This window comes from Moschus berezovskii, chromosome 6 (assembly GCF_049115385.1).
Source record: "Moschus berezovskii isolate FMDL1 chromosome 6, NW_MosBer_1.0, whole genome shotgun sequence".
NCBI classification, from domain to species: domain Eukaryota; kingdom Metazoa; phylum Chordata; class Mammalia; order Artiodactyla; family Moschidae; genus Moschus; species Moschus berezovskii.
The window spans coordinates 68,661,416-68,783,311 of NC_142465.1; the positions used below are offsets into that span (position 1 = coordinate 68,661,416).

The 121,896-nt window shown below is 36.6% G+C and overlaps 1 protein-coding gene across 3 annotated transcripts; it reads right to left on the bottom strand.

Annotated features, from left to right (window-relative positions):
• Positions 1–29,067: 29,067 nt before the first annotated feature.
• Positions 29,068–121,582, bottom strand: BLTP3B (bridge-like lipid transfer protein family member 3B). 3 transcript variants are annotated; one of them, XM_055396737.2, is made up of 22 exons: positions 121,291–121,581; positions 108,927–109,073; positions 84,218–84,380; positions 83,072–83,110; positions 81,939–82,030; positions 77,681–77,870; positions 76,697–76,837; positions 75,470–75,640; positions 70,657–70,837; positions 66,082–66,165; positions 64,259–64,441; positions 63,611–63,729; positions 60,525–60,666; positions 56,537–56,730; positions 53,609–55,110; positions 53,103–53,278; positions 48,823–48,965; positions 47,984–48,134; positions 40,510–40,763; positions 40,087–40,195; positions 33,949–34,142; positions 29,068–32,036 (listed from the first exon to the last, which is right to left on the bottom strand). In XM_055396737.2, exons 3-22 carry the CDS (start codon positions 84,278–84,280, stop codon positions 31,902–31,904), a joined length of 4,263 nt encoding a protein of 1,420 aa, XP_055252712.2. In that variant the 5' UTR covers positions 84,281–84,380; positions 108,927–109,073; positions 121,291–121,581; the 3' UTR covers positions 29,068–31,901. The 3 variants fall into 3 exon arrangements, with proteins under 3 accessions (XP_055252712.2, XP_055252711.2, XP_055252713.2); XM_055396736.2 differs by lacking the exon at positions 108,927–109,073 and having other exon boundaries at positions 121,291–121,582; XM_055396738.2 differs by lacking the exons at positions 70,657–70,837; positions 75,470–75,640; positions 76,697–76,837; ... (4 more) ...; positions 108,927–109,073; positions 121,291–121,581 and adding an exon at positions 67,559–69,724.
• Positions 121,583–121,896: the final 314 nt, after the last annotated feature.

Here is a 121,896-nt window from a genome sequence, read left to right on the forward strand (position 1 = left end):
GAAGATAATGTCGCATGGCATCAAGTTAGCAACTGAGCTAAGACAGGATAACTCTGTGATTTAGGGAGTAGATTTGGAAAGTATCTGCTTTCTCTCCACCTTGAGCTCTATAGTTACTCTGTGTAACTGGGACTATGACAGGCTGTGGGACAGAAGTTAGCAGCTCCAGGCTACAAAATACTATGAAGATATTAGACATCTGAATAGAACACCAAGTTCTAAGTTTCTGCATTCTATTTAAATTTGTCTCCTCATGCCTATATGGCACAAATTCTGCCCTTCATTATCTTCCTGAGGAGACCCAGACATCAAGCATGTTAGCCGCTGCCGCTGAGTCACTGCAGTCGTATCTGACTCTGTGCGACCCCATAGACAGCAGCCCGCCAGGCTCCCCCGTCCCTGGGGTTCTCCAGGCAAGAAGACTGGAGTGGGTTGCCATTTCCCTCTCCAATGCATGAAAGTGAAAAGTGAAAGTGAAGTTGCTCAGTCCTGTCCGACCTTTAGCGACCCCACGGACTGCAGCCTACCAGGCTGCTCCATCCATGGGATTTTCTAGGCAAGAGTACTGGAGTGGCTTGCCATTGCCTTCTCCGAAGCATGTTAGCAGTCTTTCTAAATTTATGGTTATGATTATTGAAGGCCATGGAATGTGAATCACCCATCTTCTCCAAGTTCTAACCAACTGAGAGTAGACATAAGGAATCAAATGAGCATCACATTAGAGTATCATCTATCAGAAGTTTTTTCCTCTCTAGGGAAATTTGATGTGGAAAAATAAGAGCTCCTCCAAGATCATCATGGGCTTCCCTGGTGGCTCAGCAGTAAAGAATCTGCCTGCTATGCAGAAGATGCAGCTTTGATCCCTGGGTCAGGAAGACCCCCTGGAGAAGGAAATGGCTACTCACTCTAGTATTCTTGCCTGAGAAATCCCATGGACAGAGGACCCTGGTGGGCTACAGTCCATGGGATTGCAAAAGAGTTGGACACAACTTGGTGACTTAACAAAACAAGATCATCACATCACATAACATTCCACCACTATCCTGCAGATTCTATCATTAGCTTCCTCCTCTCTCAGAGCCCCCCTGCCTGTGTGCTTCTACCTTTGAAAACCTGTATTCCCTACAGGTGACCCAGTACACAGCCCACTGAAAAGTGTAGTCTTGTCTCCAAACTATTTTTCCTCACATAAAGAAACCCCTGAATTCCAAAAATAATTTTTCACCATCTCTTTTTATTTCCCAGTGAGGAAAAGGGCTCGCATCCCAATAAACCTATTATGCAATCTCTCAGAGGGGTGTCTAAGAAGACACAAAGAACACAGTGTCCACTTTTGGAATCTCATCTCTCTCAAGGGCTAATCTCAACCTACCTCATTCTTATACCCCATCCTCTATTTCTATCTCTCTCCTACACATGGGTCACAGACGTTTTTGGTAAAGGGCCAGAGAGTAAATATCTTCAGGTTTATGGGCACTATCGCACTACACTCAGCTCACCATTGTAGCATGAAAGTTCGTGTGTGTGCTAAATTGCTTCTGTCATGTTGACTCTTTGCGACCCTATGGAATGTAGCCTGTGAGACTCCTTTGTCCATTGGATTCTCCAGGCAAGAGTACTAGAGTGGGTTGCCATGCCCTTCTCCAGGGGATCTTCCCAACCCAGGGATTGATCATGCATCTCTTATGTCTCCTGCATTGGCAGGCAGGTTCTTTACCACTAGTACCACCTGGGAAGCCCTGTAGTCATAGGCAATATTCAAAACAAATGAGTGTGGCTGTGAACCAATAAAACTTTCTTTCTGGATACTGAAATGTGAATTGTGTATACTTTCCATGTGTCACAAAATTTTCTTTTGACTCTTTTTAACCATTTTAAAATGCAGAAACCATCCTTAGTTTACTGGCCATATAGGCTATGGGTAGGATTTGGCCCATGAGCCATAAGCTCATTTAGGAATGACTTATTCTAAAGCCCCTTTATGGGATTCTACTTCTTTGCTTGGCCTGATTGTTTAGAAGGGGGAGAAGGGCAGGAGCCTAGAATCAGATTATCCCCTGAGGCAGCCAAATATTCCCAGTTTAGGCATAAGAGGAACCCTTCCCATCAGCAAATCCTCTCTAATTCTCTTCTATCTCAAGGAAGATCCTTTCTTGAAGTGAAGGCTTGTCAATAGAGGACACATTTAAACTGAGGCTTGAGAAATACATGGCAAAGGGAAGCAGGAAGTGAAGAAAGAGTGTTCCATGCAGAAAGCTGTTTGGGAATCAGTAGGTAGAATTACTCTCAGAACTAAATCCCTGTCACCTCCTGCCATCTTTTACCTTACCTCTGTTTCTACCTTGTTTTATTCATTCATATCTCCCAATCATGCTTGCATTGTTTATGAAAATTAAGTTTGTTATTGTTGAATGATCTTAATTTCAAAATTAAAGTATTTATAAACACTTTTTCTAAAAATAAAGTTGCTTTTTCACTTGTATATGGTCTCTGATTCCTTTTTAACTGATGATATTTGCCCACTTCAAAGGAGTTTCCCTCTTTCTTTACATGAAAAACACCAAAATAAATAAACCATGGCTTGTTCATTTTTAAATATCTATGTATACATTATGGATCAATGAATAGGAATGGGAGTTAGCTGCATGGAACAACTTAAAAACAAAGCTAAGCTGAATATGAAAAAAATGAATGGTTAATTCTAACTATAATCGTCCAGCATACATATGCTTTTTAATTCTCTTACACTAACAAAGAAACATGTGCAACCCATTCTCTATTTATTTGCCACAATCCAAAGTCCTCCCACCTTCCATATTCATGGACCAGCTTCTTCCTATTACCCAGCTGAGGTCCAAGCCTGCCAACTGGGGGACCAAGCTGGGCTGGATTTGCAGCCAAGAACAGAAGGGGAGTAATTGTGAGATTTTCCTGGACTCAGTAGCTAACATTATCTGACTAAATGTGTCGTCTTCTACATTGGTACCTAAATGCTTTCCAAAGCACTTTTCCCACAAATTACAGTTTTATAATTTAAATACACACAAACATACAATAGAACTGTGGTCAGAAGACCTGGGTTTCTATCGTAGTGCAACATCTTCTTAGAAGCCTTCTAGAGCCATCACCAGTCCATAGAGAAGAGTAATACATACCTTTACAAGTATGTCAGTTTGTTACCCGGCTGCAACAAAGTACCACAGACTGGGTAGCTTAAACAAGAGAAATTTATTTCCTCACAATTCTGGAGACTAGAGCCTGAGATCAAGTTGAAGGCAGTGCTGGCTTCATTTGAGGAGTCCTTCTTTGGCTCATAATAGCAGTCTTCTTCCTATGCTTCACACAGTCTTCTATGTGCCTATGTCCTAATCTCTTCTCATGAAGACACAGGTCATATTTGGTTATGGCCCATTCTAATGATCTCACTTCAACTTAACTACTTCTTTAAAGACCCCATCTCCAAATACAGCCACATTCTGAGTTACTGGGCCTTCAGTTCAGTTCAGTTCAGTCGCTCAGTTGTGACCGACTCTTTGCGACCCCATGAATCACAGCACGCCAGGCCTCCCTGTCCATCACCAACTCCTGGAGTTCACTCAAACTCATGTCCACCGAGTCGGTGATGCCATCCAGCCATCTCATTCTCTGTCGTCCCCTTCTCCTCCCGCCCCCAATAACTCCCAGCATCAGTCTTTTCCAGTGAGTCAACTCGTCGCATGAGGTGGCCAAAGTATTGCAGTTTCAGCTTTAGCATCAGTCCTTCCAATGAACACCCAGGATCGATCTCCTTCAGAATGGACTGGTTGGATCTCCTTGCAGTCCAAGGGACTCTCAAGAGTCTTCTCCAGCACCACAGTTCAAAAGCATCAATTCTTCAGCGATCAGCTTTCTTCACAGTCCAACTCTCACATCCATACATGACCACGGGAAAAACCATAGCCTTGACTAGACGGACCTTGGTTGGCAAAGTAATGTCTCTGCTTTTTAATATGCTATCTAGGCTGGTCATAACTTTCCTTCCAAGGAGTAAGCGTCTTTTAATTTCATGGCTGCAATCAGCATCCGCAGTGATTTTGGAACCCCAAAAAACAAAGTCTGACAGTTTCCACTGTTTCCCCATCTATTTCCCATGAAGTGATGGGACCAGATGCCATGATCTTTGTTTTCTGAATGTTGAGCTTCAAGCCAACCTTTTCACTCTCCTCTCTCACTTTCATCAAGAGGCTTTTGAGTTCCTCTTCACTTTCTGCCATAAGGGTGGTGTCATCTGCATATCTGAGGTTATTGATATTTCTTGCGGCAATCTTGATTCCAGCTTGTGCTTCTTCCAGCCCAGCGTTCCTCATGATGTACTCTGCATATAAGTTAAATAAGCAGGGTGACAATATACAACCTTGACGTACTCCTTTTTCTATTTGGAACCAGTCTGTTGTTCCATGTCCTCAATATATGAATTTGGAGGGGATACAATACAGTCAATAAGAGGGTTGATGAATGTTTTGAGGATCAGATTGAATGAGATCAAAAAAGTGAAGGTATTTGGCTCTTAGTAGATATTTGATAAATGCCAGTTAAACCTAAACAAGTAATTTTTAAAGTATCCATTTTATATCATTATTTACTACAATTTTATAGTATCTATATCTAATGCAATATTGTCCAGAAACATCTGATGTTGAAGATAGATTTTAAATAAGAAATCTATACTTCTTATAGGGATGCACAACTGCAATCCTATAATAAAGTAATTCAAAACTCTTGAGTTAATTCTTTTGCTGCCTTTGAGATTCAGCAGTAACCAGGGAGAAATTACTTCCCTTCAGTATCCATGTGATCATACTGCTCATGAAGATCATAAAAATGTTCTCTTTGGGGGAGTTCTGAGTATTTTAAACATCCTAGTAATTGGAGTTAATTTTCTTCAAGGCCCTGTATCTAAAGAGTCAAAATTTTATAGTTTGAGAGTTTGACTCAAATCCAAGATGTATCTAAATGTGTATATATGTGTTTCCTGTGCATGTAGAAAAACTGTAAAATTAGAAAAATCCTGTGGTAATACTAATAAATACTTTAATAATCAATAAATGCATTATTACTGTAATTCATACATAAAAAAATAGATGAAACTCTCAATACTTTTGAAGGGACTAGTCTAGGCAGGGGCTTCCCGGTGACTCAGCAGTAAAGAATCCGCCTGCAATGCAGGAGACCAGGTTTCTATCCTCAGGTTGGGAAGATCCCCTGGAGTAGGAAATGGCAACCCACTCCAGCATTCTTGCCTGGGAAATCCCATGGACAGAGGAACCTGGCAGGCTATAGTCCAAAGGATCACAAACAGCTGAACACAACTTAGGGACTAAACACCAACAGTCTAGGCAGGAAAGAGAAAAGATAAGGACCTCTCCAATACTTTCATCACTGAATTACTTTTCTTAAAAACTATCAGCTCCAGTTTTATGATGATTTTTGGTAGCTATGAATCATTCATTTAATAAACAAATATCACATATACTAATAGAAAAATACAGATATCACTTGACTCAAGTAAGTTTGCTCTATGATTCTTAGTGAAGGAGAAAAAAGAAATCAATTACAGAACCTGCAACCTGAAGCAAGCATTTCACTTGTATGTTTCACTCATGTTGGAATATATTGTTTCAGGTGAAGGAAACTACGTGCAAAGTAGATGGCTGGAGCCCAACTTGATAAGAAAATATTGTAAACACCTAAAGTCTAGAAAAAAGAGAAAAAATGAAATTACTTTCTAGTATCTATAATTATAGAGACAGCATGGAGAAAATTCCAGAGAGTCCAGGGAATTTGGGAAGGATAGGAAATACTGAGCAATTCAAACTGCTAGAGTAGGTAGGGACTCAGTGAACTACTTCTCTGAAAACACTGTGATAAAGATCAGCACATTAAAAACACCCCCCACATAAAACTTTTAAAACTCATTCTTTTGTATACTCTCTTCTCTAGATATACATCACTTATACTTGTAAGAATGTGACAAGATCAAACACCAGAAAATCCACTCCCATTCCCTTTCCATTTGGTCTTCACCTTCAGCAACCCAAGCCCCATCAGAAAAAAAAAATCAAGTATTTCATTTGTCGGGCTTCCCAGATGGCACAGTAGTAAAGAATCCACTTGCCACTGCAGGAGATGCAAGAGATCTAGGTTCAATCCCTAGGTATGGAAGATCCCCTGGAGTAGTAAATGCAACCCATTCCAGTATTCTTGCCTGGAAACTTTCCTGGACAGAGGAGCCTGGTGGGCTACAGTCCATAGGGTCACAAAGAGTCAGAAATGACTAAGCAACTAAGCACACACATTTCATTTGTCAAAAGAGGTACCTGGTAAATAATCTTAACTTTTCTTCCTTGTTTTTGGCTTCCAAAATCCTGGACCCTTAAGAGAAGGATGAGGCGTTTCAATTCTGGAATTGAGGATAATAGGGTTCCTCACCTCACTTCCTATCCTGGGATAGAAAATTGAGACCATTCACACTCATATAGCTTAACCATTGGCACTGAGAACTGAGGTCACCTGTGTCAAGATGACAAATTTACTCCAGGCAATTCTTTTCTAGGAAGACAATTCTATGAAATAGTAAATAATTTCACCATTTCCTTCAGGAACTTCTTAAAATGAGGTGTAATATTTCATCTTCTCATTTTCCCATATTCTTCCTAATTTTTTAAGCTTGCTTTATATTTTGAACTAAGAGGCAAATGATTATTTTCAAGATAATTGTCATAAAATAAATGGCATTTTGAAGATGGGATTTAACTTCAAGTTATTTTATATTGTATTTAGCTAAAAGGAAAATTTTCTCTCCCCATCCTCCAATATATTTTTTATATACAGCCCTGGGATTTTTTATTTTAAATGTTAAATGACTGTTATATGTCTACTTAAATTACTTTTAATACAATTCACAAGCTATTACTCCTGAAAACCATTTCTGAAATGCATTGACAGTTGGCAATGTGTTCATTTCTTTGTTAACAGAAATGCCAATATTTTGGACTGCTCCTAAAGTCATATAATTAGAAATTTTGGTCCAGGACAAGAAGTAAATAAAAAATGTATTCATCTAATAGTAGATGATAATAGGTAGAGGTGGCAAAGATGATGAAAGTAATAAACAACTAAATACAGACATTCAGTTTACATTTTTATTCCATGTGTAAATTATTCTATTAATTTTAGAAAATAATACATTATATTTTTCAGTGACTTAACCAACACTTCTCTTAAAAATGTCTTTATAATTTTAATGTATAGACATTATGATCTCAAAATGAGCTGTACAAAATGTATTTTTATTATTTACATGTTCCTGAATGTGTTATAGACATATGAGATTAAGAGACAACTAAACTTCAAATAAATGAATTTTAAAGTTTACTATTAAATTCATAATACCACAATTCATAGTCTCTTACTCAAATCTTGATAAGTATCAAATTATTTATAGTATGATTAAGATTTTAAAATATTAAAACTAGACTGCACAAAGATCATTATGTTTTGTAGAAAATGGATTGGTAGGCATTTTATTTTTTTTAGGCATTTTAAATTGATGCTTATCAGCAACAAACTTTTTGCTGAATATCAATTATCTTTTTTTGTTAAAAAACTCCCTGGAGGCTTAATGTATATACTTTTAAGATCATTCTGAAGCATATTTATTAACATAAAATTCACCCATTTTAAGTGTAAAGTAGTATGGTTTTAGTAAGTATATAGAGCTGTGCAACTACTACAGGAGTAAGCTTTGTAACACTTTATTCACCCTCCCAAATTCCCTCATGCCCCTTTGTGATCAAGCTGTTCCTCACCCCCAGCCTCAAGGCAAGCACTGGTCTGCCTTCTGCTGTTTTATTTTGCTTTTTCCAGGACCTCACGCTCATATTTCCTATGTCTTTTGTGTCATTTATTTATCTGTTATTATATTTTTAAGATATTTCTACATTGTTCTGTGTGTCAATAGTTTATTTTGCTTTGTTTGCAGTTGTATTCTGTTGAATGCATATGCCACATTTTGTTTACACATGGACCAGCTGATAGGTATTTGAGTGTTCCTATTGTTTGGAGAAGGAAATGGCAACCCACTCCAGTGTTCTTGCCTGGAGAATCCCAGGGACGGGGGAGCCTGGTGGGCTTCCGTCTATGGGGTCACACAGAGTCGGACACGACTGAAGTGACTTAGCAGTAGCAGCTTAGCATTGTTTGCTTACTCTGAATAATGCTGCTACGAATATTTGTGTAGAAATCTTTGTGTGGACATATATTTTCATTTTACTAAGGTAAATCCGTAGGAGTAGAATCATTGGGTCATGTAGTAGGTGCATGCTTCAACTGTTAAGACACTGACAAAACTGTTTCCCATAGCTGCACCACTTTGCACTTTCACTAGCAGTGTATGAGAGTTTGGTTATACCATATCTTCACCAACACTTGACATTTCAGTCTTTTTGAGAAATTCTAATATGAGTATAGTAGTATCTTACTGTGGTTTAAATTTGCATTTCCTTAATGACCAATCAAGTTGGACATCTTTTTGTGAAGTACCTGTACAGATCTTTTCCATTTCTTAAAACTGAGTTGTTTTTATCATTGAGTTGTAAAAGTTCTAAATTAGATCTGGACCCAAGTCCCTTGTTAGATATATGCTTTACAAATATTTTTTCCCCAAGCTGTAGCTTGCCTTTTCATTTTCTTAATGATATCAACAAGCAAAAATTTTTAATTTTTTTAAGTCTATTTATCAGTTTTTAAATTTATGGTTCATGCTTTTTGTGTGTTGTCTCAAGGTCACAAAGTTTTTCTCCTATACTTTGTTCTACATGATGTATGTGGTTTTGCTCTTACGTTTAGGTTGGTGATCTATTTTGAATTAATATTCTGTATGGAGTAAAGAGAGATTCAAGTTCATTTGTTTTCCATGTGGGTATACAGTTATTCCAGAAAATTTTCTGAAAAGCCTATTCTCTTCTAATTGACATTCTTTGATACCTTTACTGAAAATCAACTGACTACATAAGTGTAGGTCCATATCTGGATGCTCAATTCTGTTCCATTGATCTATGTCTATCCTTAATCCTGCAAAACAGGATAATGTTTAGAGAAAACTAGTCATGTTCAATACCTTTCACTGAAACACACAATTTATCTAAATTTAAATATAATAATAGGCAAACAAGGCTGATTAATCTTTCTTTACAATGTATTCTTTACTATCATCTAAAACAAAAGTGATAATTAGATCATTTTGGATAATTTTACTGGATGTGGAAAAAATAAAAGGAAAAACCTATTGTCTGTGGTAGCAAACTCTTATTAACTACTGTAAGGGGTAAATTCATTAAGAAGAATAATTTTCAAATTTAAGAGGGTTAAATAAATATGATTATGAGAAAACTGAAGCACAGTAAGAATACACATAGTTCTATTAAACTGGTTAAAGTCTTTAACCACAGATGAATTACAACCATGGGTATAAAACATAATATTAGGTGATGTAATGACAGAATCATTGTCAGTAATTTTGAGAAATGGAGACCACAAGACATGACACAAGACTGGAAATACACAGATGTTTTCATTTTCAAAACATAAAAAGATAAGACTCTAGAAACTGAAGGCTAATAAGCATAATATTTAAAGCTGGTAAAATTATAGAAGAGAGAAAGCATATATTTTATCAACAATTTTTTCAAATGATCACTGGGAGATAAAACAATTTTTCACCAAACTAAATCCCTTAAATTACACACCTGAAAATAACTAACACAGATCCTGAATTACTGTGACTAGTAAGTATCTTTTTTTTTTTTTAAGTAAAGCAATCTCTTTCATGGGAAAGGAGGGTTTACTGTTTTCTGATCATTACAGGAAAATATGTTTATCCAGCTCTAAGATTTCGGGAAGATACCTTCACATGCATCTTGCTATATATCTTTTAAGTATATATCTTACAGATGTTGGAACTAAAGACTAAGAGTTTTGTAAAATATAGATTGTACGACCAGTAAATAATGCAATGGACTCTCAACTTGAGTCAAGTTCTGACTTTGATGTAGACACTCTTCCCATATGTTACAATTTCTTTGGTTAATCCAAAGACAAAAAATTGACTATTACCATCTTAAAAATAAATAAAGTAAAGCAACCTCAAACCTTTCTCTGAGAAATCATACAATGGAAAGAAAGAAAATAAATGAGGTAAAGAAACAATGGTATCCAAACAAAATTATTTTTAAAATATTGTGTACAATTCTAGATTTAAAAAACAGAAAAACTTGGGACTTCCCTGGTGGTCCAGTGGCTAACACTTTGCACTCCCAATGCAGGGGGCTGTGTTTCAAGCCCTGATCAGGGAACTAGATTCCCTTATGCCTCAACTAAGAGAGTTCACAAACCCCAACTAAGACACGGTTCAGTCAAATAAATAAACATATAAAAATAAATATTAAAAAAGTAGAAAAACTTGCTGAATGGTACTGTTTTCAAATTATCAAAATTGATGCCTCCTCTGTGCATGGTAAGCCTAGGAGACATCAAGTATGCATGTACATGCTCAGTTGCTCAGTCATGTCTGACTCTTTGTGACACCATGGGCTGGAGCCCACCAAGCTCTTCTGTTCATGGAATTTTCCAGGCAAGAATACTGGAGTAGGTTGCCATTTCCTCCTCCATGGGATCTTGTCAGCCCAGGGACTGAACTCACATCTCCTGCATCTCCTGCATTGGCAGGTGAATTCTTTACCACTGAGCCACCTGGAAAAGGGACACCAAATATAGACTAAGAAATACCCAGAAGTTGAATATATGAATTTTGAAGTTCAGGGAAGAGTTAAGGCTAGTAATATGAACCTGGACCAGTCAGTGCATTTGTGATATTTAAATCCATGAGACTGAAGAGATCACTAGGAAGTGAGGATAGACAGAGAAGACCAACAAGTGGGTCTTGGGACATTTGGGAACATAAGGAAGATTCATTAAGCAAGACTGATTGGAGGCAGCCAGGGAAGTGAAGAGAAAAACACAGAAGGACTGGGTCCTGAAAACTAAATGAAGTGTTTCAAAAGGTGGAAATGGTCCACTGTGTTAAATGCTTCTGAGAGAGCAGATCAGATAAGACCAAGACTTGAAGCAAAGTGGAGATGGGACAAGAACAGTTTCAGAAAAAAGAGAGGGACAGAACCTAACTGGAGTTGGTTCAAGATAAAATGAGAAGGGACAAAACAGAGACAGTACTTTTAAGAGTTTTTCTATACAGAGGAGCAGGAGAAAAAAAAATCAGAAGTTGAAAGGTAATATATGATCAACGGGCAATTTTTTTTTTTGTCCTTTAGGTTGAGAAATTTTATAACATGCTTGTAGGTTGGTAAAAAAAAATCCTATAGAGAAAGGAAAATTTATGATTTAGAAGAGAGGGGAAAACATTTTAGCAGCAAAAGCCTGGAGTGGTTTAGAAATAACAGTATTTGGTGCACAAATGGAGGATTTGGCCTGAGTTGGCAGTCCATCCATTTCACTCAAGCAAGGCAGTATATACAGGTACAGATGTTGTTTGACCAATAGATTTAAGGAGGGTTTCAGGAAGCAGACACTGAGAAAAGTAAGGAACCTAAAATGATTACTGGGGAGTGACTTCTATGAAAGGAAAGACATGAGTCAGGAGGAGCCATCAGACCACTATGTAAATAAAATTTAAAAAACTACTAAGCTATCATTTTTTATGAAGACATATTCTCAGACATAAAAATACTTAGAAAAAATTTACTACATATACAACTGTCCAGAAATTTTTTCTTGAAAATATGACAAATGATTGAGAGAATAATCAAAACAATTCACAGAGGGGAAATTGTGTTATGAAAGAGCTGGTAATCAAGTAAAACAAAATTAAGTCTAATTACTTGTTTTTAATAAATATCTCTGCAACTTATATTAAAAACAAAAGGCTTAGATAACATTTAAGCTGGGATCTGAAAACAATATTTAGACAGATGAAGAACTGGGAGAAGAGCATTACAGACAGAAGGAACAACATGGGAGCATTTCCTCAAGCCTGGAATGGAGATAAGCACAAATTCGAGGTGACAGGAATCAGATCGTGCTGAGTCTTGCAAGCCATGTTAAGGATTTGGAGATTTAAGTATACTGAAAATTGGTCATATATTTTAAGTAGAGGACTGACATATCTGCACTCTATTTTAAGCAGATCATTCTGGTTGCTATATAAAAAGGCAGGTGGGAGGCTGGGCAAGGATGAAAACTGAGTGGCTATTGAAGGTAAGAAAGCATGTTGCTTGGACTGGGAAGGAATGTAAAGAAGTAAGAAGTGGTAAGCAATTGATAAATTGGAAGTCTGTATTCAATTCAGTCCCTCAGTCGTGTTCGACTCTTTGCGACCCCATGAATCACAGCACGCCAGGCCTCCCTGTCCATCACCAACTCCCGGAGTTCACTCAAACTCATGTCCATCCAGTCGGTGATGCCATCCAGCCATCTCATTCTCTGTCATCCCCGTCTCCTCCCACCCCCAATCCCTCCTAGCATCAGACTCTTTTCCAGTGAGTCAACTCGTTGCATGAGGTGGGCAAAGTATTGCAGTTTCAGCCTTAGCATCAGTCCTTCCAAAACACCCAGGATTGATCTCCTTTAGAATGGACTGGTTGGATCTTCTTGCAGTCCAAGGGACTCTCAAGAGTCTTCTCCAGTACCACAGTTCAAAAGCATCAATTCTTCGGCAATCAGCTTTCTTCACAGTCCAACTCTCACATCCATACATGACCACGGGAAAGACCATAGCCTTGACTAGACGGACCTTTGTTGGCAAAGTAATGTCTCTGTTTTTTAATATACTATCTAGGTTGGTCATAACTTTCCTTCCAAGGAGTAAGCATCTTTTAATTTCATGGCTGCAATCAGCATCCGCAGTGATTTTGGAGCCCAAAAAATAAAGTCTGACACTGTTTCCACTGTTTCCCCATCTATTTCCCATGAAGTGATGGGACCAGATGCCATGATCTTTGTTTTCTGAATGTTGAGCTTCAAGCCAACCTTTTCACTCTCCTCTTTCACTTTCATCAAGAGGCTTTTGAGTTCCTCTTCACTTTCTGCCATAAGGGTAGTGTCATCTGCGTATCTGAGGTTATTGATATTTCTCCCGGCAATCTTGATTCCAGCTTGTGCTTCTTCCAGGAAGTATGTATAGAGAGGCTCAATAGGACAAGCTGATGGACTGCATGTACATGAGTAAAAGCTGAGGGAGACTGTAGAAACAAAGATCCAGAATTTTGACTGGGAGGGTGGTAGTGCTATTTACTAAAATGAGAAACAAAAGATTATCATGGTGGATGTTAGCATGGGGAAGGGAAACGGGGATCAAGAGCTCTACTTTGAACATTTTAAGTGTGAGATGCTTTGGAAACATCCAAATGAAGATGTTAAGAAGTTCAGGATAGTAGTCTGAGTAGAATATCCATTCTTGGAAGTCTTGGTGTATAGAAGATACTTACGACGACAGTAAATGAATATTACCTACAAAATGAACAATGAAATCCTAGCATATAAAGGTTAGATAGAAAAGAAGAAAATAAAGGATATGTAAAAGAAACAATAACTTAAGAGGAAATCTAAGGGAGTGTTAGAATCATGAGTCAAGAGCAATAAGGGAGTATTCAGTTGTGCAAAAACTACAAAAAGTCTCATAAATATGAAGACATGCTCATTTTTGTCAGATGTTGTAACATAGAGGCTACTGATAACAGAAACAGTTTCAGCTGACTTGCACTGGCAGGGGTGAAACTTCAGGTTGCAGTGGAATTGAGAAAAAGGAGAATGTGAGGAAGTGGAGACAGCTTGTTTCAGGTAACTCTTCTGAGAAATGTGGCCATGAAGAAGAGTGGAACAATATCTTGGAGAAAGACTGGAGAGAGACAAAGCTCCAGAGAAGTTTTTTGGTTTTTGATTTTCACTTTAAGGATGGGAGAAACAAGTATAACTTTGAATACTGATACATAATCTGATAGGAAGTAGTTGAAGATATGAGGAAGATGGGGTTTATCTGAAGGAGTGAATGTCTTCAGAAGGCTTTAAACCCACCAGTAGATTGAGAGAATGTAATCTTGTTTTCACCAGTTAATACAGTTTTTGAGTGCTATATGCCAAGCTCACTACTAGGCACCAGTGCTATAAAAATGAAGAAGATAGACAATAAGCCTGCCCTCAAAGACTGTAATTTTTAATGTGGAAGAAAGAAAACATGTAAACAAATATATGATTATTTTGAACATTAATAATTGCTATAAAGCAGTCAAGAGAGTCCATGTGCTAGAGCCAGACCACGCTCTGCATGCCTCCGTGTGTTAGCCAAAAACCAAAATCAAATAGGAACTTCCAAATCTTATGTGACCCAGGCAAAACTCCACTTCCCTTTCCTTTAAAACTCCTAGCCTCACAAGCCATGGTCTCGGTACACATCCCTCACTATCCAGCCATTAATCCCTATACTGATTTGTACATCACATTTCCTGATTCAGTCTTCCATCCCTCTCCAGCGCACAAAACCTTTCCACTGTGAGTCCTTCTGGAACACAAGTCATCAACCAAATCATATCTCCTTAATGTCTTCTTTAAAATACTCCTTCTGCTAAATTTATCTTACTGAAACCTGTCTCTGCTACAGCCCCTGCTTCAAGCAGTGGCGGTTTTTCCTCCCTGTCTTCATATCAGATCCTGGTGGTGCAGTAGGTGTTTAGTGCTTTATTAATGCTTCCAGAACACTTTCCTTCCCTCTTCCCTCATCTTTGAATCTTGTACTGTCAGACTACTGCACCCATTACCATTCTTGTTGAAGTTACCTTCCAACTCCAGTTTACTCCTCCCTTGATCCCTGAACATTTTAGCTCCTGGACCACTTCCCTCTGAGATTCCTCCTATTCTTCCTCTTAGGGATTTTGAGATTCTCACTGATAACCCATCCAATACCTTGGCCTCTCAGTTCTTTAGTCTCCTCTCCTCCAATGACATTGCCTTTTACTCTGTTCAGTTCAGTTCAGTCAGTTCAGTCGCTCAGTCGTGTCCGACTCTCCGCGACCCCATGAATCACAGCACGCCAGGCCTCCCTGTCCATCACCAACTCCCGGAGTTCACTCAAACTCATGTCCACAGAATCGGTGATGCCATCCAGCCATCTCATTCTCCGTCGTCCCCTTCTCCTCCCGCCCCCAACCTTTCCCAGCATCAGAGTCTTTTCCAGTGAGTCAACTCGTCTCATGAGGTGGCCAAAGTATTGGAGTTTCAGCTTTAGCATCAGTCCCTCCAATGAACATCCAGGATTGATCTCCTTTAGAATGGACTGGTTGGATCTCCTTGCAGTATAAGGGACTCTCAAGAGTCTTCTCCAACACCACAGTTCAAAAGCATCGATTCTTCGGCGATCAGCTTTCTTCACAGTCCAACTCTCACATCCATACATGACCACGGGAAAAACCATTGCCTTGACTAGACGGACCTTGGTCGGCAAAGTAATGTCTCTGCTTTTTAATATACTATCAAGGTTGGTCATAACTTTCCTACCAAGGAGCAAGCGTCTTTTAATTTCATGGCTGCAATCAGCATCTGCAGTGATTTTGGAGCCCAAAAAAACAAAGTCTGACACTGTTTCCACTGTTTTTCCATCTATTTCCCATGAAGTGATGGGACCAGATGCCATGATCTTTGTTTTCTGAATGTTCAGCTTCAAGCCAACCTTTTCACTCTCCTCTTTCACTTTCATCAAGAGGCTTTTGAGTTCCTCTTCACTTTCTGCCATAAGGGTAGTGTCATCTGCATATCTGAGGTTATTGATATTTCTCCCAGCAATCTTGATTCCAGCTTGTGCTTCTTCCAGCCCAGCGTTCCTCATGATGTACTCTGCATATAAGTTAAATAAGCAAGGTGACAATATACAACCTTGACGTACACCTTTTCCTATTTGGAACCAGTCTGTTGTTCCATGACTGGTTCTAACAGTTGCTTCCTGACCTGCATACAGGTTTCTCAAGAGGCAGGTCAGGTGGTCTGGGATTCCCATCTCTTTCAGAATGTTCCACAGTTTATTGTGATCCACACAGTCAAAGGCTTTGGCATAGTCAATGAAGCAGAAATAGATGTTACTCACCCTAAAATCATTCTAGATTTTTCATTACCATTAATTAATCTCTACATAATCTCAATTTCCCTGATGGCTCAGATAGTAAAGCGTCTACCTGCAAGGCAGGAGACCCGGGTTCGATCCTTGGGTCAGGAAGATCACCTGGAGAAGGAAATGGCCACCCACTCCAGTACTCATGCCTGGAAAATTCCATGGACAAAAGACCCTTGTAGGCTACAGTCCATGGGGTCGCAAAGAGTCGGACATGACTGAGTGACTTCACTTGAATCTCAAACATCCCATCTTCCAATCTCTACCTTATTTCTAGAATCTCAATTCCAGACACCCTTCAATACCATTCAGTTCAGTTCAGTTCAGTTCAGTCGCTCAGTCGTGTCCGACTCTCCGCGACCCCATGAATCACAGCACGCCAGGCCTCCCTGTCCATCACCAACTCCCGGAGTTCACTCAAACTCATGTCCACAGAGTCCGTGATGCCATCCAGCCATCTCATTCTCCGTCGTCCCCTTCTCCTCCCGCCCCCAACCTTTCCCAGCATCAGAGTCTTTTCCAGTGAGTCAACTCGTCGCATGAGGTGGCCAAAGTATTGCAGTTTCAGCTTTAGTATCAGTCTCTCCAATGAACATCCAGGATTGATCTCCTCCAGAATGGACTGGTTGGATCTCCTTGCAGTATAAGGGACTCTCAAGAGTCTTCTCCAACACCACAGTTCAAAAGCATCGATTCTTCGGCGGTCAGCCTTCTTCACAGTCCAACTCTCACATCCATACATGACCACGGGAAAAACCATTGCCTTGACTAGACGGACCTTGGTTGGCAAAGTAATGTCTCTGCTTTTTAATATACTATCAAGGTTGGTCATAACTTTCCTTCCAAGGAGCAAGCGTCTTTTAATTTCATGGCTGCAATCAGCATCCGCAGTGATTTTGGAGCCCAAAAAAATAAAGTCTGACACTGTTTCCACTGTTTTTCCATCTATTTCCCATGAAGTGATGGGACCAGATGCCGTGATCTTTGTTTTCTGAATGTTGAGCTTCAAGCCAACCTTTTCACTCTCCTCTTTCACTTTCATCAAGAGGCTTTTGAGTTCCTCTTCACTTTCTGCCATAAGGGTAGTGTCATCTGCATATCTGAGGTTATTGATATTTCTCCCGGCAATCTTGATTCCAGCTTGTGCTTCTTCCAGCCCAGCGTTCCTCATGATGTACTCTGCATAGAAGTTAAATAAGCAAGGTGACAATATACAACCTTGACGTACACCTTTTCCTATTTGGAACCAGTCTGTTGTTCCATGTCCAGTTCTAACAGTTGCTTCCTGACCTGCATACAGGTTTCTCAAGAGGCAGGTCAGGTGGTCTGGGATTCCCATCTCTTTCAGAATGTTCCACAGTTTATTGTGATCCACACAGTCAAAGGCTTTGGCATAGTCAATAAAGCAGAAATAGATGTTTTTCTGAAACTCTCTTGCTTTCTCCATGATCCAGCGAATGTTGGCAATTTGATCTCTGGTGCCTCTGCCTTTTCTAAAACCTGCTTGAACATCTGGGAGTTCACGGTTTATATACTGCTGAAGCCTGGCTTGGAGAATTTTGAGCATGACTTTACTAGCGTGTGAGATGAGTGCAATTGTGCGGTAGTTTGAGCATTCTTTGGCATTGCCTTTCTTTGGGATTGGAATGAAGACTGACCTCTTCCAGTCCTGTGGCCACTGCTGAGTTTTCCAAATCTGCTGGCATATTGAGTGCAGCACTTTCACAGCATCATCTTTCAAGACTTGAAATAGCTCAACTGGAATTCCATCACCTCCACTAGCTTTGTTCGTAGTGATGCTTTCTAAGGCCCACTTGACTTCACATTCCAAGATGTCTGGCTCTAGGTCAGTGATCACGTTATCGTGACTATCTTGGTCGTGAAGATCTTTTTTGTACAGTTCTTCTGTGTATTCCTGCCACCTCTTTTTAATATCTTCTGCTTCTGTTAGGTCCATACCATTTCTGTCCTTTATCGAGCCCATCTTTGCATGAAATGTTCCCTTGGAATCTCTAATTTTCTTGAAGAGCTCTCTTGTTTTTCCTATTCTGTTGTTTTCCTCTATTTCTTTGCATTGATCACTGAGGAAGGCTTTCTTATCTCTCCTTGCTATTCTTTGGAACTCTGCATTCAGATGCTTATATCTTTCCTTTTCTCCTTTGCTTTTCGCCTCTCTTCTTTTCACAGCTATTTGTAAGGCCTCCTCAGACAGCCATTTCGCTCTTTTGCATTTCTTTTCCATGGGGATGGTCTTGGTCCCTGTCTCCTGTACAATGTCACGAACCTCCATCCAGAGTTCATCAGGCACTCTATCAATCAGATTTAGTCCCTTAAATCTATTTCTCACTTCCACTGTATAATCAATACCATTGGGATCTACAATGCATTGATCCTACCACTATTTCATTGTCTCTTACCCTTTCCCTCATCTTATTTCTTTCTCTCTCTCCTTGGTATTATGGGTTGAATTGTGACCTCTCTAAAGATATGCTGAAGTCCCAGTACATGTACCTAGTAGTTAGTCCCTAGCAGCTGTGAATGTGATCTTATTTTAATATAGGGGCTTTGCAGATGTAATCAATTTGAGGTCATTAGGACAGTCCTTAATCCAATATGACTAGTGTCCTCAATAGAAAGAGGAAAACTGGAGCACCAACACTCAGAAGGAAGACAACCACGTTAAGACCGAGGCAGAGATCTGAATTATGCAAGCACAAGCCAAGGAACACCTGGAGCTATCGGAAGCTGGAAGGAGAACAGGCCCTGCCAACACCTTGACTGCACATTTCTAACCTCCAGAACTCTGAGACAATACATTTCTGTTATTTTAAAGTACTAAGTTTATGGTACTTTGTTACAGAAGTCCTATTAAACTAATACACCAGGTTAAACTATATATGGTCAGATAATGACATTATGATAAAAGGTATTAAATGGCCAAATGATAAAATCATTCCCATGCATACACTCTGAATTAATTCCCTTGTCTTTCTCTTACTTTATTGTACATGGCTAAACAATAAAAACTGATTAAATTCCATTTTCAGCTTTCTTCATGACTACACTTGCATAGTAAAGCCTGGTCTAAGAAAAATACACAACTATATTGATTGATCTTACTTAAAATACATGGTTATTAAATACAATTGGATTCAAATGGTGCTTGGCAATTATACTGTGTTTCTCTACTCCACTCATTCCTCCTTTCTCCTATGAAACTATTTCATCTCTCTCTTAAAATCTCCAAAAACTTCTCCCTAATCCTTACTCATAGTAAATGTCCTATTTCGATAACCTTTCTAAAAAAATTTCCACAAGTCCCAGGACATCATCTAATCTATACGTCCTCATGTTATCTACGTGTCCATCACCTTATCTACAGGTCCTCATGTTCTTGGCCTTCCATCTGTGTTCTTAGCCCTTCCCTTTACACAATACACTATCCCCTCTTCCCTACTCAAAGAAATTGGTCTAAAAATGTCCTTTCCTTCCTCTACCATAAAACTTTCCTTCCCTACCACATCATTTCTACTAGCTATTATTTCTCCCTTCTTAAAAAAAAAAACAAATCAACACTTTTTCTTACACTTCACTTCCAGCCATAGCCCTCTCTTTTCTCCATAAAATAACATCTACTTCAGTTTACCAGGACAGTTGCAGTTTACATTTTATTATTAAACACTGGTTTAATTATTAATAGTGCCCTTTTCAAATGCATTCCAGTTTGGATTGTAAATTACATAGCTAGCTTACCTCTTGGTGTAAAACTCCCTAGAACGGTTGTCTGTCTTCATTCTCTCCAGTGTTCCACCGTTTATTCTCTTGTGCCCCACGAAAAACAGATCTTGCCCCCACAATCATCTTTTTGACCTCTGAGCAGCATTTAACAGTCAATTTAAACAGCATTTAACATTCCCTCCTTCTTAAACAATGTCTTCATTAGGCTAAATTTTAGGGCACCACTGTCTGACTTCCCTTCCACCACCACTTCACGGTCTCCCGTCCTGGTTTTTCCTCACCTTTCTGGCCTATGAACACCGGACTGGCAAAGAGCTCATTCTTTCAACGTCTGCTTTTTATCTATATTCATTCTCTCCTTACTATTCTCCCAAGCTATTTAGGGATGGAACCTCCCCAACACCACACACTCAGAGTAAAGAGATGCTAAAACAACAATAGATGGTTGTTAATTTTGTCTAAGGAAGAGAGTTATCTTCAAGGATTTTGCTTTGCTGAAGATGGGTGTGTACATCACAGCTGAATGGTTCAGATGCAAAGGCTGAACATTCTACTAGGCATTTAAGTAAGTTGCTCAGGTTAGAAACCATGGATCAACCCTAGACTCTTAGCTTTCATATACCATGTCCAATCCAACAGCAAATTCTCTACAGTTGCACCTTCAAAATGTATCTAGGCTCCAACCACTTCTCACCACTTCTGTTCCTTTAACACCTTTGATCCTATACCTTTCAGTTGCTACTGTCACACAAAATTAACATCATTATACACTGTGTCCAAAAACAAAAACTAATAATTTTTAATGCATTGTCCTCCAACTATATAGAAAATAAAATCTGGAGTTACAAACCAAAGTTACAATAATACTAGCTATTGAATTAATAATTTTTCTTAACATATTAGTCTCTTAAATCTTATATAAAACAAAAAGTGGAGTCACACACCATTGTTACAATACTAGCTTTTATAATTAATTGTCTATATATTTACTTTTACTTTTATTCCTTCATATGACTTCGAGTTACTGTCTAATGTCCTTTCATTTCAAACTTTGTATGCTTTGTTTTTAATGATGACAGTCACTACTGGTAAGAGTGCTTCTGAGGATACAAACTTTGTTCAAGCCTTTTGGAAAGTAGTTTCTGTCTTGGAAAATTCATGGTCTTTGATGCAGTTATTCCACTTTTGGAAATCTATCCTAAGAAAATAATCCGAAAATACAGGCCATCTTTTGGGAAAAAAAAAATGTTTGTTAGAGTTACTTACGTTAGTGAAACACTGGGGAAGACCCAAATGATTAATAATAGAGCAATTGTTACACAAATTTAGTACATATACTCAATAAGTCTTTTATAACAATAAAATTATATCTATAAAGCATTCAAAGTGACATGGGGAAATGGTTCATAGTATGTTAAGAAGAAAAACTATTCCACGATTACACAAATGTAAATGCCAGGCAATTTATGTAATTACAAAATAAAATAATCAGATGTGTCCATTGGAAGGACTGATGCTAAAGCTGAATCTCCAATACTTTGGCCACCTCATGCGAAGAGCTGACTCACTGGAAAAGACTCTGATGCTGGGAGGGATTCGGGGCAGGAAGAGAAGGGGACGACAGAGAATGAGATGGCTGGATGGCATCACCGACGTGATGCACATGAGTTTGAGTGAACTCCGGGAGTTGGTGATGGACAGGGAGGCCTGGCAAGCTGTGATTCATGGGGTCGCGGAGAGTCGGACACGACTGAGCGACTGAACTGAACTGAACTGAACACTGATGAAAACATACTTAGTATACTCATAAGACATTACTAAGATACTTTAGAAGTGGACAATCCAAGCAATTATGCTAAAAAAAGATACAATGAGGTTGTCATAGGTAGAATAATGCCCCCCCAAATTCACCTCCCTAGAACTTTTTGTTGTTTTATGTGCAAAAGAACTTTGCAAATATAATTTAGACTTTCAAACATGGAGATTATTCTGGATTATCCAAGTAGCTCAGATCTAATCATAGGAGTCCTTAAAATCTGTGAATGTTCTCTAGGTAAAAACAGAAGAGATGAGACAGAATGGGAAGGTCAGAGAGATGTGAAGTGTGAAAAGGACTCAACCTACTGTTGCTCACTTTGAAGATGGCAGAAGGAAGTTTCAAGCTAAAGGATACGGGTGGACTTTGGATGCAAAGAACAATTCCCAGTTGGGAATGACAACCAGCAAAGTAATGGAACCTCAGTCCTCCAAACTGCAATGAACTGATGTTGGCCAACTGAATGACTTCAAAGCAGATTCACCCCAGAGCCTCCAGAAAGGAATGCAACCTGACTAACACCCTGATTTCAGATTCTTGTGACTCTCAGAAGTGTTCCCAACTGAACCATACTGTACCTACTGAACTGCGAAATAATAACTTGTAGTTTCTTACGGCAACAGTAGGAAACTAATGCAAAGGGTGAAACAGGAGGTCAGCTTAATAACAAATGACATCAGCACACTATAAAGAGGAAAGGAATACATACTTTTCACTTTTTTTTTTTTTTGCCGTGCTACACAGTATGCTGCTGCGTCTTCAGTCATGTCTGACTCTGTGGGACCCCATAGACGGCAGCCCACTAGGCTCCCCTGTCCCTGGGATTCTCCAAGCAAGAACACTGGAGTAGGTTGCCATTTCCTTCTCCAGCTACACAGTATACAGGATCTTAAGTTCCCTGACCAGGGATCCAACCAGTGCCCCCTGCAGTGAAACGCAGAGTCTTAACAACTGAACCACCAGAGAAGTCCCACCTTTCACATATTTTTGATCATGGAGACAACATGCATACTATAAAAGGAAGCTTAATAGTATTCCTGGATGGACTGAGAGAGTATTGTGCTAAATAAAATAAATAAGACAAAGAAAAATACTTTGTTATTGCTAATATAAAACAAACGAACATATTTTATATAACAAGCAGAAACAGACTCAGATAGAGAACAAACTAGTGGTTATCAGCTGGGAGAGGGAACAGGGCATGAAAAGACAGGTGTATATTATAGGATACATTGTACAGCACAGCCACTAGTTTGTATCAACTTTAAATAGAGTAAAATCTATAAAAATATTGAATCATTATACTGTACACCTAAAATATTATAGATCAATTATACTTTGGTAAAAAAAAAATAGTATTAATAGGCTAACTCCAAACAAGGATTAGAAAGAGAAAAAACAACGTTGTCAAAAGGGTGTCAAACCACTCCATTACAATGGTTTGATAATGAAAAGATCAAATAGTCTGGTCATTCTAGGCAGTTTGGGAATTTGGGTGCAATTAAGAAAGGTAACTAAGCAGTGGATTGTTAAATACAAATGCTGAACCAACCTGTGAGCTTGGGTATTTGGAAGTAAATGTGCTGGCTCTGATCAAGTCATGTGGTTAATAAAATCATTTAATTTGATCTTAGCCAAAAGGCCAAGAAGTGGTATTAAAACCATTTAATTATAGATCCACATTGTGTCACTCTTTTCTCAGGTCAGCACCTCTAGACAGAAGACTGACTTGGAAGACATGGAACTCATTTTCCTGGTGCTGTGTGCGAATTACCTGGGACTAGAATAACACAGGTAGTCTAGGTTCAGATAGGAACTGGCAGGCTATGGCCAACTGCCTATTTTTGTAGTTTTACTGGAACATAACCATATCCGTTCCTTTTCATATTGCCTGCACTTGTTTTCACTCTGTGATGGCAGAACTGAGTAGCTATAACAGATACTACATTGTCCACAAGATACCATTTGGTCCTTTACAGAAAAAAAAAAAAAACCCACCTGCTGACTCCTGGACTAATGAATACAGGGCTTAAATGAAATGAGGTAAATGGGAAAATGTACACTGAGGTTTAAAAAAATAAATTATAAAGGACAGGAGAGACCTGACTCAGCAATAACATACATGAACGAAAAAGTCCTAATGGTTACAAACTAGCACATATTTTGTATGGACAGGATAAAGTCCTTAAAAACCAAGTAGACATATTCTTGTGCTGTGTTAAGTCGCTTCAGTCATGTCCGACTCTTTGCGACCCCATGAATCACAGCACGCCAGGCCTCCCTGTCCGTCCATCACCAACTCCCAGAGTTCACTCAAACTCATGTCCATCGAGTCGGTGATGCCATCCAGCCATCTCATTCTCTGTCGTCCCCTTCTCCTCCCGCCCCCAATCCCTCCCAGCATCAGTCTTTTCCAGTGAGTCGTCGCATGAAGTGGCCAAAGTATTGGAGTTTCAGCTTTAGCATCAGTCCTTCCAATGAACACCCAGGATTGATCTCCTTTAGAATGGACTGGCTGGATCTCCTTGCAGTCCAAGGGACTCTCAAGAGTCTTCTCCAGCACCACAGTTCAAAAGCATCAATTCTTCGGCGATCAGATTTCTTCACAGTCCAACACTCACATCCATACATGACCACGGGAAAAACCATAGCCTTGACTAGACGGACCTTGGTTGGCAAAGTAATGTCTCTGCTTTTTAATATGCTATCTAGATTGGTCATAACTTTCCTTCCAAGGAGTAAGCGTCTTTTAATTTCATGGCTGCAATCAGCATCCACAGTGATTTTGGAGCCCAAAAAAATAAAGTCTGACACCATTTCCCCATCTATTTCCCATGAAGTGATGGGACCAGATGTCCTTTTCATTATAGGGGAGTGGAATGCAAAAGTAGGAAGTCAAGAAACACCTGGAGTAACAGGCAAATTTGGCCTTGGAGCACAGAATGAAGCAGGGCAAAGGCTAATAGAGTTTTGCCAAGAGAACGCACTGGTCATAGCAAACACCCTCTTCCAACAACACAAGAGAAGACTCTACACATGGACATCACCAGATGGTCAACACCGAAATCAGACTGATTATATTCTTTGCAGCCAAAGATGGAGAAGCTGTATACAGTTAGCAAAAACAAGATCAGGAGCTGACTGTGGCTGATAATGAACTCCTTATTGCCAAATTCAGACTTAAAGAAAATAGGGAAAACCACTAGACCACTCAGATATGACCTAAATAAAATCCCTCATGATTATACAGTGGAAGTGAGAAATAGATTTAAGGGACTAGATCTGATAGAGTGCCTGATGAACTATGGACGGAGGTTCGTGACATTGTACAGGAGACAGGGACCAAGATCATCCCCATGGATAATAAATGCAAAAATATATATATATATATACCCTTAGATTACCCTAAAAGAAAGAGTATCTAGACCAGTAGTTGCAGTTCTTCTGGCATTAACCATGGTCCAATACATACTCTTCTCTCCAACCTGTTCTCTGCCTAGAACCTTATCATTCTGGTTTATGAACACATCTTTCAGACTTTAGCTTAGATATAATCCCCTCTGTAAAGCCTTTGATTCCGCAACAGTAGGTTACATGTACTTACCTATCATGACATTTAACTCATCATATTAAAATTGAAATTTACTTGTCTAGCTCCCTGTGTGAGAGATTTAATCCAAATGGGCAAGGACAGGCAACTGGTATCTTAATACCAGACTCAATGCCTGCCATGTAATAGTTTTAAACATGTTTTGTGTTAATAAATCCCATTATAGTTCTCATCAGTCAGACCACATGGTATTAAGTATTCAGTTGAGCAAACTGCTGGTTCCCCACTCAAATCTACCACTTCCCTGCAGGCAGAGCCCTAAGTTTAACCAGTGGTGGTTTTGGCAGGAATGTGATATACTTCAGTAAGAGACATAAGGGCACATCTGATGAGGAATTTCTGAAAAGGAATTTTACTTTTAAAAATAAAATCACCAGTGTACATTTTTATATTATTTGTGCTTCAATTTCTAAAATGTTCACACAAATGGCCTCTGGGCATATTAATGGAACAGCACAAAAAGTGGATCAAAACAAAACCAAAGCGGAAGCTGACTCAGCAAAATATATTAACAAGACACTGAATTTTGAAGGCAAAAATGGGGTAGAGGACTTAATAAGCATGTAAGAATTGTGAAGTATTAGCTGGACCCCCACTAAAATTATAGGAAAGGCTTACACATATGATTACAGTTACTGTTAAACATCTGTGCTAATGCAGCAAATATCTACCACTTTTAAAAGATATACTTGGCATGTTTTTATACTGAGAATATGGCAATGCCTAAAGTTCTGTAAATTTACAGAAAAAGGAAACTAAAAAGTTGCTTAGCTTGCTCATTCTGTTTCCGTCTTCAGAACTCTTTTGCCTTGCCTTCAGAGCTCTAATGCATTATTAGAACCTCATCATCAGAAAACCTCTTGTTCAACAGCAAGGAATGAAGAAAGTGAAAATAAACCAGAGTGAAGAAAGCACCAAATGATTATCACAATACTACATTCACTATTCAGAAGCAAACATATTGTATTTAAGACAAAATGCTAAGATGCTACAATATTATTGCTAGGCCAATAAAATTTCTCCAATAGTAGCAAGCTATTGGAAAAGTCCTGACTCACTTTTCCGTAGAAATTGGAATCTTAAGATCCCTACAGATATACTTTTGTGGGCAAATCATTTACGGAAGAACTGAACGTCAGTAAGAATGTGCCAATCTTTGCACACTGAGTTGAAGACTGTCCGTTTCCATTTTGTTCTTTAGACTTCAGTTCATATGACACACCAAGTGAATTTCTTGTCATAGATTTCTTTCTTAATGATTGGAATTCTGTTCAACATTATTTCCTTACACTGGATTTGTTCCCTATGGTTACTTTTTAAAACTTCTGCCTTGATTATACTATGTATATTTTAATTGGAATTATTTTAAGTATTGTGAAAAGAAATCTGACTTTGATCAGATCCCTAATGCATTTATTTCACCTATATCCTTCAGGGGTAATTATTTTGATCTCTATTTATTCTTTAGTCATATGCCTTCCTATTTTTGCAATTCTTAAGTCTTGATAGTTGTGATTCAGTATCTTGAGTTTTTTGTTACATCAATAAAACAATTCTCCTAAGTGGCTGAAAGAAGGTTAATCACCTCACTGTATAATCTTAACCTCCAAAATGCTCAAGTATATTCCTTCACCTAAACCATCAAATATGTCTTCACATAAAAGTGAAGAATTAAAGTCAAGAATGAGAAATTTTACTTACCATTCAATAAAATGAAAATAAAACCTAATGTGTAAGTTATTTAGTATCGTCTTTTTATTTAAATGGTTTCAAAATCTTTAAAACCTATTACTCCTCTTGCTGATTCAGGGATACTTTTTCTTCTAAGACCAAAAAACTATCATATTATACAAATGGAAAAAAAAGACATTTAGTTGATTTCATATTAGTATTTCTTAAAATTATTCTCCTAAAAGAGTTTCAAATTCTCAGACCTACCAAAACTACACAGGAGTGTTGGCAACACTTATGCCGAATTTTAATACTATAACATTAACATGAATTTCCCTCCACTGTACAATGATCCATTGGATAATACCTAATGGTTTCTAAAAATCACCACATACCCACTTTTGCTTCATAATACCTTAATTTTTGTACTTTTCAAAAAAGCATCAAAATTTTTTTTAAATGTCAAGTATCATAATTTAATGAAATCGGTGTTTTGAAAACTCTACTACTTTAGTATTTCTATATATCCTGTATGATTTCAACTTCTCATATTTTATCCTAAAAGGAAATTGAAATATAGCTCAAAATTTACTCGTTTCAGCATCCCTGGGTGCAAGATCAAATGAGACTGTTCATACCTTAAGAAATAAGGCACAACTGATCTTAGGTAACAATTTCTAAAAACTGAAAACTATTTCAGCCACTACTCTTTTGGCCTTACTTCCATTCTGTTTAGCTAACAGGACTGGCAGATCTCAACAGCCACAACACCATATGGTACAGTCAAAGCCAGATGACATTCTGGCACTGGCAGTTGTATGAAGTGATGTGCTAATTTTCAGTTCTGTGATGATTTGCGATAAATTAAGTAGAATTTCAGATACTCAAAACTCAGAAGAGCGTAATAGAGCAAGTTTCTCTGTTCTCCATCTTTTTTCTTTCTCTGTTCTCCATCTTTTTTCTTTCTCTATGGACACAACGAATCTGCCACTTTTAATAACTACCAACTCCTATTTTTATGCCTAATGTTTCATCTCCCCTCAATCCAATTGAGAGGAAGAACTCAATACCTGAAAAACATCCTTGATACCTCATCTATTATTTTATTATTTCAACAGATTTATTGCGAACCTACTACGTGCCAGGCAGTGTATAAGGCACAGAGAATACAAAGTTGAACAATGACACAAAAACAATTCCTGTCCTCATGGCATTTACAATCCAGAGGGTCCACATTAATCAAACAAATATATATAAAATTACAAAGGTGTTCAACATTAAGTAGAGGTCACGTGATAATGTAATTTTTTTCTTACTCTGAAAAAAATTAGGGAATGCTTCCCTGAAGAAGTGATGAATGAGCTGAGATCTGAAAGACAAATAGGAGTTAACTAAGTGATGAAGGTATTTCAAGCAAAAGAATAGCATGAACAAAGAGTCCTTTGGTGGAAGAAGCACTTTAATTCTCACTAATTTCAGATATTTGAAGTGCAGTAAGAGTCAAATACAAAGTAAGTGAAACAAGGAGCACAATGAAACTAAGAAGTAGTAATAACTAACCTCTCTTAAATGATTTTAAGGTGATGTGCCAGTCACTGCTTTAATGTTTTTGAGATATTAACTCTTCAATGTCCAGAATTATAAATAGCAGCCCTAATAATTGATATCATAGGTAACATAAAATATTTTTGTTTCCATCTAGGTTTAGGTGAGTTACCTTGATTAAAACTACACTTAAAAAAGATTCTGCCTGCAGTATAAAAATGAATCAGAAAGGTCAGTGTAGCTTAGGAAGACCAATTAGGAGGCTACAGAAGTAACTGCAGGCAAAAAGTGCTAATGTTAGCTTAGATTAGAAAGGTGGTAAATGAAGAGAAGTAGACAAATTTACTAGGTAAAATGAAAGGATGTGGTAATGAATTGATTGGGGGTGCTGGTTAGACAGAGGAAGTCCTAGGTTACTAACTTGGGAACCACTGTGATGGTGGAACCTTAGATTGGATACATTAATAAAAACTTAAAGAGGAATATTTAACCCTTGTATTGACAAGTACTGAATAAAAATAACTACAATAAAAACCCAAAAGAAGTTTGTGATTATTTTTGTCACATATATTTGCCTGCAATCATATAAAGCTATTCTTACATGGCTTAAATAATAATGTTTCATTACAACTAGTGTCACATGGTGATCTTTTGAACTCTACAATGAGAAAAGATAAAATTACAATACCAAGAATATGTTTTTTGCATATATGAAATTTAAAAGAAAAACACTAATATAATTTTCTTCCCCTGATTACTAACATCTCTGTTAGGGATTTAGCAAAGACAAGGCAACTTTAATTTTAATTTGTGGTCATTTAAAAACTTTGATAAAGTTTATTACAGGTTGATTCTTATATTTCTCATACAGCAAAAAAGATTGAGACTAATTGGTGATATACAGGGAGGCCTGGCGTGCTGTGATTCATGGGGTCGCAGAGAGTCGGACACGACTGAGCGACTGAACTGAACTGAACTGAACTTAAACAAAATTCTCCCCTTATTTTTCAAGTAGTTTGTTTTTATATACACACACATGTTTTAAAAGCATTATATTCATCTTAAAATAAAAAGATAAAAGACCAATAAGTGATTCCTTTCCCTACCTCTGGAAAAATATGTGAAAGAAGGAATAAGGTTAAATAAAAACATATAATTGGGATTTCAGTGAAAAGAGCAGGTTATTAATTGTGATTTCAGTCAAGTCATTTGTTCATTCTGAGCCATAAGGTCTTTATTAAACTTTTAAAATGTAAACAACACCTACCTCCCAGACTTGTTGTGGGAATTATACAGTGTTTTTGGAAATGATTTATGAATTTTAAATTTCTATAAAAATATTAATCACTATAAATTTTTAAAAATCTAACAAAGCATATAGAATATTCAGCTTCATATTAATTATTATCTCTCCTGTTTATATGATTTTCTTGAGATGGCCAAATAAATTGAAAATAAGAAAAACATTCAGGATCTATAACAGTAAGTAATTATAATACATCATAAATTTAAAGTTCATATGAAGCAAATATGTCAAATCTGAAAAACACTGCAAGTTCTAGAGAAGTTCATGTACCATCAATCCTGCTTTTCTATAATAGAGACTGCTTTTGTTGAAATATATACCTATAGATCAAAAGTACTCTACTAAGGATATAAGCTATACATTCAAAACATTTAATTAGACCTTTGCATTTAATCTAAAACTGTACAACAGTCTTAGATTAAAATGGTTTAACATGATTTCTAAAATACTCTGAGGTAAAATAATAACATTATTTAACTTGTTCTTTGCTATATCCTTAGCTCCCAAAACACAGCCTGTATTTTTAAATAAAGTTAATGAAAATGGACATTAAAGACAAAAAAAAAAAAAGGCCAGTACCATTTGCAATAAAATCTAAAATCACTCTAACACTTAATGTAAAATGAAACATATTTCCTTCCAAGTATTTAGATATAGGGATGGCTATATAAGTCATGCCAAACAAGCAAAGCACCATAAAGTATCCTAATGTGGTCCAAAATTTGAAAATTTTCAAGTAAATCAAATAAAGAGCAGTCCAGCTGTTTCAGTTCTATCTTGAATATATTTATGTTTAAGAATGTGAATTTTAAAATAGACCTTACTTAGTTTAATTCTACCAGAAATATATTTTAAATGGTTAAAAGCCTCTGTTTCTTAAATACTCATAAACTTTTATTTCATAATGCATGATTGAGACTCTCTCTCATGTCGGTTTCAAACTTAACAATCCCTAGAAAATAGAATTCAAAATTTACCAGTTATTCTTATTTCAATATATAAGTCACACAGAACTTTAATCAAACTAGCATTATAAATTCGACATGTGCAGACAACCACCTGTTAAGATACTGTAGGAATGGTATGAAATCATTTTATGTATGTGGAAAGAAAATTCTCTGAAAACAGTCCCCTCCTTAAATAGAGGAAAGATGAAGATAAAGAAATAATATAAATAGTATTAATTAAAATTCTTATAGTTACAAATGCTGCCAAACTTAGCAGGATAGTTAAATTACTCTTTGACTTCTAACAATACATGTTTAAAGGAATGTACAAGTAATGCTTTTTAAATCAGTTGGCCATATACTCTAATGCTTTGCTTTTTTACAGTTTGTGCTTTTTATTTTAACATTTGTGCCATCTTCTTTGTTGAAAACTATAGCTTCAACCTATACAGCTTACCCATCACTTAAAATGATTCTTTTTCATTTTAAAGTTACCTCCTACGTTCCGTAGGGTGATGATTTTCCAGAGTTTTCAAACCCAGCAATTAGATAATTTATTAATTTGATTGGACTTTTTTTTACAGTAACAGTTATAGATTTAAGTACATAATTTTAGTAACACTTAAAATGCAAGCCTCCTTTTATTTTACATTAGCCCTAAAAGCATCTGAATCTCTGTAAATAATCGCAAATTATTAACAAAGTGATAAATAAATTCAGCAATCTGTGAGAACACAACAGATTTTCATTTTTCTTTTTAAAAAATGTCTGTAATGTAATATCAAAATTAGGAAATGACATCTTCTATTCATGAGGCATAGAATTCATCTTAACAGTATGCACTGACTTCCCCTATATCACACCAGTTTAAAAGAGGGTTAAACCCTAAAACACAAAACAACCAAAAGATTGTAATGCCCGTACCTAGTATTTTCCAAACTGGTTTTGGAATAGTCACCACTTCATCACATTCTATTTTATTTTATTGTCTTTTCATGAAAAGGAAAGTTTCCCATTAATTGGTAACATCACATTATAAATATAACCTCCACACTCCAAAGCTATAACTTGAGTTTCTGGCTGCCACTCCTGATATTCAACTGATGGAGAAGAGCATCTTTTTCTAAGTGAGCCTCTGCAAGAGCCGTTTTAGCTTTAGCCAATTCTTGTTTAAGTGATTCATTCTCTTCCATGAGCTGAAATGATAAATTTGGAAAATAAGAAATTGTAACCATTTTCAGGAAATACAGACTATTTATACAGTATCTAAAAGTGTGACCCACAAGTCAGCAACATTACCCAATGCTGGTGAGGGTGCACTTAAGCTGTAAAGTGCTCTGAGAAGTTATTTAGAAACACATACCAAGCACTTACAAAAGTCCATAAGTTTTGACCCAGCAATTTAAAACACGAATTAACTCCTAAGTTCCAAATCTAACAGTGATTTTGTTTAATTTCAATGTCCCTTAAGATGCTGCTGACCTCATTTCTCCTTGCTAAGCCTCTCTCCTCTTTCACCATTTACGTCACAGATATTTCTTTTTTATACTGCTCTACCTATGGACTTTTCATCTTTCCCTCTGATGTTTAAGAACTCTTAAATTTTTTGCATTCTATTAAAGTTCATAATTGGTTGTCTTCTCTCATCACTTGAGTCACTCTCTTAGATGGTCTCTTCTACTCCTGTGGCTCCAACAATTATGTATAGTCTGATATAGGGCAAGCCTCTCTTGAGCTCCAGATCCACATTCTGAAGATCTCACTGGACATTTTCATCTAGATGTCAATAGGTCTTCTCTCACTAAGACTCAGTTCAATCCTCTTAGAACCATTCCCTAATCCCTAATCAGGAAAATGTGATAAAACCTTCTCCACAGGAAAAAGCATTTACATAGATACATTAAAATATATGCATTCAACTTCAAAGAGTTCTCAGATTTCTTTTAGCTGCACCTTAAGAATGCCTGTCTCACAGACCAAATTGGGTATTTTACCATACTTCCCTAAACTCTAGTACATATAACACATGTATGTTGTGACTACTGTTTACACACTTCTACTTTCCCATTCAATTTTGAGTTTCTCAATTGATAGGGAGCAGTATTCTCTTCCAATTCTATATCCTTAGCTTAGAGCTGACATTGAACAAATCCTGCTAAATAGATGAATAAACTCATTCTATAGTTTCATCATAGAGAATTAAAATTCTGCTGGATAGAATTTTATAACAGCAAAAAATAAGAAGCAACTCAAATGTTAATAAATGTTAAGAGTAACCTTTAGAAATGATAATATAGCCACACCCACATTAATCTGCCATTAACAATAAATATGAAGCACTGACTATACTTCAATAAATATAAAATAAAATAGATGAAGCATTTGCAGCAATATAGAAAACATCTGTTAAACAATATTAAGCAAAAAGCACAGTATATATTAAGTGTGAAAGTGTTAGTCCATCAGTCGTATCAGACTCTGCAACCTCATGGACTGTATAGCCCGCCAGGCTCCTCTACCCATTGCCAGGCTCCTCTATCCATGGAGTTCTCCAGGCAAGAATACTGGAGTGGGTTGCCATTTCCTTCTCCAGGGGATCTTCCCAACCTAGGGATTAAATCTGGGTCTCCCCCACTGCAGGCAGATTCTCTACCATATGAGTCACCAGGGAAGCCCCACAGCATATATACTAGGATAGCAATTGTTTAGAAAAATTATGGAAAGAGACTGAGAGGAAAAAATTTAAAAATACTTATAGCACTATCGGAGGTTACAATATGTCAGAGCTGTTTTAAAATATTTTTCCAAAGTTCTGAGGTATTACAGTACTCTTGTAACTTAAAAATAAGACATGAAAATGAATATATCCTCTAAATAGCCTTCGCAGATGCCAGAAATGGCACTCTCCCACATTTCCTCCTTTATCTTCTATTAGACTACAACTTCTGTGAAGGCTGGGAATGGCCATACCTTGTTCAACACTGTATCAACTAACTGCCTAGTCCATAACAAGCACTCAACAAATGTGATTTAAAAAAGTAAATAAATAATGCCTAATAATTATGTTAATTGCTGAACTGAATGAGTATGAACTAGGTTTCCCATTACCTGTTCCCTAGTAAAATCAAAAGAGCACTCAGGAAAGTTGGCTGACTGCGAAGGCCAAGGAACTTCTGGGCTCGTCTGAGTGGCTTGAGTGACACTGGGTTCTTTCTTCAGATCACACTTTCCACTGGTATGTAGCAATGAATCACTTTTGACATTTTCTTCCAAATCATTTCTAGTGTTAAGCATCTGAGAATCTAATCAAACATATAAAATATTCAGATAACATTTCTAAATACTTGACAAATCTTAAGTTCTCTTGTGAAAACCTAATTTAAAATGAGTATGTCTTAGTATGAAGACATTATTATGACACAAAAAACAATAAAGTCAAATAAAGAAAAAGCTCATTCATTGGAAAGATTAACAAACTCAAAATCAAAAGCTCATCTGTTGAAAAAAAGAATAAAATTGAAAAAAACCTTAGTTATACAGAGCAAGAAATAAAAGATAAAAAGAAAAAAATTACTAGAATCAGAAATGAAAGAAGGGACATTACTATTGTCCCTTTAACAGAAATAAAAATAATTATATAGGAATACTGTGAAGAACTGTATACCAATAAATTAGATAACTTAGACAAGGCAGAAAAACTTCTACAAAGACACAAACTACCAAAACAGACTCAATAAGAAACAGACTAAATCAGTAATCAAAAACAAAACAAAAAACTATTCAGAGAAAAGCCCAGGCCCAGATATGGCTTCATCAGTGAATTCTACCAAACATTAAAAGAATTAATACCAAATCTTTACAAACTCTTCCAAAAAACAGAAGAGGAGCACTTTTTTAACTCACTCTATAAAACCAGTATTACCCTGATTCCAAAACCAAAGAAATAAAAAAAAAAGTAAACTAAAATCAATATACTTATATAAATAAATAAATAAAACCCTCAATAAACATTAGCAAACTGAACCCAGCAATATAATAAAAATAATTATAGGCCACGGCCAAGTGAGATCTACCCGAGGAGTACAAGATTGATTTAACATTCAAGAAATAAATTAATGTAGTACATCACATCAACAAAACAGAATAAAACAAAAGCCATATGGTCATCTCAACAGATGCAGAAAAAAAAATTTGACAAAATCCAGTACTTTCTCATAATAAAAACAGCAAACCAGGAATAGCAGTTCCTCAAGCTGTTAAAGGAAATTTTCAAAAATTCCACAGCTAATATCACACTCAATGGTAAAAGACTGGATGTTTTTCCCCTAATATTGGGAAAAAGACAATGATGTTTGCTCTCAATACTTTTACTCGACACTGTCCCAGAGGTACCAGGCAAGGTAATTAGGCAAGAAAAGGAAATAAAAGGCATCCAGTTTAGCAAGGAAGAAGTAAAACTATCTCCATTCACAGATGACATGATCTTGTACATAGGAAAAAAAAAGACAGAATCCACTAAAAACTCGCAGAGCTAATGAAAAAGCTTAGCAAGTCTGCAGGATATATGATCAATATACAAAAATCAATTGTTTTCTAAGCACTTACAATGAATAATTCCAAATTAAATTAAGAAAACAGTTCCATTTAAAATGTTATCGAAAAGACAGGAAATACTTTTACAAATCAACACTGTTTCTAACTTTTTGGATCACAGAGAGTCAGAGCATTTAGGTTGCAAGTGAACAGAAGCCCAAGTCAAACTTGTTTTTAAACAAGGAAATGTATTTGTTTCCATAATAGCAGAGTCAAAGTGATGGTGCTTCAGGTATGGACAGATATTGGAATTCATATGATGTCCTCAGGAGTGTCATTTTAGGAACCTGACTCTATCTACTTCTCAGGTCCACTTCTCTCTTCTTCTGTGTTAGTCCAGTCATATGATGGCAAAGGTAACCTCTAGTGACCAAACAAGTGAGTTTTACAGCCTGTGACCCCCTTCGCTCTCAGTGTCATTTTCAATTCACAGACAAAAGACTCAGAATGCTTGGTTCACAGTCCATTCATGTTATCATTCAGTGTCCCAAGGGCTGAAATCTTTTTCCCTTTCCCACTTTAGTGACAGGGCCATATGATTGTCAGGTTCAACCAAAACCACACTTAACTGTCATGACAGAGAGATAGTCCCTCAAACCAAATTATATTCAGAAGATAGAAGAGTAATATCTGTTCAACATAATTTTTCCCCTTAAAAACATTCCTAGAAGGTATCAGCTAGGTCAAAGAACAAAAATACTTTTTAAAGCATTTGTTCATATCGCCAAATTACCCTTCATAATGATTCTAATAATTTTACCCCAATTTTTTATGTATCAAAATAGTTTTATCTACATGGGTAAATGTCACTGAATTGAGTTTTGGTCTGTTCTTGAATTCATATTACAGAAGTCTCAAATCAGAGACTACTGTTTACAATATTGTCCACTGATTGCTTTTAGTAATATTAGTTAGAAAAAATACACAAGAACTGTCGTACTGGCTCAGACTAGCATACCATTCAGCTTGGTAGGGACTGTAAGGGAAATCCTAAAGTACTATGCCATGGAAAAGTCAAATCTTCTACTCCTTCAAACTCAAAAAACTAGTAACACCCCTAAAATTTGACTTCATTATGAGTTTACCATATACTTTTGGCTTTCAAACTTAGAAGAGCAAAACCCTTCTTCTAAATGAAATCTGATATAGAATGCTAATATAAAGTAAAAACAAAAAAACAGGTTGTTACATAGGCTGTAGTGAGGAAAACAGGGTCCAAAGCCCATTCTATTTAGCCTATATCTCTCACCACTCACGGGATCCTAAGAATAATGAAAAGCCACTGACCAAAATAATCCTGAAACCCATTTTATTTCAAACACTGGGAGGTGAGATGAGAGAAAAGGGGAGGGGAGAGAAAGAAGAGAAGAGGAAGAAATATGGAAAGAGGAAAAGATTGAGGCGCAGAAAAAGGGAGGGGAGATTTAGAGAGAGGAGAAGAAAGAACAAGCGTGGGAAAAAAAGGAGAGGGAGGCAGACCTAACTGGAGATAAAAAAGGAGGGCTAACTGTGAATCTGTTTCTGTTCTGCTCATCCACCCACTTGTAGTACCGTTCAGATTCCACACGTAGGTTAAATCAGATAGTATTTCTTTTTCTCTGACTTACTTCACTAAGCTTAATATTCTCCAAGTCCATCCATGTTGTGGCAGATAGCAAAATTCATTCATGGGTATCTGAAATTACCTGTTTGCTAAATTCAAATTTATATTTACATACATATATATATCTGTGTGTATATATAGATTTTGGGTTGGCTAAAAAGTTCATTCGGGTTTTTCCATAACATCTTATACACACATACACACACAGAGGTATGTTAAAAACTTTGTCTATGACAGTAGTATCTCAATATGCTATGATTCCATTTCTCTTTAATTCAAACAGCTTTCTTTTATACATTTTCAGTTATGCTGTTACATGGATACATACATTTCTTATGACTAAGCTACGTTTTAGGAGATCTTTTATCAATATAAAATTTCTCTCTGGGGCCAATGACTTTAACAGGCACCTCAGAAAAGAAAATAAACAAACGGCGAATCAGCATATGAAAAGGCACTGTATATAATATGTCATCAGGGAAATGCACATTCAGACAACAGCATACCACTACACACCTATTTAGAATGGCCAATATACAGAACATTGACACCACCAAATCTAAACACAGACACAGAGCAACAAGAATTCTCATTTACTGCTGGTGAGAATGTAAAATGGTACAATCACTTTCTTCCAAAACTAAACATACTCTTGACCATAAGACCCAGCAATCACACTCCTTTGTATTTACCCATCAGTTCAGTTCAGTTCAGTCGCTCAGTCGTGTCCAACTCTTTGCGACCCCATGAATCACAGCACACCAGGCCTCCCTGTCCGTCCATCACCAACTCCCAGAGTTCTCTCAAACTCATGTCCATTGATTCGGTGATGCCATCCAGCCATCTCATTCTCTGTTGTCCCCGTCTCCTCCCACCCCCAATCCCTCCCAGCATCAGACTCTTTTCCAGTGAGTCAACTCGTCGCATGAGGTGGCCAAAGTACTGGAGTTTCAGCTTTAGCATCAGTCCTTCCAATGAACACCCAGGATTGATCTCCTCTAGAATGGACTGGTTGGATCTCCTTGCAGTCCAAGGGACTCTCAAGAGTCTTCTCCAGCACCACAGTTCAAAAGCATCAATTCTTCGGCAATCAGATTTCTTCACAGTCCAACTCTCACATCCATACATGACCACTGGAAAAACCATAGCCTTGACTAGACAGACCTTGGTTGGCAAAGTGATGTCTCTGCTTTTTAATATGCTATCTAGGTTGGTCATAACTTTCCTTTCAGGGAGTAAGCGTCTTTTAATTTCATGGCTGCAATCAGCATCTGCAGTGATTTTGGAGCCCCAAAAAATAAAGTCTGACACTGTTTCCACTGTTTCCCCATCTATTTCCCATGAAGTGATGGGACCAGATGCCATGATCTTTGTTTTCTGAATGTTGAGCTTCAAGCCAACTTTTTCACTCTCCTCTTTCACTTTCATCAAGAGGCCTTTGAGTTCCTCTTCACTTTCTGCCATAAGGGTGGTGTCATCTGCATATCTGAGGTTATTGATATTTCTCCCGGCAATCTTGATTCCAGCTTGTGCTTCTTCCAGCCCAGTGTTCCTCATGATGTACTCTGCATATAGGTTAAATAAGCAGGGTGACAGTATACAACCTTGACGTACTCCTTTTCCTATTTGGAACCAGTCTGTTGTTCCATGTCCAGTTCTAACTGTTGCTTCCTGACCCGCATACAGATTTCTCAAGAGGCAGGTCAGGTGGTCTGGTATTCCCATCTCTTTCAGAATGTTCCACAGTTTATTGTATTTACCCATAAGGCCCTGAAAACTTATGTCCACACAATTCTTTACAGCAATTTTATTCTGATTGACCAAATAAGGAAGTAACCAAGATGTCCTACAGTAGGTGAAATAAATTGTGTTACATCAGACAATGGAATATTATTCAGCAGTAAGAGGAAATGAGCTAGTAAGCCTTAAAAAGACATGGAGAAACCTTAAATCATATTACTTAGTAAAAGAAGCCAATCTGAGAAGGCAACATATTGTATGACTCAGATCTGACTCTGGGTATCTCTTGAGGGTAGAGCTGATAAGATTTTAGGTGACCTATTATTTTTTACTTAAAAGATGAGGTTTTTAATTTTTAATGATTTCTAAGTAGTTATTTTCCATTAAAGCTTGTTCCTGTTTGAGTTCAAAATCTTATTATCTCTCTGAGGATATTAATTATATTTCTTTAAAAGTCTCAACTTTTCTTCACTCTGAAGTACTAGAACATTCTGTTCTGCTTTCTTACAAGATAAAACTTGAAGTTTGGAGATCTTAAAGTATCTGGGAGCAACAGCCATACAGCAAGCCTATCTTCTCACACCGAAGCTATCTTCGCCTGAGCTTTTATCAGTAATGAAGCTGCCATTTTGATCTTTTTTGGTCTGACTTCTATGTTTGCTGCAGTTGTTCCCCAACTTCAGAGAGGAAGACTCTTCAATCAAGAGTTCCCCACAAACTGATTCCACCTCAGCAATAGTTCTCTCATGGTTACTGGCTACAGAGTTTTCTAGTTTGCCTCTTTTTAGTCCCTCACATTTCACCCTCCATTAATAAAGTGAAACTTAGAAAACCTAAGTCTATCAACTCAAGCTCTCTCCACACTACTTTACAAGACATAGTCCTTACATTAGAGACCTTAAAAATCCTATTAGGATGGAGATACAAAATTTAAGCAGAACTAAATACACAGCAATATACTATAAAGTAACTAATATATGGCAAATAAGTACTCAAGAATTTTAAGAAGTCACAATAGGTTATGTAGAAGGGTTCACTGAAAAGTAGAAGTGTGAATTAACCCAGGAAGGATTTCATTCAAAACACATTTGTAGAATAGATACTAAATCAATTGTAGATGAGTTATTTCTGAGGTAGAGGTTCATACATGGATATTTTATCACAAGGTACTAAGTGTCCCTCAATCATCTACGAATACATATGTACATAAATATAAAATAGTATAGAAAAAGTATGAGGCAAAAAAATAATCAGCATGTAAACAATTTCAAATTTCAGTAGGTGTTCACTTAAACTGTTTTCGTATATACCTCTGATATGAAAAGAGCCATCATCATTTCTCTCTACCACAAGATGATCAATATGAACAGTAACAGGAGCTGGTTCAAGGGATATTGTACTACTACGAGGACTGTCATCCTACGGGAAAGAGAAATAGTATTGGCATGTTGCTATTGAAGTAAAAGATAAAAATCAATCATTTTCAATTAATCATTTTCTTAAACACTACTTCTGCCAAAAATATTTTTAATGAGTTAGGAATATATCTTTAATATGCTTTAGTTGATACAGTGAGAAAACTGCCCACTCTATTTTTATATTTTCTAATTTCTAAGAAGAATCTCTACACCATCACCGCAAGGACCAAGTTCATATTGTTAGGCATGAATCAAAGTCCAGTAGGTTAAATGAACATTTATAAAATGAAAATACAAAAATATTTGTTAACATACTTTTAAATTTATTTTTGTGTTAGAAACTTGTATTTTCATTGGCATCACTGTTGCAACTGTTTCATCGTCCAAAAAATGTTGAATATTCATAAGAGAAGACACAAGAAACTCAGTACTAAAGTTTTCTATATGGCATTGCAGAAATCCATTCTTTTCTGCAAGCAAAGAGTGTATTACAGCACCAGGCCCACTTTCAAATCTCAGAGTAATCTCAGGAGAGGATTTAGAATGAATTACAGCTTTATGATCCGAACCTATGAAAAAAGAACAAATAAAAATTTTAACTTTGTATTATACCTCAAAAACATCACTCTCAATTATCTGTCATTAAGAAGTCACTGTCACTTTGAATAGTATTAAACCAATAATAGATTAAAATTTTACTATGTATTCTTAATTTAAATGATATTTACAGTTCACATGTAACACATGGCTTCCCAGGTTGCTGAATGCTAAAGATTCCTCCTGCCAATGCAGGAGCCGCAGGAAATGAGAGTTAGATCCCTGGAAGGGATCAGGAAGAACCCCTGGAGGAGAACATGGCAACCCCTACCAACATTCTTGCTGGGATAATTTCATGAACAGAGGAGTCTGGTGGGTTATAGTCTATTTGGGGTGCAAAGAGTAGGATATAACTGAGTAACAAAACATATATTCAACCCTAATTTCCATTTTTATAGACAATCTTCTACTGCAATAATGCTGTCTATATTTTTTATTTGTTTGTAACATGCAAAAACATGCCACAATATAAATCTGACATGATTCATAACTCAGGTATTTTGAGTGTGTCTGAGTGTGTACATATCTATACTTTTATAATATACCAGACAATTGCGATGAAGAAATAGTCATGGCATTTAAAGTGACTCAAGCCACTTCTCAAGAAGTGACAAAAGCCTGAAGTTTTGTTTGTTCTTTATTAAAATTGAGCCCTTAAATAACTGGAAAGGAAAATAAAGAAAACCTCATTAAAATATTACTGTTGAATTACAATCTTAAAATTACATTTATACCAAAGGAAATACAGATATGTGTATGTTTATATTTATATTTACTTATGCCTTGGCCTTTTTCCCAAAAAGAATTTGAGTGGATTACAGAGTTATAAGGACTCAAGTTCAAAAAATGTTGTTTAATTTCAATAAAGAACCCATAGAACAGCTTTAAAAATAAAAGTTCCTAGTGAAACTACTTAAGTGAATCGGCCCTCATGGTTAATAAATATTTATCTCTATTTTACATTATCTAGCTCGAAAAAGAATAAGAGGCAACACGTACATGGCACAATCAGAATTAAAAAATAAGCAGGGAATGGAAAAGTAAAGATAGGTGGTAAGATTATTAACTCAAAATACATTATTTAAATTTCTGCATCAAAGGTAGACCAAAAATAGCTTTCTAATAGCAAAGGGAAAATACAATCAGTTTCACAATTCATAGAACCCATGAGATAAAAACAAACTGTTCTGGAAAGGTGAAGCTATTTCATTTATTGAGGTTCCAAGTTATCTGTCCCATGGGCCCTTATAAGAAGAACCCACTAATCAAATTCATGATGAAAAGATGTTTATTTTCCCTCAGTATGTATGTGAATACTTTAGTCTTACAGAAGTCAAATGTATACATATTTATGAAAGGGAGAAGGGTGCAAGAAATTAAAGATATGTATATTTATGCACCAAGGATACATCTCCTTACACAACACAAAGTGGTGAGTTGTTTTAAAACTTTTATTTCAGATAAAAAATGACATTTAATTAAAGCTAGCACTACTTGCTAAGATTCAAAATAAACTGTACAGATATCAGAAGAGTTCAAAAAGACTCCCAGGGAATTCTCCTGGTGGTCCACTGGGAAATACTTGTCAGAGTCCAGGTTCCATCCCAGATGAGAGAAAACGAGCCACATGGTGTGGACAAAAAAAAAAAAAACTCTCAAAAAATTCTTTAAACAATTAAGAACTCAAGTATTTTTAATTTTTTAAAATAGAAGGTAAAAGAAATGGCCACACATTCATAATGGTTAATGTTCTTTCCTGTACCAAGAAAACCAAGAGTTAACTAATTTGTCTATTTAACAGTAAGAACAATTCAAAACAAACAACTTGGTAAATGTGATTTTGCCTTTTATCTATCTATGTTATAACTACATATGTCTATCTACACACACACACACACACACACACACACTCATTCCAGGGACCTGAGAGCCATGAATCATTTCGAACAAAAAGAGTATTTAGAGCAGAGATAAAACAAAATCACTCCTCCCTACTACCTCTTATGCTATGAAACTTTAAAAAGGCTTCCCATTAAAGGGATCCAAACTCTACACATTATTATAGAAAAACAAATCCAAAAACAACTTTATAATTTTAACTGTTCATGTCAGAGTGACAGTGTATATAAACTGTAGATCAAATTACAATCTTTGTTCATATGGCTTATTAATGTCTTAAATGTTAAAGCTAAACTATTTTTTTCTCCTTTTCCCTTTATTCTCTTTTCCTTTCCTTTCTTTCTTGTTATTTTGTTTATTTTTAAACCAAGACAGCTGGAAAAAAAAAAAAATAATAAGGTATTAGCACTGCCTGTATAACCCATACATACAAGGCATTTCAAAATAATATCTACAGTTAGAAACATGGTGAAACAAAGCAATAGGACATGGTAGTAAGCGGGGTATAAAGCAAAAAACTGTGCAAAAAAGTGTTTGGTTAGGTATAGAACAGGGTTTAGCTTTTGAAATTTTACATTCCATCTTTTTTTGTTGTTTTTTCATCTACTAAAAAATCTTTCCAACTATATACATTGAATACCTAGCTTCTTTCATTTTGTATGCTATTGGGATTAACCCTATGCCCCAACCAGTAATGCTGAAGAAGCCAAAGTTAATCGATTCTATGAAGACCTACAAGACCTTTTAGAACTAACACCCCAAAAAGATGTCCTTTTCATTATAGGGGACTGGAATGCAAAAGTAGGAAGTCAAGAAACACCTGGAGTAACAGGCAAATTTGGCCTTGGAGCACGGAATGAAGCAGGGCAAAGGCTAATAGAGTTTTGCCAAGAGAATGCACTGGTCATAGCAAACACCCTCTTCCAACAACACAAGAGAAGACTCTACACATGGACATCACCAGATGGTCAACACCAAAATCAGACTGATTACATTCTTCGCAACCAAAGATGGAGAAGCTGTATACAGTTAGCGAAAACAAGACCAGGAGCTGACTGTGGCTCAGATCATGAACTCCTTATTGCGAAATTCAGACTGAAATTGAAGAAAGTAGGGAAAACCACTAGACCATTCAGATATGACCTCAATCAAATCCCTTATGATTATACAGTGGAAGTGAGAAATAGATTTAAGGGACTAGATCTGATTGATAGAGTGCCTGATGAACTCTGGACGGAGGTTCGTGACATTGTACAGGAGACAGGGACCAAGACCATCCCCATGGAAAAGAAATGCAAAAGAGCGAAATGGCTGTCTGAGGAGGCCTTACAAATAGCTGTGAAAAGAAGGGAGGCGAAAAGCAAAGGAGAAAAGGAAAGATATAAGTATCTGAATGCAGAGTTCCAAAGAATAGCAAGGAGAAATAAGAAAGACTTCCTCAGTGATCAATGCGAAGAAATAGAGAAAAACAACAGAATAGGAAAAACAAGAGACCTCTTCAAGAAAATTAGAGATACCAAGGGAACATTTCATGCAAAGATGGGCTCGATAAAGGACAGAAATGGTATGGACCTAACAGAAGCAGAAGATATTAAGAAGAGGTGGCAGGAATACACAGAAGAACTGTACAAAAAAGATCTTCACGACCAAGATAGTCATGATAACGTGATCACTGACCTAGAGCCAGACATCTTGGAATGTGAAGTCAAGTGGGCCTTAGAAAGCATCACTACGAACAAAGCTAGTGGAGGTGATGGAATTCCAGTTGAGCTATTCCAAGTCTTGAAAGATGATGCTGTGAAAGTGCTGCACTCAATATGCCAGCAGATTTGGAAAACTCAGCAGTGGCCACAGGACTGGAAGAGGTCAGTCTTCATTTCAATCCCAAAGAAAGGCAATGCCAAAGAATGCTCTAACTACCGCACAAGTGCACTCATCTCACACGCTAGTAAAGTCATGCTCAAAATTCTCCAAGCCAGGCTTCAGCAGTATGTAAACCGCGAACTCCCAGATGTTCAAGCAGGTTTTAGAAAAGGCAGAGGCACCAGAGATCAAATTGCCAACATCCGCTGGATCATGGAGAAAGCAAGAGAGTTTCAGAAAAACATCTATTTCTGCTTCATTGACTATGCCAAAGCCTTTGACTGTGTCGATCACAATAAACTGTGGAACATTCTGAAAGAGATGGGAATCCCAGACCACTTGACCTGCCTCTTGAGAAACCTGTATGCAGGTCAGGAAGCAACAGTTAGAACTGGACATGGAACAACAGACTGGTTCCAAATAGGAAAAGGTGTACGTCAAGGTTGTATATTGTCACCTTGCTTATTTAACTTATATGCAGAGTACATCATGAGGAACGCTGGGCTGGAAGAAGCACAAGCTGGAATCAAGATTGCTGGGAGAAATATCAATAACCTCAGATATGAAGATGACACTACCCTTATGGCAGAAAGTGAAGAGGAACTAAAAAGCCTCTTGATGAAAGTGAGAGAGGAGAGTGAAAAGGTTGGCTTGAAGCTCAACATTCAGAAAACAAAGATCACGGCATCTGGTCCCATCACTTCATGGGAAATAGATGGAAAAACAGTGGAAACAGTGTCAGACTTTATTTTTTTGGGCTCCAAAATCACTGCAGACGCTGATTGCAGCCATGAAATTAAAAGACGCTTGCTCCTTGGAAGGAAAGTTATGACCAACCTTGATAGTATATTAAAAAGCAGAGACATTACTTTGCCAACCAAGGTCCGTCTAGTCAAGGCAATGGTTTTTCCCGTGGTCATGTATGGATGTGAGAGTTGGACTGTGAAGAAAGCTGATCGCCGAAGAATCGATGCTTTTGAACTGTGGTGTTGGAGAAGACTCTTGAGAGTCCCTTAGACTGCAAGGAGATCCAACCAGTCCATTCTAAAGGAGATCAATCCTGGATGTTCATTGGAGGGACTGATGCTAAAACTGAAACTGCAATACTTTGGCCACCTCATGCGACGAGTTGACTCACTGGAAAAGACTCTGATGCTGGGAAAGGTTGGGGGTGGGAGGAGAAGGGGACGACGGAGAATGAGATGGCTGGATGGCATCACCGACTCTGTGGACATGAGTTTGAGTGTACTCCGGGAGTTGGTGATGGACAGGGAGGCCTGGCGTGCTGTGATTCATGGGGTCGTGGAGAGTCGGACACGACTGAGCGACTGAACTGAACTGAACTGAATATGAAATTCTTGACTTTCTTTTTAGGAGATACATTGTAAACTGCAAGTCCTACACATAGAAAAAATCAGGAGGTAATTTTCTTCTATGATGCTGGTTTATCGACAAATAGCACATTTACCTGCAATTCCCAGGATGTGAGGTGATAGCATGTTTGTTTGATATCATGCAGGATTGCATGTATTTCAACATGTGTTATATCAGACATAGCATTCTGTATATGTAGCAAAGAAAAATATTACAACTCAGTGACTTTTCAAAAGATTTAAAAAACTGAACACTGTCATTTAAATTTCTCAGTATAATTATTTTAATAAATTCATGTCTTTAAATGACTGAAAACTATGAGTGATAATTCCATATAAAGCTTGAAAAAGGAATGATTTAATGTGGTATTCCTCATCATACACTGCATGTTTTATTGCTTATATCCCTCTGTATCTTAGAGAATGTGTTGATCTTAGAATGAAAACCCACAAGAACAGGATACATGATTTTACCAAATATCAAGGACCACACCAGACTCAGGAAATACTTGCTTATAAGCAAGATAATGGAAAATAAAGCAAGATAATTCAACATTCAAAAAACTAAGATCATGGCATCTGGTCCCATCATTTCAAGGCAAACAGATGGGGAAACAATGGAAACAGTGACAGACTTAATTTTCTTGGTGAGAGAGTCATTTCCTAGGCAGGCTGATAAGAAGTCTAGGGGTCCCCAAGGAGAGAGGGGTCTGGAATTCTCAAGGAGGAAGAAAGGACAAACTTTTTTTTTCCCCTCTACATTCTTTAGGATTAGGTATCCTGCCTGAGGACAGTCTCTGGATTAAAACTTCTGGCTAATCCCGTTATCTTAAAATGTAAATTATGGGAGTAGGTCTGGTGAGGTCTTTACAACCTCTCTTTTGATTCACTGGAGAGTATATAACTCCATTGCTAACACTAGCAAGGGGGTATTCTTTCTGCCCCCTTCTGATGCCTATGTCAGAAGCTTTCTCTATCTCCTTTATACTTTAATAAAACTTTATTAAGTTTGAATTTATTAAGATTGATTTCTTCTCCTCCGGAGGCCAAGAATCCCTGTGTCTTTTCAAGGTTCAGCAACAACCTTTCATTGGGTTCCAAAATCACTATGGATGGTGACCGCAGCCATGAAATTAAAAGACACTTGCTCCTTGGAAGAAAAGCTATGAAAAACACAGACAGTGCACTGAAAAGCAGACACATTTCGTGGCCGACAAAGGTCCATCTAGTCAAGGCTATGGTTTTTCCAGTAGTCAGGTATGGATGTGAGAGTTGGACCATAAAGAAGGCTGAGCACCGAAGAACTGATGCTTTTGAACTATAGTGTTGGAGAAGACTCTTGAGAGTCCCGTGGATTGCAAGGAGATCCAACCAGTCAATCCTAAAGGAAATCAATCCTGATTATTCATTGGAAGGGCTGATGATGAAGCTGAAACTCCAATACTTTGGCCACTTGATGCGAAGACCCAACTCATTAGAAAAGACCCTGTGATGCTGGGAAAGATTGAAGGCAGGAGGAGAAGGGGACAACAGAGGATGATATGGTTGAATGGCATCACCGACTCAATGGACATAAGTTCGAGCAAGCTCCAGGAGATGGTGATGGACAGGGAAGCCTGGTTTGCTGTAGTGCCACAGGGTCACAAAGAGTCAGACGGGACCAAGCGACTTAACAACAACAAGACAATGGAATACAAAAACTGACACTTACTCTAGTGTGGAACTAACTTTGACCTTTCAGGATTACTTTATCACTCTTGTCATGTAGAAAAAAATCTTAGTTTTTTCGAACCTATCATTTCAAAGAATGGGAAGACTCAAAAAATTAAAGATGAAACTTAGCAGAAACAAAAAGAAATTAGAGAGTACCTCTTCAATAGATTGTGTTTCTAATAACTTAAAAGTACTTTATGGAAATATAATCTAAAAAACCAAATATTTTGCATTATTATAAATAAACATCATTTTCCTTGAATTTATTTACAACAAAGGTAGAAATGCTGATGAGTCATATATATTAAAAAAGAAAACAAGTTTAAATCACATTAAAGTCTTACCTACTGGACGATGACTAAGGTAATGCCGTAGACTGATATTGCCTAACTGATCTGGTATCACTTGGTCCACTTGAAGACAGATTTCCGTATCTTCACCTCGGATGTCAATTTCCCCATTAACACCAGTAATTTTAAATACCACAACTGACATCTAATAAGGATTGCATAAATAATATTAGTATACCAAATAATTCAAAACAAAATTTAGGAAAAACACAGGAAACTACTATAACCTCTCAAAATACAACTGTGACTTAATAAAATAATAATATATTTATGACCAACAGAAAGCAGTTATTATATTACAGTGATAAACTTCCACTTCCTTTCTTTCTGCTCAGTTAAGAGAATTGCTTTAGGTCACAAAGATTAAATATATGATGGTTTTGTTATATATTTTTCATTAGCTTTTCATTAAAAGCTGAACACATTTTCTAAGGCATCCATAAGAATACTTCATTAGTTGAAGAGGGCTTAAAATAAACCAGTAACACATTTCTTCTGTAGACAGCCCCTCATAAGGACTGATTATCATCCTTACGATCAAACTTTTTCACAGTAGATTTAATCAAATTAAAATAAAGGTCAAAACATAAAGAATGGAAAAAAGAACCTTTCCTCTTCAACACAACTTTTAAAAAAAATTTAGAAAACTGAAATTGAGAGAATGACAATTCAGTAAGAGTGAAGGAAAAAGTTCAAGAGTAGGAAGAGCAAAGTAAATTACCCACAATCTCAGTCAATTACTTTTACATATCAATGCCCATAAATGGGTACATATTGAATATGAGATAAAGTTGGTGGCATTTCTCTTCATAGAATATCTCTGAAAAGATTACCAGGTCATCATGACTTTCTTGAGCACCCTCTGAATTTGTACTGATGGCATCTGGAGAGGTTTCACCATAATTCTGTAGGTTTGCACTGTTATTTGTCTGATCTGCTGGGCTCTGGTAAATTGTAGTTGAATTCTTTTTAATACCTGAAATAAGACAAAAATAAATAAACTAAAATCAGTTTATACAGACCCAATAATTTTACATTTATCTAACCAAAACGGACTATTCCTTCAACTCTTTCTTCTTCTTATTTAAGAAGACAAGAAGCAAAGAAAAATTAAATTGCAGTTAGTCAGCAAAAAGCAAGAAATAACTTTCCACAATAAGGTGTTAGAGATATTAAACCCTAAACTTAGTATGAAAAGAAGTCTACCGCAGTCAACCACAGTCTGTGTTCTTCCCATTGCAGGTGTGGTGCTGGCGTTACTAGAAGTTCCTGGGCAGCCAGCTTTGCCTCCTCTGTTCTATCCAACATTCAGTGATCCCAGTCTGGCCATTTCATTTCCCTTTTCAGTATCCTACAGTTCTTCTACATGAAATTAATACTACTATTGTCAATGTGATTGTTTTCCATCCTTACCAACCTGCCTTAATTCCTCAATGTGCTCTTTTTCAATATTTCTCAAACTCCCTGTGATAAAAGATAACTTTTTAAAATTTGTGTTCATAACAGATCAACACTTTTTAGAAATACCATAAAAAAGAATTATTGAAATGAAAATGAATCAAGAAAAACGAGAAGAGTCAAAGACACAAAACAAAGCCTCATTTTTTTTTTCACTTCAATCATGCCTGGATTCTGACTTTATATTAAAAAAAAAAGAAAAGCTAATAATTCTAAAAATGATTTCAAGGATTAATTCACTGAATGACAAAACAATCAAGTTAGTCATTCGCTAAACCCTTTTGCTTACATGATAGCATTTTACAAAGTTTTACTTTGTTGTTACAAACATCTTGATCGTAAGTCTTCATAACACTTCACTAAATGCATTATAGAATGCATACCATCTTCATTCACTGAAAGAACATTCTGCTGAATGTAGCTTGCAAGTAGCTTGTTAAAAATTTCTTTTTTTCAGATGTACATTATAATTTGACATCTGTGTACACTACAAAGTACACCATCAAAAGACTAGTTTACCATCCATAATGATAAAATTGATCTCCTTCATCCATTTTATCCATTTCCCCATCCCCTTGCCCTCTGGTAACAACCAACCTGTTTTCAGTATCTATAAAGTTGGTTTTGCTCTGTTTTCATTTTGGTTTTTAAAAAATATAACCCACAATATGAGTGAAATCATATAGTATTTGTCTTTCTCTGTAATAATTTTTACTATTATATTTACTACTATATATAATCAGATTCTAACTCAGTGCCTGACAAAGCAAGTAGGTGTTCAATAAATTACCTATTGAAGGGATAAATAAAATGATTTTTAGGTCAGAGAAATGCATATAAATAAAACTGTAGTATGAATAAATTTCCACATTTCAGAGGGAGTTCCTAACACTGCCAGAGGTTAAGAAAATTTCACTAATAAAATAATATTTAAAATAAAAATAAAAAGAAAGAAAAAAGAATATTTGAGGCACAGGTAAAAAGACTGAGGAAATTTGTCATAGTGAAGAGGCTGACAGAAAGACTGATATATACTGTATAGTAAATATTACAGTACAACTTGAGTACAGTAAGCACATGGGAAAACAGCAGAAATGTAAGCTGAGGCCAGGTCACACAGAGCACTGTCAGTAACATTAAGTTTCTTTTTACATTAACAGCCTTATAGCAGTTAAAACTTATCGGGACTAAAATGGAAATTGACATGATAATATACACATTTTAAAAGAATATTCTGCTTATGAAATGAAAAAAAACTGGGGAGACTAGTTTGAAATTTGTGGTGGGCTGGCAGTCCAGCTATGGGTTTGTTCATTTATAAATATGTATAAATATTCAAAAATACAAATTCATAATATATATGTGTATGTAAATGTGTGTATGTGTGTGTATATATATATACATATATATATATATGTTAGTATTCATATGTGGAAACATACATGAAAGTGAAGTGAAAGTGTTAGTCACTCAGTCATGTCTGACTTTTTGTGACACCTTGGACTGTAGCCTGCCAGGTTCCTCTGTCCATAGAATTCTCTAGGCAAAAATACTGGAGTGGTTAGCCATTCCCTTCTCCAGGGATCTTCCCAACCCAGGGATCAAACCTGGGTCTCCTACACTCAGGCAGATTCATTATCATCTGAGCCACCAGGAAGTCATGTAAACATACAAACATATATATAAAAACACAAAGAAAAATGTCTGGAATTATATATCTCAAAAGTCAATGGTAGCTATTTCCAGAATGGGGAACGGTATCAAGGGCAGAGTAATGGTAGTATTACAGTGATACCTTAAATTTTTACTCTAGATATTTCCATACCATCTGATATTTTCTTAAAAGAGAAAGAACTCATGTATTTCTTGTAAAACTGAAACAAAACACAGAAAAAATAAGAGTCTTTTCCGAATGAAAATAATTCCTTTAACAGAAAGAAAATTATTACAGTTAAAGAGAACTATGACTACAGTCATAAATCATTTAAGCGTTACACAGAAAATCAAATGCCCTTGTATTTTTCAAGACCCTAAAAACAGTCTACAGCTAGAATCTAAGACAGTTATTAGAAATGCAGATAAAAATTTATGAACAATGATACTAATTACAGCATCTTATAGCTGTGAAAAAACTAAAAACAATCTAAATATCCAGTATCAGGGAAACAATTAAAAGGTCAGGGTACATTCTTATGACAACTTAATAATTTAACACTGGTGAAAACAAACAGGCTGAAAACCATATATATGGTGTGATACTATATATACATGTATGGAAATATATATATATACATTTACAAGATAAACTACAATTGGTATCTCTAGACTGTGGGACTTTTGGGTTATTCTCCAAATTGTAGTAGTTTATATTTTACAAATTTTCCACATTGAGTGGTAGTCGCTTTTATTATTTAATTTTCAGAAATAAGAAAATCACTGATACTTTCTGAGAATAAATGGAGATGTTTTCTACAGGAACACTGTTTTTGAAGCATCATCTGATCACAAAACAGAAATCTTCTATTAAAGTAGAATCTTAAGCCATAAAGGGGGCAAGGGAACTAGGAAATAGAGCTATCTGAATCAAGAATACATTTCTATGACCCCTATCAGCATCTCATCTATATTTAACTGGTAAAGTATGCTGGGAAGAAGATTACTGTGAATGGACTATAAAATGGCTTTTTGTTTACATACAGTAATCATTTCCCAAGTCTAGGGTGCTGGCATAGCATACTGGTTGGTTAAAAGCTTAGGTTCCTGAGTCAGACCAAATGAGATTCAAATCTGCCTCTATTCTTATCTGGACATTAAGCTTCAGTTTCTAAAGCTATGAGCTTTTCCTAACCTAAGCCATTTTCAACCATATCAATAGGCTTTTACTCTTCATATGCAAAGTAATTCATATTTGCCTCTCTTAAACTTTAAGATCTGTACAGGCAAATATTCTCTGGCTACGTTCCACAGTATTATTCCTGTTCACAAAGTCCCCAATGTCTTACTGATGGGGATGTGTCTAATACTAAGTCATTCCTAATGGTCTGTACTAGGGCATTCGTTGCTCCTGAATAAAATAGGGGATTCATGTAGTTCCTTCATACACTATCATGTATGAAGGAGAATTTTGGTTATGGGAATCAAAAATCCATTCTGGAAAAATTACAGTCACAGAACCACACAGAATCAACAGATCCATTCTGGAAAAATTACAGTCATAGAACCACATAGATCCATTCAGGAAAAATTACAGTCATAGAACCACATAGACTGGAAAAATTACAGTCATAGTTGAGAATTCATCATGCAAATTAAGCCCATCTAATCAAATTCCAGATACAGGGGTCCCTGTGATAGAGGCTAGTAGCATTAATGATATAAATGATTTTATGATCTAAATGACTATATATAAATAACTTTATGATCTAACTGACTATATATAAATAGCTGCTAAACATCATCCATAAAAAGGAAGGAGTATGTGGTCAAAAGAAGCACCAGAACTACTATTAGGAAGTTAGGTACAATGTTCTTTGTATTGTGTGTATGTGTGTATAAATAAATCTTTTTAGGCTATGACTGATTACTGAGTATAAAAACCTTAAATGCCACTTGTAAGATTTGTGTGTATATAAATTCTTAAATTGTATTGCATTACCTTTTTCCAAAAATATATGACTATCACTTCCATCACTTTCCAATAACTGTTCTTCCAATATCATGCTGTCAAGTGAAATGGTATCCAGTGAGGTTTGTGAGGGGCTTCTTCTCATGTTCTTATAAGAAAAAGAGAGTGGAGCCAAGTTGGGTGGGCAACGTTCCTTAGGCTTTCCACTGTTAACAAACAAAAGTAGTAGAAAATCATCACATAAAAGGAAAAGGATACTTTCGAAAGAATACATCAAAAATATATATATATATAAAATATACACAAAGTTTTAAAATTATATTATCTAAAGATAAGCTCAAAGTATTTTCATATTCTGAAAAACTTATTTTTCCATGTGCTAATTTTAACAATGCCTCATTTATCATGGTTCTCTGTCCAAAGCCAAAAGATACTCATAAGCACACACACGTGCTTGTGTGTTGTATGTGCACGTGCACACACACAAACACACAATTAAACAAACTCCCAATCCAAATCCAAAAGTAAGTCATTACCTTAAGGATGACTGTGATTTAAGTGTTCTGATGGTGGGTATTTCTTCTTTGCTGATTTCCACATTCTCAGAGAGTGAAGTTTTTTCTGGAAGCAAATCTTCAGCCTTAAAGATTGACTCTATGGTTTCACTTCTTTTACTAGTTGAACTATTTGAAAGTATATTCTGATTACCACCATCATCAAATGACAGTATACTTGAATCTTCTCTGTAGTTTAAGACACTATTTGAATCTGTGTAAGATGAATCCTTTTTGCCGCTTGTTTCTGATCCAATTTCTCCTGAGCCACTTTGGCAAACAATTCCGCTACTTTCATCTTCGCTTATTTTCCCTAAATTTTTATCTGATAAATAATCCAGAAAAGAAATATCTTTTTGCAGATTTGTATCACTAGCTGATTTAAAAAGCAAAGGATCCTTCATAGGGACATGGCTAAGGTCAACACTCATAGATCTGTTGTCTGACATATGATTAAGGGTTACACTTCTAATTTGATTTATTCCACTACTAACTTGTTTTCTTTTTGAAGACAAAAATTCTCCATTTTCTGCAGGCAAATAATCCGGAACCATTGGGCTCACACTTTCAGAAACAGGAGACTTAAGAGTATTTGCTTGATCCACAGGATGTAACAAAAGAGCCACTTCTGCACTTTTAAGTAAAATTCCGATGCAAACAGATGTCTGACTAGCTGGACTGCCAGTCACAGCTTCTACATCTTTCCTTAAATTCTCTGAAAGCAAAATAAGTGACTCGTGGAGGAAAAGCAAGAGCAAATATTGGTAGTGATTGATTTGCATACTGACATGTTTACGAACATGAACTAGGACATGAATATCCGCATCTGATGATGGTGAAGAAAATCTTAAAAATGTATCTGAAGAAGGTTTCTGACCACCATTGGTCAAGGGATCAGATTCTGTACTGTAATACTCCTTCAAGAGCTTTTTTCGCTTCCATCGGCCAGTCAGATCACTAGACTCACTTTGTGATGTATTTAGAGAGATTTGACTACAAGTCTGCAGCGATTTTTGTGACATTGCATACCTTTTTGGTTGACAAATCCAGATGGAAAGAGGGAAAGAATCTACAAAATTTATTGGTCGTCCTTTTCCACTTTTCATCCCTTCATAATCTATCCAAAACTGAGAAAAGTACACAGCCCAAACATCTGTGGCAGCAGAGGTTTTAAGAGTGTGTTTATTCAACTTGGGGGTAACATTGCCTTTATAAACTTCATGAAGTTTGGTATCCTGTTCATGAGCATGTCTCTGGAAGATTGGATGCAGAAGATTAAAATTGTCACCAGATTTGGGGAAACTGGTATATGTTTTACTGAAAAAATCACAATCTTTGAAGTCTTGAAATAAAGCTTCTAAATCAGAATGTCGACAGTTTGGACAGTGTCTTGTATTTGTAGCAATCATTTCAGAACTCTGAATAGAAATTGCACGTGGTTGATCTTGATGACATTCAGATTTCATTTCAGAAGGAATAACAAACTAGAAGAGAAAAAAAAAAACTAATCGAGCCTGACTTACAAATCCACACAGCTTGAAGATAAAATGACAACACAGAAATCCTTTTTGACATTTCTCCCCAAAACACTATTTTTCTATCCTGACATAAAATATTCTCTCCCCCCAAATCTTATTAAACCAAATGAAAAAGGCTTAAATGATTAACAACTAAGAAAAGAACCAAAGGGGAATAAAACCACAATGAAAGATGTATGTAACACACGTATTTGTAGACTATCACAAAATAAAAGGGACAAAACAATTAAATCAAGCTAATCAATTATTAAGTGCTTAATATGCCCTGAGTGTGTGTATATATATACGCCTTGAGTATGTAAGTGCCAAGTTTGGAAAAGAGAATTTTTTGTCATAATATTTTAAATTCAAGTGATCTAGAGGATGACTAGATAAGTAAATGGAATGACTGGATAACTGTCATTTGAGTCATTTATTTGGGAGAAAACTATTAAGAAAATAAACGTAAGAGTATAGGTCAAACTATTTACTAAAATTATTTTCTACAAATAATAAAGCCCAGTCTTCAAAATATTTACAACAAAGAGTTCAAACTATACTAGTATTTTTTTTTAGCTTCCTTCCTTTAAAGTTCAAATATCCATGGAATTCTGATTATCAACTACTTGGTGGCAATAAAAAGGAACTTTCTATTATCTTTAGATATTAATAACAGAATAAATGCAACAAATAAAGCCCAGACACAATTTTAAAACTTCACTGTATTATTTACCCTTATTAAAAAAATTTTTCTCAGCTCTGGTAAGAAGCAGGGGGGCGGGAAATGACATTTAGGACTTCCCTGGTGGTGTAGTAGCTAAGAATTCACCTGTCAATGCAGGGTACACAGGTTCAATCCCTGGTCCAAGAAGATTCCACATGCTGCCAGGCAACTAAGCCCATGTGCCACAAGCACTGAAGCCCACATTCTAGAGCCACAACTACTGAGCCCGCACACTGCAACTACTGAAGCCCATGTGCCTACAGACTACCCTCTGGAACAAGAGAAGCCACCACACTGAGAAGCCTGCACACCGCAACTAAGAGTAGACCCTACTCTGCAGCTAGAGAAAGCCTTAGCACACAACGAAGACCCAGTGTAGTCAAAAATAAAACAAATTATAAAGAAAAAATAACTTATTTCTACTGCTTACCTCCAAATGGATGAGCAGTGGAAAAAATAAAAAAAGAAGAAAAGTAGAGAAAGAAGGAATGGGGAAGAGAGAGGAAGCAGTCCCTTAAAGTTTCTATAATTGAAAACAGATTAAAATTTAAATTGCAATGAAGTTGATTTATATTTGAGTACCCATCTTAAATCCTGGAAATTACAATGCTGTTAACTTTTCTTCTGTAAAAATGGTTTTATTCTCACAGCCACTTGTTTATATGGTACCTTTAGCATTAAGCCATCGACTCGAATATCAACATGCTCATCAGATTTTGAATTGTCATTCAACTTGTACACAGCCATAAATTGATTAAGACTTTGTTTTAAATCCAACACAAACTGATTTAACCATAAAATACTTCTTTCATCCACAGTAAACTGTAGTGCATTCAGTTGGCTATAAAGGTTGGGAGATGGAACTGTGGAGAAAAAAAATTTAGAAAGATTTTTAATAAACCGATAGTTCTAAATCTTCCCTGAGAACAGAAAACACATGTTTAAGCTTTATTCTTTCCACATTAACATTAAAATGTTTTACAATGTTATTTACAAAATTTAAGTGATACTATATGTGGAAGGGGATGGTAGCAAACATGTCTGGAGAGACAGGAAACATCTTCAATGCTTCACCAACACAAAAATATACAGTTTGATCTAAATCTGACTGCATAAATAAGAGGTATTGTTTGGATTTCTTTTCCTAATGTTACAGTCAACAAGAAGCAAACTTCAAAAATTTTACCTTCTTGCTCAAAGTATCACATCAAAGTTGTGATCCTCAGTCACTTATTTCTACAAGGATTTACTACCTGACTTAATCTGAATTCTCTAAAATGACAGAACCAAGCCTAATGACTAATTTCTTATTAAAGTGCTAAGTGAGACAGTTCTCCCTGAGGAGGCACCATTCACAAGTTTTTTTCTCCACTTAATCCTAAGCCTAGAACAGTATCTGGTGCCAAGTGAAAAATCAAGTATCTCTTGAATAATCAAACAAATACACTCATAGATCCTCCAAAACATTGGACTCTTATGGGTTGAATAAATGTTTTAGTGTTAATTTATGTTAAACTAATATCTATAATTAGAGTATATCATTCCCTGAAATCTGTATCTATTGCTTCATAAAAGCCATTATCATTCTCAGAGTATTTTGATGAAGATCCTTTATTCCAAAATTTCAGATCTATTCACTTTTACCAAAGCAAACAGTATGACTATCTAGAACTTTTACACTATGCTAATTTAAGGAAAATAAACACAAGGTGTGAGTACCACTAGAGAAGTGACACTGTAACAATGTCTTGAAGAGGCTTTGTTTTCTTTCATTCATTTTCTTTCAGCAGATTCAAAGAAGCCAACTACATTTACTGTATTGTATTAGGCACAAAGAATATAAAAAAGGTCACAGATCTTTCCTTTAAAAGTTCATGGATGATTACAACAGACATATATGAAAGTAGAAAAATTAAAGGACAACAGAGACATCTTATCGGGGATGTGGAGGTGCTTATCTTCAAGGATAGTAAGGAAGTGAGCTGCTGAGGCAATCACGTTGAGGGAAAAAAAGGAGAGGGAATCTCAAATATAGATTAGTGATAATGGCAGCCATAGAGAGATCTAGAGAGTAGTCCAGAAGAATAGAAGAACTCTGACCGCACATCTGCGACAGAGGAAGAAACTTAGTGCACTAAGCAGTAAAAAGATCTATATGCAGTTTCTAACAGGGGTCTACTTATGAAATAGGTTATTACGTAGCTATTAAAGATATTCAAAATAAACTTGTAGAAAACTAGGATCATTAAAGGGAAAGGACAGAATGTAAATCAAATATGTTAAACAAATGCATACATTCAAAACAGGACTAACAACACTATACTTATTGTTATGGTCTGAAATGCATCCCCTCAAAATAGACATACTGAAGTTCTAACTCCAAATACCTCAGGAATAACTGTATTTGGAGATAGGCCTTTTAAAAAGTCAATTATGGTCAAAATGAGTTCATAGGGGTGGGCCCTAGTCCAATATGACAGGTGTGATAAGAAGAGATTAGAAAACAGACACACACACAGGAAAGACCATGTGAGGAGACAACCATCTAGAAGCCAAGAAGAGAGGTCTCTGAGGAAACAACCATGCCAACACTTCAACCTAGAATTCCAGCCTCTAGAACTATGAGGAAATAAATTTCTGTTATTTAAACCACTCAGTCTGTAGTATTTTATTATGGTAGCCTTAGCAAACTAATACACTTTTATTAGCAGTTCTCTCTAAATAGTAGGCTCATGGGCATTTTTTTGGGGGGGATTTTCTTCATGTATAATATATAATGAATGCATATTTACAATTATAAAGAAAAACATTATATATTTTTAAAGTTGGAGCGCTTAACAGAAAGATGAAATGTGAGAACAGAAAATGAATCCCTCCCTGTACATAGGGATCCAATATTTTATGTTCTTTATTTCTGTATATGTGAAATTTTCCATAATAAAAACTTAAAAGTAGTTAAACATAACCAACCAGTTTCACTCCTAAATATTAGGGGGCTAAGATTCAAACTGCTGTGAAGGAATCTGATATTTATCAGAAGAACATGTATAGATTATAGAATATTTTAATTCCCTTGGTGCACATTAACAAAACTGATAAAAATAAATCTAGATTAGAAGTCAGAAATCTTGGAAACTATAGACTTTACTCTGAAGAAAAATTACTAGTTCAGTGAATGAGACATTATTTAAGGAAAACAGTGGGGGGTGTTGGAAACAAAGGGATTAACCAATTACAGATAAATGATTGTAAACAACTAGAGGGCAGAGAAATACAGTTTGGGGGTGAGGATGGGATGAGGTGGGAAGAATTTTGATTTAGAAAACCTATACTTGAGTTTCAGCTGTGCCACTTTATTCTTTATGAGGTGCTGAGCAAATGCCTTAACCTATCTTTTAATTTTCACAGTTTCTGTCAAGAAGGTAGAAGAGAAAACACATTTGAAACATACAAATGGACCACTGAAAAGCATGAAGATGGTAAGGATTAGATCCTAAACAATTGGTACAAATGAGGACTGAAATAAAATAGTTTGATTTTTTTTTCAAAGTAATTTCCAGGATATCTTCTTTTTTACAAAAAAGGCATGAGCATCAGAAATTCCCTTTGAAACTAAAAACCTATATTCAGTTCAGTTCAGTTCAGTCGCTCAGTCGTGTCCGACTCTTTGCGACCCCATGAATCACAGCACGCCAGGCCTCCCCGAAAACAACACCAACTCCCGGAGTTCACTCAAACTCATGTCCATCAAGTCGATGATGCCATCCAGCCATCTCATTCTCTGTCGTCCCCTTCTCCTCCTGCCCCCAATCCCTCCCAGCATCACAGTCTTTTCCAGCGAGTCAACTCATCGCATGAGGTGGCCAAAGTATTGGAGTTTCAGTGAATAATAAACAAATGGGCTAAGTAGGCCAGAGAATTTGGAGTTCCACTTAAAAATTAACCCATTTAAAATTAAAAATAACATAACCCATTTCATTTAAACACCTTTTTTCAACTATGATTTTCAACCAAAATAATGAAAAAGGTACCACATAAACAAAGGCAAATTTTTATTTGAAGAATCAGGTGAATTGAGACAACAGCAAAGAACACAAATAGTCATAAAGTAGCTTACATATAAAAATTCATGTAAGTCAATGTTTCTAACTAAAGACAAGTGCTAAAAGCTGTCCAAGGTATACATTTGGGTATCAAAACTCAGCCTCCCAAATCCTCTATAGCTAAATGGGTAACTTCATCATTATTTTTCAACAAAATATAGTTTTATATAAATGAAATATAAATGAGTTTTACTAAAGAAAAAACATTGATCTTATGCTACAAATAATCTAACTTTCATTCATTCTTTCATTTAACAACAGCTGCTAAGAACAAAAATGAGTCAAACCTCAGGAATAAAATTAAGCATGAATACTACACAGTTCTTGATATGAAGGATGCTACAAGCTAGTAAGGAAAAAGAACACAGAAACAAATTATAAGTATGTAAAAATGCTATACTAGAGTTATAAACAAAACACAATGATTATAAGGGTAAAGAACAACAGACTTCTGTTTCTTTTTTCACATTTATAAAACTCAAAAACTTAGCATGAAAAAAAAAAAAACTTCATGAGTAATGAACAAATAAAAACAAAATAGGAAATGCTCTTACTTGGAAAATCCTTCCCATCTGGATAGTAATACTCTGTGAACTCTATATAGACAGCTGACATTTCTTGTGGAAGATACAGGGATTTTTTATTGCAAGAAATCATACTTTTAGGGGAAGATCGACATTGTTCTGCTGTAGAGACCTAAAAAAAGAAATTAAGTTTATCGAAGTAACACTAAACAATGCCCTTTCCACCAAAGATTTATGCAACACAAACATCACTTCAAATTCTTAAAACTATTTCCAATAATTAACTGCCACTGTAATCTTTATTATATATTTAATTTCACATTAAACTGTTTTAAAATAATACGAATCAACTTATAAAACCATAACTTCTTTGGATTCTCATCAATTACAAACTCAATTCTGTACAAATTTCTTTGCAAATTTACTACTCTGAGGCTTACAACAACAAAATATTTCTGTAAGACTGTACAAATATATAAATGGCAGAGTCAAGATTCAAGTTTTAAAGACTACTTCCCAACTACGTACCTCATAATAATTCTTTACTATAATTCATTATTATGAAAAATAATATAACTATATACAGACCTTTAGTTTAGAATAATAAAAAAATTGTGGAGATGGACAGTGGTGATAATCACACAATAATGTGAATATACTTAATGTCAATGAACTGTATGCTTAAAAATGGCTAAAATGATAAATGTTATGTATATTTTACAATAAAAATTTAAAAATAACAATACAACTATAAATGCTCCTGTCAAACAGTCTGAACTTTCTTCCCAAAAAACTATTAGTTTTAAGATTCACATTACACATCTTTCACTCTCCACAAAACAGCTAATTATAATTACATCAAAAGCATATATACGAATCTCTCCAAAGTTCAACAGATAGCATCTTATCAATTTCATTTATTTATGCTTGCTTAGCAGACCTAGGTGGAGAAGAAAATGGCAACACACTCCAGTGTTCTTGCCTAGAGAATCCCAGGGACAGAGGAGCCTGGTGGGCTGCCATTTATGGGGTCGCACAGAGTTGGACACAACTGAAGCAACTTAGCAGCAGTAGCAGTAGCAGCAGCAGCAGCAGCAGCAGCAGCAGCAGCAGACCCAGCGATGTATCTCAAAGTTATTTTTTTTTGTTCATTCAACAAACATGTATATTTCTCACACAAAGTAGATACTCTTCACTGGTTTGTTTCCTTTTTATAAATTGCTAATCAAACCTTTTGATTATCTGTATAGTCTTCTTAAATTTAAGTCAGTCCCTTATATTATCTAATAAATTTTTCTATGTACTCATGGAAACAAATTCTTTTCAAGTCTAGAGTGTCAAGTTATTTTAGTAGATAATAGTTTTTTTCCTTTTTCTTTTAACAGTTTTCCTTTTCATCAAATTGGGATGAACATACTATTTTCTTCCAGCTACTTTTGCTCTGTTTTGGTTCTCTGTGTACGTGGGATTTCTTTATTGTACTTCATCCTTAATCATACAGGATTATGGGTGATCCTCCTTCCCCATTTCCATATGAACTTACTCAAATATAATGTATTACATATAGAATACTAAGAAAGAAACAATTGCACAATAAGAAAATAACTCTTACATCAATGCATCTCCAAACTGGTATCATTGATATCTGAGGCCAGATCATTCTTTGCTGTGGGGGCTGTAGAATGTTCAGCAGCATTACTACCTCTACCCACTAGATAGCAGCAGCAACCCCCTCTAGATGTGACAACCTCCCCCCAGCTGTGACAACTGTCCTCAGATATCACCAAGCGTCCCCTGCAGGGCATAACTGGTCCCAGTCAAACATTACTAAGTAAAATGAAAACTTTTCAGATAAAACCAAATTTCAAAGACATAGACTTATCAAAATATACCAGAATAATTCATAAATGATAATATATACTTGAAATCCTTTATTTTAAAAAAAAGGGTCATGTCCCTATTGTGCTGGTCTCAACAATTGGGATGTCAGACCATGCTGTATAATTATAGCCTGAATAAGACTGTTAGTATAAATGGGACAGAGTTCTTAGCTATAAAGTAATGTTCACAGGATAGTCAATACTTAGTTTGAATAAGCAAAAACTGCATTTTAGTTTCCTCCAAGAAGACCTTTGTGTAATATGGAATCTGGCTTCCAAAGAGAGGTCTCATCTTTGTTCCTGCTCCTGGGAGCTAATTCTAAACTCGGAATTTCCTCTTCATGGAAGACCTCTGAGACCACAACTGATAGTATATGCTTCACAAGATGACTCAGAATGGGACTGACCACACTTGATAGTCTTAGTGGTATTTAGAGGGTGAAGGCTTGTGTCATCTGGAATCAAGTCCACACATAGAGACTGAATTCAACTGTATGGGCAACATTTCATGCATATTATTAAATGTTTATCCTGGGAGGCACGGATGTTCTGAACTTGGAGCCCTCTCGAACTTCACTCCAGACTCTCTTCCTATTGTCTAATTTATATCCCTCCCCTGTAATAAATGAGACGCTGAACATGAACAACAACTAGTTCATGTAACAACTCGTTGGCCCATCCATTTTTTGGTTGCATCACTAAAATATATCCAATGATTACAACTATCTCCTGTTAAATGAATAACAAGTATTTCACTGAAAAATGCACTTTTCACACATTCCATTATAGCAAAGCTTCTGATGCTCAAGCTGAAACTCCAATATTTTGGCCATCTGATGTGAAGAACTGACTCACTGGAAAAGACCCTGATGCTTGGAAAGATTGAAGTTGGGAGGAGAAGGGGATGAAAGAGGATGAGTGCGTTCAGTGAGTTTTTCTAGTGAATTCTCAAATCTGCAGGCCATTCAGAGAAATCCGCAAACCTATGGTTGGTGTCAGAAGTCTTGTGCAAACTTGGCAGTATGGCAAACTGAGCACTTATCCTCACATTTTGCCTAATTCTGGGTAACCATGCAAACAAAAATCAATGAACTGGTATTTTCTATTCTGATTTAGTCATTTCACAAAGCTAGTCAGGATATTTATAAATAAAATGGTGGCACTGTTTATAAGAGCTGCTTGCAGGAGATACTAAAGGTGTTTATCAGAAGATTTAATTTAAAAAATAAAACATACCTGGTATATATTGAAATCAGCAAGTCTAACCACAACAGAACTAGACATTAACTTCACTTTGGATTGTTGAGGTAACGCTGAAGGCTTTTTGGAAGCCCCTTTCAGAGCTGAATCTATCTCTGTGGGAAACAAAAATCCCTTTCAATTTAGAGTAAAATTATTTTTAACAGTCACTCTTTTATTGTTAATCAGCTACTAGAAATATAGATGAACCCTAATTTCTCAAACAAGATAACATTATGTGGAAACACTTTATATATAAACTGATACAAGAATGTAAGTTGTTATGATGATTACTTTTTTATTTGTGATGATTATTCTTTAAATGGGAATCATACTTATATCACACTTAAGAAACTCTCATACAATAACTTTTGGTAAAACTCCTGTTAAAAAAAGAAGGCTACTTGTCATTTAGGAGTCTGTAATATTCTACACGGGTATCACTTCTACTAGGCATATTAATTTATAAAGTGCTTTCATCTATAATCCTATGATCTGAATGAGGTACAGGTATTTTACACATTAATTAAACACAATACTTATTTACAGAAAATATCATATGGTGAACATACACACACATTCACACATATACACACACACAATTAATATCAGGGGAATGACATAATGTTGGTATAGGTAAAATACCTGTTTGTGTGTGCTGGGGAGAGGCATGTGTTGGGGATTTAGGAGGTGAACCTACATTATGATCCTTTACAGCCTGTTTAAGCATTTCAACGTTGCACTCAAATTCATGTAACAACTCGTTGGCCCATCCATTTTTTGTTTTGGTTGCATCACTAAAATACATCCAATGATTACAACTATCTCCTGTAAAATGAATAATATGTATTTCACTAAAAAATGCACTTTTCACATATTCCATTATAGCAAAGCTTCTGATGCTCAAGCTGAAACTCCAATATTTTGGCCACCTGATGTGAAGAACTGACTCACTGGAAAAGACCCTGATGCTTGGAAAGATTGAAGTTGGGAGGAGAAGGGGATGACAGAGAATGAGATGGTTGGATGGCATCACCGACTCGATGGACATGAATCTGAGGGGAGCTGGTGATGGACAGGGAGCCTGGCGTGCTGCAGTCCATGGGGTCACAAAGAGTTAGACACAACTGAGCAACTGAACTGAACTGAACTGAAAGCTTCTAGTAATATATTCATTTTCTCAAGGGATTCTTTAATCTTCCAATAAACTTGAAGCTTTAACCGACTACAGACATTAATCTTCCTATAAAATATGAGGAAAATATTTAGAATTGAGAGAGAGTATCAAAAGAAAATAACCCAGGAGGATTTGTATCTAGAACCCAGGCTTAGCAGACCATCACTCAAAGTTTCAATAAGAAGCAGCACTGGCGGTTAACTTTCATTGAATTCTCACCCACCTGGCATAACCCCATTAGATAGAATCCTGGAAAATACCATATAGAAAAAAAGGTTCTTCATCAAAGATGTGCTGTAAAGTAACTGCTGATATACTGATATATATATATACATATCTTTGGAAGAAAAACTTTAAGTCAGGATTATTAGGTTTTTCTGTAGCAATTAAGAGAAGTAATACCTATGTAAAAGGGTTAAGAAAATAAAATCTACTTTATGACTACAAGTTTTACCTCGCAAATAGGAAAGATTTCTATGGTAAGAATTATATTCAATATATGTAAGTAACCAATGAATCAGGAGGACAGACAAAGTAACACAAAGTCCTTCAAACAAAACTCTAAATAGCCCAACCTTTAAATTTTATCAGGTACTGACACAGAAATGAACAATACTGTGAAATTGAAATTTGTAAAAATTTGATCATATTTTTAAAGTTCTAGAAAACTCTTTATAGCTATCTGTTTTTCCTTATGTGTATGAATTAAAAAATAAAGTCACATATCACCAAAATGCAAAAATGGATATAAGGTCCAGTTACTTAATTTGGCCATAAACATACATATTTTAGTTTTCATTATTTGGGGAGTGGGAGTACCTATCAATAGTTGATTATTAAAGAATCTATTAAATCTCACCTATTCATGAAATTTAGAAAGTACAGAAAAGTTTCAAAAAAGGTACCTGGAATCCTACAACTTAACTAAAATCACTGTTACTCTTTTGCTTTCTTTTTTTATTTTTGAATATACATAATTTAAAATGCAAAACATGTTAATAACTTTCTTTTGTCACAGCTAACAAAATAGTACAAATGTAGTCTTCTATATTCTAATCTTTCTCAATTTCTAACAATTATACTTGCTAATAATCTACATAAACCTCAACATAAGCTACATGAATGTTTTCTATGGCAATTATATTTTCTTTGTTAAGATACTGGCCAGGGGAAAAAATATTAAGTGTCTTGATCTCTTTTCTCCTTAAAAAAAAATAAAAACAAATGCAATAGATTGGCTATATAATTTAGAAGCAAGATTTACATAATTTAATGAAACTGTTATACAAACCTGCTTTGTGATAAGGGTAGTAATCTATAGTTAGCTGTGTAAAAGACAGTTGCATAGCCCCTCCAGTGATACGTCTGTTTGACTCTGGGGAAAGAAAAAAATGAAATTGAAAGAGAGATAGAGAAAGAAGGATTAAGCAAATATCAGAAACATTTCATTTACCACATTGGCAGTCCAAGCAGTGACAACTGTCTCTGTTACCAAGGTTAACACAATAAGGATTTTAAGAAATTCAATCCAAAAAAAAAAGAAATTCAATCCAGTAAATATTTATTGAACCCTTATCATATTCAAGTACTAAACTAAAAGGTGAGGATACAAGAATAGCAGAACTTTTATATTTACAGCCCTAACCAGATGCCAAGCACTGTTTTAAAAATTTTAAGTGTACTTATTTGTTTTTCATGATGAACCTATAAAACAGGTAACATTAATCTATTTACTTAACAAAATTAAATAGGTCAAGGTTGTACAACCAGTAAGTGCAGAGTTGGTTTTGAAACCAGGAAATCTTAACCACTACGTTACACCATCTTGCCTCCTATTGAATAAGCAATTGAATCTACTAGTTTAGGTGAATTATCTAAGTAACATAGTTACTTTAAGATTGGAAGTATCTAAAACTGCTTCTATTTTGTTATGTCTGTTTATATATTTTGTTTTAGATTCCACATATACATGAGTCATAGATAGGGTAAGGGAGAACGGGATAAAGGCCGTCAAAAGGTATAAACTTTCAGTTATCAGATAAGTAAGTACTAGGAATATGATGTACAACATGATACATATAATTAACACTGCTGTATGTTATATATGAAAGTTGTTAAGAAACTAAATCCTAGGAATTCCCATCACAAGGAAAAATTTTCTTAATTTCTTTAATTTTGTGTCTATATGAGATGATGGATGGGCACTACATTTACTATGATGGTCATTTCATAACGAATGTAAGTCAAATCAATATGTTGTATGTCTTAAACTTATACAGTGTTACATGACAATTATATCTTGATAAAACTAGAAGGAAAAAAATTAAAAGATTAAAAAAAAGTCCAAAGGTAAACAGTCAGTGTAACTCCAACATAAAAACCAAATACTAAAACAGCCCAGACAGTATTTCCCTAGTGGTGCAGTAGATAAGAATCTGTCTGCCAATGCAGGGGACAAGGGTTCGATCCCTGCTCCAGGAAGATTTCACATGCTGTGGAGCAGCAAAGGCCATGAACCACAATTACTGAGTCTATGCTCTAGAGCCCGTGAGCGCACATGCTGCAACTACTGAAATCCGTGTGCCTAGAGCCTGTGCTCTACAAGAGAGGCCACTGCAATGAGAAGTCTGTGTACCACAATGGAGACCCAGCAGAGGCAAAAATAAAAATAATAAAAAATAAAAAACCCAGCATGGACTAAACAAATACAAATTAGTATAAAGCTATGTACATACTCTCTATATTAATTTAACTCCAATTTATCTCACCTGGCAGAATTTCTAGTATAGAACTGTTGCTGCTGCTGCTGCTGCTAAGGTGCTTCAGTCGTGTCCGAGTCTGTGTGACCCCACAGACGGCAGCCCACCAGGCACCCCGTCCCTGAGATTCTCCAGGCAAGAACACTGCAGTGGGTTGCCATTTCCTTCTCCAATGCATGAAAGTGAAAGGTGAAAGTGAAGTCACTCAGTCGTGTCCGACTCTTAGCGACCCCATGGACTGCAGCCTACCAGGCTTCTCCGTCCATGGGATTTTCCAGGCAAGAGTACTGGAGTGGGGTGCCACTGCCTTCTCCGAATATAGAACTACAACCCCTTATTTAAAACACTTGGAGCCAAAAGTTTCAGAATTGCTTCAGATTTTTAGTAAAGTAATACGGTATGTATGTGAGGGTGTATGTGTGTGTTTGTACATAATCACAACACTGCCAGAAGGTCTTGAGACAGCACAAAATAATGCATGCTAAGTCGCTTCATTCATGTCCTACTCTTTGAGACCCTATAGACCATAGCCCGCTAGGCTCCTCTATCCATGGATTCTCCAGGCAAGAATACTGGAGAGGGTTGCCATGTCCTCCTCCAGGGGATCTTCCCAACCTAGGAATTGAACCCATGTCTCTTAATGTCTCCTGCACTAGCAGGAGGTTCTTTTACCACTAGCACCACCTGGAAAGTCCACACAAAGTAATGAAAGACAGTAATTCTTCAGCAAAATTCAAGTATTTACACCAAGTGGGTAAAATAAAGATGATAAGTAGCAACATGCTCATTAGATAAACTTGTGCCAGAAAATAAACTCTTTACAAACTTATGAAAAAGAATTTTGGGCCCTTCTGAATTTTAGAATAGCAGAGAACTGATTATAGATCTGTAGTGTAAGGAAGCTATTTTGGCAGAGGGGTTTTCTCCTTAAATAACATCTTTTATATTATTCGATAATGGAACAACCTAGACAGCTTATTAAAAAGCAGAGACATTACTTTGCCAACAAAGGTCCGTCTAGTCAAACCTATGGTTTTTCTAGTAGTCATGTATGGATGTGAGAGTTGGACTATAAAGAAAACTGAGTGCCAAAGAATTGATGCTTTTGAACTGTGGTGTTGAAGAAGACCCTTGAGAGTCCCTTGGACAGCAAGGAGATACAACCAGTCCATCCTAAAGGAAATCAGTCCTGAATATTCATTGGAAGGACTGATGTTGAAGCTGAAACTCCAATACTTTGGCCACTGGATGGGAAGAACTGACTCATTTGAAAAGACCCTGATGCTGGGAAAGACTGAAGGCAGGAAGAGAAGGGGACGACAGAGGTTGAGATTGTTGGATGGCATCACCGACTCAATGAACATGAGTTTGAGTAGAGCTGGTGATGGACAGGGAGGCCTGGTGTGCTGCAGTCCATGGAGTCGCAAAGAGCTGGACACAACTGAGCGACTGAAGTGAACTGATAAGGGAATATAGAATGAGGAATGTAAAAGAGTTTAGAAAACACTTTTCTCTGTTTTTTTTGGCTTATCACTTAACCTTGACCCCTCATTTTGATATTTTGGTTTGTTTTAACTTTTTTTGATTTGCCTTTCAAATCACTAAAGCAGAAGATGCCACCTATAAGCCGAATAACACAAAGGTAGACAAACAAAAAACAAATCTCTCCAAACTTCAAATCTTCTTTAACCTTTTCTGCTCCACCTATTTATCTGGCAGCTGATATCTGGTTGCCTTGAGAAGGCAGGATAACATCTATGGCTAAGTATCAAGGGTTGGTCTCAATATTCACTCTCACGGTTATAAAAATCCAGAGGAACAACTTTCACAGACATAGTTTTTGATTCAGGTCTGAGGCCCACAGGTTAGATAGCTCCATTTAAAAGAGTTCACCTTGGACTTCCCTGGTGGCAGAGCAGACAAGAATCCACCTGCAATGCAGAGGACACAGATTCGATCCCTGGTCTGGGAAGACTCCACACGCTATGAAGCAACCAAGTCTGTGTGCCACAACTACTGAGCGTTCCAGAGCCTACAAGTTGCGACTACTGAACCTGAGCGCCACAACTACTGAAGCTTGTGCCCTCCAGGGCCCACGGACCGCAACTACTGAGTCCATGTGCTGCCACTACTGAAGCCTGTGCACCTAGAGCCTGTGCTCCACAAGAGAAGCCACTAAAATGAGAGGCTCGTGCACAGTAACGAAGAGGAACCCCTGTCTGCTGCAACTAGAAAAAGCCCACACAAAGTAATGAAGACTCAGCACAGCAAAAAATAAAATAAATAAAAATTTAACAAAGATTCTCAGCTTGATTCTCGTGCTCATCAAGGTCTGAGAACCAATGTCTTAGAAGTAGGACACTGAGACCTTCTAACAATTATGGGCCAGGGACGCTCTGAAGGATATATAGAAATGCCTAGCACCTAGCACACAGATTTTCAAAGTGACCAAGGCCAGCTCCCTGTTAGCCCATTACCTGTGTCCATTACATAAGGAAAAATAAGAGAAGCTAAAGCTAAAAGAAAACACTTTCCTAATTGGAATTTGGCCTCCTGACCAAATTTAGGGACGATCTGGAGTAAGGAGACAGAAAAAATTTAAACAGTCACATAGTTGTGTTTATATGCACAAGGGAGCAGAAAATAGTAGATAAACCATCATGCTGAAAACACACATGTATCACTTCTCAGCCTTTGGGCTAAAATCAAGTGAAAATACATGTGCAAATAATTATGACTTGAGTATGGACTAAAATTTAATTTATGAACAATTTCAAATTTATGAAAGAGCTAATTCAAAGGCAAGTCTAATTTTTCATTATCTTCTAAGAATGTCAGTTTTTAAATAAAAAAAAAAACACAATTTTACCATTAGCATTGACAGCTAACAATGAATTATCTTAAGGCACTAACTAGCAAAGCAAAGTAAAATTTTATACCAATATATACTCCTTAAAATTATACCTTTCATCTGTGTATCTGAATGAATCATAAAATTATGACCAGTTATTTTGAGTACAGACTACTTATTACACATGAAAAACAATCCAGATGTGCAGTAAATTTTAGAGAAAACCAAAATAGTTTCAAATAGCAGTTTTTATTACCTTTTTCTTTAGCATGAATATCATCACATATGTGTAGATCTAGATGAGAAATCACTAAATGATGGGAGGTTTCTTTAACATCAAAGTCACTGAACAGTTTCACAATTGCGTCATTTAGATCAGGAGCATTTGAAGTCTGTGGTGTCTTCGCATGCTGGGTAGACGGGGCTACCGCAGAGCTCTAAAAGATTTAAAGCTGCCTTGTCACTGCAAGTTAAATATTTGTCATTCCCCACTCGAGAAAACTTAAATATTTTTAATGATAAAGTCATAAAAAATAAGCAAATACATTTTATTTTGCATCAGTAACTAAGTTTCCCTAAAATATTTTCTAAATTATATAGGAATAAAACTACAACCTAAAAACTAGAGAACTATAAACAATCTGAATATGAACCTAATATGCTTTAGTAAGTATCTGAGTAGCTATATTTACATATTTATAGCCCTTCCTGTTTGAGAAAATATATTTATTAACTATTAAAGGCAACTTATTTAAATATTATTAGTTCTATATATTAAAAATGAAAACAAATGTAAGCCCTGTATATATTAGCTACAAACACTATTATATGCCCTGAAGAAATAAATAATTATTTTGTAAAACCACTTGTGATATTATTCAGTACTATAGGTGCTCTTAAGAGGTATGGTATGTCTTCTGAACTTGAAGAAGCCAGAAAACAGCAGAGGTTTATAACAGTTTGTGAGTTCACATTCTTTTCTCCCCAGAGAGAAAACATAGTATACTGTTGAAGTATAAAGACATTTGTGAACGTTCAATAGCTTAAAATAACTCTACATACCTAAGTATACTATGAGATGATCTGCATATCTGTTAACCATAAAACTATATATGAAACTTTGGTAACAATTAAAAGAAGACCAGATTTGTTATTTAAAATATTTTTAAACTTTCTAAGAACAATTCGCTAACAAAAGTATAGTTATCTACAGAAAATTAAAGTACTATATACACAGCTTATATACAATATATACCTTCTTCATAGTAAGAACTATAATCATACTGTAAAAAGAATTTCAGAGTGTACTCAGTAAATGAGAATCTCTCGATGAAAATGACCGGGGCCACATTATTTAAAGGAAAACAAAGATGAAACAGTTGTGAAGCCTTAAATTCTAGGGGTTCAGGTAAGCTTTTTTACTAATTATTAAACTGATTTTCATCAGAAAAATCACTTTTTCTTATGTTTTCCCCCATCTACTTTTAAAGCTTTACAGACTATTATTTATGTCTATGATGGTAATATTTTGAAAGAAAACACTCTCCTGTATTGCTTTAATTATGTTTCCTGTCTTTCATCAAGATGAATACTGATACAAATAAAAACATAAGCATTAATCTCCCTACAAACTCTTTTCTTCGTAGTAAGGTACATTCAGGTTTTTGGATGCTATTTGTAGGGGGGAAAGTGGGCCACTATAAACTCTTGCCTCATGAATAATCTTTAAAAAATTCTTAATTTTCAAGTTCGTAAAGCTCTCAAGTTCTAAGTTGAGCAAAGGAACACAACTACTTCACTCTCTAATGCACACTCCTGGTACCTCAAATAATACCTAAAACAGTGATGTGACAACTACCACCAAAGAAAGAAACTCCACAGCAATGTCAATGGCTAAGTGTAACTACCATAAAATATTAAGGAGTGACAAAAAAAGGCTAACTAAATACTAATGACATGGAAGGAAACTATAGCCATTTGCTACTACATCCTTTCTAAACTATGAAATGATGCAGATGCTTAGACAAAAAAAAAAATCTGTAAGGAAATAACTCAAAATGCTAACACTGGTTTTGTTATGGTAGTAACATTATAGAATTTTTGTCCTTGTTTCTCATTTCCTAACCTGTATCTTTATATAGCTTCCTAATCTAAATTCTATTTTATATAATGACATCTATCTACATATTGCATAAATAAGCTATAGCAACATCAACACTTTGTCTATTGATCTTTCAATTATCATCTCTGTTAATGACATCCTAAATTATAATACATGAATCATCACTGCAAGCTTTAACAGGACAGTGTTATGATGGTAATACTGCAAAATGTTACCTCCTGTACTTCCTTAATTATTTTTTCCACTCCAAAATGGAACTCATTATTACCTTTTCTTAGCCTTATGTCCCCTAATCAAACCTGCTTCCTTCTGTACTTATTCTTCTTGTTAATGGAATTACTAATTATTCAAGAAGTTTTCAACTTTTCTCTCTTCTCTGTCCTCAACTGATAAAACACTCAAATATCTTTCCCCAATTTGGCTTGTCTTTTCTTCTTTCAAACCATTACTAGAGATCCAAGTCTACTCCTTCCCTAGAGTGGCAGCCTTCCTACTCTTCAGTCTACCCTCTTATAATACCACCATGTCATACTTAACTTTTGTTTCCTATTTAAAAACTTCCATTGACTTCTATATGCCCATGGGAAAAGTAAACATATAATGCCCATCATGTCTAGTGGCCACTTCTGCTTAAACTCAGGCTACTTCCCTCAGAAAACCCTATTCTATGCTATGATCCAGTACTCAGTTCATCAAACTTTTAAAATTAGATTCCCACACAGAATTATATACAAAGACTTCTTATTGGATAAATATTAATTATTTGGTAGAATGATACATGATTCACCATCAATTCTCTACAGGTTCACCATCAATTCTGTTTTTTTAGCTTAAAGCTCTGGGAAACTTTGTTCACATCAATAGGTAGGCTGGAATGAAATCAACATTATTTTTAGCAAAGCAACATGATTCTTTGAACTCTTTCAAGTCACATGCCAGGATTCACAAAGTGATCTACTGTAAAAAAATTATTTTTAATAGTCTAGCAGCAGGCATTTATTAAATCTTCCTTCAAACATGTTGAAAGCAAAGAAGTGGAAATCACCTAATGTGTTAGTTTGTCACTGGTCATTCACATCCAACATGGACAGCAATATTTCAAATTGCCTGTCATTTCCCAGAGATTTTTGGGTCAAAACCCTCCTGCCCGACTCACCATCCACCACTGACAAATCTATCACAGTAAGAACCAGATGAGTAAGAAGAATGCCTTTCATTTGTAAAGTAGGATACTAGAATAGGAGTAATTATGGAACTGGAGAACCAGACTGACATCTTAACACAATAAAGAGTATACATCAAAATGGAAGACGTGAAACAATTTTCTTAAAACTTGGGAAGTTGTCACATATTCACAAGGTATGTATACATCACTCTCAAAAATAATGCTCTAGTAACACTAAACCCCTTATCTTTATCAGATAACACCATGCTCTCTATCACCATCATACTTTTGTAGATTCTATTTCCTCATCTGAAATACCCTTTCTCTCACCTGTGAACTCCTACTCATTTTCAGACTTAACTTCATTATCCTCTTTGTGAAACCTTTCCAAAGTCCATCCACAAGCAGTTGGTTTAAAACTTCTCTATCCTTCTATAATCTCTCATCCCTCTTTTTTGTGGCTGCTGAGTCTTCACTGCTGCGTGCAGGCTTTCTCTAGTTGCAGTGAGCAGGGGGCTACTCACTATTGTGGTGTGCGAGCTTCTCATGCAGTGGCTTCTCCTGTTGCAGAGCACAGGCTCTAGGGCATACCTGTTGCAGGGCATAGGCTCAGCAGTTGTGGTGCACACACTCAGTTGCTCCAGTGAATGTGGGATCTTCCCAGTTGTTCTTGTTGTTCAGTTGCTCGGCTGTGTCCGACTCTAAAGACTGAAGTCCGCCAGGCTCCTCCATCCATGGGATTTACCAGGCAAGAATACTAGAGTGGGCTGCCATTTCCTCCTGGACCAGGGATCAAACCCACATCTACTGCACTGGCAGGCAAATTCTTATCCACTGTACCACCAGGGAAGTCCCTCATCCCCATTTTTAATTCTGCACTCTAGCACTTATGTGGGACTGCAATGATCTGTTTTACATTTGATTCCCCATTACATTCTGCGATCCTTGAAGGCAGGTTCAGACAATATTTACTTTTACATCAGTAGCATCTAGCCCTGCACCTGATGACAAAGCAGGCAGGCAGTAAACAATGCCAATTTGACAGTCACAATAAAGCCTAAATTACCACGTATCAGTTAGATCACCAACAAAGTACACATCTAAGATGCAATTACTCTATTTCCAATGAAATAATTCATAGAAGTATGATTTCACAATATCCATTAAGTTTTTATTGGATAGACATAAAAAGTCAATCATACTAATAAAACTATCAAAAGACACTACACACTGGGCTTTCCAATTTCCATTCTACAAAAATCTTCATGCTAAATTCTCAGTATTTAGTACTAAGAAAGGTTAGAAAACTTTTTCTTTTTAGGAAAAAAAACTAGTAATGCTTCTAATTTTAAGAAAGTGATCATTAAATAGCTTCTCTAATTTTTGTCCCAGTCATCAGACAATTCTAACAGCTTTGTGTTCACCTTCAGCAATTCCCTAGGGCTTTTATGTAAATCCTTACATTCCCTCCCTTGACTATAATTACCCAGGTTTTCTTCTTTGGGACTTTAGTAAATTTTAACTTGCATTTTTTTAAATTTCCTGAAAATATGTATTTATAACATCCAAATACTTTTATGTTATCATTACGTCTAGTAACAGGCACACACTTGCAAATAAGATATGTACTATATAGACAGACATATATTTGATATATAAGAAAATTCTTGGACTCAAAGTATTATAATCTATTTCACACAGAGAAAACAATTAACCATTCTGATTTTTAAACCACTTACATGTATAGCGAAGTGTTTTTCCTATTAACATTTAATAGCATACCTGTGTAGGTTCAGGAGCCATACTCTTCCTTTGTTCTGTTGATTTTTCTATTGCTTCACTAAGAGATTTTGCATATTGTACCATAGCCTTCAACTGGGAATCCGTTAAAACCCATAATAAGTCATCCAATATTAGAACTAACTTTGTTGCAATGACATTGCAGTCCTTTAACTGTCAGGGAAAAATGATTCATAAAATTAAGCCAATTAATAAAACTTATAATGAACTTGTATTTTTCAAAAGTTAAAATTTTTTCAATGATTTAAATAAATGCTTCCTTTATCACCAAATAGTTGTTGAGTTCCTATAATATGGAAGAAATATTTCCTAGTATTGGAGATATAGTGGTAAAAAAAAAACTGATAGGTTCCTTTACCTTAACAGGTACATGTTACATAGGTATAAGCATTTATATAATTCTGCATTTATAGCTAAAATCATGTAATTATCAATGTTAATGCAACCCAAACTGACCCCTGAAAAATGCAGGGGTTAATGCATATAACTTATAATTGGTCCTCTGTATCCAAGGTTCCTCCATATCCAGGGTTCCTCTGCATCCTCGGGTCCAACCTGGACCATGTAGTACTGAAATATATACTATTGAAAAATATCCACAAAGCTGTGTGGTTCAAGGGTCAACTGTAATGCTAGTAGAAAAGGAGGCATTAAAATTAATTAAAAACTAAAATGCTATTTTAACCACATTTCACAATATTTGTCTTAAGTGTCATACTCTGAAAAATTCTTTCAACTGAGCCATGTTTTTAAAAAAGTGATTACTTTCCCACATTAAATTTCATCAAAGTCTATGGTGGATTTTCAAATGCTGACATCCTTAAGCAGCTACCTTCCATATTTATCTAAATATCCAGTCATATCTTAATAGCCTTCTAAAACTAGTAGTTTTGGTTACTACTAGTGAAGACTTTACTGTTTACCCACTCCTGAGGAATATTCAATAGAAGACATGAAATTATAAAATAGCTACTATTCAATAAATATTTTGTAACTGAGAAATCTATTCAATTTATCAAAAATAAAAATACTAATATTAAACCTAATGCTATCATCACACCAGATTTCTTCAAATATTGCTTGAAGCACTATATTTCCTTTTATTTTGCACTGCTTTAATATGCCAATATTTCACCTATAAACAATTTAAAATTTTTCATCAATTCCAATAGTTATCACATGAATCAAAAGGTAACTCTGTTGACTTACTCTTCTTTTAAGTGTGACTCTGATTTTTGATTGGTTGGTTATTAATCGAACAGGAGCACACATAATTTCAAGATGTGAGCTTTGGGTAGCATCTGCCTCTATTCGAATCATCTGCCAATTTATTTCCTTAAAGGTCAAGACCTAAAGGGAAAACAAGAGATTAGCTTCACAGACACAAAACAGAATAAGAAAAAATGTAGATTTATTAAAAAAAAAAAAAGTTGTTACAAAAATGTATCTTGTGGGATTTCCCTGGTGGTACAATTTAAGAATCCACCTTCTAATTCAGGGCACATGGGTTCAATTCCTAGTCGGGGAACTAAGATTTCCATGTGCCATGAAGCAACACATGTCGCAGAGCAACACATGTCGTAGAGCAACTAAGCTCCTGCGCCAATTAGAGAAGCCTGTGGGCCGCAACAAGAGAAGACCCTGCGTGTCACAACTAGAGAAAAACACTCAAACTGCAGTGAAGACCAAGTGCAGCCAAAAAAGAAAATGTATCTCTTCACAAATTTTCACATGATATTCTAGATCTACTCACTATGCTTTAACTTTTAATTATATACTTTCAAATTCAGTAACACATTTCCATAATTATATTCATCATCTGTAAAGCTGTTGACAATTTTATTCTAAGTAATTTAATTTTAATATAAAACACAAAGAACATTTGAATTATGTAACCAAAAAGAATTTAACATATTTTAATTTTGTAAATTTAAAATTCAATTCTGAGTAGCTTAGAAGTTAAAATAGGACTCATTAAATAACTCTGTAAGTTGAAAGTTTACAGTAAAAACATTAAAAATGTACATTTTATAGTTAAAAAAATAATACAGAGAAAAGTATAGCTTACAGGAAAAAGTAAATCTAGTAGTATGTGAATATAGGCAACCATAAAAAGTAATTATTTTAAATAGACTTTAATATTAATCAATGCTAAAACATTTTTAAACAAAGAAAGAAAAATAGAATCTTTACCTCTCCTCTCTGTGGATCTTGAATACGAGTAAATCTTAAATCTCCATGTTCCCAGTTTGCATTTACACTATAGATTCTTAGCTGGGAAAGTTCAAAGGAGGCATTAAAGGCTTTTGCTCCAATGCGAATGACAATAGAATTTACAGAAACAGTAATTCCTTCAACTACTTTTTCAGCAAAGCCATATTCACTGGGAAAACAAAGCAAAATATAATGCATGAAAGCCAAAAATAAATCATTAAAAGTGAAGAAGTTTTCTGTTAATATTCTCACACAAGTACACAAATTGCTATATTACTCATTTTTGACAAAACGAATTTTTGTTAAAACAGTCTAGTCTGGTTACATGTAAGTTACAAAAAAAAAATGCTATTTCAAAATGCTAAAGGTTTTATAAATTGGTCTCTCTAAATTATTACAATCACCATCCAAAGTTGCCTGCTTTAAAAAGCATTAGTGCAGAGAACTGGCATCAATAAAGTAAATAAGATGGCTAAATTCTTGACACAAAGAAGGCTGTAGACGCCAACTGGAATATAATCTCGTAGTTTAGGGATAAGACCAGAAAAAGTTAACATTATATAATTCAATTCAGTAAATATTTATGGAGCATCTACAGTGTGAACAATGCTGCTGCTGCTGCTCCTGCTGCTGCTGCTAAATCACTTCAGTCGTGAACAATGCTAGGACCAAAGAAAACCAAAACAGAGTTGTGGCATTACAGGGTTTGAAAGTTACTTGGGGAGGAACAAAAAAAAAAACATATCCTAGTAACTGAAATGAGGGACTCTGTCTTTAGGTGCTTTTTTAAAAGGAATCATTAGACCCAGAGGGAGGATAAAGGGAGGAGGGAGGTGGGAGGGGGGTTCAGGAGGGGGAACTTATGTAAACCCGGGGCAAATTCATGTCAATGTATGGCAAAACCAACCAATATAATATTGTAAAATAATTTGTCTCCAATAAAAAATAAATTAATTACCAAAAATAAATAAATAAATAAAAGGAATCATTGGTACACTCAGTAGAGGAAGAAACTGTTTATAATTAATGAGAAATATATCCAGAAAAGAAAGATGAACTTTTCTCAAGGAGAGATAAGAAGGAAGGAAAATCTTTAAAGAGGGAAAAGCACGAGCAAAGACACAGAGAAACAATAAAGGTCATGTTTCAAGAATAAGTATACATGTATATATATTTAAGTATATATGTATGCTGAGTCCCTCTGCTGTCCACCTGAAACTATCATAACATTGTTAATCGGCTGTATTCCAATACAAAATAAAACGTTTTTAAAAATGATAAGTGCAGCAAGACTTAAATACAGACTAGACTACTGATACATTTTTGCAGGGGGGTAGTGAAAGTTTTTGCAAAATTGGCACCTTACTTCAATCATGACTATTATTCCAAAATCTGTATCAGATTTCTTGCTGAAACTTCAGACTGTAAAATTCAAATGTCCATCAGATAGCTCTACTTGGCTGCTTCTCACATATTTCAAAACCAACATCCAAAAAGTGAGGTCATCATTTTTACTGATCATGTACATTGTTCCTCTATACCTGCTATGCTTCTTGATTTACTATCCTAATAAATAAATAAAATTACTTATCTTTCCTAAAATTCAGATGACTTATCTTTTAAATCAGGATATACTTTGTAGCTTACATTTGGACTGTATGAAATAACGCATATGAAGCAAAAAGATCATCCCTGGACTCATGATACTTTAAAAGGTGTATTATTTGTAGTATTACAAATATTAGTATTACGGTATTATTAATACTACTGGAAGTCTATGAGCCTCAGTTTCCTCACTTGTAAAATGAAAATAATAGCTATTTCAAAAGGTTGTTGTGGTCTTTAAGCAGCATGTTATTTGGGAGGAGTTATTATGACCCTAAGAACAAATATTGGTCACTTAGAAATATTTCTGGAGTTGGAAGAATATTTTTATAATAATTATCTGAGAATACTTTTGGAATATTCAAACCTATCTACTCTAATCTATGCACATTAAAAAGTTTTACAATTGTATTGGAGGATTTACCATCAGAAGAGTAAAGGCTGAATGACTAAAGTCTACATCTTTCTGATTATATCATCCAGTATAAACTAAATTTCAGTTTACAAAAATCTCTTCTGAGTTTGGTTAATCTCCACATAGACATCTATCTCTATGTGAAGTGAAAAATCAAATTCCTGAACTTACAAAGTTTACTAAACTACCTGTCTACGGGAGCACTGTTAGCTTACAGGGCCTACAAAGAAGGAAGGGCTAGCCTATTAATTGTTAATTTCCCTCTATTTTAATCTCTTAGCTAAAAACAAAATCAAATGGATCAGTTTTTCCCTAAACTGCATGACTATAAAGAACTGAAGATATATACTCGTATTCTTGACAACCATTCTAGACCTAATGAATCATTCATTTCAAAAAAGGAGCCTAAAAAACCCTGCAGATTTTTATAAGTACCCTAAATGACTTACAATTTGGCAAGTGTGGAAAACATAGAAATAGATTAACACACAAAGCCAAAATTATAAAGCTTGTTGGTACTATAAAAACATGAATCAGGAAAAATACTGTCAACTGCTTAGCATACAATAATACCTAATTTAAGCCACACCTAATTAAAATAAATCATTTGTTTATAACAACTTTCCTGATCTACTTTTGCCCTTTTAATAGTCTTATAAACATCTCAGATTTTTCTCCAATATTTCTGACTAGCCAATTTTAAGATCAACTGCTTCTACCTGGGTTTCCCTGGTGGCTCAGCTGGTAAGCAATCCACCTGCAATGTGGGAGACCTGGGTTCGATCCCTGGGTTGGGAAGATCCCCTGGAGAAGGGAATGGCTACTCACTCCAGTATTTGGGCCTGGAGTTTTCCATGAACTATATAATCCATGGGGTTGCAAAGAGTTGGACACAACTGAGTGACTTTCACTTTCACCTTTTCCTCCAATATTTCTGACTAGCCAATTTTAAGATCAAGTGCTCCAACCTAATTTATCTAACCTGAAATCATAACCTAAACTTTAAAATCTCAAATTGCTGGAAAATACATAAACTACAAAAATGTTAATGTGAAAGGTCTTTTTCCCATCACTATTACCTATAGTCCAAGTATAAACTGTATATCTGATAAATCTGGCTTTCAGTCAACTCTCAGCAGTGGATGGATCACCATTCGATCCCCATGTGAAAAGTCAACGATCTGACTGTAGGTATTCTCACAGAATGCATTAATACAAAGGTGGTTCAACCTTGGTAAAAGAGAAGGAAAATGTGAGAGAGAGTATGTGTGTGTACCTGTATGTGCACGTTCAGTCTCAAGAAGAATTTATCACTGGTTCTACACAGCACATAGAATACTGTAATGTTCAGGGCTGCCATGTTGTACAACTTGAGGAGGCACTAATCACATTAAAATCTATGTAAACTTTTTACATGAATACCTGTACAACGCAAAAATAGTGCAGAAAATCTGTTTTGAAGAAATTATATATAAAACAAGATCCAAGTTTACTGAATGCAAAGATAAATAGGCAAATTTTTAAATATCTATTTTTTAAGAACCACTCTAACTTCTCAAGATGGCTTTGTGAAATGCTCTCCTTTACTTTGTGAAATGCTCTCCTTTACAGGCTTCTACTTTATTAGCATCTGGTTTTTATCTATCAAAATTCAATCTGTATAAAGTATGAGTATTCTCTATTTAATGAATTTTAAAGCAACCCAAAAGGTCTATACTTTTTTAAGGCATCAACTTAACTCTTAGAGTCATAAAAGGTCGACTCATGCACGGAACAAATGTTATGCAGAGAAAGTGTTGAAAGACCAAGTAAGAGACAATCTGATTTATCAACCCACTCCAGTGTTCTTGCCTGGAGAATCCCAAGGACAGGGGAGCCTGGTGGGCTTCCGTCCATGGGGTCACACAGAGTCGGACACGACTGAAGTGACTTAGCAGCAGCAGCAAGCTCTTCTTCCATTTTCTGCTGCTGTTCTACCTTTGACTGATCATCATTATTTAATATCAGGGAAAGCTAGATGAATAAAAGAAGCTAAAAATCAATTCTGCTACTTTTGTAAAATGTTTACTAAAACTATAAAATGTTTGATGGGAGAAGTGACTGAAATAGAGACTGAGGCTAGGAAATTTTATTTTATGTCCTATTACTGCAGATAACAGAGCTGACTACAGAAAAAAAATTCCCTTTGCCAATCATACATATTAATGGATAGCTTACCTTTGTCCTGAAGCAGTTGCAATTGGTGATGGGCCATTTGGGTTTCGTGGTTCTTCACATGTACTCATTTCCATTATTACTTTATCCAAGGACTAATAAAAACACATTTAAAATATAAACATTAGATATTTCATTTTATGTATAAGGATATTATTTAAGACTACTTTCTCATTCATTTCTTTAGGAGCAAAGAAAATAAAGCAGAGTCATTTTAAATGTCTCTTTAAAGGTCTAAAAAGAGAAAATGCTCAGTTCTTTCTCAAGGCACTTTTATCTGCTGGGAAACCTTATTACAGGAGTACAGTAGTAGCCATATACTGTAAGTAGTAGCCATATACTGCTGAGACCATCAGGTTTCACAGAACCATAATTGCTAACCTCAGAATTTACATTACTAATTGATAGATTACTTATTTGTAAATAGGACTAAACAACCTCTAAAAGCTTCTCCCAATCTAATTCCTGAGGTTTAAAACATGTGATTATAAAAAATATGAAATATACAAAAATATGAAAAAATAAACACTCTAAATGAAGAAGTTCTTCAGGCTAAGTTTTTCTTGAAGAAAGATCGAATATCCTTTGTAGTCACCACTAACACATCTCCAGTCATCTCTTCATTCTCTATTTAATATTGAACTTGTCTGAAACTGCCTTGTGCTGTTTACTTGTTCACTGTCAGTCTCCTTATAAAAATATATGTTCCCTCAGGGCAGAGGGGAAGCATTCAATAAGTTTTGGTGGAATGAATGAATCAGTAAATGACCAAATAATCAACTTTCCTTAAAAAGTAAAGTACATTAAAGAATATATTATATATGAGATTAGTAAAAGCAGAAACATAGAAAATCTGGATCAAACTTTATTAAAAGAAGAAGCCCACAGTATGTCAATAAAGAGTTAAAAGATACAATAAAATATACTAACTTAAAATATAATACTCTAGACCTGAAGAACTTTAAAGACCCTCTCATTTTAAAGTTCAAATTTCCCATTTAAAGACTGAGAGAACTAAATACTATCAAAATAGAATGAAAGCTAACAAAGCCATAAGATTATGTTTCTAAGAAACAAAATATTAAGAGTAAATACACAAATATAAATGCTTATTTCTGAGGCAATTCAGAACTTACCAAACAGATGGGATGTGTTTTTAATTTTGTCCATGGTATCTATAAAAGAAAATTTTTCTTTAAAATGAATCATCAAAAAAATAATTTAAAACAGTAACCAACACAGATGTTTCCTTAACATAGTGATAGACATACCAAATTATATCAGATGGTTTAAACTGAACAATTCATTTATACTCTTGAAATCAGCTGCACCTATTTTATTTTTAAAAAGATTACGATCCTTATTTTCTTGGTCATCTTTTTAAATAAAAATTTCAGGTTCTACTAACATTCAGTTCAGTTCAGTTCAGTTCAGTCGCTCAGTCGTGTCCGACTCTCCGTGACCCCATGAATCACAGCACGCCAGGCCTCCCTGTCCATCACCAACTCCCAGAGTTCACTCAAACTCATGTCCACAGAGTCGGTGATGCCATCCAGCCATCTCATTCTCTGTCATCCCCTTCTCCTCCCGCCCCCAAACTTTCCTAGCATCAGAGTCTTTTCCAGTGAGTCACTATATGCTTTTTCTCCAGTTCTGAAAAATACATTTTGATTTTATAGTTTAAGAATTCCCGGCAAAGCTTAATCAGTATTTTGTTCATTTAATAATCTTTTCAATTCTAGAATTCCAGTCAATTTCCTTGTAGATATTCAAGACAAACATAAAAGTAAGACCATTAATGTTAAATGGAAGTAATATCAAATAATGTTCAAATAAATTCTATACTAAGGATAATATTTTTTGAAGACATTTGGGTTTATGGAAGGTAAAACAAAAATTAAAGGTGACCATCAAAGGATATAGCAAACTTTCCACAATCTTTTCTGTATCGCCCAATTTTAATTTTAGCATGCACTATTTCTACTGAGTAGGCTCTCAAACTAAGCCTAATCTTTAAGACAAAGAAGTGATATAATGTGATTAGAGTCAAAGATAATAAAAAAGCTTAAGTTTTAATAAGCAGGTATAATATTAAAAAAAAAACTTTAAAATGTTCAAAATAAGAAACAAATGGGGAAAAGAGACAAAATTTCAAATAAAAGTATAAATATTAAATTTTAAATAAAATTAATAAATAATACAGAAAAATTTATTTTAAACAATAGGGATGAAATAAATAAAATGAAAACAGAAAATGCCTTGCACAGATATCAAAGTCTCACCCTAATCGATGCTTTATTACAAAAAACTTTGTTGATAGCAAGCCATGTTGGCAAATCCAACATGTTCTGGAGCACCTCTTCATCCAACTCCAAATTCTTTAGTTCACCTTCTCCTTTAAGGGTACTAAGATTTATCTTGTCAGGAGATAAATTTTTGGTAAATCTGAAAAAGAATATATATTGACATTTATTTTAGTGTTAGTTACTGTACCAAGTCGTTCTTGCAAATATACAGAGCATTAAGAATATAACAGTGGATTTCACTGGTGTCCAGTGATTAAGAATCCATCTGCCATTGAAGGAGGTGTGGGTTCAATCACTGATCCAGGAAGACTCCACATGATGCAGGGCAACTAAGCCCATGCGCCACAACTACTGGGCCCTCACTCTAGAGCCTGTGCAGTGCAACTACTAAAGCCTGCACACCCAAGCCTGTGCTCTGCAACAAGAGAAGCCGGCACACCACAGTGAAGTGTAGATCCTGCTCACTACAACTAAAGAAAGCCTGTGAACAATAACAAAGACTCAGCACAGACAATAATAAGTCAATATTAAGAAAAAAGAATGTAATAGCAGTATGGGCTTTCCTGGTGGTTCAGCATTAAAGAATCTACCTGCAGTGCTGGAGACTTGAGTTCAGTCAATGCATTGGGAAGATTCCCAGGAGAAGGAAATGGCAATTCACTCCAGTACTCTTGCCTGGGAAATCCCATGGACAAAGGAGCCTGGCAGGCTACAGTCCCTGGGGTCACTGAGGTCTCTGGGGTCACAAGGGTAGGACACGACTTAGTGACTAAACCACCACCATATGTGAGAACCAGATACATTCAAGCTCTAGTTCTTACTATCTTTCAAACTTATGAATACTTGGTATCTACTATTTTTCATGTATTATGCAAGGATTTGAGCCAGCCTCTACTACATTTTACTTTGCTATAGATAATATCACAGAAGTGAATATTCTTATTTTACTAACCAATCCACAAGTGAGGTAAGGAAACGCTGTCATTGTTCAGTTACTAAGCCAAGTCCGACTCTTTGCAACCCCATGGACTGCAGCACACCAGGCTTCACTGTCCTTTACTATCTCCCAGAGTTTGCCCTCATGTCCATTGAGTCGGTGATGCCAACCAACCAACTCATGCTCTGTCACCCCCTTCTCCTCTTGCCCTCAGTCTTTCCCAGCATCAGGGTCTTTTCCAATAATTCAGCTCTTTGCATCAGGTGGCCATATTATCGGAGCTTCAGCTTCAGAATCAGTCTTGCCAATGAATATTCAGGGTTGCTTTCCTTTAGGACTGACTGGTTTAAACTCTGTGCTGTCCAAGGGACTCTCAAGAGTCTTCTCCAGCACCACAATTCAAAAGCATCAATTCTTCGGCACTCAGCCTTCGAAATTCAACTCTCACATCCATACATGACTACTGGAAAAACCATACCTTTGACTATACGCACTTTTCTCAGCAAAGTGATGTCTCCGTTTTTTAATACACTGTCTAGGTTTGTCATAGCTTTTCTTTCAAGGAGAAAGTGTCTTTCAATTTCATGGCCACAGTCACCATCCACAATGATTCTGGAACCCAAGAAAATAACTGTCACTGTTTCCTCTTTTTCCCCATCTATTTTCCATGAAGAGATGGGACTGGAAGCCATGACCTTTGTTTTCTGAATGTTGAGTTTTAAGCCAGCTTTTTCCCTCTTCTCCTTCATCCTCATCAAGAGGCTCTTTATTTCCTCTTTGCTTTCTGCCATTAAAGTGGTATCATCTGCATATCTCAGATTATTGATATTTCTCCCGGCAATCTTGATTCTAGCTTGTGACTCATCTAGTCCAGCATTTTGCATGATATACTCTGTGTAAGTTAAATAAGCAGGGTGACAATATACAGCCTTGACTTACTCCTTTCCCAATTTTGAACTAGTCCATTGTTCCATGTCTAACTATTGCTTCTTGTCCTGCATATAGGCTTCGCAGGGACGTGTAAGGTCATCTGGTATTACCATCTCTTTAAGAACTTTCCACAGTTTGTTGTAATCCACACGGTCAAAGGCTTTAGCATAGTCAGTAGAGCAGAAGTAGAAACCTGACCTTTTCCAGTCCTGTGGCCACTGCTGTGTTTTCCAAATTTGCTGGCATATTGAGTGCAGCACTTTAACAGCATCATCTTTTAGGATTTGAAATAGCTCAGCTAGAATTCCATCACAAAGGAAATGAGATATAACTCTTTAGAAATAGAAGCAGCAGCAGATGCCACCATTGCCATTTATCATGCCAAGTATTTAATGAAAGTGCCAAAAGTCACATTAAAGATTTGACCCTGAATTCTAATTAAAGAATGCAGATTATCTATAATGATTTGACAAAGAAAGTTCTTAAACTTAAAAGAAGAGACGGAAAATAATAACAGAATAACAGCAAACATTTTCCAAGTGTTTAATGGTACCAGACTCTTCTGTTTGAGTGCATGCATTACTGATTCTCATGATAATCCATTAGAGTCAATACTACTTTTATTCCCACTTTTTACAAGATTAAATATAATGAGAAATCAACTTGTTTGCCCAATGTCACAAACAATAAAGATGATAACTATAATAACAATAAATTATACATGCACTTTAAAGTACTTTCATATATATTAATTCTTAACACAACCATGAAAGGTTAAAAAATTGTCAACTTTACCCAGCTTTACTTTTTCAAAAGTGAAACTACTGACAAAGTTAACTACTAGCTAACAAAAAAGTTATTAGCCAGTCTTCTACCTTTTTTTGATATTAAATATTAAAGTAACAAAATGTACTGGGTTATTTACATGCCTTACACACCAATAAGAATCAATATGCACATTCTTCTGCATTGACTCTAAACCAGAATTTCTTGAGTCAGATCTTATCTGGATTCATATCTTCTCACAAGATGTCAAACACTGACTTTGTCAATATAAAGTTCTTATTTAACTCAGAGTTGATCAATAATGCCAAGTCGTTTCAAACTTACCACCAATCATGTTTGTTTTGAAAATATAAAGTTTCCTGATAGGCTGCCATTTCTAAGCACATAGGAATGACCTATCATTGCCTCAAGGCAGAATATTAGCTCTTGAAGGGAGCTAATTCAGTAAGTACTGGGTTGGCCAAATGAAAAAAATCTGAATGAACATTTTGGCCAACTCAATACTTACTAAGGATTCACTATTCAGACACATACACTGGAAAGCAGCATATCAAGGTTCCTGCTTTTGTGAAGTGCTCAGTTTAGTTGGTGAGACAGATCAAATAGCATGACTAAGAGTGAATACAGCAGGGGTTCTTAATCCAGAGGTTCTTTGAAATAGGGACTTTTGAGCTGATATCTAAAGGATGAGTAGTAGAAGTTAACTAGGCAAGAAAAAGAAGGGGGCAGGAAAGTGTTTTCCAAGTAGAGGGAGTAAAACATACAAAGGTTCTGAGGCAGGAGACAGAATAAAGTAGAACAGAAAAGAGATCAGCATCTGGAATGTAGCAAGAAGACCAGAGAAATAGAAGATAACTCTTGAAGGACAAAGAGAGGGCTGATTACACATTCGTCATTCAACAATTTTAACCAATATCTACAAAGTTAAATATATAATAAGTCAGAGTCTGATAACTATGGAGGAAAAAACAAAGCAAAAATAACATAAGAGGTGCATGCAAAGGATCTTTTCATTTTTAAAAGAGTGGACACGAAAAGCCTCATTAAAAACATGATATATGGGCAAAGAGCTGAAGAAAGCCAAGGAGCTAGCTATGCAAATATCTAGAGGAAGAATACTCTAGGCAGAGTTAAAGCTAAGGACAAAAACTTGAAGTAAGAACACACAGGTCTGAGGAATAGCAAAAAGGCCAATGTGGCTGGAGGAAATGAACAATGGCAAAAATAAAAAGAGATAAAGCTAGAGAAATAACAGGGGGATCATGTGGGGCCTTTTAAGCCACTCTAAGGACTCTGGCTTTTACTCTGAGTAAAAATGAGAATGACTGGAGATGGTTTTGACTAGAATAGGATAAGAGAACAATTTTTTTAAGGATCACTCTATTGAGAAGAGATGAAATAAGTACACAGACAGAAGCAGTGAGCCCAGACAGGAGACTATTACAATAATACAGGTAACAGAAGATGTTGCCTTGGATCAAGTTGGAAGAGTAGGAAGTGGTTAAGAAGGGAACAATTCAAGACATACTCTGAAGTTAAAGCAACAGGATTTGATAATACATACTGAAGTCAAGGATGGCTCCAAGGGTTTTGGTCTGAGCAACGAGAAGGACAGAGTCACCAATTATTGGGTTAGAGAGAGAGAGGGAGAAGTAAGTTTCAGATAAAGGATCAGAATTTAGGTTTAGAATAGTTTAATTAAGAAATGCTTATCAGATATCCAAGAGAAGATACCAATTAAGTAGCTAGATATTCAAATCTTATTCAGTAGCTACAGATACAAATTTAAGAATCACCAATGTTATATACGTACGTCTACAAGATAGAGACAAAAAAATGAAACGGCTCAAAGACTGTGGTCAAAGACCACTAAGAGGCCGAGGAGCCAACAAAGATGATTAAGAAGGAAGGGCCAGTGAGGTAGGAGAGAAATCAGTTTTGTTTTTTTTAGGTGGGAGAAAATTCAGCAGGCTTGTATGTGGATGATAATGATGCAGAAAAAAGAAAACTACTGATGGGGAGACAACTGATATAACAAAATCCTTGATTAGAAGACAGCAGATAGAGTACACAAGACAAGCTGACTTTGAATAGTTTTGACTTTTGAAAAGCATGTTAGTATTATACATATGTAAAAAATAAAATAAGAAAGAATGTGAAGAGGAAAACACCTAAAACTGAAAGTAACTTGAAAAAAATGAACCTAATTGTATGCAAAAAAAATGTAACCATACTGAAGGGGAAGATGGGAAGAAAGGACAAATGGACAGATGAAAAAAACTAATCTGAGTAACTCATAAATACCAACATCTGACTATACATCTTTAGTGTTGGGCAGGGAGGAGTCGTTAGTGGAGAAATCAGGCAACATCTTAACTAGCTATGGTACAGGAACGTTTGTCTCAATGATATTTACAAAAGGAAAAAAGCACCTAAATATCCATAATAATCCCTTTAATTGTGATATATTATACCTACATATATATCAAGTAGTTTGTGTGCGTGCGCAGCTCTGCCATGTCCAACTCTTTGTAATCCCATGGACAATACAGCCCACCTGGCTCTTCTGTCTGTGGAATTTTCCAGGCAAGAAAACTGGAACGGGTTACCATTTCCTACTCCAGGGTTCCTTCCCGACCCAGGAATCAAACCCATGTATCTTGTGTCTCTTTTACCAGCAGGCAGACTCTTTACCACTAGCACCATCTGGGAAGATGGTATCAAGTAATATATGTTGCCAATTATATAAAGAAATGGTTACACTATAATGCCTGATGAAAATTCAAGGTTCAAAATTATATACTGTGATTTCAATTATATAAAAAATGCATTATAAAATCTCAAATCAATAGTACACATGATTGGTGAGATTTTAGATTTATTTCTTCATCTTTATACTTTTCTGTATGGTTTAGTATTTTATAAGGAGTATATATAACTTTGATAAAGACAAAACTTCAACAGAAACCCAAAAAGACAAGACAAGCAAAAGTGGTAGATGGAATGATTAAAACATGTTATTCACAAGAAATCCTATTTTCAATTTAGTTCACACCAAAGGGACAACACCTGCAAAGAGTGCAGACCTAAAAGACAGACAAACAGATGTGAACTCTAGTTAGGCTACCTGCTGTGATATCTCTCTGCCTCAATTTGCCCATCTGTAAAGTGAAGAAAATACCACCAAGTTCAAAAGATTTTAGTGAGGATTAAAGATAATACATAAAGTATTGGGTACAAAACAGACATCCAATTAAGAGTCTTCTTTCTCCTGCCCTGCTTTTCACTAAGGTTAAATTACAAAGGCACTGAAGTTCTCTGGTGGTCCAGTGGTTAAGACTCTGCCTGCCAATGCAGGGGACACAGGTCTGATTCCTGGTCTGGGAAGATTCCACATGCTGTGGGGCAACTAAGCCCATGTGCCACAACTACTGAGCTCTAGAGCCCACGCTCTGCAACAAAAGAAGTCACTCCATGAGAAACCTCAGCACTGCAACTAGAGAGTAGCCCCTACTCACTGCAACTAGAGAAAGCCCGGGCACAGCAAGGGAGATCATGTACAACCATAAATTAATTCATTTAAAAAATTTGTTTAAATAAAAAAACCTATGAAGGCCCTGATTATAGTTTTGAACTGGAGCAATAACAAAGGTTCAAGCTTAGGAACTTCCTGATGGTTCAGTGGTTAGGGTTATGCACCTTCAGCACTGAGGACACAAGAATTTGATCCCTAGACAGGGAACTACTATCCCACAAGCAACAGAGCCAAAAAATAAAGTTCAAGTTTATCCAAATAGTACTTTAAACATGTTAATATTGCTCATCTATTAAAATATTTTAAACAGGAGGCTGAAGATATAATGCTGTCACATCCACAGCTATGAGAAAATTGGTTTCTTATACTGGGTAGGCCACAGACACATCAAATTATTTCTCTGCTATTATTCATATGTAAGGCTTTAATTTACATATGTTTCCGTTTTAAACAAATGTTTCCCAATCATTTATTAATATGTTCCTTCCAAAAACAGAGACAGGAGAATGGTTCCTCAGTCACATTTCTTATAACTTAATTGATAGAGGGAAAAATACACTGTAAGTGTATGCTAGGCAAACAAAGGAACGAAAACCCACAAAATAACATCAAGGCATGGGAGAGCTATGCCTCTACCTATGCTTTGTCCAAGTGCTGCTATAAGCTCTTTGGACTAAATTGCCATGTGAAGTCTCCATACAATTGTATTTTTCTACTAAATATTATAATTGAGCAGGGTTATAATACCAGAGCCTGATCCTAAAGAGAATCAATTGTTACATGAAATAAAACTCTTTAGTTCACTAAAGACTCATTTAAAGCTCTAAAGGGTATATAAACACTTTAAACCAAACATTTTAAAAAATGGTAAAACTCTAAGTCAATAAATTAAATTTCTGAATAATTAATTATTTGGGAGAGATGAGGGACAGGTGGGAGATTAGAAACACGAAATCTATATAAAACCAAAGTAGACACGTTAAAGACTTAAAGTGAGGGTAAAAAAGAAAACTGATTGACCTGAAAACGTCAAAATCATAACAAATGCAGAGAAGAAAGTCAAAACATAATAAAGATAAAATTGGCACAATTCTTACTGATTTTATTTTTAAAATTAGGAACACACCAGAATGTCCCATTACTATATATATTATGCCATGTAAAGAGATTTATTTTAAAATAAGCAGGTGTTATTGTAACATTGGTATTATATGAAATAAAATTTAAAGGTGAATGTATATATTTTACTGGTTAATTTTATATTTTTAACAATGTACCAATTTTAAAGCTAACTTAATACACGCAAGCTAACTTCTATTTCATCCAAAATCTTCTTTAATTACATATATTACATGAAAATAAACTTACTAGTTTTTTCATTATTAACATCAAAATAGCTAAGTAAAGGAATAAAATTTCCAGGCAAATAGAAAGGATAGGTTTGATTTATATTATACATTTTACAATTAATACATAATGAGAGTCTAAATTATGTATAAAGCACTGTGCAAGGTAAATATTTAGGACAAAACAAAGGTATAAATTTTATATCTAATGTTACTGTGAATTTTAGTCATGATTTATTTGAAATTTCATCAGATCCATTTCATAGCTATACCTAAAAAAAAGATTACAAATTATTTTATTTGCTAAAGCAATCTGAAACAGATTTATGAAATGAACTATCTCTAGGTTATCTATACTATTTAGGGGTAGAATCATAAAATTTTAGTGTTAAAAACAATCTTGCTGCTGCTGCTGCTAAGTCACTTCAGTCATGTCCGACTTTGTGCGACCCCAGTCTTAGAACATAGTTTATAAAGCCTTTTCTGAATTACTTACCTTCTTCCACAATTATCTCTTCACATTCAGATAACAAATCCTGGGACATTCTTTTAAAACTTCATCAGCTAATACACATTTCTTGAATTATTCACCTTGTCCTGAAAGTTTTTATGGTTCCTATTATAGTATATGTTATTAGAGATTCACATCAATGCCTACTATTTTTCTATACTTAGGAAGTGGCTATGCTACTTGATAATATTTTTCTCAAATAACAGCTATAATTAGAAATAATCATTTTAATTCTGGTATTCCATGCATGAAAAACTAGATTTTACAGGTAATTTAACAACACATGTTGAATTGTATAATTTAAAAGTTTAAAGCAGGCACAATCTGAAGTTCTTGGATAGGCTTCAAGGGGGTTTTTGAACACCAAAATGTCCCAGAACCATTGCTTTAAAGCAACAGGATTAATTTTAACCATCCAGAAAATAAATTACTTCAATACCACTGCATTTGATTTAATTAACTTAGTTTTAAATTAATTTATTATTAATAAATACCTCCTAGGGTGCTTGCCCAGTTACCAGTGATTCCATCTTCTCAAAGGCTATAAACATAGAGAAAACATACAGATCTAAAACACGTTAACATACATCCTTGGTTATAGCTGATTTGATCTACAGAATGACAAGGCATTTAGATTCTTTAATCAGAATTCTTCCCTCAGAAATTTAAAACTAAAACACTACATTAGAACCAAGCTGACAGATAATAAAGATGATGACTGAGAAACACAAATCCAACATTTTAAAACTTAAAAGATACCATAAATAAAGATTCTTCCCCCATCATTATTCCATTCTCTCCAACTGGGCCCAGCTAAAATCCTAAAACAAACTAGTAACTGAAATCACTAACTAGTATCTCAAGACTGTGTGTCTCTACAAAAATTACATTCTCACTGCATATGAAAAGATATTATAAGAACCAAAATCTTTATGTAAGCAAATCTAACAATAGCTTCTGCCTGACTTTATTAAAAGTAGTATTTCTAGAAGAATACCTTAAGACCATATGGTAAAGTTGTACAAGACAGCATGCTATTGGAGCATGCTCCCAAAATCTGACAGTCTGCCAAGTCCTTTGGCTAATATCATTAAGTTGTTAATCTTCACCTAATTACATCCTTTCACAGACCATGGGCTTCATCAGGCAGTCATAAAGATTTCTCCAATTGGGATTTCCATGGTGGTCCAGTAGCTAAGACTCCACACTCCCAATGCAGGGGGGGCCTGGGTTCAATTCCTGGTTGGAAAACTCGTTCCCACATGATGCAACTAAAGATACTGCATGCTGCAACGAAGGTCAAAGATCATGTGTGCCGCAACTAAGGCCTGGCACAGGCAAATAAATAAATATAAATATTTTTAAAAGATTTCTCTAATCAAAACTAAGAAATAAATGAGGCTTTTCTAAATAAACCCCTATTCCGTTTCTGCCTTATTTGCAGGCCAAGTCGCTTCAGTCTTGTCCAACTCTTTGCAACCCTCTGGACTGTAACCCACACCAGGCTCCTCCACCCATGGGATTCTCCATCAAGAATACTAGAGTGTGTTACCATGCCCTCCTCCAGGGGATCTTCCCAACCCAGGGATCAAACCCGTGTTTCTTACATCTCCTGCACTGGCAGGCAGGTTCTTTACCACCAGTGCCACCTACCTTACCCAATACCCTTTTCTCACCCCAGTTGTACCTCCTTTAATAACAGGCACCCTCCTCGTAAGGCTAGTTGCCTTCTTGCACCACTTTGTGCCTCATCATCTTCAGGCTCAAAAAGTGAATTAGTTGTTTTCAAAATTTTGGACATGAACTACAGTACATACGTACGAAACGAATTATTCCTCGAAGTGAAGTTTAATATGGTCTGAAATTTCCCATTCTATTTCCTTCTTTTAAAATGGTCATCAACACCACTGACTGCACAAGGCAAAGCGTGACCCGCACTTGAACAAACAACGTGTACGAAGCACAACGTGGACGAAGCATATGCATCATGACCAGGAAGTCATTCCAGTAATGAAGGCTGGTTTATCATTCAAAGCCAATTAACACAACTCACCCCACGAAAAATAAAATCACATGATGATCTCAGCAAAGGCATAAAAAGGCGTATGACAAAGTTAACACCATGAATGGATATGTAACCCTCAATAAACTAGGAACTGAAGAGAACTTCCCCAAAACTACAAAGAACTTGTACACACACTCTAGAGTTACAATCATACTTTATGATGAGAGACTAACATGCTTTTCCCCTAAGACAGAGACAAGACAAGGAGGTCTGCTCTCAATACTTTTATTCAACACTGTATTAGAGGTTCTAGCTGACACAGGAAGGCAAAAAATAATAATAATAATAATTTTAAAATAATAAAAATAAAAGGCATTCAGTTTAGAAATAAAATGAAACTATTTTTTCCCAGATGACATTATCATCTATGTAGAAAATCCTACGAATCTTAGGACAAAAACAAACCCAAACTACCAGAACTAATAAACGAGTTCAGCAAGGTTACAAGATATAAGACTAACATAAAAAATAAAATGAATTGAAGACACAAGAAAGACTCCCAGTGGCCAAAGCTGGAAAAATCTGGGCAACAAAATACAATTTATTGGATTATAACTCAAAGTATAAAATAAATATACGTGAGTCTACACAGATAAAAATGCGTGACTGAATAAGTAAGTAACTGGGAGAAAATAGATAAACCTCCTACACAGAAAAATTTTAAATAGCTTATAAGATATTCCAACCTTAGTGAAGTGGAGCAGAACTCCTCACTCATTTTGTGTTAGCTGCATATGGTGGTTCCTTCCTTTCTTCCAAGACATATGGTGTGAAAGTGAGGAACAGAGTAATTCTAAAGTGGATAACCTGTCAAACACTGTATCAATCAGGTGATCAATGCAACATGACCAATAAGAGATCTAAAAACACATACAGACTGAAGGTGAAGAGAATGAAAGAAGACACTCTATGCATGGAAATCAAAAGAAAGCCATTGTAGTAATAATTACATCAGAAAAAGTATATTTCAATACAAAAACTGTAACAAGAGACAAAGAAGGAATTACACAGTGATCAAAGGATCAATCCAAGTTGAAGACGCAACATTTGTAAATATATATATATATGCACCCAACATGGGTTTCCCAGGTGGCACTAGTGGTAAAGAATCCATCTGCCACTGCAAGAGACATAGGAGACACGGCTTCAATCCTTGGATCAGGAAGACCCCCTGGAAAAGGGCATGGCAACCCACTCCAGTATTCTGACCTACAGAATCCCATGGACAGAGGAGCCTGATGGGCTACAGTACATACAGTCTCAAAGAGTTGGACATGACTGAAGCGACTTAGCATGCACACCAAACACAGGAAAATCTAAATATGTAAGCAAATATTAACAGACATAGAGGAAGAAACTGACGGCAACAGAACAACAGAAGGGGATTTTAACACCCTACTTCTACTTTTCTTTTTCCTTCTTTTTCTTTGCTTTCCTTTCCTCTTCTATTTACTTTATAATTTGAAATTAAATAATTTTGTTATATAAATACTGATTTTTTCACTGTAATTCTTCTTGAGATATAAAATTCACATACATAACACTCACTCCTTTAAAGTGTACAATTCAGTGGTTTAGAAATAGGTTTATTCACAGAGTTGTGCAACCATCACCATTATCAAAGTCCAGAACATTTCATCACCCCCAAAAGAACCTGGATACCCCTTAGCAATCACTCTTCATTTCTACTTTTGCTCACCCTAGCCCTAGGCAACTACTGTTTTACTCTCTGTCTCTATAGATTTACCTTTCTGAACATTTTATTTAAGCAGTATATAATATGACTGGCTTCTTTAACTTAGCATAATGTTTTTGAGATTCATTCTTGTTATTGCTTTCTATATTGCTGAATAATCCATTGTGTGACTATACCACATTCTGTTTATCTATTCATCGGTGTGTGAATACTTGGTCATTTCTGCTCTTTAATTATTATGAATATGTAACATTTCTATAGTTGGTGATGGACAGGGAGGCCTGGCGTGCTGTGATTCATGGGGTCGCGGAGAGTCGGACACGACTGAGCGACTAAACTGAACTGAACTGAACATTTCTATGAACATTTGTGTGTTAGTTTCCTGTTATGATATGTTTTTTATTTTCCTTGGGTAGATACCTAGGAGTGAAATTTCTGGGTAATATGATTTCACATTTTGAGGAATTATCATACTGTTTTCCAGTGTGTCTGCACCATTTTATATTCCCACTAGCAACGTATGAGGTTCCAGTTTCTCAACATCCTTGCCAACACTTGTGTATTGTCTGTCTTTTTTATTATAGCCATCCTACTGGATATGAAGTGGTAACTTCTTGTGGTTTTGATTTCCATTTCCTCTCTGCCTAATGATGTTGAGAATCTTTTCCTGTGCTTATTCGTTATTTGTATATATTTTTTCTTTGGAATACTGTCTGTTCACATTCTTTGCCTACTTAGGCTGTCTTTTTATTATTACTGAGTTGTAAGAGTACTATGTATTCTTGACACAAGTCCCTTAGTATGATATATATATGATCTGCAAGTATTTTCTCCTAGATTTTAGTTTCTTGATGTTAAGTTTGACTTATTCTTTTAAAAGGATCTTATTTCCAGAAGGAGAGTATAGTAAATCAACGTGGCAATATCTGTAACCTTCTTGTAAAGAAAATATTATTGTTCTTTCATGAATTTCTTTCTGTTTGATAAAACATACTGTTTTGGTGAACGGTATTTTTCTTCAGATAGTATGTTAAATTGAAAAAAAAATTGGCAAGCCATCTCTTGAATACAGCTTAAAATGTTAGATGTATTTCAATATTTCCCTCTGCCTTTTAAAATTATGCACATAAATATATCTTGATTGTATCATCTGAAATTAAGTGGTATTCTGATATGAACTATGTTAGTAAATACTAAAAGATAAAAAATTGTGCAACTCAGTAAAAAAATATATAATTTTCAAAAATAACTATAAAGAATCTGGGCCCTATCAACTTGAAAAAACTTGAAATTGCTTTTAAAAATGCAATTATAGTCAGGTATGGTTTATGAAATGTGTTCTTTAAGGTGAACATGGCAAAGAGTCCGTCACCTTTCCCGGGCCTCTAGATCCAGGCCTGCAGATCTAAGACAGGACTGGAGAGCTGGCCTCCAAAGCCAGTTTTGCAGCTGTCCTGTCAGATAGCATGGCCTTGGGCAAGTCACTGAACTCTCTGGAAACTCCAGTTTGTCAGTGTGACTAGCAGGAGTTCCTCTTCTTTGCACAGAGATGCTGTAAAGATAAATGAAGGCTGTGTAAAAGCTCTTAAAGTGCCCTGCCAGTCCAGAGGCTGGTGTTTTTGTAAAGCTGTGAAAGGAAATTTCTGACAATCTCTGGGAGAGAAACTAAATGAGAACCTCTCCCTTGTCCAGTTCTACACTACTAGTGCACTACTAGCTCTTGACTTTTCTGAGCAGGGCACGCACCCTAGAACTATTCTGGCTGAATGTTATCTCAGGGGTCCTAAAGAGTGAATGAATTGTCCGAGTCCTTTACAAGCAACATCTAGGCAACCATTCAAACCATAATCTGAGAAATTTTCAATCAGTGAGCAGGTATTTCGGAGAAGGCAATGGCAGCCCACTCCAGTACTCTTGCCTGGAAAATCCCATGGACGGCAGAGCCTGGTAGGCTGCAGTCCATGGGGTCGCTAAAAGTCGGACATGACTGAGCGACCTACCTTTCCCTTTCCCTTTATATCAATGGACAAATGATTCTGACAGAAAAATCAACAAGAAAACACTGGTCCTAAATGACAGATTAGACCACATGAAGTTGACTGATATTTATAGAGCATTCCATCTAAAAGCAACATAATACAAATTCTTTTCAAGTACACATGGAACATTCTTTAGGACAGATCAGACAAGAGATTATAATACAAGTTTCATTAAATTTCAGAAGACTGAAAACATTAAGTATCATTTTCAACCACAACACTATGAGGACTAAATATCAACTACAAGGGGAAAAAAAAAGAACAAAAAGCACAAACATGTGGAGGGTAAACAATATGCTCTAAACAACCAATGAGTCACCGAAGGAGTCAAAGAGGAAATTAAAAAATAACCTAGAGACAAATGAAAATGAAAACACAATGACCCAAAATCTACAGACTCAGCAAAAGCAGTAACAAAAGGGAAGCTGACAGCAATACCAGCTTATGTCAGGAAACAAGGAAAATTGTAAATCTAAAGAAACTAAAAAAAGAACAAACAAAATCCAAAGTTGGTTCAGTTCAGTCGCTCAGTCGTGTCCAACTCTCCGCGACCCCATGAATCACAGCACGCCAGGCCTCCCTGTCCATCACCCACTCCCGGAGTACACTCAAACTCATGTCCACAGAGTCGGTGATGCCATCCAGCCATCTCATTCTCCGTCATCCCCTTCTCCTCCCGCCCCCAACCTTTCCCAGCATCAGAGTCTTTTCCAGTGAGTCAAAGTTGGTAGAAGGAAAAAAATCATAAAGATCAGAGCAGAAACAAATAGAAAAAAAAAAAAAAAGAAAAGATAAATGAACAAAGAGTTGGTTATTTGAAAATTTAAACAAAACTGACAAACTTGTAGTCAGACTCTTCAAGAAACAAGAAGGGTCCACATCAATAAAATCAGAAATGAAAAAGAAGTTACAATTGACACCATAGAAATACAAAAGATCATAAGAGATTACTACCAACAAACAGGTCAATAAAATGGACAGCCTAGAAGAAATGACAAATTCCTAGAAATGTACAATTTTCAAAAACTGAATCAGAAAGAAATAGAAAACATGACCAATTACCAATAGTAAAAGTGAATTAAATAATTTCAAAATTCCCAACAAATGGAAGTCCAGAACCAGAGGGTTCAAAGGTGAATTCTACCAGCTAGAGGAAGAGTTAACACCTATCTCTCTCAAATTATTCCGAAAAATGCAGAGGAAGAAATACTTCCAAACTCATTCTACAAGGCCTGCATCACCTTGATATCAAAACCAGACAAACACATCACAAAAAAAGAAAATTCCAGGCCAAGATCACTGATGAACATAGATGCAACACTCCTCTAGAGAATTATTAGCAAACCAAATTCAACAATACATTAAAAGTATCACACAGCATGACTGAGTGGCATTTGTCCCAGGGATGCAAGAATGACTCAAAAGCCACAAAACAATCAATGTGATAAACCATATTAACTGAAGAATAAAATCATATGATCATCTCAACAGATGTAGCTTTTGATAAAGCTGAACAATTATTTATGATAAAAACTCTCAACAAAGTGGGTATAGAGGGAACATAGCTCAACATAATAAAGGCCACATATGACAAATCCACAGCTACATCATACTTAATGGTAAAAAGCTGAAAGCATTTCCTCTAAGATCAAAAAAAAGACAAGGATTCCCACTCTTGTCACTTTTTTATTCAGTATAGTATTGGAAGTCTTAGGCACAGAAATCAGACAAGAAAAATAAATGAATACAAGGAACAAAATAGGAAAGGAAGAAGTAAAACTGTCACTGCTTGCAAATGACACAGTACTATACACAAAAATCCCAAAGACACCAAAGAAAAAATACTAAAACTCACTGATGAATTCAGTAAATTTGTAGGATACAAATATGCATAAATTATTGTATCCCTATACACTAACAATGAACTGTCAGAATGAGAAATTAAGGAAACAATCCCATTTACCACTGCATTAAAAAAGAATAAAATACTTAGGAATGAACCTATCTGAGGAGGCAAAAGACATGTCCTCTGAAAACTATAAGACAATGATGAAAGAAAGTGAAGACACAAACAAATGTAAAGATATAATGTGTTCTTAAATTGGAAGAATCAATACTGTTAAAATGACCATACTACCCAAGGCAATCTATAGATTCAATGCAATCCCTAACAAATTACCAACAGTATTTTTCACAGGACTAGAAACAATTTTAAAATTTGTATAAAAACACAAAGACCTCAGAGAGCCAAAATAATCTTGAGAAAGAACAAAGTTGGAAGTATCACACTGCCTGATTTCAAACTACTCTACAAAGGTACAATAATCAAAACAGTACAGTACTGGCACAAACACAGACACATATATCAATGGAAAAGAACAGAGTTCAGGAATGAGTCCACACTTCTATAGGCAATTAATCTACAACAAAAGAGGCAAGAATATACAATGTGGAAAAGAAAGTGAAAGAAAGAAAGAAAGTGAAGTCACTCAGTCATGTCTGACTCTTTGCGACCCCAAGGACTGTAGCCTACCAGGTTCCACCATCCATGGGATTTTCCAGGCAAGAATACTGGCGTGGGTTGCCATTTCCTTCTCCAGGAGATCTTCCCGACCCAGGGAATGAACCCAGGTCTCCCACATGGTAGGCATTGTAGGCAGATGCTTTACTGGCTAAGCCATCAGGGAAGACCCTCATGTGGAAAAGACAGCCTCCTTAATAAATGATGTTGTTAAAACCGGATAGCTGCATGCAAAAGAATCAAATTGTACTAATTTCTCACACCATGTACAAAAATAAATTTAAAATGGATTAATAAAGACAAATGTAAGAACAGAAATCATAAAACTTCTATAATAACACATAGGCAGTATGCTCTTTGATACTGGTCTTAGCAATATATATTTGGATATATTTAGGTATCTCTTCAGGCAAGGGAAACTAAAGCAAAAATAAACAATGAGACTATATCAAACTAAAAGCTTTTATACAGTGAAGGAAACTATCAACAAATTAAAAAGGTCACCTACTGGATGAAAGAAGATATCTGTAAACAATATGTCTAACAAAGGGTTAGAACACAAAATAAAGAATTCAAACATTTAAAAAAGGTCAGAAGACCTGGATATTTTCCCAAAGAAGGCAGACAGATGATCAAAAGGAATCTGAAAAGATGCTCAACATCAGTAATCATGAGGGAAATGCAAATCAAAACTGTAATGAGATATCACCTCACATCTGTAAGACTGGCTATTATCAGAAAAACCACAAATAATAAGCATTAACGAGGATGTATAGAAAAGGGAACCCTCATGGACTGTTGGTGGGGCTGTAAATGAGTACAACCACAACAGAAAACAGTAGGGAGGCTCCTCCAAAAATTAAAAACAGAGTCTCTCAATCGTGTCTGACTTTTTGCAACTCATGGACTGCAGACAGCCAGGTTTCTCTGTCCACGGAATTCTCTAGGCAAGACTACTGGAATGGGTTGCCATTCCCTCCTCCAGGGGATCTTCCCAACCCAGGGACAGAATCCAAGTCTCCTGCATTGTTGGCAGTCTCTTTACCATCTGAGCCACCAGGAACACACAATCCAGCAATTCCACTCCTGGATATTTATACAAAGGAAACTGAAACACTATTTAGAAAAGATATATGTACCCCTATGTTCACTGAAGCATTATTTACAACAGCCAAGATATGGAAGCAATCTACATGTTTATCAAAGGAATATTACTCGGCCATAAAACAGATACAGAGAATGAACAAGTGGTTGCCAGAGGGGAGAGGGACAGAAGAAGAAAAATAGGGGAGGGAGATTAAGCAGTACAAACTTCCATTTGTAAAGTGAACGAGTCATGGGTATGATATCTACAGTGTGGGAAATACAGTCAATAATTTTGTAATATCATTGTATGGGAAAAGATGGTTAACTAGTCTTATCATGGTGATCATTAGGAAATACATAGAAATGCTGAATCACTATACTGTGTAACAGGAACTAACATAGTGCTGTAGGTCAATTACACTTCAAAAACAAACAAACTCACAAAAAAGAGATGAGATTTGTGGTTACCAGAGGGCAGAGGTAGGGGTAACTAGATGGAGGCAGTCTAAAGGTACAAAAGGAAAGTTATGACCAACCTAGAGAGCATATAAAAAGCAGAGACATTACTTTGTCAACAAAGGTCTGTGTAGTCAAGGCTATGATTTTTCCAGTAGTCATATATGGGTGTGAGAGTTGGACTACAAAGAAAGCTGAGCACCGAAGAATTGATGCTTTTGAACTGTGGTGTTGAAGAAGACTCTTGAGAGTCCCTTGGACTGCAAGGATATCCAACCAGTCCATCCTAAAGGAGATCAATCCTGGGTGTTCATTGGAAGGACTGATGTTGAAGCTGAAACAATACTCTGGCCACCTGATGAGAAGAGCTGACTCATTGGAAAAGACCCTGATGCTGGGAAAGATTGAGGGCAGGAGAAGGGGATGACAGAGGACGAGATGGTTGGATGGCATCACCAACTCAATGGACATGAGTTTGGGTAAACTCCGGGAGTTGGTGATGGACAGCGAGGCCTGGCGTGTTGTGGTTCATGGGGTCGCAAAGAGTCAGACATGACTGAGCGACTGAACTGAACTGAACTGACATAAACATTTACTCATTAATTGTGGTAAATGTACCATACTAACGTAAGATGTTAACAATACAGGTAATGGGCTAGGGGATGTATGAAAACTCTCTGTACTAGCCTTAGAACTTTTCTACAAATCTAAAAGTATTCTAAACTAAAAACCTCATTGAAAAAATCATTGAGCTGCATATGGGAAGTTTATCTCAATAAAAAGTTACTGCAATAAACGTGTTAATTATGGTTCCATATGCTAGCAACAATCAGAAAATTTTAAGGTATCATTTACATTAGTATAACGAGTTTGAAATTTTTAGAGATAACCCTGACAAAGGGTTATAAGACCTATATACTAGAAAGATACTAGAAAGAAAACTAGAAGATACTGCTGAGAGAAATTAAACAAGACATAATTATATAGATAAATAAAACCAAGTACGTAGATCAGAAGACAGTATTGTTTAGATGTCAGTTCTCCCCAAACAGAATTATGGCTCCCAAGCAAATATCCAACAGACTTTTTGGTAGGAATGACAAGCTGATTCTAAAATTTACATGAAAACGCAAAAAACCTAGCATGTCAAAATAACTCTGAAAAAGATAAATCAAGTTGGAGGCCTTGTCCTACCAATTTCAAGCTTATTTAAAAGCTACAGTAATCAACACAGTCTGATATTGGAGTAAAGACAAATAATCAGTGGAACAAAACAGTCCTGAAACAGACCCAAGTTTATAGTCAGCTGATTTTCAACAAAGGTACAATATCAATTCAGTGAGAAAAAGATGGTATTTTCAATAAATTGTGTTAGAGCAACTGTTTAGCAATATACAAAGAGAAGGAAAAAAGAACTCTGATACTTAATCACACCACAAATAACAAATTAACTCTAAATGGATTGCAGACTAAAATCTAAGAACAGAAGCTATAAGACTTCTATAAGAAACACTGGAGAAAAAGACTTTGAGCTTGGTAAACATTTCTATAACACAACAAAAAATACACAAACCAAAAAAGAAAAAAGTCAACAAATTATACTTCATCAAAATTAAAAACTCTGTGCATCAAAAGATACTATTTCTACAAAACAAGCCACAGACTGGCAGAAAATATTTACAAACATATATCTGAAAAAGGACTTGTATCTACAATATATAAGGAACTCTTATAACTCAAAAGTAAGACATCCCATTAATTATATAGGTAAAAGATTTAAACAGACTCTCAAACAAAAGAAGGCATACAGATAGTATATAAGCACACTGAAAGATGTACATCATCAGTCAATAGGAAACTGCAAATTAAAAACCACAGATACCGCTACTTATCTATTAAACTGGGCAAAATTAGAAGACTAAACTGAATGCTAGTGAAGAATGGAGCAAGTGGAACTGTCACACAATTGCTGGTGAGAATATAAAATACAGACTTCGGAACACATTTATTCAAGAGAAGTGAAAAGTATATGTCCTCACAAAGATTTAAACATGAATGTTCACAGGAGCTTTATTTGTAACAGCCCAAGAAAGAACCCAAATGACGATTAACAGGTGAATGAATAAACAATTTCATTGTGGAACTGTGGCATACACACAATGGAATATACTCAGCAATAAGACATAATGCATAAAACAACACAGGTTAATTGCAAAATAATTATGCTGAGGGGAAAAGGGCAGGAAAGAAGTATACTAAATGATTATATGAAATCCTGGGAAATACAAACTAATGTAAGTGAAAAAGAGTAGATCAATAATAACAAAAGATAAGGCAGGAAGACAGGATGGAGAAAATTACAAAGGAGTATAAAGAAATGTTTGAGAGCATAAATCAAAATTTCAACAAATTGTACACCTTTAATATGTGAAAGTTATTGTACAATTGTATTTCAATAGAGGTGTTTAAATCAGATATTTATATAAGTAATTATATATACCCATATATAAATATATATATATATGGCTTCCCTTGTGGCTCAGCTGCTAAAGAATCCGCCTGCAATGCGGGAGACCTGGGTTTGATCCCTGGGTTGGGAAGATCCCCTGGAGAAGGGAAAGGCAGTATGTAAACCAAGAACTTCCAGATGCATTAGCTGGGTTTAGAAAAGGCAGAGAAGGAACCAGAAATCAAATTGCCAACATCATTGGGTCATATAGAAAGCAAAGGAATTCCAGAAAAATATCTATTTCTGTTTCATCGACTATGTGAAAGCCTTTGACTGTGTGAAGGATCACCATAAACTGTGGTAAATTCTTAAAGAGATGGGAATATCAGATGATCTTACTTGTCTCCTGAGAAACCTGTATGCAGGTCAAGAAGCAATAGTCAGAAACAGACATGGAACAACATATTGGTTCCAAATTGGGAAAGGAGTATTCACTCTGCTTATTTAAAATTATATGCAGAGCACATCATATGAAATGCCAGGCTGGATGAATCACAAGCTGGAATCAAGATTGCTAGGAGAAATATCAACAACCTCAGATAAGCAGATGATACCACTCTAATGAAAGTGAAGAGAAACTAAAGAGCCTCTTGATGAAGGTGAAAGAGAAAAGTGAAAAAGTTGGCTTAAAACCCAACATTCAAAAAACTAAGATGATGGCATCCAGTCCCATCACTTCATGGCAAATAGATGGGGGAAAGTGGAAACAGTGACAAATTTTATTTTTTTGGGCTACAAAATCACTGCAGCCACAAAATTAAAAGACACTTGCTCCTTGGAAGAAAAGCTATGACAAACCTAGATAGCATATTAAACAGCAGAGATATCACTTGGCAGACCAAGGTCCGTATAGTCAAAGCTATGGCTTTCCTAGTATGTATGGATGTGAGTTGGACCATCAAGAAGGCTGAACACTAAAGAATTGATGCTTTTGAATTGTGGTGTTGGAGAAGACTCCTGAGAGTCCCTTGGACTGCAGGAGATCAAACCAGTCAATCCTAAAGGAAATTAACCCTGAACATTCATTGGAAGGACTGTTGCTAAAGCTCCAATACTTTAGCCACCTGATGTGGAGTACTGACTCATTGGAAAACACCTTGATGCTGGGAAAGACTGAGGGCAGGAGGAGGAGGACTGAGGTGACAAAGGATGAGATGGTTGGATGGCATCACCCATTCAGTGTACATGAACTTGTGCAAACTTCAGGGAAGGCTGGCGTGCTGCGGTGCATAGGGTCGCAAAGAGTTGGACATGACTTGGCAACTGAACGACAACAAATTTATTTTTTTTTTAATTACAAGGATGGAACAAGGATCAAGATATGCTCATAATAAATTCCTCTTTTTTTTTTTGAGCATTCACAATTTGCAGAGTTTATTTGGCTTGGTTATTTTTGTAATATGCATGTAAACAAAATCAACCAATCCTGTCTAACAAGTTTTTCCACAGAAACATTCAAAGAATGCAAAGGCTGCAAACTGGCAGCCTATGAGCTATGTTTTGCCCACAGACATGTTTGTCTGGCCTGGACAGTGTTTCTAACAACCAGAATATGTGGCTAACATTTAAAATGGGTAGATGTTACATTAAAACCTGGGTTTCTAAATTTCAATGAAATGTCAGAAAACCTGACACAATTAGGTATACATTCTTCAAGGCAAAAACTGAGCTCTGATTAAGCTCTTGGGTAACTTAGAAAAATGAGACAAAATTACTCCTTTCAAAGACCTCATAATTTACTATTAGAAGCAATCACAGAAAGAAATTATTGTAGTGTTTCACAGTCATACTATGTGCCAGGCAACGTGTGATGGATATTATAATAAAAATGAGACTAGGTTAAGTAAGATGGATGAGGGAAGAGATCATCAACTTTGCTAAAAAGCCTACTGCTTTGGAAAGGCTTCATAGAGGAGGCAGCACTGGAGCCACATCTTTGAGAGGAAGTTTTTGCTAGGTGACCAGGGCAGAGGAGGACATTTCAGATAAGCAGCAGCATGTTCAAGGTTACAGATCATATGCAGCCAGCACAGATGAAGCACAAGGCTAACAATAAAGTAGTTTGAAAAGAAATGATATGCTTTGAAAGCACAGCAGCAGCCAGAACATGAAGAACTCTTGTATCTCATGCCAAGGAATGCAGGTTTCATCCTACACATCAGTATTATTCCCACAGTGCCCCTGAGGAGACTGCTCATGATTCAACCTAGGTGGAACAGAAATAAAAAGGGTAAAGATATGCCAGCTGAACCCCACCCCCAATTGCTGTTTCAACTAGATTGAGCCCTACTACTATTCTACACAGTAAAGTTCTATTTATATCTCTTTGGACAAAAAATTATGTTATAAACCAAAAAAGAAAAAAAATTTTTAAGTTTGAATATGAGCAATTGAAAAATATTTACCAAGAAATTAAATAAGATTAGTATTTTGTTAAGATCTCTCTGGTTCCAAGAATGGAATAAAGAAGTATGAGAAGGACTTCCCTGGTGGTCCAGTGGTTAAGAATCCGCCTTGCAATGCAGGGGATTCCAGTTCGATTCCTGGTCTCTGAAGATCCCACATCCTTCAGGGCAACTAAGCCCATGCACCAGAACTACTGAGCCTGCAATTTGGAGGCCACAAACTGCAACTACAGAGCCCATGTGCCGAAACTACTGAAGCCTGAGTACCTAGAGCCCATGCTCCACAAGAGAAGCTATTGCAATGAAAAGCCTGCAAACTGCAATGAGAGAAAAGCGCGCACGCAACAATGAAGACCAAGAGCAGCCAATAATAAATAAATATTTTTTTTAAAAAAGAAGCATGATAAATGAGAATACTTAACTTCAACTGATCCAATAAATTATGATTTAAATCTGGGTGGTGACAGTAGAGATAGTCAAATCTTATTGATATCTACTTTGTAGCAAATAATCTGCTATATGCTATGTTCAGGATAAAAAGATAAATTCAAGAGTTATTTAAATAAAAAGGGACAATGACTGATTAAAATGAGAAGGTTAAGAAGAAAAAGGAATTAAGCTTCGTAGGTGACTTGAATAAAAGCACAGACAGTGTGATTTAAGCTTAGATGAAAATCACTATACCTCACCTTCAATAAGCTAAGCACAAACCAAACCAAAAAAGAAACATTAAGGAGGTGTAATCTAGGCAAAGCAAAATTTACAGCCATGACTATACTTCCGAAGCAAAGGTCCTAGAGGATTTGCTAGAGGTATACACAAAATCAGAACCATCCTTGAATGCCACCAGAAACAACAGAAGTTCTTAACTACCAATATCTTAACAATCTCAAAGGTTTTTCTAACAGTCTGCTGAAAGATAAAGCTTAGCATTCTTCCTTGGCAATTTGGTTAAGATCCAGATAACCAAATGATGATGGAATCAAGAATATTGAAAAGCAAACAAGAATATTGGAAAATAATATTTAAGTCATCACACCTATATAATTGCCAGCTAATATATGGTCAGCAAGTTTATCAACTGTTCCATTACACCAAGGATAAGTATGTAACGAGTGGCTCAATTCTGCTCATGACTAGTCTTCAATTATGAACTTCTTAGTAGACTTTTAGAGGTCCAGAGTATTTAAGTGTATAAATTTCCCAAGCATGAGAAGCATTCAAATATAAGTTTCTAGGTTTTTCATTGAGTCCTATACTGAAAAATTTAGTGCTATTTCCATGAATCTGATTTTATAGCAAAACTGTTTTCCCTGATTTTTAAAGGGCAGTGGGAGACAGAAGAAAAGATTGGGGTGGGAGCCCTTACATTCTTCAAAATGAATCCTATTTTCACAGCTGTTCATGAGAGTTATTGCAACGTCTTCAATAAAAATTATAACCAACATTAAATACACAAAACTTTTATGTTCTTCAGTGAATTGGTCAAAACATTCTCTTTATGAAAAGAGCCTTCATACATCATTAATTACATTAGACTATAATGCCTAATCCATTAAAGAGTACATAACGTTAATTACTATTTCCAAGTAGCTGACAATAAGTTATAAAGCTCACTCATGCAAAATCAGAAAGACCTGGTTATAACTTTAAGTGTATTGCCAAATCTCATATATTAGAAGACATTCTAAGAGAACTGCATGGGCCTGTAGCTACATAGTTTAAAAAAAAAACAAACATGAAACTGGTGTCTGACTAAAACAAGAAGAAATAGAAAATATTCTCAAAGTATCTTTATGTGGGCACAGGAAGTGCTTGCATTTACAGAGAGAGAAGAAAAAAAATGGGGAATAGAAGAATTACCTGAGGGCAGGAAATTCAGACAAAAGGTCCCTACTCCTGGTGAAAGCAAGTAGTCAGTTGCCAGGGTTTCTTAGACTCCTCTGGGACTCATTTGGGTGATTATGAAATTCACAGCACACCAATCTCCACCACAGCCAGCAGGGATCGCTGCAGGGAATGGGCACACAGGGGACACAGAAGGGAGCAAGTTTAAGGGAAGGAAGAGGAAAGGAATGATATGATAAAAATATTTAGCTGTGAGTCACTTTAAAGAAAATACAGTTGTATTTCACACTGGATTAACTATAGGCAAATGCTGCTTAAAATCTAAGATAAATTAATCATTTATGATTTTCTTCATTCTTTCTACCACTGGCAGCACTACTACTCTATTAAATCAATGTTTTAAATTTTATATTAAAAATAATATTTAACAAAAACGAGATAGCTATGCTATACAAAAGTTACACAGACTGAACTAAATAATTCAATATTAAATGAAACCAATTAGAACAAGCACTCTAAAAGAAAAGCAACCTACAAACTGTCAAAATTTTAACTGCCAGAAGGCCCAGTTAAAACTATAATCCTCATTTCATTTCATAAAGAATACTAAAGAGTAAAGTCACCTATGAAAAATAACCCACAAACATCGAGATTGTAATATTGCTAAAAATGTATCCAGCTTTATAAATACAAATATTTATGACCTATGTGTTTTATGAGGGCCGATGTATAAATTTACAATAGTATAAATCTATTCCTCCAGTCAGCTAAAAATGTTTCTGAGCAACTACCATGTACCACAGTACTGAGGCAGATGCTAAAGATACAATTGCGAGCCACACAAGCACAGTCACTGCCCTCAGAATTCAAAGCCTATCAGGGTTATTCTGCCCTTAAAGAGATGACAGTCTATGGAACTAATAAACAAGAAGCTTTTGTTCTAAAATAAATAAACAACAGTAGAGGAAAAACCACAATATTATAATAACAGTGGCAGAAAAGAAGTCACAGATTCCTCTCTTAATGGTACTCTGGGGAAGAAAAAAGAGTGTATTATACATTCAGCTAAAATTGTCTTAAAGGATAGACTAATATAAAGGTTCAAAATTTTTATACAACATTCTTTTTGACTGGGAGAAGTCTCAAAATAAGTCAGTGAATTATGAGACAGACCATAACAAGCATAATGCCTTAAAAAAAAATACATCCGGGATCATATGTGCTCAGCTTTTAATTTTGTTTTAATAATTTGGTCTTGATATGATAACTGCTCATATTTCACTCATGGAAAAGGTATCATAAAACTTGTGAAGTGAAGTGAAAGTTGCTCAGTCACGTCCGACTCTTTGCAACCCCATGGACTATACAGTCCATGGAATTCTCCAGGCCAGAATACTGGAGTGGGTAGCCTTTCCCTTCTCCAGGGGATCTTCCCAACCCAGGGATCAAACCCAGGTCTCCCGCATAGCAGGCAGATTCTTTACCAGCTGAGCCACAAGGGAAGCCCCATAAAGCTTGTAACTTATATTCAATCTGAGCTAATATCAACTTGTAAATATCAATATTTAATAGAAATATTAAATTACTCATCTTAAGTAACATTGTATGCAAACTTTAAAACATAAACTGCTAAGATATTTAGAGATTTTCCTACTGAGGAAACATTCAGACTGGAAATTGCAGTACTAAGGCAAAGTGTAATACTGCAAAAAAATTATGCAAGTGAAAAGAAATGAATGGAGAAATTGTCCTTCCCCAACTTTAAAGAACTGCTGAGTCAAAAGACTATGTTTTCCAAGTTTCAAAGGACGGTAAAGTCAAATGATTCCCAAGTAATAAACAAATCTCCGGAGGGATATTGCAACAGGATGATAAAATACCATAAAGGAGTAATACAGGAAGTGCTGAAAACTCAAAGAAAGGCGAACTGTTAGGTGCAAACTACAGCCTAAACAGGCAGTATAGAATAAATCATATTATGAAGGTGCTGGATCAGTGACTTAACTACTCAACACTACCTGTTAAATCTTAGGAAAGTCTAAAACCTCAATGTTTTAATAACTTCCTTCTAGGTGACAGGAACTGGAGAAGGAAATGGCAACCCACTCCAGTGTTCTTGCCTGGAGAATCCCAGGGACGGGGGAGCCTGGTGGGCTTCCATCTATGGGGTCGCACAGAGTCGGACACGACTGAAGTGACTTAGCAGCAGCAGCAGCAGGTGACAGGAACAAATACCTTCTGATTCTAGGATAACAGTATTATAATTTAATCCAAGAAACCACGCATTCAATCTCCTTTTCACCTGAAGTTTTCAAATCAATCTCCTGAAACTAACTTTTCTAAGAATCAGTATCTGCTTGTAGTTGTAAATTAACATGAAAGAAACAGGCCCCTTGCTCAATTTTAGATGCTTCTATGAAGTGTACTTAATAGAAAAAAAGAAAAATCTATCCCCTAAAATTCAACTCACAATTCACTTTTCTGTAATTATCTATTGGCTAAGCCAAAGGATGACCACACACAAAAAACACTAACATCACTGTTGCCAAACTCTAAGAGGCTCAGTCTAAATTAGCTTACAAATAAAGGGATCTCCATTTATATATTAATAGAGAACCAAAGTAACATATCCAGAGCCAAACTCCAGATCTTTTTCCATAAACCTGCTCCTTCTGCATATCTTCTCCAACTTAATTAATAGCAACTCCATCTTCTCAGTTGCTTATGTCAAAGTCATCCATGACTGTCCTTCTCAATTCACATCTTATCTATTGGCAAAACCTGTGGCTCTGCCTTCAAAATACATCTAAAACCTGACTATGTATCTCAACAACTTCACCGCATCCACCTAGCTCCATGCCAGTATATTTTCTCATCTGGATAGTTAACACTTTTCACTAGGCTCCTGCTTCTTCCCCTGCCCTCCAATTATTTATTTCCCACTTGGCTGCAGAGTGATCAACGGTTCAAAGCCTTCCAGTGGCTTCCAGTCTCACTCAGGGCAAAAGCCAAAGTCACTACAAGGTCCCAAGAGATCTGGCCCTTGATTTCTTTTTGAGCTTATCTTCTACTCACCTCAGTTCTCATTCCACTTCACCTATACTGAAGGCATTAACGTATTTGCCAAAAAATGACAAGTAAGCTCCCTCTTCTGGATCTTTGCATTTGTTCGCACTCCCAATTTCAGGTCTCTCGTCAAACACCTTCTCAATTAAGCCTTCTCCATCACTGGATTTAAAATTGCAAAGTTTGTCCCCCCACCTCTGTGCACTTCCTACTCCCTTTCTCTGTTATTTTTTTCAAGAGCAATGTACTTCACATTTAAATTAAATGTGAAGGTCTATTAATCTAATTACTCTCAGCCTTCTCTGATTAAAATGTAAGCTCCACTGAGGGCAGGGAGTTTGCCCCAACACTATGGACTAGCACCTGGTACAGAGAAGCACTCAGTAAATATACTGTGAGGCACTCTAATCTCCCTTGACTTTGCCATTCAGTCACAAGATCCTGCAAACACTCAACCTTTCCTAATCTCCTTAAAAAATATTCCAAATAGTTAATCTTCTCAGGCCACTCTCCCTTTCTACTTTTTTTTTCCACTTTGTTTAGGGAGTATGTCTTGTTGAGACTATCAAGAAGTTTCTTTTACCTCAACCCTTGGAGCTGGCCTGTATCCAGGCCTTTCCCAAGCCTGTTTCTCTAACCTTCTCATAAATTCTGTGGAATACCGATATCTTTCTACATTATTTTTCTACTTAATCTAATCAGAGCACCTCTATAGACTCTATGTTTCCACCCCAGAGAAATGTTCCTGAACCTTGGACTGCAAATCAAATTCATAACCGTGTACCTTTCTTTAGTGATCATGTTCCTCTTTAGTCAGGAATTCTTTATTAGCAGTCACCTCCTGGGATGAAGTTCAATTTCAATTTCCCTATCACGGCAAATGAGGCCTTCCAAAACCTAATTTAGTTCAGTGCCTATTAAAGACACCAAATGGAGCAGCAAGCCTGAATCTAAACAGTTCTCCCCATGACCACATCTTTGCTGTACAACCCTTTGCCATAGCTAATTGACCCGTGGATAAACAGAACTGGGTCAAACAGATTCTCTCTCCCTGAAATCTGACACTTCAACAGGAAAGACCAGACTGGGAGTTGTGAAAGATGGGACAGCACCCTAAAGTAGTGGTTCTCAACTGAGAGAAGCTGTACCTTCCAGGGGACATCTGGCAACATCTGGAGACGTGCTCTCATTGTCAAGACTGCAGGAGTGCTACTGGCATCTAGTGGGTGGAGACCAGAGGTGCTGCTCAACATCCTACAATGTGCAGAGCAGCCTTTCACAAAAAAGAATCATCTGGTTCAAATGTCAACAGTGCCGAGGTTCAAGTACTCTTCCAACGAGGCCCTCGGCGTTGGCTGTTCCAGATTCTGTGACCCACACTAGCAGCTTTTTTTACATTTCCTCTTTTAGCCTAAGTGAAACAGAGCAGGTTTTTGTTGTTTGCAGACAATATAATCTTTTTTTAACAGTTTTTTTAAGTGGAATATAATTGCTTTACAATGTTGTATTAGTTTTTGTTGACCAATGAAGTGAATCAGCTATGCGTGGGTGCTAACTTGCTTCAGTCGTGCCTGACTCTTTGTGACCCCATGGTCTGCAGCCCTCCTGGCTCAGCTGTCCATGGGATTCTCCAAGCAAGAATACTGGAGTAGGTTGCATGCCCTCCTCCAGGGGATCTTCCCCACCCAGGGATCAAACCCTTATCTCTTACCTCTCCTGCATTGGCAGGTGGGTTCTTTACCACTAGCACTCCCTGGGAATCAGTTACATGTATACATATATCCCCTCCCTCTTGAAATTTCCTCCCACCCCTCCCATCCCACCCCTCTTGGTCATTACCTGAGTACCAAGCAAAGTTCCCTGTGCTATACACTAGGTTCCCACTAGCTAGCTATTTAACACACAGTAGTATATTTATCAGGAGAAGGCAATGGCACCCCACTCCAGTTCTCTTTCCTGGAAAATCCCATGGACAGAGGAGCCTGGTAGGCTGCTGTCCATGGGGTCGCTAAGAGTCGGACACGACTGAAGCGACTTAGCAGCAGCAACAGTATATTTATGACAGACAATATAATCTTAATTAGCCCAGTATCAGTTCAGTTCAGTTCAGTTCAGTCGCTCAGTCGTGTCCGACTCTCCGCGACCCCATGAATCACAGCACGCCAGGCCTCCCTGTCCATCACCAACTCCCGGAGTACACTCAAACTCATGTCCACAGAGTCGGTGATGCCATCCAGCCATCTCATTCTCCGTCGTCCCCTTCTCCTCCCGCCCCCAACCTTTCCCAGCATCAGAGTCTTTTCCAGTGAGTCAACTCGTCGCATGAGGTGGCCAAAGTATTGCAGTTTCAGCTTTAGCATCAGTCCCTCCAATGAACATCCAGGATTGATCTCCTTTAGAATGGACTGGTTGGATCTCCTTGCAGTATAAGGGACTCTCAAGAGTCTTCTCCAACACCACAGTTCAAAAGCATCGATTCTTCGGCGATCAGCTTTCTTCACAGTCCAACTCTCACATCCATACATGACCACGGGAAAAACCATTGCCTTGACTAGACGGACCTTGGTCGGCAAAGTAACGTCTCTGCTTTTTAATATACTATCAAGGTTGGTCATAACTTTCCTTCCAAGGAGCAAGCGTCTTTTAATTTCATGGCTGCAATCAGCATCTGCAGTGATTTTGGAGCCCAAAAAAATAAAGTCTGACACTGTTTCCATTGTTTTTCCATCTATTTCCCATGAAGTGATGGGACCAGATGCCATGATCTTTGTTTTCTGAATGTTGAGCTTCAAGCCAACCTTTTCACTCTCCTCTTTCACTTTCATCAAGAGGCTTTTGAGTTCCTCTTCACTTTCTGCCATAAGGGTAGTGTCATCTGCATATCTGAGGTTATTGATATTTCTCCCAGCAATCTTGATTCCAGCTTGTGCTTCTTCCAGCCCAGTGTTCCTCATGATGTACTCTGCATATAAGTTAAATAAGCAAGGTGACAATATACAACCTTGACGTACACCTTTTCCTATTTGGAACCAGTCTGTTGTTCCATGACCGGTTCTAACTGTTGCTTCCTGACCTGCATACAGGTTTCTCAAGAGGCAGGTCAGGTGGTCTGGGATTCCCATCTCTTTCAGAATGTTCCACAGTTTATTGTGATCCACACAGTCAAAGGCTTTGGCATAGTCAATGAAGCAGAAATAGATGTTTTTCTGAAACTCTCTTGCTTTCTCCATGATCCAGCGGATGTTGGCAATTTGATCTCTGGTGCCTCTGCCTTTTCTAAAACCTGCTTGAACATCTGGGAGTTCACGGTTTACATACTGCTGAAGCCTGGCTTGGAGAATTTTGAGCATGACTTTACTAGCGTGTGAGATGAGTGCAATTGTGCGGTAGTTTGAACATTCTTTGGCATTGCCTTTCTTTGGGATTGGAATGAAGACTGACCTCTTCCAGTCCTGTGGCCACTGCTGAGTTTTCCAAATCTGCTGGCATATTGAGTGCAGCACTTTCACAGCATCATCTTTCAAGACTTGAAATAGCTCAACTGGAATTCCATCACCTCCACTAGCTTTGTTCCTAGTGATGCTTTCTAAGGCCCACTTGACTTCACATTCCAAGATGTCTGGCTCTAGGTCAGTGATCACATTATCGTGACTATCTTGGTCGTGAAGACCTTTTTTGTACAGTTCTTCTGTGTATTCCTGCCACCTCTTCTTAATATCTTCTGCTTCTGTTAGGTCCATACCATTTCTGTCCTTTATCGAGCCCATCTTTGCATGAAAAGTTCCCTTGGAATCTCTAATTTTCTTGAAGAGCTCTCTTGTTTTTCCTATTCTGTTGTTTTCCTCTATTTCTTTGCATTGATCACTGAGGAAGGCTTTCTTATCTCTCCTTGCTATTCTTTGGAACTCTGCATTCAGATGCTTATATCTTTCCTTTTCTCCTTTGCTTTTCGCCTCTCTTCTTTTTACAGCTATTTGTAAGGCCTCCTCAGACAGCCATTTCGCTCTTTTGCATTTCTTTTCCATGGGGATGGTCTTGGTCCCTGTCTCCTGTACAATGTCACGAACCTCCGTCCAGAGTTCATCAGGCACTCTATCAATCAGATCTAGTCCCTTAAATCTATTTCTCACTTCCACTGCATAATCATAAGGGATTTGATTGAGGTCATATCTGAATGGTCTAGTGGTTTTCCCTACTTTCTTCAATTTAAGTCTGAACTTCGCAATAAGGAGTTCATGATCTGAGCCACAGTCAGCTCCTGGTCTTGTTTTCGCTAACTGTATACAGCTTCTCCATCTTTGGTTGCAAAGAATATAATCAATCTGATTTCGGTGTTGACCATCTGGTGATGTCCATGTGTAGAGTCTTCTCTTGTGTTGTTGGAAGAGGGTGTTTGCTATGACCAGTGCATTCTCTTGACAAAACTCTATTAGCCTTTGCCCTGCTTCATTCCGTGCTCCAAGGCCAAATTTGCCAGTTACTCCAGGTGTTTCTTGACTTCCTACTTTTGCATTCCAGTCCCCTAGAATGAAAAGGATATCTTTTTTGGGTGTTAGTTCTAAAAGGTCTTGTAGGTCTTCATAGAACCGATTAACTTCGGCTTCTTCAGCAGTACTGGTTGGGGCATAGGCCCAGTATACTAGTCCAATAATCTGACACACATGTGTATACTTTAAATCAGTTTCTCAACCTCAAAACTAATGACATGTAGGTCAAATAATTTTTTTTTGTGAGAGACCGTGCTGTCTACTATAGGATGTTTAGCAGTATCCTTGGCCTCTGTCTGCTAGTTAAAACCCCAAGACCCAACTCTGCTGAGTCATGATAATCAGAAATGTCTCCAGACATTGCCAAATATCCTCTGAGGGGTCAAACACTCATGTTTCATAACCACTGCTTAAAACTATACAAAGACTGTACTCAGGTGTAGTGTATGTCTTTTCAACACCCACTTGTACCCCCAGCATAATATGCCTTGAGCCAAAGGGGAAGCGGGGGAGCATTTGTATCTGAATCTTCCCCATCTCTCTTTACGCCCTGGCTTAAATGTACCCCATCTTCAAGCTTTTACTCCCTGCCCTTCACCTTTGCTGGAGCACATGTGTACACATACCACAGTAACAGGTAATGAGGACTTGAGCTGAAAGGTAAGCTCCTGCTTTTCTTTCTTACACTTGTTGTAACTTTTCTTTAGAGCTTTCCATTTCCTTGTGAAAAAATACTCTCCTAGAGAACTCTCCAAAACATATCCGTGACAGTTACAGTATGAAAGATCAGGGTAAAGTCGCCTTCAAAGGCTTTTCCTGTCTCACTTCTATTAAAATGTAAAGTGAAAGAGGAGAGTGAAAAGGTTGGCTTGAAGCTCAACATTCAGAAAACAAAGATCATGGCATCTGATCCCATCACTTCATGGGGAATAGATGGGGAAACAGTGGAAACAGTGGCAGACTTTATTATGGGAGGCTCCAAAATCACTGTGGATGCTGACTGCAACCATGAAATTAAAAGACGCTTACTCCTTGGAAGGAAAGTTATGACCAACCTAGATGGTATATTAAAAAGCAGAGACATTACTTTGCCAACAAAGGTCTGTCTAGTCAAGGCTATGGTTTTTCCAGTGGTCATGTATGGATGTGAGAGTTGGACTGTGAAGAAAGCTGATCGCCGAAGAATTGATGCTCTTGAACTGTGGTGTTCGAGAAGAGTCTTGAGAGTCCCTTGGACTGCAAGGAGATCCAGCCAGTCCATTCTAAAGGAGATCAATCCTGGGTGTTCACTGGAAGGACTGATGCTAAAGCTGAAACTCCAATACTTTGGCCACCTCATGCAAAGAGTTGACTCACTGGAAAAGACTCTGATGCTGGGAGGGATTGGGGGCGGGAGGAGAAGGGGACGACAGAGAATGAGATGGCTGGATGGCATCACCGACGCGATGCACATGAGTTTGAGTGTACTCCGGGAGTTGGTGATGGACAGGGAGGCCTGGCGTGCTGTGATTCATGGGGTCGCAAAGAGTCGGACACGACTGAGTGACTGAACTGAACTGAACTGAACTCTGTAACTACTCTGCATGTGGGTGCGCGGGCACACACACACACTCACTCACTTACTTGTCCTCTTCAGTTTCAGATCTGTTTCAAGTATACAAACTTTTTATTAACAATGAAAGAGATGCTTGGGATATAAATTAAACAACTAGATAGGGAATAAGTATATAGATTTACACTTCTCAAATAGTTCATCATTTGCTTTAAGCATTTGTTAATCTCTAAAGAATAATTCTCTTATCAGTTCAGTTCAGTCGCTCAGTCGTGTCCGACTCTTTGCAACCCCATGGACTGCAGTGAGTATGACTCTTTGCAACCCCAAGGACTGTAGCACACCAGTTTTCCTGTCCTTCACCAACTCCCGGATCTTGCTCAAACTCACGTCCATCGAGTCGGTGATGCCATCCAACCATCTCATCCTCTGTTGTCCCCTTCTCCTCCTGCCTTCAATCTTTCCCAACATCAGGGTCTTTTCCAAGGAGTCAGTTCTTTGCATCAGGTGGCCAAATTACAGCTTCAACTTCAGCATCAATCCTTCCAATGAATATTCAGGACTGATTTCCTTTAGTATTGATTGGTTTGATCTCCTTGCTGTCCAAGGGACTCTCAAGAGTCTTCTCCAACACCACAGTTCAAAAGCATCAATTCTTCCATTCTCAGCTTTCTTAAGCCCTTGTATCTGAATAACACTGGTTTTAATCTTACAATTTCACCACACTTCAACCTCCAAGTTCGGAATAAGCACTCTTTATCTCCTAGATAAAGTGTCATTTTCCTAGTCCTTTCTTTCCAGCATACCAAAGGTACCATATTTATTCAATTATTCAATTGTCCATTATTTCTTAAAAGCACAGGAAAATCGTCCATGCCCAATATCTGTGATAATATTGGTGGCTTCTAGTCTTGCCTCAGTTTAAAAAAAAGCAGTGTGAAGCACAGTCAATTCATTGTTGCCATTCATGCATTCATTCAAAAAATAGTCATTGAGTACCTACATCATTCTAGACTCAAAAAAAAAAACCTGCCCTCATGGAGTTTACATTCAGTACAGAAGACAAATGAACTGAAAATTAAATAAGTACATCTTATTACAGATGAGGATGAGTGCTACAGAGAAAAGAATGGTCAAGTAAGCCCTCCATTAAGAAGCTACCATGAGTTCCATTCACTAGTCATAAGAAATGTCTATTATCGGAAGATAATATATTCTTAGTATTTCCTATCAAATTGTGTTCCAGATGGTTAGATCAGTATAGTGACATCTTTATTACTGCATAATCTATAAAATTAAGTTTGACCTAGATAATTTCAGAAGTTCATCACTACCAGAGTAACAATAAATTATCACAACAGCCACCTTGTTTCTTCTATTGTCATCCTTTATAAATAACTATTTTTCTTAGGAGACGACAGCAACAACAGTAAGGTTAATATCTTAACCAAGAGGATGAATTAGATACTCTTCAGTCATTTGACTTAAGGAAGTTTTGAAACATGAATTAACTGAAAACTTAAGTGCTTCAAAAACTCATCTCAAAAAAATCATTAGTTTACAGCGCAATTATTAGAAATCATACAGATTAAAAAAGTAATCTTCTATATGTATAACTGATTCACTATGCTATATACCTGAAACTAACACATGGTAAATCTACACTCTGTTATTAAAAAAAAGAGTAATTCTCAAGATTCAACTCTGAATGTGTCTGCTTTGTGAACTAAGCCATTACCTTTACAACTAATTTGTAAGAGTCCTTCTCAACAGGAGTTCTATAAGAGAATTAAACTCTAATGTCCTCAGGTTCTCAATGACTGAACAAACTTTTCTCCTGTGCATCTAAAATGGAACTAGCTATGTAAATACTGTCATCCTCGGGAGAGTGAGAAAATAGAAATTCAAATCATTTTCTGTAGGTGTAAATTTTCTTGTGAACTGAGTATGAGAAAGGCTGGAGGACATCTGAGAAGGCAGATCTTACTTAAATCATACAAAATAATGATAAAATCTTCTTCCAAAATGAAGTAATTCATTATTGGATCATATGGACAATTTCAAAAGAAACTTTCCAATTATTGATACTATTAAGAAATGTATAATCATCAGTGCTTCTATAATTTGTTACTTTAAAAAAATACCTTTATCTTATTCAGTGTTATAAGTGATGAAAATATTTGCTGAATCACAGAAATAATAATAATTTTGTTCTCCAGCATACAACCTGTGGTATACAATGATTTGGACAATCAAGAGCTCTCTTTACTAGGAAAGTATATCATCACACCCAAGTATTTTCCTAAAATCAGTTAAAAGTAAGCATTAACTTACAAATAACAGAGGAAAGGGTCATAATCAAGCACTCTGAATTCGCTGTTAACAACTTGGAAACAAGATCCTACATTTAGCCTGTGTTTTGAGACAAATATGGAAAAGTCAGGGGCAGTAGCAAACTGCCAGCTTTACTGAGTCATGATTCTGACTAAAACCGCGTTATGAAATGGAAAGGATGACAAGCCTTGGGTTTGTTACCACAGATGTTGACTCCCTGAATTTATGGATCTTAGATTTAAAAAAATAATAAACTCCGTACGAATGATTTGGGGCTAAAACGACTCCAGAAAAAACTTGCCAAAGCTGGTAACTCTGATTATTTACCTAAAGCAAATCCTAACTGTGCAAACAGGCACACCCTCTAATGCAGACTGGGAACGGCGAGGCAGGGTGAATTCAGAACAATAACAAGGTTAACATTTCAGTGAGAAGACAAGGCTCAGCCCTAACAGTCCACACTGCCCTGGGTTAACGGAACCGCTCAGCTCCGAATGGAGGCGAGCAGACACCGAGCACCTGGGAGACGCCAGACCACCTCCAGTCTCCGCGCAGGACCGCCCGAGAGGGTCCTCCCGACGCCCCCCAGACGCCGCGTCGGGGACGATCCCAGACATCAGCCTTTCCCTGCCACCCAACACGATCCTCCGCGAGCCGATCGGGGGAGAGAATCCATCCAGGGGCGCCGTCCAGGGGCGGACCTGTCTGTGAGCGACCCCGACCGGGGACGACCGGGTCCAGGCGCTGGCTCGCGAGGCCAGCCCTGAGTGCAGGGGCCAAGCGAGATCCGGGGCCGCGACCTCTGCCCCTCTGGAGCAGGGAGTCCAAGGGTCGCCTCCTGCTCGGCTGCCAGTCCCCGCCGCCCCTGAAGCCGCGGGTTGCCTCTGGTACCCGCTAGGGCGGAGGCGGGCTTGTGCCCACGCTCGAGGCTCTGACTAACCTGGAAAGGTGCTTCAGAATCTGTTTCTTGATGAGCCCAGCCATGGTGCCGAGGCGGGAGGCGCCGCGCTCTCTCTCCGTTCTTCACTGCCTCCTCTCTTCGAGGCCGTCTCCCCTTTGTCCGGATTCACCCGGACGGAGGAGAGGCTCCTGAGCACTCACGCCCAGGACAGACCCGAGGCCCCGGCCGAGGCAACAGCAGCCACCGCTGCCGCCAAGGACCCGGAGCATTGCGCTCAGGCAGCCGCGGCCGCCGCCGGCGCCATCTTGGCTGCAACATCACCTAAGAGACCTGGGGGAGGGCCAGGGAGACGCGAGCGCGAGGCGGGGCGGGGCCGGCGCGAGGCGGGACGGGGCGGGGCGGGGCGAGGTGGGGCGGGGCCGGCGCGAGGCGGGGCGGGGCGGGGCGGGGCGGGGTAACGCAAGCCTAGGAGGTTTGTTGTCCCGCTTCCCTTGCAGGGTCTCAGGTTCGGGGGTCTACTTGTCCCTGACCCTCTTGAACAGTTTGACTCCCAACCCCAGAACCTTCTGGGTGTTAGACCTCCATCCTCAGGCTCTAGTGTCCTTCACTGAGTGCTTCGTCCATATCTCACTTTTCTTTTTCATT

What these genes read in the sequence shown, in the direction of transcription:
- BLTP3B (XM_055396736.2), bottom strand. Translation starts at nt 121,334, where the DNA reads ATGGCTGGGCTCATCAAGAAACAGATTCTGAAGCACCTTTCCAG. An exon ending in AAGATCCACAGAGAGGAGAG is followed by an intron (nt 76,838 to 77,680) that starts GTAAAGATTCTA and finishes TTTTCCCTTTAG; the next exon opens with GTCTTGACCTTTAAGGAAAT. An exon ending in TCCCCAGCACACACAAACAG is followed by an intron (nt 63,730 to 64,258) that starts GTATTTTACCTA and finishes TGTTTCCCACAG; the next exon opens with AGATAGATTCAGCTCTGAAA.